The sequence below is a fragment of the Xyrauchen texanus genome, chromosome 27 (assembly GCF_025860055.1).
Source record: "Xyrauchen texanus isolate HMW12.3.18 chromosome 27, RBS_HiC_50CHRs, whole genome shotgun sequence".
In the NCBI taxonomy this organism is placed as follows: domain Eukaryota; kingdom Metazoa; phylum Chordata; class Actinopteri; order Cypriniformes; family Catostomidae; genus Xyrauchen; species Xyrauchen texanus.
Window position 1 is genome coordinate 10,453,771 of NC_068302.1, and position 132,656 is coordinate 10,586,426.

Here is a 132,656-nt window from a genome sequence, read left to right on the forward strand (position 1 = left end):
ACTCAGTGGAGGAAGTTTGCTGCCATACCCACAGCAGGCACTGACTTGCCTGTGCTGGAATAGGTGCTCCACAGGTTCTGATTATTCCAAAATTTCATGTGATGTATGGTCCCCCTGTCGTTGTTTTTGTAGAGCTCCTCACTCTCCAGGCAGGCTCTACCACCGTGCCACTTCCATGTGTGGCTGGTAAGCCCATGTGACATATTTGCCACATGTTGGGCAGGATGTGGTCTCCGCGGGGTCTTTTCTCCCTGAAAGAATAAGATTGGAAAAGAATGCCTTCCCCGATGTGTGTTATAGCATTCGATGGCCCCATGCACATCTAACACTCTATGGAGAGAAAACATAGAAAGACAAAAGGCAGCTGCTCCCAGGCTAGTTACGTTGCTTCCCTCCCTCAGGGATATGGGGAACTATATGACGTCTCTTGGGGCATTGGGGAAGGTTACGTGAAGTCTTATGCATCTGCTATTTTCGCACGCAATGGCTTGCTTGCACCTGCATAAGCAGTCCACGTAACACGTTCAGTGTTGTGGCTTTTTTTAAATTGGTACCCCTAGTGTCACCACATCGACACAACGTCGAGTGAGTGACAGAAGGGGAACGTCGCGGTTACTGTCGTAACCTCCTTTCCCTGATGGAGGGAACAATACGTTGTGTCCCTCCTGCCACAACATTGTACTAAGCCGCTGAAATGGCTGGGACCTTACTCTCGGCTCCTCAGCTCAAAACTGAACAGACGCATGCTTCCCTCCTTTTATACCCGTATATCCGGGGGAGGGGCATGCAAATTCTGTTCGCCATTTCTTATTGGCCTTTTCTCAAAGATGAGAGGTAACCGAGGCTTTCAAGAGAGACCCTTAGTGTCACTACATCGACTCAATGTTTCATTTCACATTTGATTTTATGACACTATTGTTAAGGTTTGAGGTTTAGGGTAGGGAGGTAGGTTTTTTTTTATTTAAAACTTGATAGAGCATTAACCTTAAACATCATCTGTTTGGATGAACATTTAACTAATTTTTACTACCACACAGTTGAAATTTTACCTCTGAACTGCCGCGATATGTGTAATGAACCACGTAATGTCATTGTGCCAAAATGTTGCCACAGTCAAATAAGTTTCATGAGATCATGCTGGTTAGGCTAAGGTCTAGAGTTCAGGTTAAGAGTAAATTCATGTAATTACTAGAGATTAATGAAAAAAGTTTAACACGTTACTTCACGTCGCAATTAACATATTTACTGTTAATACAGCATAAACCAGCATTTGTAATGTGTCCGCCAGTCATTACACTGTTCCACATACCACAACACACACACACACAACAGTGCTTCCATGTGAATGGTAAAGTTATGGAGACCTCTAACACTATTTGATGTACAAAACAAGACCAGATGGAACTTGTGACAGAAATCAAGTATTTTTTTTAGCTTATATTAGGTGCATTTTAATCACCACAGAAACGTATCAAGTCTTACGCCCGTTTCACACATACTCCGTTTGCAGTGCGTATGCGGTGCGTATTTTTTTCCGTACCCATGTTAACAGGTTAGAGCTTTTTCACTGCACGCAGATGCAGTCCATCGATCCGTTCCAGTTGCGGTGCGTATACAGCAGTGCAGCGATGGTTTCCGCACCGAGTCTATTTTTGCTGTGCTGCACCGCACTGAATTAAAGTGGCAGCGCATTGTTCACATTAAAATAGACATAGATTGTCAAGAAACTGTAATAATTTCATCATATACGCATAATTACAGTTAATGTGTTCTACAGTTACTAAATTACAGGTTCAAGAAAAACTAAAATGTATGATTATAGTCCCAAAAGTTGCAAAATGTCATCATATATGATTTTTTGACCCTAAAAAAAAAGACAGAGTGAACGCAAATGCGTCTCATTCTTCTCCTTCTTAGCAACAGATATAGCGAGATAGCTTTTCTTCTGTGAACAACCCGAACTACATGTAAAACAAAGAATCACAATGATTAAATTTAATTTTCATACTGTTTCAATGTCTTAAACAATGTCAAAGTTAACGTCACGATAGCTGTTGCAAAGCGGATAGCCACAGTCTACCAGCAGATTCATATTGTGGAGGATGAGAGTTTAAGTAATTTAAGGCCCATTACAATGAAAATGCAACCTATGGGGAGACTGCTTCTTTCAATATGTCAATCTCCCAATTAGACTTTAATGTTACTTTTAATGTTGGGAAACATTTAATGTTATTTGAATTGGTTTCAACTAACCCTAACCCTATCTTTATACTGTAGAAGTCTTAGTTTAGAAAATGTTAATAAAATATAAAATTGTAACATATTGTTTTGTTTTCTTTCCTCATATGGAAATAAATGCATTTTGACAGCACAATAGTATTTATAGTGTTAAATTTGAGCACTTTCAAAATCTGTGATTAATTGTTCCAGTAGTTCCGACAGCAAACAAATGTGGAAAAAAATGCTTTTATCAGCATTTTTGTCATGAGATGAATCTATACACACCCACAGACATCGATGTGCATACCAGAGTACCATAACACATGATTATATGCTCACCTGTTTAAAAAAAATGTGTCACACAACAATATACAAAAAGAGTTCTGCTTCACATTGTTGCCTTGAATTTGAAGAGTTTTTAAATGAAGGTTCTCACAAATCAGTACCAACCACATACAAATTTGAGATTTTGATGTGAAGGTTTCAGATGGTAGGAGGCAGACGACAACATCTGTTTTTTTTTTGAAAATATGGATGTCAAGTGCAATTTTCACATCTGCAGCTGTAAAGTGACGAGCGCTAGAGGCACTTTCCTCTCACCTGTTCTGGACTCATTACTAGACAAAGTGGAGAAAACACACTAAATGTTAAAATAATATTGCTGACTTTCAGACAAAGAGAATGCAATGGTGTCTGCATCCTTGAGGATGTATGCAGCCTAGGGCAAAGTGTGAATAGCACTTTTAAAGGGATAGTTCACCCAAAAATGAAAAATCTGTTGAAGTGAAAGTGAATGGAGAGACATGTTAAGGAAATGTTTGCAGTATTTTAGCATTTTTGTCCATTATTCAAAATGTTTTTTGACAGTATGGATTAGATGTGTAACTTTGGTCTTTTTGAGGTCATTTACCGTGGGAATTGTGTGGTTGTATTCGGGTCAGCCGCTATGCCCTCTTACCTGTCCCTGACCCCTGAACTCTCTGTCAATCTCTCCTCACCTTCCTTTTCTCTCATTTCTTCTTCCTCTTCAATGATCTTCTCACCTCCACAATCTAAAGCCACATCTCTGCAATGAGCTGCAATGACCTCTCACTCACACCTATTCAACAGACATTAAAGGGGGAAAAAAGATCTCTTAAGAATTAATTTTTTTTTTCGTCAGGCTTTCTTGGTCCAAATAAATAAATACAAATAAAAATAAATAATTGTAACTCAGTACTTTTTATTTATTTTTATTGCATTTTATTATAGTAACACAATATGGTAATTTACAACTAACATGAATTTATGAACTAACATGAATAATGAACAATGCTATTTTTATAAATGAACATAAACCAAGATTAAATGCTGTAAAATGTATCATTGCTAATACATGTCATCTAACACATTTACTAGTGTTACCAAATAGAACCTTGTTGTATAGTATTACAGAAATCCTACTGGAATGTGAACAGGAATCTTATTTTAAATTTAAAATCAGACTTAAATTATTCTAATATTATCAAATAAGAATCCTCCAAGAATCAAATAAAATCCTACTGAATCAAATACAATTCTGAAACACACATATATATATCATATATATATATATATATATATATATATATATATATATATATATATATATATATACACTCACCCAAAGGATTATTAGGAACACCATACTAATACTGTGTTTGACCCCTTTCGCCTTCAGAACTTCCTTAATTCTACGTGGCATTGATTCAACAAGGTGCTGAAAGCATTCTTTAGAAATGTTGGCCCATATTGATAGGATAGCATCTTGCAGTTGATGGAGATTTGTGGGATGCACATCCAGGGCATGAAGCTCCTGTTCCACCACATCCCAAAGATGCTCTATTGGGTTGAGATCTGGTGACTGTGGGGGCCATTTTAGTACAGTGAAATCATTGTCATGTTCAAGAAACCAATTTGAAATGATTCGAGCTTTGTGACATGGTGCATTATCCTGCTGGAAGTAGCCATCAGAGGATGGGTACATGGTGGCCATAAAGGGATGGACATGGTCAGAAACAATGCTCAGGTAGGCCATGGCATTTAAACGATGCCCAATTGGCACTAAGGGGCCTAAAGTGTGCCAAGAAAACATCCCCCACACCATTACACCACCACCACCAGCCTGCACAGTGGTAACAAGGCATGATGGATCCATGTTCTCAATCTGTTTATGCCAAATTCTGACTCTACCATCTGAATGTCTCAACAGAAATCGAGACTCATCAGACCAGGCAACATTTTTCCAGTCTTCAACTGTCCAATTTTGGTGAGCTCTTGCAAATTGTAGCCTCTTTTTCCTATTTGCAGTGGAGATGAGTGGTACCCGGTGGGGGTCTTCTGCTGTTGTAGCCCATCCGCCTCAAGGTTGTGCGTGTTGTGGCTTCACAAATGCTTTGCTGCATACCTCGGTTGTAACGAGTGGTTATTTCAGTCAAAGTTGCTCTTCTATCAGCTTGAATCAGTCGGCCCATTCTCCTCTGACCTCTAGCATCAACAAGGCATTTTCGCCCACAGGACTGCCGCATACTGGATGTTTTTCCCTTTTCACACCATTCTTTGTAAACCCTAGAAATGGTTGTGCGTGAAAATCCCAGTAACTGAGCAGATTGTGAAATACTCAGTCCGGCCGGTCTGGCACCATCAACCATGCCACGCTCAAAATTGCTTAAATCACCTTTCTTTCCCATTCTGACATTCAGTTTGGAGTTCAGGAGATTGTCTTGACCAGGACCACACCCCTAAATGCATTGAAGCAACTGCCATGTGATTGGTTGATTAGATAATTGCATTAATGAGAAATTGAACAGGTGTTCCTAATAATCCTTTAGGTGAGTGTATATACAGTATATACCATGATGATCCAAAACATTATGACCACTTACAGGTGAAGCAAATAACATTGATCATCTCCTAGCAAGGCCACATGTCAAGCTCTGTGTAGATTAGATGGTAAGTGAACAATCAGTTCTCGTAGTCAGCATGTTGAAATGAGAAATGGGCAGGAGTAAAGACCTGAGTGACTTTGACCAGGGCCAAATCGTTATGGTCAGAGTATCTTTGAAATGATAAGGCTTGTGGGGTGCTCCTGGTCAGCAGAGGTGAGTACCTACAATGGTCCGAGAGGGAGAAACCACAAACCGATGACAGGGTGTTGTTGAGCGCCCAAGGCTAAATGTGCAAGGGCAACAAAGGCTATCCCGTCTGATCTGAACCGACAGAAGGTCTGCTGTGGCAAAAGTCACAGAAAATGATGGTTACAGGAGGAATGTGTCACAACACAGAGTGCATCACACCCTGCTGCGTATGGGGCTGCAAAGACACAGACTTTTCAGAGTTCCCATGATGACCCATGTCCACCGTCGAAAGTACCTACATTGGAACTGGACCTTGGAGCAATGGAAGGAGGTCGTCTGGTCCGATGAGTCCCGTTTTCTTTTACATCACGTGGACGGGCGTGCATGTGTGTGTGTGCCATTTACCTGGGGAAGTGATGGCACCAGGATGCACTGTGGGAAGACGACATGCCAGTGGAGGAAATGTGCTGCTCTGGGCAATGTTCTTCTGGGAAACCCTGTGTCCGGCCATTCATGTGGACATAAATTTGACACGTGCCACCTACCTAAACATTGTTGCAGACCAGGTATACCCCTTCATAGCAATGGGATTCCCTGATGGCAGTGGCCCCTTTCAGCAGGATAATGCGCCCTGTCACACTGCACACATTGTTCAGGAATGGTTTGAGGAACATGATAAAGAGTTCAAGGTGTTGCCCTGGCATCCAAATTCCCCAGATCTCAATCCGATTGAGCATCTGTGGGATATGCTGGACCATCAAGTCCAAACCACGGCGGCTGCACCTCGCAACTTACCGGACTTGAAGAATCTAATGCTAATGTCTTGGTTTCAGATACCACTGGAAATGTTCAGGGGTCTTGTAGAGTACATATATATATTATTCTTCAACTGATATTCCACAAATGTCATTTTAGGGGAAATATTGTTACAGTGCTTGAAAGGCACAGTGACCATATTTATAATGGAATTCTCACTACTGCTCAGTATATACTGTAAACTACCTACTAGGGGTTGCACGACTACTGATTTTTAATAGTCGACTAGTCAAGTCCATTACTTAAGTAAAATCCGACTATGACGTCATTCCACCCCTAAACCACATCATGCCCATAAGCACCTTTTTATAAGAATTGTGCCAAAACAGGTAGGCATAGTTCGAGTTATAACTTAGCTAAAAATGAATATAAGTGTCTGTATAGATTTATCTTAGCCTGGAGTATCTGAAGCTTCAGGCGGTTCCCTGTCCTCTTGCAGGCGCTTGTTCAAATGATTTCGGGTGGCCATGGTATCTAGCGTGCACATGACAATGTGGGTGCATTCTGTCATGTTAGTGGACTCCAAATTGAAGAGCTTTTCTAACTGTCGCCAAAGCATGTTCTTGAAAGATGAACAGCGTCCAGGTCAGTATAACACTATATTTTGGTTATATTTGAGGCCAATTTGCATATATTGCAGGTTACCTTAGCATTTGAGTCATTTTTATCAGAATAGCATATTGAATGCTCTGAAAATTTTCAGTGCTGAAGCAATGCTATGCACATGTGCAATACAGATACGGTGAATGCGTATACATTGTCAGCGACTTGCAGCCACAAAGCAACAGGAGACCATTCATTTTCAATGAGAGCTGGCGACTTACAGTGACACAAGCAACAGGATGTGGATGTGTCAAGAGATGTGACAAAGTTGAGTACAATTTTACATGTAGAATGATATTGTGCAGGGACAACCAGTAGGAGTGAAAAGTCAAGTGCAGAAATGATGGAGAAGTTAATGTTGTTATCTGTTTAACTGTTCTGTTTCATTTTTCTGTAAATATATATATAAAAAAAATTATGTCATAAATTGTCTGCATTATGAGTGAGTTTGATTTATAAATTAATAGATCGTTCATCTTGTTAATGATATGATGCATTGAGCACCGCTGCAGACTACATAAAAACCCTCTCTGATTTCAAATTTTCTAAAGCTAAGGCCATCAACCAATAATGTTAGAACAACAGTAGTAGGAACAGCCACTAGTAACATAGAATACAGATATTAGCGACATCCAGCAATAAAGTCACTGACAATGTGAACAGGACTTCAGATTGTTGTTAATACAACCACTGCATTTCCTACTGATGCTTTTTATAAACCACAGTGTAAGTGACAAGTTCAAGCTGACAGTATTGACTAGTCTGCCCTGCTGTAAATACCAGCATTGTTGGTCACCATCTTATGTTGTGTTTTGGTTGCTGGTTCCCCAGCAAGGGATGCTGGTGTCCCCACCAAGCTTTGAAACTAGCTTAATCAGCTTTATCAGAAATACCATGCTGGTCAACCTGCTTCACTAACTAGGTTTTGCAGGTGAAAACCATGGCTATGCTGGTCAATGCATAAAAAAGCATTGACCTGCATGGGAATTGCATGCAGGTTAAGCTTGTCTTTTCAGCAAGGTGTGCAAACCCTACTACTTACTTTTTTGTGTGCAAAACAGTAAGCCAGAAAGAAGGAATGAAAGAAGGAATGAAACAATAATATTTCAAACTGTAGTATGTAGTATGCTACATTGTTGTCGTATGACTTATTGAGTTGCTTTTTAATTTAGCAAGTGGTGTCCAGTTGTCATCTTGGACATACAAATGCATTTATTTTTATTTTGCTTTTTAAAACAATTTTGTTATCCATTTTCAGATTTCTTTCATATCAAATAAAGACCGTAAAGAAAGAATTGCTGAAAATTGCAGATGGTTTTATTTACAATTCATTCATAATTTTGGAAATTGAGTGCAATGCATTGTGTCATTCAGAATTGCATGCCTTGTGTGCTGTTGTATACTGCACATTTTGGCAAAAGTAGTAGGCCATCAGGGTCTTCCAGGCACACAATCAAAAGTATACTTTGAAAATCTCTCGTTCAACTTTATGCAACTGTATGGCGTTCACGATAAAACAAAAGCATACTTTGGGCTTTAACTTGAACGTGGAAGGACATGCTTCAAGTGCTGCTTAAGTGAAATGCTGTCCAATGTGAAGTGCTGAAATGTGACGTTGTAGTGTTGTTGTCTTTGTAACTTCATTATATTTACACGTAATTGTATAAATACTTATAATTTACCATGCTGGGAAATATATACATTTTTGTTTTTTTTAATATTCAACCTAATTAAACATATTAAATATGGTTCCATCACTGGTCCGTTCATCAGTATGCCTCTTGTCCGGATTTTCAGAGGTGAAACGGTCAAACCCTGTTGGACGGCACTTCCCCACATTGAAGGCATTGTGACCCTTACTGAAGTCTAAAAAGGCCCAGGGGGGACCACTCTCCCCAACCCTACGAACAGTGCCATCCTGTTTAAGTGCTCAGAATTCTCCAATATTTGAGTGAAGAAAAGTTGGCAAACCTTCCTGCCAATGACAAGCATATATTGAATATGAGGTTCACCATGATCCTGTATTGTGGAATACAAAACATGGAGGTGGAAGCTACGCAAGCGGAGGTCTGCTCTGTGCCACTCCAAAGAGATTAGTCTACTCTGGCAATAAAACAATGTTTTGGGATGTGGGCGAGAAAGCCTTTGCGTGTAAAAAAGATACTTATTTTCTTCACTCCCTTTATATTTAATACGTATTTTTCTGCAACAATCATCCCACACATAAATAGAGTAGGATACTTTATTCATCTGTAATTAATTTATGTATTATTTCATTTACCACTTTTCATTTTCACATCTATTTTATGCATTCATTATTATTTTGTAAATGAATGATATTAAAGTATCATTGTATACTGCATTAAACTTAAGCACCCTAAAATTCCTGCAAGTGTCTTCATTTCATTCAGACTTATGTCTTCATAAGTCTGTCTCCCTACGATGTTTTTTGCGCTCTACATTACTCCAGAGCAATCTACGACCGTTTTCAAGTACTACTTAAGTTACAATGGCTTTGTTTAACGGGTGCAAAACTAAGATGAATCATAAGATGGATTCCAAGATCTAATTAGGCTTATGATGCTTTTGGGGTAAGAGGCCCAGAGCAAGCCCATTTTAGTTTAGCTTTTTGCGCTATTGCATCTTTACAGAGAATTTTGAGGTGACAAATAGCTGCCTAAACTTGGCAGACACCTTCACATACATTAGTCTATCTATAATGCATGTTACTATATATCTTATTATTTAGCTGCATCTCAATTTGCATATTTCTGCACTGTTCTACTTTATTTAGTGTTAGTGTGCTCACACTGGAACATTCAACAAGAAGAAGAGTACTATGAGTACCCGAATGATGTATTTTTTAACCGAATTAACAGAGTGTGGAACGTTGAACACTTCATGCACTCAGTGGTCACGGCTTAATGGTAGGGGCGGAGATATCTGTCCGTGATGCTGGCCTGAAAAAACAGCACTTTGTAAATGTAAGTTGAATACTTTACCGCTGTGTGAATATGTACATTGTTCGAGATATAAGTGTTGGACTGAGGTTGGCTAACATGCTAAAGCTAACAAGCTTCAAAAGGAGTAACATCTATATAAATCTGAGCTTTACATGAGGTAGGAATTTTAGAGCATTATGAGTATGCCACATCGTTAGTAAGCCTACACTAAGTGGTCTTTGTGATGTCTAACTGAAAGAAAAGAAGTTCTATAGGAAGAGCAAGTTGCAAAAGTATGTGCAGTGTTAAATTGTGCATAATAAGACCAGAAACATGCATTAAGAAAGTAAACGGTCCATTTTTATTTGTTTACTTTAAACTTTCTTTTTGAAATGTGAGAGCACAGGAAAACTTATTTTACTTCTAAAACGTATTCAGTTGTGGGACTCTTTAAACACACCAAATCAAATGCTTTCTCAAGCACTGACACTAGCACACAGGGAGTGATGGAGAGAGGGCTTTGATGCGGTGTGTGTGTGTGTGTGTGTTTGAGGTCGAGCAGAGAGCAAGGTAACAAAACACCGCTGTAGACAGCACTTAAACACTCAGCGACAGACACTCTCTCAGCTCCTGTTTCCAGTCACCTGTGTGGATGTGTGCACTCAAAAGAGCTCTGCAAGTTACTACAGGACCCCCAACAGAGATGGCACAGGGGCTACACAAGGAGAAAAGAGAGAAACAGTCAATGAGTTAGTGAGCGAGCGAAAGAGAGACCAGTCGTCACTAATAATGTTCTCACTGGTTTCTCGCAACTATGGTGAATCTGACCTAAGATGCATGTTTTTTAGTGTGTCATCATTATTACCTTGAATGTTATTACATCTGATTGGATGCACCACATTCAAAGCCACTGTACAGTAGCTGATATTTGCACCCCTGACATCACTCATAAATTGAATACTTAAAGGAATAGTTAACCTAAAAATGAAAATTCTGGCATCATTTACTTCTTCTCATGTTGTTTCAAACAACTTTATTTATTTTATGATACAACAAAACATACATTGACAAAAAATGTCTTGGTTACTGTCATAACCTCTGTTCCCTGATGGAGGGAACGAGACGTTGTGTCGACTTAATGACACTAGGGTTCTCTCTTGAGAGCCCTGGTTACCTCTTATCTTTGAGAAAAGGCCAATGAGAATTGGCGAACAGAAATTGCATGTACCTCCCCCGGACATACAGGTATAAAAGGAGGGAAGTGTGCATCTGTTCAGAGCTGAGGAGCCTCGAGTAAGTTCCCGGCCATTTCAGCGGCTAGTACAGTGTTGTGGCAAGAAAGACAACATCTCATTCTCTCCATCAAGGAACGGAGGTTACGACAGTAACCAAGACATTCCCCTTCTGTCACTAACTCGATGTTGTGCCGATTTAGTGACACTAGGGGTCCCTATCTAAAAACGGCACAACACTGAACCGTGTTACATGGACTGCTGATGCAGGTGCAAGCAAAATAGCTGGTGCATCAGACTGCACGTAACCTTCCCCAATGCCCCTGAGTGGGGAAAGAGATGTTCCACTAGCATGGAAGCTGGGGCCATCTAACACTATAACATGCATCAGGGAAGTTGTTCTTGTCCTATCCTATTCTTTCAGGGGGAAAAGACCCTGCGGGGACCACATCCTGCCCAGCAGGGGAGGTTAACATGTGGAAAATATGTCACATGGGCTTACCAGCCACATATGGAAGTGGTGCGATGTTAGGTCCTGCCTCGACGGGGAGGAGCTCTACAAACAGAGGGGCCGGAGGGCAGAGGGAACTTTGCCCAAGGGGAGACACAGGTCTGCTGGCAGGGGGGAGAAAATACATCACAGGGGGTTTCCGGAGCAATAAGTACCAGTGGAGCACCTGTTCCAGTACAGGCAATCTGTGCCTGCAGTGGGTCTGGCTGTGAACTGAATTCGGAGCCAGAAGGCTAGGTAGGAAGGACAGCCAGGGTCCATGACTTGTGAACTTGATTCTGGAGTAGAGCGCACATCTTCGCCTCAGGAGAGGGGAAATGCGATATGCGCAAGCTATACACATGGCCACCTGTTCCATATTACTTTTGAGATTGTAAAATCTTGCGAAGGTATTGGGTGTTGCCCAGCCCGCCGCTCTGCAGATGTCTACTAGAGAGGTGCCACTGGCCAGTGCCCACGAGGATGCCACACTCCTCGCAGAGTGTGCTCGAACCCTCAAGGGGGCGGGCACGGCCTGGGTCTAGTAGGCCAACGCAATGGCGTCCACGATCCAGTGGGCAAGCCTCTGTTTGGAGACAGCATTCCTTTCCGTGGTCCACCAAAGCAGACAAAGAGCTTGGTGGTCTTGGTACCAGCTCCGGAGCGAACGTCTGACTGCCTGGGTCGCCCATCTCAGGAGTGCTTAGGGGCTTTCCTGGTCCTGGAATGGATCCTGGAGACTGGGGGGTGTGCCGCCTGCGAGGTGCTCGATGCTGGGGCTGAGAGCTGGGCCCGGGTTGAGGGGGAGCTGCCTGTTGTTTAGGTGGATAGACAGGGCGCGGGGTGCGCTGGTTTGGCGACGCCGCAGCATAATTTCAGAAATCGCCTCTGTCTGCATTTTCACCGCTGAAAACTGCTGGGCAAAGTCGTCGATGGTGTCGCCAAAGAGGCCAAGCTGGGAGACCTTGTCAATGTCGCGCATCTCGACCATGTTCAGCCAGAGGTGGCGCTCCTGGACCACGAGGGTGTCCATCGCCTGCCCGAGTGCCTGCTCTGTGACCTTCATGGCTCTGAGAGCGAGGTCGGTGGCAGAGCGCAGTTCCTGCAGCACGTCAGGACTACCCAGGTGCAGATCTTTAAGTGCCTTGGCTTGGTGGACCTGCAGGAGAGCCATGTGGCGCTGTCGGGACACAGGTGGATCGCAACCGCTCTGTACACCTGAGGGACCTCTGTGTACCCGTGGGCCACCCCGCCGTCCAGGGTAGTGAAAGTGAACGAGCGGAGGGGTCGGTTCCAGGCAGTAAAAGGTGCCCTCCACGACAGCATCAGCTCATGAGGCACTTCCGGGAAGAATGGTACCGGGGGAGGTTGTGTCTGGGAGCGGCACCCTGAGCCGAGGTACCAGTCGTCAACCCGTTCATAGCAGCCGGGTCGCCCTCAATCCCGTGGGAAGAAGGAGCGATGCGGGGGGAAGCTGAAGTGGCATTCACCTTCAGGAAGGAGAGCCGCGACCGTAACGGTCATGTTCTCGCATTGAGTGCATGAACCATCCACAAACGCCGCCTCAGTGTGATCGCTGCACAGGCACATGAGGCAGCGTCTGTGGCCGTCAGCTTGGAGAGATATCGACCGCATCCAGGAACTACACGGAGGCGGAAGGGCATCTGGAAAAAGACGTGTCCTGAAAAGGACGTTCAATGCCTGTCTGTGTATTGCTCTTTTCTGAGTGAAACACCAAATCTTTTAGAGAAACATACTTATTTAGGAGGGGAAAACAGTGAAAGTGCCCAGGGGCGTGGATTGCACTGCTTTCTTGATAGGACAAGAACACCTTCCCTGATGCATGTTATAGCATTAGATGGCCCCAGCTTCCATGCTAGTTACATCTCTTTCCCCACTCAGGGGCATTGGGGAAGGTTACGTGCAGTCTGATGCACCTGCTATTTTGCTTGCACCTGCATCAGCAGTCCATGTAACACGGTTCAGTGTTGTGCCGTTTTTAGATAGGGACCCCTAGTGTCACTAAATCGGCACAACATCGAGTTAGAGAGAGAACACCAGTTGGAAGTGCGCCGTAGGATCCAACAGCAGTGCTTCTTGCCAGTAGAGGTGAGTGGAACAGTGGTGAACTCATCTTGCTGTTGCACAACCGCACAGCTCAGAAGAAAAAAATCTGACTGACAGACAAACACCCGCTTCCCTTTATACCCGTATGTCCGGGGATGGGAGATGCAAATTCTGTCTGCCAATTTCTCATTGGCCTTTTCTCAAGTTCAGAGGTACGCGAGGCTCCCAAGGAAGACACGTTGTGTCACTTCATTCGACAGTGAGTGACAGAAGCGGAACTGACAAGCATCAGGGTACTTAACTCTCCATATATCTTTAAGAGAATTTAACTTGCAGAACTCCTGTATAGTGTTATTGAAAGAATGACTGGTATAACTAGAAGGGCAGCTATCCAGCCATTCATCAGGTGTCATGATAAAATCACCTCCAATTAATTCAAAATGTGTATGAAATTTCATTTTAAGAAGTATGACAACATCTGTTATATTAGAAAATAAAAGCTTGTATTGCCTACTAATGTTATAACCATAAACATTAACCAAAATAAGAAAAAATACCTTCAATATTAACCACACCAGCAAGCCAATGACCATTAACATCACACTGAAAAGTCAAAACATTTTGAGGGCAATAAGGCATATGGCGACACCTGCTGAATGACTGAAACCTTGATTAAACAAGATTGTATCTCCCCATTGCATTTTCCAAAAAGAAGTATCCTCTTCAGTAGAATGAGTCTCTTGCCGAAAAACTAAATGTGACTTCTGCCCCTATCAAAACATAAATATACCTTTACATTTTACTTTGTCATTCAGTCCCCTTGCGCTTAATTAACAAAAAGATTAACAAGACTTTACAGAGAACATATGTCCACGGGAACTCACAGTATATAAACAGACAACATAGACTGTCACAAAACAATTGAAAATGCAATGCTTACAAAAAAAAGTCCCTCAGAAACCAACACAATTCCCATTTTTTTAACTTTTCATAATTAGGCCAATATTTGCTTCCAATCTATGAAACCAAAATTATAACGAAAGTACACTTTTTCCCCATCAGCTCTCGCTTGTTTAATGCGTGGCCAAAGCGCTTCTTTTTCCCGAGGGGGGTTGCACTTGAGTTGTTTTGATTATTGGGGGGGGGGTATCTCTCATGAATATCTGCATCCTTGCACACGGTTGAACCCTTTGACAATGCCCAAATTTGATCTCTATAGGTTCGCTTTGAAAATTGAATGATGATCTGCTGCATTCGGTTTCCTTCTTTTCTGCCAATTCGATGAACCGTGTCAACTACCTCTTCCATCTCCCATGGCACTCCTGAAACTTGAAAAGCAAAGAGATCACCTCTGCTCTATTGTTCTCATTCTGTTTCTCTGGCGATCCTTTGATGCGTAAATTCCAGTGCCATTTGTAGTGATCTAATTCTCCTACCCTTGGCCTCAGCATTATGTTTTATTCTGCTACCTTCTGCTTGTGAGCTTTAAGCACTTCCTTAACCTCTCAGATAATGCAACAGTTCTCTTTGATTTTTTTCTTCCAGGTTTTTTTTCCTGCTTGTTAAATCTCCTATCGAGGGACTAAATAGCCTCCAAAATATCTGCATTAGAATCCTCTCCCACCTGGTCAGGGTGCGGTTTTGTCATAATATGTACTTTGCTGGGAGTAACAGGTAGATTCTCAGGACAGCTTTCTTCCAAGATGCGCTTGTAAGCCGCAGCAGATACCTCCATCACTTCTGTATCATCGCGTTCATTTCTGCCACTGGACACAAACTCATCTTCGGGATTTCTTGCTCTACCCGCCATCTTTAGAATAATGAATGAAGGTTATGTTGCAAATCAAATTGGGAACACTCTAAACTTGATAATAAACTTTGGGACATTGCTAGCTCCTAAACTTTGCTGCTACCTATTATGCCATCTTTGCCTGCCACAGATACTTGCGTTCTGTCAAGAATGAGTCCTGTGTGGCTGGCTCTTATTATGTGGCTGGCTACACTCCTTGTAAGGTTTGATGAGGCACACAAAGCTATTTGTTGGTTTCAGAAGACTTGAAATATAGTGTTTGAGCTTTTGCAGACTTTTTTGACTGGGTTGGCCCATGTGGGGAACAGACTCATTCAAGGGTGGCATGAAACGTAACAACATTCCTGATATCAATAATAATAAGATAAAGATGTGTACATTTAAAAAAAAATACTTACGATGCACACATCGATGTTATACACACCCTGTGACAGGGCGGAGTGTGGGCCCGGATCGTGATTTTACACACCCGGTCCCTTATCAAGCTAATCAAGCCTCCGAGAGGGATAAAGGCCGACTGCGGACAGTGGTGCGACAGAGAGAGCACGTTTACGGGCAGCTGTCCGTCCTATGTGTGTGTTTGTGTCTTTTGGTTTATGTCTTTATTAAACTATTAATTATATTTTCAAGCTGGTTCTCGCCTCCTCCTGTCACACACCCCAAAACATCATGTGGGAAAGCAGTCAGCCATTTCATATCTGAATGAATGAATGGTCTGAAAATAGCCTATAAAATCAGATGTGGATATCTTTATTATTAGATTAATTAATTAATTAAAAAAAAAAAAAATTTTACAAGGTAAAATAAATGAACTCACAGCACGAGCATCAAATTATACAATATTTAGAGCAGGCAGGTCAAGCATGGTCAAGCATGGTCAAGCATGGTCAAGAAACCAACCTTAGGCAAGACAGATGGGAATCATGGCATCTGATAATTGCATTAACAGAAAAATAAAAAGTTTTTACATGTGTACAATTGTTGTCTATTTGTGGGAAAATGTGGAAAACAAAAGTGGGGTTGAGGGAATGGGAGCAGTCGGGAAGAAAATCACTAAGGGCAGAGAATGGGTAAACATGGATGTAAGGGTGCTTTCACACTAGCACTTTTGGTGTGAACATGAGTTTGAATTACATAAAATTTCGGTTTGTTTGGATTGTGTGAAAGCTGTTTTCAGAACTTGGTTGTGCACCCGCGAACCACACCCGAGTCCACTCTGGTCTAGGTACGGTTCATGTGAACTCCAGAATGGTTTGCTGCTAATATAAATGCAATCATACCTAATTACAGAAGAGAACCCTTATTTATAATGTGTAAGTCGTGTCTTTCGCAATTATTATGGTTTAATGAATTTCTCAAACCAGCTTGTGTCCAAATAAATCACCTTCAGAGAGCTGCTCACATTATTCACTCTTGCAACGCATTCACTGACTCGCGGCAGACAAGTACTAATATTTTTCACATCATTGCACATTCAATGCATCCGTGGAAGACAAATACAATTGTCATTTTGTGCAAGTAAAGTTTTGGTGGTAAATCCAAAGAGATGAATACTTCAATGACACAGTGAAGCAGATGTCTTCTTGAATTGTTGCCTAATTACAGTAGTAAACAGCTGTCGCTTGTACGCATGTTGGACCAACGTAATTGGACCGTAATCAAGACTTGTTTAAAGGAGGACACTCGGTATACTACAGCCTTCAAAGGACGCGTCCTACCTAGCACGCAACCTTTGAAATTAGACACAGCCACCATTGTTGTGTGTCACATTAAGTGGGATGCTAAAGACCATTTAAAATCTGATTTGAGCAGCCAGAGCGTCCGGACTGAGACGCATTTCAATCACATTTGAAACCACCTCCCAATGTGGTTTGAATCAGATTTGGAAAAATCTGATTTAATGTAGTTTTCTCCAGACCATCAAAAACTCATCTGGATACAATCTGGATATGCCAAAAAAAATATTTTTAGTGGCAGTCTGAAAAAGGCCCAGTGGAATGAAATGATCCCTCACCTTATTTCTTCAATCCCTCTTCATGGATGCACTTCAGTGTCGCTGTTTTGAGGATCATGTGACATGTAGCACAATCTACAGTTCATATTCACCTGCACCTGCACCAATTTAAACCAATGAGGTATAGCAGCCTGGTTGAATAAAACATATTTGCTGTCTTTCACTGATGTTTGTTATTGTCTTCCTTTTATTCCTTTCATATATTTTGACTCCACACTGTAAGAGCTAAAAGAGTATGGGAATTTCTCAAGTGGAAATTGATTTAAACAAACCAATAAGACAACATAATTGGCTATTTTACAACAAAACCACACATTTAACCTCACATATAAGCATAAACAACATAAAACTGACCATAAACTAAAGTAACTGACATAAAGCCAAAGATTTACAAAATATAAACACATAAAATAAACATTACTGACCTTGTGCCCTTATCAACCAGGTACTAGATAAAACATTTTTTTTAATTAAATGGGCAAATTTCAAATTTAAATCTCCTTTATCTACACTGTGACTCATTAACTGTTATGTATAGCATCCTGATTGCTCTCTTCTCTTCCATTCACTCTCCTGTTCTTCAGAGGCACATCAAGATAAAAGTCCCAATAGGTGAAATAACTAAAATAAAAGTTGAAATAATAACAGTAAAATCATAAACACACATATCGTCTAGGTTACGTGTGTAACCTCTGTTCCCTGATGGAGGGAACGAGACGTTGTGTCAGAGAAGTGACACTAGGTGTCTCTCTTGAGCGCCGAATATGCCTCTGATCTATGAAATAAGGCCAATGAGAAGTTGGCAGACAGTGTTTGCATACCCCGCCCCCGGACATACGGATATAAAGGCGAGGAAATACTATGAGTTCATTCAGGATTTTTCTGAGGAGCCGGAAATGGTCCGGCCACTACAGTCTCGTTCTCTCCATCAGGGAATGGAGGTTACATATGTAAACTAGACGTTCCCGGTCTGTCGCTCTCTTGACGTTATGTTGGAGAAGTGACACTAGGGGTCCAATTTAAATCATGCCATGCACTGAGCCTTGTACATGTTCTGCTGACACAGGAGCGGGCAGGTATTTCACGTGCGCAGGTGACCAACTGTATCAGACTGCACGTACCCTTCCCCAATGCCCCCAAAAAGTTGTCGGAATCATTCTGGTTACCCTAGACAGAGGAACAAGGTGACGCTTGCTAACCTGGGAACGGGCCGAGCCTGGCTGGGCCTCTTTTCTCTCTATGTTTCTCCGCATAGAGCAGTAAACGGCCGGGGCCCTTACATGCATCAAGGGAAGGGGGTCTTACCCAGTTTCCTATTGTTTCAGGGGGAGAAGACCCTGTGGAGACCACACCTGCCCAGAAGTGGAGGTAAGAGTGGTGAATACATCACATGGGTTTTTAGGCGACAGGGGGAAAGTGGCGCAGTGGTAGATCCAGCCTCAAATAGGGGGGTGTTGCTACGACATGGCGACAGGAGGGCAGCTGGGACTGCCTAAGGGAGATGCGGGTCCACTTTTGTAAGGGGACCATACTGCGGATAATACACACAGGGGGAGTCCGCATAGGAGTCCTTGACCTGTGGAGCACCTATTCCAGTACAGGGTAGATTAAGTACCCTTAGTGGACTGGGTCGGCGAGTTCCTCCGCTGAACTGCAGACCCAAAAGGGGCTAGGGAGGAATCATCCAGGGATCCTAATGAGTGGGATCTCCTGGGAGAGAAAGAGCGCAGTTTTACCTCTGCCGAGGGAAAGGGCGCTGGGAGCAAGCGATCCACCAGGCCAGTTCGTCAGCGTGTCACAGAGTTCTATCAGCTCGGACCTGAGAAGACACGGGACGATACTGAGATTGTCGGACCCGCCGGGGGCAGTGTTCGGGCTCTTTGAGCGTCTTGGCCTGGTCGACTTGACGAGAATATGCAAATTCCACACAAATATGCCCTGGGTGAGCCGGGACTAGAACCGGAGACCTTCGTCAAACAAGCAACTGCCATTGAGATTAATGATAATGCTAACAGATAGCTCTCTCTCCCTCCAGGTATTACAGACCTTGTTGTATTTAATCATTTCTTTTTGCCTTCATATTGCACAGTGTAAACAACAAGAATTGTTCTGAGTGTCATGACAACAGCAAAGCGGCTCTAATGCAGTATTTTAAGTTAATTTAAACCTAAGCTTACCTAAAACTTTAACACTATTTATTTGTTAAATTGTAAGCACTGATATTTCCTTACAAACGTAAATCTGTGTTAAGCTATTGTTTTTCTGTCTTGTGGCATGAGCACAAGAGAGAGTTTAGGCTTAGGAAGCATAGACTGTACAAAGCAAGAGTGTGAGGAGAGGGCATACCTGAAACACAGCCACACCACCTTCTGTGTGAAAGACCTCTCTTGTCCTGCTAGGGGTCTGAATGTGGGATTAAGCCTTTTGAACATACCTGCTTTGTGGCACCTGAATGTGAAAGAAAGGCAGCCATTGTGAAGCCCTGACTCCATCACTTAGCTCTCATCCATGCCTGGGCCTCCCAACCCACCTCCGCCTTCACCCTCTACCTCCTACCGACAGTTAACCACCAAATTCAAACTTCCGCCTGAGGAACTAATTGTTCCTAACTGTGCTTTTGTGAAAAAAATACATGCTGGTTCTCTTTTCTCCATTCAGAACAGATTCTGTAGCTCAGCATGTGTCAGATTTGGGAGGACATGCCTGGTTCTGTTTGGTTAAGATGGAGATAAACCAAACCCCTGTAATGATGCCCCTCACCCTAGGGCTCATTTCTGCCCTCTCTCCAGAGACACCTAGCATTTGTGTATTGGAAAATGGTGTGCAGAAAGAAAAATACCAACATCAGAACCTTTGTGTATTATTGTTTAAAATTACATTTGTGTATTTAAATAGTCAAGCAAAATTATTTATTTGTACTGTCTTCTTTGATCACAATCTTTTTTAATAAATAATACAAAAATTCTGAGGGTTTACTGAAAGCAAATGAAATTTTAAATAATAATTTATTAAACCTCTTTAATAGACAATACTAATTCAACAGACACATAGAAACAAGATTAGCATGGTTTATTTAATCCTCCATGATATGTTTAAGCAAGTATATGAGAGACGTATAGCTGAAACAGTATGATGAGAGTCTTGACACGATGAGTGTCTGTCTCTGTGTATTTGAAACAGAGTGTGAAAGAATATGAAAAGAAAAATACACAGGACACTTTGATGGACAGCGAAGACTTTTCCCTGTATCTCAGTTCTTTCTATATACCCATAGATACAGGGGAGGGAAAGAAAGAGCGAGACATGGAGACAAATATGTGTGAGATGTGAGAGGCAGATATTTTTCTGGAATGTTCAGGAATAGACACGTAACTATTGACCATTTAGAGGAGTGTGTGTGTGTGTGTGTGTACATGCATGTTATTTTAGTTCGTGCTGCCTACCTCTTCACCTGTGTTTATGTTATCTGGCCAAGCACACGACACACTCTGGCAGCTGTTTGGACATATTTGGTCTTGATGTAAAAAAAGAAAAGTGTCATATCATTTCGAACAGCTATGTGTGTACATGTCTAGAGACAAAATGTAATTTTACCTGTAATAAAGCAACAAGCCACAAGAGCCCTTGTGCTACAGTGGTTTTACCATGATTAAGGAGTGTTGTTTAAACTGAATAAATGTTTTCAACGAACAATTCTTCCATAAAAGATATCCATATTTGCCTTAATGTAGTCTAAGTCTATTTGCAGTTGCCGAGCACACTGTAATGAGCAAAAACATGGTGACTTGTTGCATTACAGATATATTTCACCAGAAAATAAAAATTATGAAGGGCTATTGGCCTGTTGGTGGGAATGCAGATCTATTTTGGGCTCGTGGTTTGAGGTCCCCTGACCAGTTGATAGCTGTGGCTCACACTGGCCCGATAGTGTAAAAATCTTTATTTATTCTCCTTATTTCAAATTTGTATGACTTTCCGGTATCTGCTGAACACACATGAAAGGTTGTCAAGAATGTTCACGCTGTTCTTTTCCATACCACGAAAGCATACAATAGCTATGTTTCCATCCAAGTTGCCACGTTAATTTAATTTTAATTTCTCAGAAGAAAAAATCTGTCTGAACAGACGCGCTTCCCTCCTTTTATACCTGTATGTCCGGGGAGGGTCATGCAAATTCTGTTGCCAATTCTCATTGGCCTTTTCGCAAAGATAAGAGGTAACCAAGGCTCTCAAGAGAGACCCTTAGTGTCACTACATCGAAACAACGTTGCATGAGTAACAGAAGGGACAGGAACAGAAGGGCCCTCACCCACCTAGATAAAATGGACTCATACGTTCGAATGCTGTTCATAGACTTCAGCTCAGCATTCAACACAATAATTCCTCAGCACCTGATTGGAAAGCTGAACCTGCTGGGCCTGGACACCTCCCTCTGCAACTAGATCCTGGACATACTGACTGGAAGACCTCAGTCAGTCTGGATCGGGAACAGCATCTCCACCACCACCACACTGAGCACTGGGGCCTCCAGGGCTGTGTGCTCAGTCCACTGCTGTTCACTCTGCTGACTCACGACTGTGCAGCAATGCACAGCTTGAACCACATCATTAAGTTTGCCGATGACATGACCGTGGTGGGTCTCATCAGCAAGAACGACGAGTCAGCATACAGAGAGGAGGTGTAATGGCTAACGGACTGGTGTAGAGCCAACATCCTGTCTATGAATGTGGACAAAACAAAAGAGATGGTTGTTGACTTTAGGAGAGCACAGATTGACCACTCTCCACTGAACATCGACGGCTCCTCTGTGGAGATCGTCAAGAGCACCAAATTCCTTGGTGTTCACATGGCGGAGAACCTCACCTGGTCCCTCAACACCAGCTCTATTACCAAGAAAGCCCAGCAGCGTCTCTACTTTCTTCGAAGGCTGAGGAAAGCACATCTCCCACCCCCCATCCTCATTACATTCTATAGAGGGACTATTGAGAGCATCCTGAGCAGCTGCATCACTGCCTGGTTTGGGACTTGCACCGTTTCGGACCGCAAAGCCCTGCAGAGGATAGTGAGGACAGTTGAGAAGATCATCAGGGTCTCTCTTCCCTCCATCAAAGACATTTACAAAAAACACTGTAGCTGCAAAGCAACCAGCATTGTGGACGACCCCACACACCCCTCCCACAAACTCTTCACCCTCCTGCCGTCTGGCAAGAGGTACCGAAGCATTCGGGCCCTCGCGGCCAGACTGTGTAACAGCTTCTTCCCTCAAGCCATCAGACTCCTCAATACTCAGAGACTGGACTGGAGACTACACATTAACTGTATATATAAAACAATAAACACCACTTGACTTGACTTGACTTGAAGGGGAAATATGAATAGAAACACAGCTGTCAACATGGGGCTATCTTAAGGTAAGTCAAAAATAAATAAAAAATTACAAAACTGTTTTCTTCATAGTGTGTTTAATGGCTGAAAATGTTTGTGTATGTATGTACAGTAATTATTTGGGCTGGAAATAATGGGCAATAAATAATAGGCCACTATATTATAAGCATATAAACATAAATAGATTAATTACAGTGAGTACCTATTAAATTATTCCGCCAACCCCCCGCCCTGGGAGGGTCATGGATGACTGGCCTTCAACTGATCCGTGGCTTGTTAGAATTACTTTATTGCTTGGAAACACTTGAAATTGCTTCAAGTATTTTTAGTGCAGAAGACAAAATGATCACCCTAACAAAAAATTTTAACTAGTTGCAAACTTGCTGCAAATTTGCAGCTTGTTATTTTCACATGCAAATGAGCTTTTGATTGACCGCAAATGTTTGCCAGACGTTTGCAGCTATTCACCAGTAGTGTTGAACCTCCGGCAAACCTTTGGCAACAATGGAAAATTTGCAGAAAAGGCTTATTTGTATGTGAAATTATCAGTGGTGAATTTGCGGCTTGTTTGTGGCAAATTTGGCAAGAACTACTTGATTTTCATAAGTGCGCACAGGGAATGGCCGTGTTAATTCAGAACCTCGATGTGCTGAATTCCGGACTAGCACCACCATGTGGCCATTGTCTATGCCCCGAAAATCCCCACACTGTGCCTTTGACATCACATCCCAGATGCTACTATTGCAAAGACATATACTACAGCTCTCAGTTCAATTTATTTTGTTAGGGTGATCATTCTCTCCTCTATCCAGTATATATGGAAACCTGAGCTGACTACCTCATACTTGGACATTCTCTTTGGATGTTAGCTAAATACGCAGTCATTCAAACCCAAATGCATAGATATGACAGCCTATATGTTGCTGCACAGAACATGAACTTATTGCTTCGCCTATAGACACAGGAGCAAATTCTCTCTCTCTCTCTCTCTCTCTCTCTCTCTCTCTCTCTCTCTCTCTCTCTCTCTGTGTCTCTCTTTTCCTGTTTTTTCCTCCAGTCAGGCTTCACATGCTAAGTACCCCTTACACTGAAATATCACCTGCGCTCTGCTCCTTTAATCACTTGACTTTGCATTCCTTCATGCAGTTTAGGAAAGCCTTTCGTGTACAGGTAAAAGGGAAGAATTTCCAAAACAAAAGAGTTAGGCAATCCAAGCAAGCTACAACTGACATCAGCTCCTCAGCAGAATCCTCTTCAAACCCAAGAGTGACAAAAAAACAAAGCATTATTTTTTCGTTTGGTCTCTGGACTTGCTAACAACAATATTTTTATGAAAATTAATCAGGAAATGACCTTTCTATAATTTAAGGGGGAAAACATCAATAAAGTGTCATATTCTTGCTGTAAAATAAAAAACAAGAATGAATGCAATAAAGTTGCATGAAGGTCGATTCATTTGACAAAAAATTGGCATTCCAAGGTTGGGCAAAATTTTGAATAAGCTTCCTTTCATATCATGGTTTGAAATCAAAGAGGCCTCTTACCTGATGAGAGCTATCTGTTAGCATTCCCATTCATCTTTATGGCAGCTGCTTGGCTGGTGCATGCCGCCCCAGACGTACTTGGCCCATTTAGGTGCTTAGGTCCACATCCAGTAGCCAACTATTTCTCATGGAAAGTTGCCAAAGGCTTGCTAAAATGTTGCTAAAAGTAGCTAAATCACGTGATGATGTCATTTATTGCGCAAGAAATCAAATTTACATAAGTACTGGTGTAAAGAGCTACAGCAATTCCTTAAAGGTGTAGTGTTAAAGGACCAAAGAACCTTTTTTTTTTTTTTATTGAACTAATCATTTACAATTAGTATTTAACTACTAATCATTTAGCTATTACTAATTGAAATGATCAAACACTCAGTAAGTTGTGGTGGGCAGTGGGATAGATGTTCTGTGTGTGTGTGTGTGTGTGTGTGTGTGTGTGTGTGTGTGTGTGTGTGTGTGTGTGTGTGTGTGTGTGTGTGTGTGTGTGTGTGTGTGTGTGAGCGTGTATTTATCACTTTGTGGGGACCAAATGTCCCCATAAGGATAGTAAAACCCAAAATTTTTGACCTTGTGGGGACATTTTGTCGGTCCCCATGAGGAAAACAGCTTATAAATCATACTAAATTATGTTTTTTGAAAATGTAAAAATGCAGAAAGTTTTCTGTGAGGGTTAGGTTTAGGGGTAGGGTTAGGTTTAGGGGATAGAATATAAAGTTTGTACAGTACAAAAACCATTATGTCTATGGAAAGTCCCCATAAAACATGGAAACACAACGTGTGTGTGTGTGTGTGTGTGTGTGTGTGTGTGTGTGTGTGAGAGAGTGTATTTATCACTTTGTGAGGACCAAATGTATGGAGGACCAACTCTACCATATTTAAAAATAAATACAGAAATAAATAAATGCTCAATAAATAAATAAGCATACAATTAATTGCCCCCAAAAATACAATAAACAAATAAATGTAGGTAGAAATTAAATTATACAGTGAGACATAAATGTATATATATATTTTAATTAGCTTTTTATTTATTCACCTTTGTAATAATTACCTTATTTATTTATTGTCCGTTATAATCTTCAACTTTATTTATTAATTACTTATTTTTCTAAGTATTTATTTATGTGCATGTTATAATATTTTTGTCTGTTTTATTCTTCCTTTGTATTTTTTTACCCTATTTATTTCTTCAATGCTATTTATTTCTGCCTGTCGTTTTTACATTTCTGTATGCATTTCTGCCTCGTTATGCAAATGAGGAGGGGCTGTGTCTTAGGGGGTCAACTTCTGCCCATTGGTTGGTTAGCATTTTACGGCATCGGTCGAATCTACATGCAAACAGTCAAAACAAAGATGGCTACCTACGATGAAGTTGTCAGTGAGCTGAGGCATTTAGCAACTGTTTTTGAAAACAATGCTAATGTTATAAGTATTGATTTTATTATTTTTCGTTTGGACACTCTGACAGAATGTGTGTTTCAGTTAGCGGCACACATGGACACAGATGTCGACAATGTAGTTTTTTAGAATCTGGAGGAAGCGGCCCATCTTCTTAACTCGGTCGCTAACGTTAATCACACACCTGGGATAACGTTAGCTGGTCGCCCTGCTTATATGCTGCCTGTGGACGCCGTGGAAGGACTTTTACATGCGGGTTTGCCTGTTGGTGCCATTGCAAGGCTTTTTGGAGTCAGCGAAATGACAGTTCATCGTCGGATGGCAGAGAATGACATAAGGTGAGTGTACCATTACATGTGATGCCAATAGAACCAGTGTGTGTAACGTTACCAAATCACAAGAATGACACAGGAGAAAGACAAACCCTTCCTAGCTTGTGTTAATTTACAAAGTTATGGAACTAAACAAGAATGCATAGAAAGTAACGTTAAGTCGCACACACAGTGACTTCAGACACCACTTTAGACTCTCCTCAAAAGACTTCAGACTCGACTCGGACTGGAGGTGCGGGACTTGTGAACAATGTTTATTTTTAGGAAGTGTCTGATGAGCTTCCTCCGTTACCTATAAACTGCCTACATAACACGTAGTATCTGCTGCGCGCCGCAAACACCGGCAGCTGCTCCACCATTCATCATAAACTTTGGCTTTAAAACTTCACACAACAAGACCCAAACATAGAAATGCTGAACGCAAAATAGGTTAGTAACCTGTGGTGAGTAAACATGTTTAGCTCAGCATTGGCCATCTAACGTTAGCTTGCTTGTTGCTTCAGCTACGACCTATGGGAGGTTTACTCCGAGTGTCGTTCCTTATGAGAAGATGAATGAGCGTTTGTTTACTTTCCAAACTTGTGGTAGTCGATTAATGTAGGCTAATCATTTACGTCCCGCAGGCTGCCATCACGTTAATTATTACAGATTGGCTGTTGATCATGTTACAGTTTTATTTAGTTATAACGTTACACTATGCAGTTTCATAAGCAGCCTGGATCGAATGCAGCAGGTGATACAACATTCGTAATAACCACGAGAGACTTGAGACTTGACTTGGACTCTAGCTCAAAGACTTGTGAGCATCTCTGGTGTACACATACGAGAAATTAACCTCTTGGATTGTACACTGCTCATGATGTGCTTAGACAATAATACAGTAAAACAGTAATACAGTAATAAAATCAAACACAGCTAAGCTACAGTATAGAGAACACATACCAGTATTTACACTACAAACAAAATAAACAGATTGAGACAATAGTGCAATGAGCAGAGTGCAGAGGATGCAGGAGTAACGTTAAATTATTATAATGTACATGTCAGAGGTGGATGTGATATACAGCACATACACATACAAGCATACGTGTACACAGTGTGATGAGTGCAAAGAATGCTGGAATAAATAAGTATTATGAGCGGTGTTATGTACATGAGGTAGGTGGGTTTGGTATACAGTACATAAAATATACAGTATAGTATGACAATAACAACAGTAAGAACCGGTCTGAAATAGAGTGATAAATAAATGATAAGTGGTCGCGAAATGTCCAGTTGACCAAATTGCTTTTTTTTTAAAGGGTGTCAGACCTGCTGTTCAGCAACATTGACAATGAGAAGTTGGATGCAATGATACGGGAGATCCTCAGATGTCATCCTAATACAGGATATAAGATGATGCTGGGCCATCTGAATGCTCAAGGAATACAAATCCAAAGTAAGAAGGCTAGTATGTGTTGGTTATGACATTAATTAACACTGTAGGCATTATGTAATATCGATGTGTTTGTCACTGACTCAACTTACAGCTGCTTGGTCATCATGACCACATTACAAATGATTGTTTATCACAAGTGCAGTACAGTATGTACAATATTTTTTTAAAGCACCAATAATCATCTTCACAATGTAGTCTCTTTTAATGAGTTGTTCTAACAAACATATTGTGATATTTGATGTGGCCCATTGCTTAACCCAGCATTTCCATTTGTGTACTATGGACAATCAAAGTAACAAATATGTAATCTGTAATCTCTATTTACCTGTTTTTCAAGGAAGTCGAGTGCAAGAATCAATGAGACGTGTTGATCAGGAGGGGGTTTCTATGCGCAGTGAGAAAGTGGCAGCATGAGTGACGATATTAAATAAATTTAATGTGGATTGCAATAACTAGTTTTAATTTCATTGTGGAAAAAGGTGAGCCTGCCTTCAAAGAAAATGTACATGAAACCAATATTGCATTATTTTGAATTGTTTTATGCTTTACAATAACTCATTCTGACCTTATAAGTTTATGGTTGCCATCAATATGCCACAAACTGTTAGGGGCTGGAACAGAATATCTTCTGCGTCTTGTTGTGTGGAGTTGGACAGTGCGCATAGAAACCCCCTCCTGATCAACACGTCTCATTGATTCTTGCACTCGACTTCCTTGAAAAACAAGTAAATAGAGATTACAGATTACATATTTGTTACTTTGATTGTCCATAGTACACAAATGGAAATGCTGGGTTAAGCAATGGGCCACATCAAATATCACAATATGTTTGTTAGAACAACTCATTAAAAGAGACTACATTGTGAAGATGATTATTGGTGCTTTAAAAAAATATTGTACATACTGTACTGCACTTGTGATAAACAATCATTTGTAATGTGGTCATGATGACCAAGCAGCTGTAAGTTGAGTCAGTGACAAACACATCGACATTACATAATGCCTACAGTGTTAAAGGGGTCATGACATGAGAAACCAAATTTGCCTTGATCTTTTGGTATATAAGAGGTCTTTGTATCATTAAAACGTCCTGCAAGTTTAATATTTTAAGACGTCCTCCCCATTCTAAACGAATCATTTATTTAATCAAGCTCAAAATACAGCTCGTTCTGGATTCATGGTTAGAAGTGATGTGTCGGTTAGAAGTGACGTAACAGCGTTTGCATATGACCGCCTCCAGCACAACATAACTACGCTATAAGCGCAAGACAACTCACGCTCATTTCAGTATCGCCGTCGCCTCACAAGTGTTCAGTCGATGGACAGCGAGCTCTGACAGAGACTACTTGTGCACAGGAAAATTACGATGCCACACAGATGTGCTGTTCCTGGCTGTGGTCAAACAAAACCTCTGAATAAGCTGCCGAAAGATCCAGACGTCAGGGAAAAATGGATGCAGTTTATTTTTTGCGGATCGACCCAGTCACGGCAGTGTTAACTTAAGCGTTTGTTCTGTACATTTTAAGGATGACTGTTTTGAGAACAAATCTCAATATGATGCTGGCTTTGCCAGAAAACTGTTGCTCAAAGATAAGTCCGTGCCGACTATTCTGGGAACAACGACGACGCAAACTGTAAGTAATCTATTTTAAACTTTAAACTACTTTTTAAAGCGCAATTTCATTCATTATGAATAATCACAGTGTTTTTACTTAGTTTACTTGCATATTGTTCTGGCTGGGGGCGTCAATAATTGATACATAGGCACTGACGTTAGCCAATCATAACAGTGGGCGTTAACACTGAAGTCTTAAATGGAAAACGCCCCCAAAACAGACTGTTTGAATCAGAGGATGAGAAACAGGGTGGGAAAAGGTCATAAATCACTAGATTTTAAAAGTTTTTCTTAAAAAAATATATATTAATACTATAATTGCACCTAAGGGAACATAATAATACAATAAAAAAAACCATGTCATGACCCCTTTAATTAATGTCATAACCAACACATACTAGCCTTCTTACTTTGGATTTGTATTCGTTGAGCATTCAGATGGCCCAGCATCATCTTATATCCTGTATTAGGATGACATCTGAGGATCTCCCGTACCATTGCATCCAACTCCTCATTGTCAATGTTGCTGAACAGCAGGTCTGACACCCTTTAAAAAAAAAAGCAATTTGGTCAACTGGAAATTTCGGCGACCACTTATCATTTATTTATCACTCTATTTCAGACCGGTTCTTACTGTTGTTATTGTCATACTATACTGTATATTTTATGTACTGTATACCAAACCCACCTACCTCATGTACATAACACCGCTCATAATACTTATTTATTCCAGCATTCTTTGCACTCATCACACTGTGTACACGTATGCTTGTATGTGTATGTGCTGTATATCACATCCACCTCTGACATGTACATTATAATAATTTAACGTTACTCCTGCATCCTCTGCACTCTGCTCATTGCACTATTGTCTCAATCTGTTTATTTTGTTTGTAGTGTAAATACCGGTATGTGTTCTCTATACTGTAGCTTAGCTGTGTTTGATTTTATTACTGTATTACTGTTTTACTGTATTATTGTATAAGCACATCATGAGCAGTGTACAATCCAAGAGGTTAATTTCTCGTATGTGTACACCAGAGATGCTCACAAGCTAGAGTCCAAGTCAAGTCTCAAGTCTCTCGTGGTTATTACGAATGTTGTATCACCTGCTGCATTCGATCCAGGCTGCTTATGAAACTGCATAGTGTAACGTTATAACTAAATAAAACTGTAACATGATCAACAGCCAATCTGTAATAATTAACGTGATGGCAGCCTGCGGGACGTAAATGATTAGCCTACATTAATCGACTACCACAAGTTTGGAAAGTAAACAAACGCTCATTCATCTTCTCATAACGAACGACACTCGGAGTAAACCTCCCGTAGGTCGTAGCTGAAGCAACAAGCAAGCTAACGTTAGATGGCCAATGCTGAGCTAAACATGTTTACTCACCACAGGTTACTAACCTATTTTGCGTTCAGCGTTTCTATGTTTGGGTCTTGTTGTGTGAAGTTTTAAAGCCAAAGTTTATGATGAATGGTGGAGCAGCTGCCGGTGTTTGTTGTCAACTCTCACTCACGTGCAGCCGCAGCAGCAGATACTACGTGTTACGTAGGCAGTTTATAGGTAACGGAGGAAGCTCATCAGACACTTCCTAAAAATAAACATTGTTCACGAGTCCCGCACCTCCAGTCCGAGTCGAGTCTGAAGTCTTTTGAGGAGAGTCTAAAGTGGAGTCTGAAGTCACTGTGTGTGCGACTTAACGTTACTTTCTATGCATTCTTGTTTAGTTCCATAACTTTGTAAATTAACACAAGCTAGGAAGGGTTTGTCTTTCTCCTGTGTCATTCTTGTGATTTGGTAACGTTACACACACTGGTTCTATTGGCATCACATGTAATGGTACACTCACCTTATGTCATTCTCTGCCATCCGACGACGAACTGTCATTTCGCTGACTCCAAAAAGCCTTGCAATGGCACCAACAGGCAAACCCGCATGTAAAAGTCCTTCCACGGCGTCCACAGGCAGCATATAAGCAGGGCGACCAGCTAACGTTATCCCAGGTGTGTGATTAACGTTAGCGACCGAGTTAAGAAGATGGGCCGCTTCCTCCAGATTCTAAAAAACTACATTGTCGACATCTGTGTCCATGTGTGCCGCTAACTGAAACACACGTTCTGTCAGAGCGTCCAAACGAAAAATAATAAAATCAATACTTATAACATTAGCATTGTTTTCAAAAACAGTTGCTAAATGCCTCAGCTCACTGACAACTTCATCGTAGGTAGCCATCTTTGTTTTGACTGTTTGCATGTAGATTCGACCGATGCAGTAAAATGCTAACCAACCAATGGGCAGAAGTTGACCCCCTAAGACACAGCCCCTCCTCATTCGCATAATGAGGCAGAAATGCATACAGAAATGTAAAAATGACAGGCAGAAATAAATAGCACTGAAGAAATAAATAGGGTAAAAAAATACAAAGGAAGAATAAAACAGACAAAAATATTATAACATGCACATAAATAAATACTTAGAAAACTAAGTAATTAATAAATAAAGTTGAAGATTATAACGGACAATACATTTATAAGGTAATTATTACAAAGGTGAATAAATAAAGAAGCTAATTAAAATATATATATACATTTATGTCTCACTGTATAATTTAATTTCTACCTACATTTATTTGTTTATTGTATTTTTGGGGGCAATTAATTGTATGCTTATTTATTTATTGAGCATTTATTTATTTCTGTATTTATTTTTAAATATGGTAGAGTTGGTCCTCCATACAAATGTCCCCATAAGGTTAGTAAAACCCAAAGTATTTGACATTGTGGGGACAATTTGTCTCCATGAGGAAAACACATTATAAATCATACTAAATTATGTTTTTTGAACATATAACAATGCTGACATTTTTCTGTGAGGGTTAGGGTTAGGGTTAGGGGATAGAATATATACACAATGTCTTTGGAAAGTCCCCATAAAACATGGAAACCCAACATTTGTGTGTGTGTGTGTGTGTGTGTGTTTTGTGTATGAACATTCATGAACAAGCTGGCCAAAATCTGCCTATCAAGCTCTTCATAGCAAGCATATGGAGACAGTGAGGGATTTATATTTAATTATTTATTTTTCTATTTATTTTGTTTTGTAATTAACTGCATTATTGGACAATGACAAGCTGGCCAAAATTAGCAATAGCAACCAGGGTAGTCAGTGATGTAGTGTTGTGGATGATTTTAATATTATTTACTTTTAAACATTACATTTACATTTATGCATTTGGCAGACGCTTTTATCCAAAGCGACTTACAGTGCAATTATTACAGGGACAATCCCCCCGGAGCAACCTGGAGTTACGTGCCTTGCTCAAGGACACAATGGTGGTGGCCGTGGGGTTCGAACCAGCAACCTTCTGATTAACAGCCCTGTGCTTTAGCCACTACACCACCACCACATATTATTTATTAGATAATATGTAATATATATAAAAATAAACACAGACAAATAAAATAAATGAGACATCATTCACGATAGAACTAATGTTTATTTCTGTCACCAGATGTGGAAGAATGTCACTAAAGCAAACTATAAAATCGTTTAAATTGTCGATAGTAGCTAGATGGGTCTTTTACTCACTAAGGGAGGTCAAAAAGTCGCTAAATCTAGCAACAAAGTAGCTAAATTGGCAACAGTGACATCCAGGCTTTTTTAGCCTGAAAAAAATTATATTTTGATGATGCTAATTCGCTAATTGCACACACATAATCCCAAGCCCTTAACTAGTGATTATGCTGAGCAGTTATGTGAAAAGGAACAGACAGGGCAAAATGTAAGTCAAATTCCCACTTTTAAGGACCGTCTTAAAATCAACCACAGGTAAAACATCTACTTTGATATAATAAATAATCTATTTGCAATTTATAGTTTGCTTGTCCCTCAGGATAGTGGAGTCCAGTAGAGTGCTCAGTTGGGCCATTTTGAAAATGCAGATGCAAGTTAAAGTTAGAGTTGCAGGTTGAGGAGTTTTTTGTTTACTTTGTGTGTATGCACAGCACTGTTTTTCAGATGATGTGGTCTTAAAAGACAGTGTGATAGCATGTTTATGGGTTACTCAAATTGAAAAAATTATTATTATTATTATGTATATTTTCTCTCCTTTTTCTCCCAATTTGGATTGTCCAATTCCCAATTTGCTCTAAGTCCTCTTGGTGGCGTAGTGACGAATCTTATTTGCCTCCAGTCCGTGCATCTTATCATGTGGCTCGTTGAGCGTATTACCACGGAGACATAGTGCATGTGGAGGCCCATCTATGCACAACTCACCACGTGCCCCACCGAGAGCGAACCACATTATAGTGACCAAGAGGAGGTTATCCCATGTGACTCTACCCTCCCTAGCAACCGGGCCAATTTGGTTGCTTTATTTATATCGCTCAGCACGCACAGGGAATCGAACTCACAAATTCAGGGGTGGTAGCCAGCATCTTTACCACTGAGCTATCCAGGCCCCCAATAAAAAAAATTATTATTAAAAATGACACTGTTGCACATATTCCTTTGCATTTTAATTCTACTTCTTTAAATTCAATTTTGAATTACAATTCTGCTTCCTTTTTGATCAGTGTATGATATTATGGTTCAAATGAAGTCTTTTGCCATACACTCCACTTTGTCTTGTTGCAATTTAGTTGGCAGGACTGATCTTCTGTTAATTTGCCTGTGTATACAGCCACAGTTTACATCAAAGGGGGCAATAGAGAACTAGGCCAAACAAATGCACAAGTAGTAAAACTTAACAAGGTGTGAATGTAATCATGTTGCCCTGGCCAAGTGATGTAGCGAAGGTGTGTTCTCTACATTGAATTTGTAAAACGTGCACATTTTTTGACTGTGGATGTTTATATTTCGATGTGCATGCTTATTTTTATGTGATTTGGGGTTACTTGTGTGCATGTGTTTGTGCGCATAATGTTCAGTAATGTGTGTTACACAGAGATAGCTGGCAGTAGGTGCCAGGTCGGGTGTGGGGGTCAGTCTGATCTGTTTGCAAAGGAAACATCAGGTGTTTGAAGCGGCTCTGCCTGTGCTTGCATTCACTGATTTATCTGCACATTTCAGAATTATGTTCCTGACCTCTTCACCTCAGTGCCATTTGTGTTCTTCCCCCTGCTCTATTCAGGCAATAAAACAAGCGTGCATCTGCACCCCCACTGCTCACCTCCAGAGCGTTTCTCCTACCCTGATGTCACCCACAGTTCAACGTCTGTAGATGAGCGCCCTTTTTCTATCGCCAGCGGTGACCTGATGGGGATTGGGGTGGGGCTCGGCAGAACTATGCATTCCAAGACATAGAAAACCACTCTTTCCCATCCCAAACACACGCTTTGTAACTGGAAGCTACATCACAGACGTGAGACTGTGGACACAAAAGGAGCTTGTGAGCCGTATGGCTGGACCCACTGGACACCAGGCGAGATTGATAACCCGTGAAAGCATGAATCAACAATGAGAAATGTTAATGGGGTTATTATGATATTATGCTGATCAATGAGGGTTTTAAGCACTTTTAATGACTGATAACAGCATCACTTATCACAGGAGATATACTTCATTATTGTCACAGGATATATGATGTTTGCAATTATTGATGTCTTTATTGACTGATGCAGACACCAAGGATGGATTATAATGGCCAATGAGGCCAGCGACTGCCCATTGAGGACCGCAGTGGCCTTATAACCTAAAATAAGGCCCTGCAAATGTAAAATAAATATATGTAGATTAACAATGCTTAAAAGTGTGCCAATGACTTAACAGTTTGTTTTGGTCTTCCAATAGTATTGAACAAGTGAACCATGAGTTCTAATGTTCATTATAAGACCACTGGGAATCTTTACTGTCTGTATCACTCCACTAGTCTGTGTTTACTAGATGACAGTTGTGCAATGTTTGGCAACAGAGGCATCATCCCCATTCAGACTGAAATTTTTTGAGCCAAAAGGATTTTGAATGGTTTATTTGAAATGCCAAAAACGTATTTGTACCTTTGATCATTTAATTAAATAATTACAGCAAGGAAAATAACAATTCTGAGGCAGAAATCTTTATACACAAGTCTACATTGTGTCAGTCCAATTTAATCACTTGTTCCACTAAAGGCAATGTCCCATGGCAGCTTCAGTGAATGCACTCACGGGGAAGGTCCAGCACCAAAGTAAAATGCGGTATTACGGTAATAACAACTAATTAATGGCATTAAATTTGCCAACTATGCCAACCGTTATTTTAATATTATAATATAAATTATTTCTATGTTATTGTTTGATCGGCCGCTGTTCATTTTCTTTGGTGCTGAAATTCTGTTTTGCAGCGTCTTTACACTCTCTTTTCTTCATGTTTAAATAAAGAAGAGGCTTATTATCTTACTTCAGTTGGAATCCTCTCCAGTCATTTTAAAAACGTTTAGTAACGAAAAGCAGTTTAACATGGTTCCTCTGTAGCTGTGGGTTCTGTATTTTTTGGTCAAATTAATTCACGAGACTTCAGCTGATTTTTCTTGTATGACTGCTTACGGCACACACTGTGCATAATACAATTATTTTTCTTTTTACCTTACTTATTTTACCTGCTGCGTGTCATTGACCATCTCACATATTTATATATACACACTCATGGAGAAATACAAATAATTTTTTCCCCCAGTTATTTTTCAGCAATGGCCTCATTCAGAGATAGTCTGAATGTTTTCACTCTCTATTGAGCTGAAGCAGTTGTAGGCATTGTTGCGTTTGTGATGGCGCCTATTGCACCACCTCTAGTGTCATGTATGGAAAATGTCTGCAAAGAAGAGGTGCCGAAATCACAAAAAAGTTAAGTAAATCCACCAATAGATGTCAGAAATGCATCTTCAGACTCCACTTTAAAAGGTGATAACACATGCAACCATTACTGATCCATATGTTTTGCCAATCAGCTGCAAATGTAATTGTTTTATTGAAAAAATTTGTGTAATACAGTTTTGGGGGGCGGTAATGAAGGATGACCTTGGTTAAGGAAGAAAAAAATAGATTCATGATGCCCCTGCTTGGTGACATGCAACAATTGATTCTGCCCTAACTTAGTTTGGAATATAACCACAACAATACTACGCATTTATTCAGCACAGTGGCCAACTTGACAAAGAACAAAAGCTTCGAAACTTGACAAAGAACAAAGCTTCGACTGAACCAGATTTTTCCTCACAGCATAGTAGTTATAAATTACTTTACAGATAAAATTGAGACCATCAGAAAGAAAATTAAAGTTATGCAACTCTCTGCCACATAGTATTGCCTATGAGCAATTTCAGTCCTTTGTTGTAATAGGATAGGAAGTGCTAATAACACTTATTAAAATATCAAAAGCAACAACATGTCTGCTAGTCTGAATATCCACTAATCTACTGAAAGGTGTGTTTTCTGTAATCACAGAATCTCTTCTAAACATGATTATCTCCTCGCTATCTTTAGGACATGTACCAATAACTTTTAAATGGCAGTTATCAAACCCTTTAATAAGAAACCAAAGCATGATTCTGGATAGTTGGTTAATTATAGACTTCGAAGATTACTGTCTACATCACTTCAGTCTACTATGAAGGACTTCACAGAGGAACAACTGCCACAAGCTTCCAGCTGGACTACGAGGCACACCTCACATCTTGCATTCTTATCACTTTTTTATAAATGGAATACATAGACAGTGAATTTCTGCTAATTAAAGCCTTTCATCAGCCAAATAACAAAGAACACTTCATCTATGTGCACTTCCGCAATCAATTCAGGATGTACTTCAAAGATGCTTGATCATTAATCTTACAGTTCAATCAATATAATTTATGTTTTAAACATTGCCCACCAAAAATCTGCCAAGTTTTCTTCAATTAATACATTACTTATATTACATGTGCTCTACCAGCTGAGCCTGGTTTCTCCAAAGTTTTTTTTTTTAACCATTAAATAACATCTTATGGAGTTTTGTGTTCCCTGCCACGGTCACCTTTGGCTTGCTCACTGGGGGCCTAAAGACAAATAATCTAAAACTGATTTTGCAATTACGTTTTTAATGAAACTGCTTAATGAGGACTTAAAGACATTTAAGACATTACATACATTATACATTTCTATAAAGCTGCTTTTAAATTATGTGTATTCTGAAAAGTGCAATACAAATAAAAAATTACTTGACTATTATGCCAAAATGTAAGTCATTCGATATTAGCTATTAGATGATCTATATCACACTATCAAGAGTATGTTATAATGAATACACAGCCATGCTGATATTCAGTATAATCATACTGATCTCACTGTGAATTTGTTGACAGTAGGTTGACAGTTCTTCAACTGAAATTGGTCTGCGCACACCGAAATTTGAATCACTGACCCCAGTGGCCGATTTTGAAAGCATTGAAGGTATGGGCACGTGTGAGCTCCAGTTTCCAGTTGAAATGTCCCCTGAGTGGTGCCAAAAGTAAGTTGTATAGTTGTAAATGATGTAATACAGTCAACAGGAATGCACATTTTATTAACCAAACACCCTAACCCCAACGCTGTAGAACTATTGACCTCTGAATGCTGTTGCATGCATCAATGAGCATTGTTAAATTATCTGCTGAATGCTGTTGCGCACACCTCTGAATTTTGTGCAACTCACTGCTGAGGTCTGTGCTGAGAGTGCATGGTGTTTCAGATTGCGAGACAGTTTTAACTAAATCATTTGAACATTTGAAGTGTCATTTACAAGAGAAATAGAGGGCCTCCAGAGGAACAAATATTCTTAACAAGTACGAATAAGTTTAAAGCAAGCAACTATAAATTAGAATAATCTATGGTGGTTAAGTTCTGATTTTCTGTCCATTAAGCCTTGTTAAGGTCTTTCTGTTGGTCTATAGCCAGAGCAAGAGTTTCAATGAGGCACTGTTGATCTGAGCTCCCTAATAAGAGCTTGTCATCCAAAACGTATCCCAATGAGCCCCAAAATACCTCTGACCGCCTCGACAACACACACCCCATCGGCACACAGTGACCCCTGCAGAGAGTGTAAACACACTCACCTGGATCACACTCAGCCCTTATAGTCACCCAACATCAAAAGAGAGATGCTGTCTGTCACAATACATGAAAGCACAATGAGCAAAACAACTGTGTAAAACTGTTTAGCCTTCAGCCATTTCTTCACTGATCTTCAACAACCCTGTAATATGCAATTTGTTATGTAACAAGATTGGCTCAAATGCTTTGAAACAGAAATATTATGGGTTATTAATATACATAAACTCAGCAAACAAAGAAATGTCCTCTCAATTTCAAATGCTTTTATTTTCAGAAAACTTAAGGACATGAATTGTAAGGATGTGAATTTCAAACTTTCAGTAATAGGGTTAAAGAATTTAGTGCTTAAGATTGTAGGCTCAGGGATAGTGACAATGAATAACAATTGGTTCTTGTCAAGGTTGTAACCACATATTTAGGATTGAGTTTTTGGTCAAAGAATCTGCCAATTATTACAGGGATAGTTCACCCACAAATGAAAATTATCTCATCATTTACTCACCCTCATGACATCCCAAATGTATATGACTCTTTTCTTCTGCTGAACACAAAGATTTTTAGAAGAATATCTCTGCTCTGTAGGTCCATGCAATGCAATTGAACGGTGACCACAACTTTGAAGGTCCAAAAACAGATAAAGTCAGCATAAAAGTAATCCATCTGACTCCAGTGGTTTAATCCATGTCTTTATAAGAGATATGATAGGTGTGGGTGAGAAACAGATTAATACTTAAGTCATTTTTTTTTACTATAAATTCTCCTCCCTGCCCAGTAAGTGGCAATATGCAAGAAGAATGCAAATTGCCAAAAACAAAAGAAGAATGTGAAAGTGGAGATTTATAGTAAAAAAAGGGACTTAAAATTTGATCTGTTTCTCAACCACACTTATCATATCACTTTTTAAGATATGGATTTAACCACATTCAATGCTACTTTTATGTGCATTTTTGGAGCTTAAACGTTCTGGTCACCATTTACTTTCTTTGTATGGACCTACAGAGCTGAAATATTATTCTAAAAATCTCTGTTTGTTTTCAGCAGAAGAAAGTCATACACATCTCAGATTTAGATGGCATGAGGGTCAGTAAATTATGAGAAAATTTACATTTTTGGGTGAACCAACCCTTTTAAGGTATTCATGTGAATTCTGAGAGTTCCAGAGCACAAAGTCACAAACTTCAAAATGACCTAATGGGAGTGTGTCATTGTGATGATCTTAATATCAACCCCCTTTATAGGGCTCAGTCTAATACTATTTACCTTTGATTACTATAAATAAATCAAAGGAGACTGAACCTCTGACTCACATCAACAAAGTGAAAGATGTTGTAAATAGTTAAGAGAGGACTTGTTTAGCAGTGGCCTCTTGTGGATGGACAGTGCATTGTGGCTTAAATGATCATTAACGGCAATGAGAGTCAATGAGCTACTTTACAAAATCAAATGCAAAATTATAATCCAGCTTTCAATTTTTAGTATTTTATGTTGGCAATAAAAAAGCAGAAATATATATATTTTTAAGAAAAATGTAATTAATAATACATTTATTTATATTTAAATTAAAATAAAGATAAATAAAACAAATTAATATAAATACAAAATATTAGAATTAAATAATAATAAATAAATAATTCATGTTTTTAAATTTAAATACAAATTATTAAAGAAATGTATTGCCATGTTAAGTGCAAAAAATAAATAAAAAATAAACAAATGCGTATTTGGAGAACATTAGAGTGTGTGTATTTGTCAAGGTTTCCATCTAAAATATTAACAGCATAGAGTTAATATCAGTATTCACTAATATTCGCTCCTGTGTTGTCTTATTTTAAAACAAAAATAGGACGTTTAAGCAGAATATATAGAAAGGCTGCTTTTTTCCCCTTTGAATATTTGCTGCTTGCTAGTCACAGGTTGTAATAAAGGGAGCATTCTAGAGAGCATTTGATTGGAAAAAAATCTGTGCAAGATGAATCAATATTTTTGGTGTGTTTTCCTGGACTGTAAATTTGAATGCTTATGTCTGCAACAAGTTTATTTTGTTAACTTTTAGGAGCACACTGGTATATAATGTCCTGGTCCTGATTCTCTGTGGTCATTAAAATTCCCAGGGCACTTTTCGCAAAGAGTAGGGGTGTAACCCCGGTGTCCAGGCCAAATTCCCCCCATTGGACTTTCTCAATCATGGCCTCCAAGTAATCCCCATCCATCTATAACTCTGTTCTCTCCTCTCCACCAATAGCTGTTGGGTGGTGAGTGTACTGGTGCACTCTGGCTGCTGTCGCATCATCCAGGTGGATGCTGCACACTGGTGGTGGTTGAGGAGAGTCCCCTGTTCACTGTGTAAAGTGCTTTGAGTGTAGTGTCATAAAAGTGCTATGTGAATGTAACATTCGTAACATTCGTATAGATGCCCTCAAATGTTATAGATATGGGCTAGAAGCCACAAAAATTCTCAAATGTATGCATGTATACAACATATTCACTTAATATCAGGTATCACAATATGTAACAAAACAAGGAGTTGACAGACTGTACATTGTCCTCCAACTGGCAGATTATGAGGCTCTAAATTCTGGGGTCAGTTAGGACAAATTAGTCATGTGACCAAAGAAGTCCTGCACGCCTAAAGCTGTTCAGAATCTTCTGACTGGTCAATACCCTTTCTTCTCTCGCCTCTTTGTCTTACAACTGACACCCTCAGCATTTATGGCAGACCTTCTGAAAGACCATCTCTATGGTGATTTTTTGGCCGCACTGATGGTTGAAAGAGAGAACGGTCATAAAGCGTGTCTGCTGTGGACAGATAGGGTTTGACAAACATGCCACGAACAAAGTGTCCGATAGGACTGTTTGGACATGGGAGAACATTCCATTATTTTACCATTACTAAAGAAATTCCACATGACAATGAATACATTTTGTTTAATCAAAATTATACAGTGTTCTTTTTTGAAGGATGAAATTAAGGATAATTTGGGAAATGTTTTCTCATCTTTAAAGAAGGTGCCTATTGCAAGCTGTTTCGTCATTTACTCATGTGCAAGATATAAATTATAGAAATCAACAGTTACATTTTTACTAGTTAGAATGCTATTTCTTGAATGGAATTACTAGTAGTAAAAGTGAAAATATTTTATATTAGTAATTACATTTGCATTAGTAAATATTTTATATAATAAAATATATATAATTACTTGCAGAAATACAAATATTTTATTGATTTTTTCTCCCCATTTGGCATCCTCAATTCAACTACCAGTGCTTTTAAGTCTTCGTGGTCGCGTAGTCTCAATCCGGGTGGCGGAGGACGAATCCCAGCTGCCTCCATGTCTGAGACCGTCAACCCACGCATTTTATTATGTTGCTCAGTGAGCGCGTTGCCACGGAGACACGGAGGCTTCACGCCATCCACACGCCCCACTGAGAACGAACCACATTATATTGACCACGAGGAGGTTACCCCATGTGACTCTATATCTCCCTAGCAACCGGGCCAATTTGGTCGCTTAGGAGACCTGGCTCATTTTTAATCTGTAATTTGAATTTCACCAGTGGCACAGCTAATTTCAAATATCTGCAATGTGGTTACAACTAATTAGAAAGCTTTTAAGATATCTTGAATTACTCACCAATTTATTGATATATGAAATACCAAATCTACCATATTGAAATACATTTACAGATATCAAAAATGTAAACAACTATTTATTTTTACTGTAATTACTGATATCAAATACTAGCAATTTCACTACTAGTAATTTAATTCCTGATATCAATAATGAGCATTTTAACTATATATTTCTAATCCCGCATTTCATTAAATGTCAAAATGGCTTGCTATAAGGAGCCTGTACAGTTTTATGATATCAGAAGCTCTTTTCAGGAGATTTTAAATTGGTTGTGAACAGTAGAATTATCTTTACCACCTCCAAAACAACACATCAAAGCTTAATTTACCTTTAATCACTTCTATAGTCCGCACAGTCTCGGTGAGCAGTGAGATAGTAGAGAAAGCAGGTCAGTCTAGAGCAGAGAGCCAATCAGAAAAGTGGGCGTTTACTGTTAAGTCTTAAAGGAGAATTATCACCAAAACCGAGTGTTTCTGACAGAGAAACACAGAATGAGGGTCGGGATTTATTATGTGTGACAACCGCCAAAGGAAGGGACGGAAACAGGCATCAGCTTAAGGGGTAAGCTTTTTATTTTTCTACTAAATACATATATATAGGCATCACAGTCTTTCTTGGACGGGTTGTCGGGCTCCCCATGCTCCGTCGCTGCTGCACTTTTATGCCGCTCTCCTCATGTTACTGAAATCAGACACAGGTGTTAGTCATCATTTAGCTCAGGTGTGAGCGCCCTTACCGCTTTTCTCTCCCGGACGGGCGCTTGACCACGCCCCTGCTACCACATACCCCCACCGCCCGACTCAGTCCGGGGCGTCATCCGGCCTGCCTACCACTCCCCCCCATTTCTGGAGAGGAAGTCAGCGGCAGCCATCTGCACCCCCGGTCTGTGGACCACCTTGAACTTAAAAGGCTGGAGGGCCAGGTACCAACGGGTGATCCGGGCGTTAGTATCTTTCATGCGGTGGAGCCACTGCAGTGGGGCATGATCCGAGCAGAGGGTGAAGGCCCGCCCCAGCGATCTCAGGACGGCCCTCAGATGTTGCAAGTGCCGCTGCCAATCATTGCTATAAATGATGATATCATCTAGATAGGCAGCGGCGTAAGCAGTATGCGGTCTGAGGATCCTATCCATGAGGCGCTGAAACGTGGCTGGTGCCCCGAACAAACCGAAAGGAAGCGTCACGAATTGGTGTAATCTGAACGCCGTGGTGAAGGCCGTTTTTTCACGGGATATTGGTGTCAAGGGGATCTGCCAATAACCCTTCGTTAGATCCAAGGTCGAATAAAACCCAGCAGTACCTAACCGATCTAGCAGTTCATCAACACGGGGCATTGGGTACGCGTCAAATTTAGACACCGCGTTAACTTTTCTATAATCCACACAGAAACGTACAGACCCGTCGCTCTTGGGAACAAGGACGACCGGGCTGGACCAATCGCTGTGAGATTCTTCTATTACTCCCATGTCAAGCATCGCGTCCAATTCTTCTCAAACTATTTTCTTTTTATGTTCGGGCAAGCGATAAGGGTGGCAACGTACCACTACGCCCGGCTCAGTCTCGATGTGGTGTTGTATGATGTCTGTGCGGCCCGGTAGAGGAGAGAACACGTCTGCAAACTCCTTTTGTAGTTCGGAAACCTATGCGAGTTGGCGTGGTGAGAGGTGGTCTCCACAAGGAACCGGGGTGTTAGGATGGCAGGCTTTGTTTACCTCCGGTCCGAGCTCTGCCCTCTCCGGAACTACCGTAGCCAACGTCACAGAGGCCGCCTCTTCCCTCCACAATTTCAGGAGGTTGAGGTGATATATTTGACGCGCGCCCCCTCTATCGGTGCGTTTAACTTCATAATCGAGGTCCCCTACTCGTCGTGTGACCTCAAAGGGTCCTTGCCACTTGGCGAGTAATTTAGAGCTCGATGTTGGGAGTAATACAAGCACTTTATCTCCCGGTGCAAATTCCCGTAGCTGAGCACCCCTGTCATACAGCCGGCGTTGGCGTTCTTGAGCCTGGAGCAAATTCTCCTGTGTTAATTGCCCCAGTGTGTGGAGTTTTGCTCGAAGATCAAGAACGTATTGAATTTCATTTTTAGCATTAGAAGGTCCCTCCTCCCACGCTTCACGGATGACGTCGAGGACCCCGCGTGGGCGTCGTCCATATAGCAGCTCAAATGGGGAAAATCCCGTGGAGGCTTGCGGAACCTCTCGTACTGCGAATAACAGGGGGTCCAGCCACTTATCCCAATTCCTAGCGTCTTCGTGCACGCAATTTACTGAATCATATTTTTGAGTGTTTTATTAAATCGCTCCACCAGTCCATCCGTCTGAGGATGGTACACGCTAGTGCTGAATCGACTTAATGCCCAATAGTTCGTAAAGTTCGCGAAGTTTTCGTGACATAAAAGTAGTGCCTTGGTCGGTGAGGATTTCTTTCGGAACCCCACCCGGAGATTATCTTGAAGAGTGCCCCGCAACACTACGTGCTGAGATGTTGCTCAGAGGCACTGCTTCCGGATACCGCGTTGCGTAATCCACCAGGACTAACACAAAGCGATGTCCGCGTGACGTTCGCTCTAATGGCCCGACGAGGTCCATTCCAATTCTCTCGAAGGAACCCCGATCAATGGAAGGGGGCAAAGGCGCTTTTGGGGTGGCCGGTGGGTTTACCAGCTGACATACGCGCACGCCGCACACCACCTGCGGACGTCGCCGCCAATGCCCGCCAATAGAAACGGGCTATTAGACGGAAAAGTGTTTTCCGCTCCCCTAGGTGACCGGCCATAGGATTATAGTGAGCCGCCTGGAAAACCATTTCCCGGCGGCTTCGTGGAATCAACAATTGTGTCACCTCCTCCTTTGTTTGAGCGTCCTGCGTCACTCTGTACAACCGATCTTTAATAACTAAAAAATACGGATATGAAATGGCGATACCCGGCCGGAGTTGTTGACCATCGATTACTCTCACTTGGTCAAAAGCGTGCTTAAGGGTTTCATCCCACGACTGCTCCAAGGGGAAGTCCCCCTCAGGGAACTCCCTGAGAGGAGGGGTGACCCCCTCGCCCCTTCCCTCGTCACTCGGAGCAGCCGAGGACGGCCCCAGCTCCGCCTCCCCTGCCAAAGCATCGCACATCACACACCTCTTCACTTTCATGCAGGACCCATCCGCACAAACTCCCCCTAATACATTTCTAAAATTCGGCCAATCAGTACCCAAGATTAGCGGATGGGTGAGGCGGGAACTAACCGCTGCCTCCACACTATGTTTTTCTCCCCGGAATTTGATCGCCAAAGTCACCATTGGGTACTTGTGAATATCCCCATGCACACACCTCACCTCACCCGCTTAGCTGTGCCCAAAGCCTCGGGTTGAACCAAGCGTTGGTGGATGGTGGTCTGATTACAGCCGGTATCCATCAATGCTTGGTATGTACCCCCTGGATCCTTACCGGACCCGGCATGCTCCAGCCCGACCGGGGCAGCCTGCAGGACATCGGAGACCAGCACCACCGCCCCCACCTCCATCAGCGGACACTGATCCCGGAAGTGGTCCGGTCTCCGCACCTCCAGCAGACCGGCCCAGGCGCCACGGCTGCACCCGTGCTGGCGGGCGCCACCACCTGAGGAGGAGAGCGGCTGAAGGACGGGGAAGGGGTAGGCAGGTTCTCCCACGGCCGGGAAGTTGGCCTGGTGTATCCGCCACGCCTGCGTGGGGCAGGAACGGGCCCTTGGGAGAGAGCAGAGCGAGAGGGAATGGGGGGGGAACAGGGGAAGACACAGGGGAAGGGGAGAGAGAGAGAGAGGGGGAGGGCTCATCCGCCCTCGGTATTGCCGCCAAGTGGTCCTCCGCGAGCTGAACAGCTGCCTCCAGCGACGCCGGGCGGTGGCACTGGACCCATTCCGCCGTTCTCCTGGGCAGTCGTTGCGCGAATTGCTCCAGTACCACCTGATCGATGACTCCCTCGACGTCGCGGTCCCCCGCGAGCAGCCACCGCCGACAGGCGTCCCGGACGGACTTCTCAAGCTTCATGCTCCTGAAGAGCTGGCGATTCTCCTCCGGGCTCCGACCAACCCGTTGCAGAATGGCCCTCTTCAGGTCAGAGTAAGCTAGGAGGTTAGTCGCCGGCAGTTGTTGTGCCACGAGTTGTGCTTCCCCGGACAGGAGAGGAATTAGACGGGCTGCCCACTGTTCGGGCGGCCAGCCCCAGATTTCAGCCGTCTTCTCGAATAAGTCGAGGAAGGACCTCAGGATCATCTGCTACCCCCATCTTCTGTAACGTGGGCGGGGGCAGCGTAGCGTGGGTGTCCGGGGTCGCGGCTGGGGTCGACGCAGCCTCCTGGCTGAGGAGGCTCCGGATAGCGAGTCGGTCCTCTGCCTGAGCCCGCATGATCTCAAAGAACCGCCGATCTTGATCCTGCCGGAGCTCAAGCAGGGATTGTTGGTGGCCTTGATGGAGAGTAGCGAGGGACTGGAGGATTTCCGCCAGCTGGGAGGACTTTATGGGGCGATCTTGTTCCATAACTAAAAAATAAAAAATGTTCCCGGTTTCTGCACCAATGTGACAACCGCCAAAGGAAGAGACGGAAACAGGCGTCAGCTTAAGGGGTAAGCTTTTTATTTTTCTACTAAATACATATATATAGGTATCGCAGTCTTTCTTGGACGGGTTGTCGGGCTCCCCATGCTCCGTCGCTGCTGCACTTTTATGCCGCTCTCCTCATGTTACTGAAATCAGACACAGGTGTTAGTCATCATTTAGCTCAGGTGTGAGCGCCCTTACCGCTTTTCTCTCCCGGACGGGCGCTTGACCACGCCCCCGCTGCCACATTATGGCAGAAAAAATACATAACTGTTTTTGTGCAAAACACTTCAACTACTATTATAAGTGGAAAATATTAAAATAATACAAAAATCATGACCCCTTTAAATTGACGAGTTGGACAGACAATAAGTGCTCTATTAGTTATTTCTCTGAAAGAATGAATGCATATTGCACAGAAAATGTCTCCATGATTTCTTTCCAAAGTTTAAAATATAAAGAAAATGGTTTAAGAAGGCATTTAAGAAAACATTATTGAAATTAAGAAAATTAGAGAGAAGGAAATGTTTCCTTAACATTCTATACAAATCAGGTGACCTTTCATACAGCGTCTATTGCCTATCTCTCCACGAGAGCTAAAAGACTCATCCATTCACCACAGATCTCAAGGCAGGATGTGAAAAAAAAAAAAGATACCAAATGTCTTTAAATGCTTTATGCATCCGATGGATCTTTAGAAGATTTTCTTTTGGGAAGATCCCTTTCCTCTCTCCTCATGTAGGTCATTATTCCTTTGTCTCTCCTGAGCTAGGCCAAGATGCTATTTGACGTTGTCATGCCATTCATTGAAACCTAATGTTGCCATAGAAATGTGCAACAAGCGATGGTGGTGTCACTACAGTGGATGTGAAGGAGAAAAGAAGAATAGAATGAGCTTGTCAGTAAATTTAAGTGTAATGTTGAGGGAAGGAAGATAAATGTCTGTATGCTTTTGTTCAGCCTGGATGCAGGATGGGTCAAGGCTGATTAAAAGCAGCAGCTGGTAGCATTTGGTAAGTGAATGCAACAAAAATTGAAAAGTTAAAGGGAGGGATTTACTGGAAAATGAGACGTGATTTGTTGTTTTGGGGGTTCCCACTCAACTTCCCTTGATGTTTTATGTGTACAACATCTTTAAAGCTTACAATACAAACTAAAATAAAGAAGCTCCAAAATCAAATAAAGGCAGCATAAAAGTAACCCATATGACTCCAATCCATATCTTCAGAAGCGATATGAGAGGTGTGTGAGAGAAACAAGTCTTTTTTACTATAAATCTCCACTTTAACTTTCATTATTGGTGATTTACATTCTTTGTGCACATTGTCACCTATTGGGCATGAAGGACAATTTATTTTGTAAAAGGACTTAAATATTGATTTGTTTCTCACTCACTCCTATCATATTGCTTCCGAAGATATAGATTTAAATACTGGAGTCTTGTTGATTACTTTCATGCTGTCTTTATGTGCTTTTTGGAGCTTCAAAAGTTTGGTCACCATTCACTTGTATTGTATGGACCTACAGAGCAGAGATTTTCTTCTAAAAATCTTCAGTTTGTGTTCAGCAGAAGAAAGAAAGACACACATCTGGGATGGCATAACGGTGCGTAAACGATGACAGAATAAAAATCTTTGGGGGAACTCTCCCTTTAATGCCTTGAATTTCGCAATGCCTCTCAATTGTGAATCGCGAGTTTATTACGAGTTTATATATCAGAATTGCAAGATATAAACTCGCTCTTAATAAAGTCACAATTATGAGATAAAAGTCTGAATTAACTTTGGTCAGTAGATATCTTTACAAATCTTTTATGTTTCTTACCCCATTGGCAGATTTGTTCTTGTTTTAAGCATAAATCCAGCTAAACTCATTACGAATTGCTTAAAGGGATAGATAAATGAATCCACCACTACCTTTGGTTGTATAGAAAAAGATAGAATGAATGTGAATGATGTCTGATGCTAACTTTCTGCATAACATCGCGTTTTGTCATTTGGGTTTGGAACAACATTGGTGTGAGTAAATGGTTACATAAAAACAAGGCAAATAAACCTGAATATATTCAAGATATATTCTCTGAAAACAAGTCTTATTATCTCTTTTTTGCTTCTCACGTAAATGATTTTTAGGATGATCCTTGCCACATTCATTTAAATCAATCAGCTAGGTCTGAGTCTTTTCAGAAAAGCACTAATCAGCTGGTTAGTGAGTGATTGGGCATCTGCCATGACAAAGCAAGTGTTTAAAAGGTGCTTCTCCACATTTACTCCCACTGCGGTTGTCTGTTGCTCTGGGTTCCCTTTGAAATATGCCTGAACTTCTCCATCCACTGAAGTAGTAATACTCTATTTAAGCCCAATGTGGTTTACGACCCTCTTTTACATGCGAGAGCATTAAGTGAGTCGGTCTTAAACCTGTAACTTAAGTTACTATGTTCAGTATGGCTGCCAGCTGTAGGGGTTTCAACTTTGAACAATGCCACTCTGACTTGTATCCCATAAGACATTCTACATAAAAGTCCACCAAGAAGAAGAACTGTAGAAAATTCATAATTACCTGAACTTAAATGTTCCAGAAACTTTCAAACATTGAAAAAACTGTGCCTGTTTTTTTGTTTTGTTGTTGTTGTTGTTTATTTGCACTGCAAAATTTTTTTCAATTAGAATCTTAATAATTCCAGCAAGAATGAAAACATTCTTAAGATAAGATAACACTTATAAGGGTCCATTTGTTAAGATTAGTTAATTCATTAGGTATCATGAACTAATAAGTAACAATACATTTTTACAGCATTTATTCATCTTTGTTAATGTTAGTTTATAAAAAAAAACTGTTCATTATTAGTTTATTCTATTTCATAGTGCATTAACCAATGTTAACATGTATTAGTATACAGTATGTTGAAATTAACATTAACCAATATTAATAAATTCTTTAAAAGTATTGTTCATTGTTACTTCATGTTAATAATTTTGTTAACTAATGTTAACAAATGGAACCCTATTGTAAAGCTTTACTGATAAATTCAGGTTGCTTACAGATAATGTGTACTCTATTTAAGTCTATTTTGTCTTGTGGCACTGGAAGATTTTCTTAGCTTGTTTCAAACACAAACAAGTGGAAATTCACTTTTTTTCAAGATATGTTATCTTGAAAACAAGCCTTAATATTTATGTAGTGTTTCTTATCGGGTAAATGTACACTAAATAAAATGGTTGTGCAGTTTACTTAATTAAAATGATCTAAAGCGACACAATTCTAAAACATATTGTCTCAACTTGATTTCTTTGCATTCTATCCAATTAAATGTATAAAATTTAAATGAACTTAATCCAATTGAGTTTGGAGTACACAAATACTTTATGTAGCATAATGAAACTTAGCAGGGGACTTCCATTTCCCAGCATGGATGGGGTGAACAAATGTTGAAATTATGTAAATTTATTTTGACGAACCTAATAAATCAAGTTAAGTTAAAACTGCTATAGTACATTGATTTGACCTAATTTAACTAATAACGTTGGCTTAATCTGAATGAGAGAACTTAAAATGCAAATTCAATTAAGTAAGGTGAATGAGTTCATTTCATGAGAGTATCTTGTTTTAAGTAAAAAAAAAAAACAACTTCATTAAGTTTGTATTTGCAGTGTGTTGGTAAATCTTCATCATGAATTTGCTAAAGAAAAGATTCTTTTCACAGATGAGCCATTTTTATTCAAAATAATGTGCTACATCTTCCCTGGTGTGTTACATTTGCAATGTTCAACATTTTCCTGGCTGCATCAGTAAGTACTCCAATTGTCTTTCCGTGATACTGTTTTGGCTGCTGTCCGAGGCCCCTGCTTGGCACATAAATCACAGTCTGCTGTGTTGGAGCCAATATTGAAGAGCATGGATGGAGCAATGTTCTGGCATTCAGGGGCCATGTGTGTGGTCACTGCGCTCCGTGAGCTTTTGTTGAGGCCCAGGGTAGTCATACATTATATGGAAAGGGGAATTCTGGCAGTTTTCTGAATGCCTGGGCTAAGGGATCCTGAAGTTTTCAGAGGGATACATGTACATATTGAAAAATTCACATTGAAAACATAGATATAATGATTGCAAAGCTGATTTGAATGTTAAATAAAAATAAAGAAAAAGTAATAGAGGATGCTTTCTAATCACACCCTATAGCATAGTTATTTTCATCAGTGACATAAATTGACTCTACTTCTATTTAGGGAAAATATTTCTTTACATTTCAAAACATATTTCGATATGTACAGTATATTTATATTAATATATTTAATATAGTTTTCAAAATAATTTTTGTACATGTATTTTATGTACTGTGTACTTGGGTCTATTATAGAATATTAAGAAATATATCAGATGTTACAAATTTTTTGTCACTTTGGGTGGTATTTTACTTAAATGCTCTTAATTTCACTCACCCTCATGCCTCCAGTGGTTAAATCCATGTTTTTATAAGCGACATGATAATTGAGCGTGAGAAACACATCAATATTGAATTCCTTTTTTACTATAAATCTGCACATTCACTTTCACTTCCACATTCTTCTTTTGTTTTTGGCGATATACATTCTTTGTGCAAATCGCCACCTACAGGACAGGAAGGAGAATTTATAGAAAAAAGGACTTAAATATTGATCTGTTTCTCACCCACACCCATAATATCACTTCTGAAGACATGGATTAAACCACTGGAGTCACATGGATTACTTTTATGCTGCCATTATGTGATATTTGAAGCTTCAAAGTTCTGGCCACTATTCAGAATGTATGAACCTACAGAGCTGAAATATTCTTCTAAAAATCTTCATTTGTTTTCAGCAGACGAAAGAAAGTCATTGACATCTGGGATGGCATGAGGGTGAGAAAATGATCAAATAAAGTACATTTTTGGGTGAAGTATTCCTTAGATATACACACAATCACAATTTAACATTACAGATTTAGATTCTCTGGGGGTGGTTGCTGAGACTGTACTTTGGACTTATGTGAGATGCTGTCCACAGTGAATACTAATAGCAGCCTTTTTTTGACACACTGGTGTACCCTGTACATTAGTGATGTCACTGCTTTTGTTGTGCTCTCTGAAGCAGCTCTCCGGGACATTAAAGCTTAGACTATAGAAAACACACCAGCTTTACAGAGGGGCTTTCAGTGCAAAATGCAAGAAAAAGGTTGAACGAACATCAAGAAATGTATTGCAGTCATGTCAGTCTACTCATGATGCATACTGATCAATATATACAAAGAAAATTTTCATTTTGTAGGGATTAAGATTACAGTGTGTGATCATTTTGCCATTTGAACAAGTGTTGTTGTACTTTATGGTGGTGTGTGTGTGTGTGTGTGTGTGTGTGTGTGTGTGTGTGTGTGTGTGTGAGAGGGGATGACAAACTATGTTTTTCGAAAATGTAAACATGCATATGTTTTTTTGTGTTGTGAGGTTTAGGTTTAGGGGTAGGGTTATGGGATAGAATCTATAGTTCGTACAGTAAACAAATCAATATGTCAATGGAGAGTCCTCATAAGGATAGCTGCACCAACGTGTGTGTGTGTGTGTGTGTCAAGTTTGCCCATTAATGGGTATAAATGAGTGGCATTCTGCTCTGCTAGGTTTCCCGCTGTTCATGATGAGCTCTGTATGCCAACTTTCACACTGCTTGCGCAAGAAGTCTGCTTTATTAAACGAGACCCATTAGCATTACAAAGTGTAGTGCTGAATTGACGGCCGAGCTGGGCTGGACATCTGTGAGGGGGTTTGGGATCACCACCTTCCCAGACTCAGAGATACACACACCGAGAGCAGTTTGGATGAGATTTGGATATGATGTTACACTTGCAAACTGAAGGATGAAGCCAATTTAAACCACAAAACAAGTCCATATGGACAATATGTTGAGTTACAGCAATGCAAACATGCCTACATATGTGTTATTCAACCAGCAATGACACTTTCCACACAAATGGATGGATACTTGGACTCCTGAGGATAAACACATGAAAAAAGCAGACGTCGGAACTACAAATATATCTGTAAGTCAAATCTCTTATTTTTGCTGTTTAAACGGGATCCAAAGGTCTGAAAGCACTAGAAAGAAAGCTTTGATTAAAAAAATTCTCACATAAGCGTATTTATTATTATTTTTTAAATACAGTTTTATTTCCTGACAAAAAAAAGAGAAAAGGTTTAGATAGGACCACACTGTACTTCTTTGTTTTTCTTTTCGTGTGACATATTGTTGTTTATACTTTTTACCAATGGCATTTAACATTTTTAAACAATAGAATAAGGAACTCAAAATTGAGGAACACAAAAGACATATTGAGAAATGGACTGTTTTCCTGTAACCCTAGGGTTATTAGATCACCTGATGATATGAGATAACTAGTAATCTTATGTTTGCATTCTTCATGTCATTATTAAAAGCAACTCTGTCATGCTTTGTCCAGATGTGAAGATGTCTCCAGGGCTCTTTGGAGTGATTTTAGTCAATGCAATGGTAACGTTTGACTTTAACTTACATTGTTTAAAAATCTACAAGTCATTCAAATCAATAACTGCTAACTTTATTTCTGAGGCTTGTTTTAAAGTGAAGTTTTTTTTTTTTTTTTAAATAATCAGCTTTCTGTACCTTTCTTTTTTCTTTGTTTTTCAATAAAGATTGTGGGTATATGTGAACCAACTCAGTCTTGGTCAGACAGGGAGAATAGAAGATTATTGCAGGGTGAGTAAATGTTGTTCTTTCTTTCTCAAATAATAATAACACTCAGGCAAATGAATAACTGGACATTACTTTAGAATAATATTGTACAAGAATTGTGATATGCCAGGCAAATACATTTGTTTAATTAGTGCATGGTCATCGGTGTTGATTGCCATTCAATAGATGCTTAATTAATAGACTGTTAATAAAAGGACATGGTACAGAAACAGGGTTGTGATCTGGAGGGAACCCCCCCCAAAATAAGTAGTAGTTTACCTAAAATGAAATTTCTGCAACCATTTAATCATCCTCATGTTGTTCCTAACCCATATTACTTTTTTTTTTTTACCTGTGGAACGCAATATGAGAAATGTTGAAGAATGTACCAGTCATTTATTTTCATGCAATTAAAGGTGCACTCAGTAATTCTACCATCATTAAGAAAAAAGCTCAAATGTATTTAAAAAAAGTCTTAAATCATAAGCACTCACATGAGATGAAGACATATTAGTAACATTATAAAAACTGGGTTCCTTTATGGGGGCTGCCATTTTAGAACAACATGATCACACTGGAAGTCGGCATGTTGTTTCTGAGAGACGTTCTAGTTCCTTTTGATTGCCACGTTATGCCGGCTCACCTATCAGACATTTCTACATCGGTCCAAGCATGTTACCTTCCCTTATGGTGTGAACCAGAAGCACGTTGTGTCAGCAGTGAGGGAAGACCTGGGTTCGGATCCCGCACTGAAATCAGGAGATAATCGCATTTGTATAATCAGGGACGAGCGAGATTCTTGGGTTGCATTTTTCCTCTAACTTTACAATTTGAATTCACTGATGGTTAGGTTTAGGTTTGGGTAGGGAGTTACAGTTTATAAAATATGCATTCCTCCTCACTGTATTACAGCCTGTACAACTAAAAACAACTCACTCCCCTCAGTGGACATTTTGCCCAGAAAATGAAGCTCACACGTGCCCATACGCCCAACCACACTTACCTCTTTTGCCTCTGGGGGCAGTGTTTCCGTTTTCAAAAAACACAGACCAATTTTAGCGTAAGAAAAGTCAACCTACTGTTTCTGATTTCACTGCGAGATCTGTCTCGTTAAGAACACACAATCAGCTGAAAACTATTTAATCTCAGCATCCGCCCTGTTATTGGACACTTTAACTCATGGGTTATGTTAATCTTGGCTGTCTGTGAATAGGAAAATTCTGTGTTAGCATTAAAAAACTACTGTGTTTAAATGATGACGTATCCAGGCCACTAGGTGTAATTGTAAGTCCATGACAACATATAAAAAAAATGACTAAGTGCACTTTTAAATAAATAGGAACTGGAGCTTTTAATGGTGGCACAGTGGCTCAGTCGTAGCACTTAGATTTGGCAAATTTCTACCAGCCAAATACAGTACATTCCAGCTCAAAATACAGGATATTTAGTTTTTTAGCCGTGCTCCTGTGTGAGATGCTGCACAGCGGTTCGTAGAGGTCCACCTAGATCTTGTTTACATAACAAAATAATTGAAAATTGCGTGGACGGATGCAAAAATGTATTCGTGCGAACGGCCCCTAAAACGCTATAAATTAAACGCTTTAATTTGACGACCAGGAAGAACAATTTCTATCAATCTTCACTTATAATAAACACTAATGTTTGCCAAAAGAACAAAGCTGCAATCAATGGAGAAAAACAATATTTGTCTGTCAAGCGTTTTCTTCCACATAATTAAGCTTAAGACTTTTCCATTTTAAAGCACAGTGAAACGGCTTTCCGTTTAATATTGGGCTTATCAGTTTGTAGACAGTATATGTTAAAAATAGTATATATCACTAAAATAAATAGTTTGGCCTTCCAGGGCCCACTATTAGCACAAGTCTTAGTACTGTATTAAGCAACTATGCATTATAATGGATTTTTATTGGAGAGAAAATGCATAACATCAAAAAAATATATTCCTTCTTGGATTACAGTGTCATTGTTTTGGCAGTAAATAGCATTTTTACAAAGGAAATTAAAATCACATTAAGCGTTTTAACTAAACTATATTGTTGTTGGCTATATTGTTAGTTTGTACTAAATGTGCTGTTGTTTTTCTCACCATTATTCACACCAAGAGTCTATCTTCCAGAACAACATATGCATATGAACAGTGCGGGGCGAATTACTTGTGAATTGTAATCAGATAGTGATTACAAATTACATGACAAAAAATGCAAACAGTAATGTTTACTGGTGTTTTTGGAATCACAATTGTGCAAAACTATTTTCATGCACTCAAATGCTATATGTTTGACAGTAAACGTACACTGATTGTCATTGATCATTAACTGACTGCCGATATCTTATACAACTCACGCAAAATGTGTGTGTGTGTTTCAGGCCCATTTCTCTCGGTTTGTGAAACATTCTCAGCAGTTTAGGTGTGAGACGCTAAAATACGGGACAAACGGCATCCCGTATGGATTTCATACGGAACGCAATTTTGTCCCCTTAAAAATGTAATGATTCTGTATTAAACGAGACAGTTGGCATTCCTATTAGCACTGTCACCTCACAGCAAGAAGGTCTCTGGTTCGAATCCTGGCTCAACCTGTGCTTTTCTGTGTGGTGTTTGCATGTTCTCCCCATGTTTGTGTGGGATTCCTCTGGTTACTCCGGTTTCCCCCACAGTCCAAAGACATGCAGGTCAAGAGAACTGGAGACTCTAAAATTGCCCGTAGGAATGAGTGAGCGAGAGAGTGATTGTGTTTGTCTGTGTGTGTTAGCCCTTAGATGAACTGCCTACATGTTTCCCTGCCTTCGCCCCGAGATAGCTGGGATAGGCTCCAGCACTACCCATGGCCCTGCATAGGATAAGCGGCTATAGAAAATTAATGAATGGATGGATTGGGCTTTAAAGCTTCAATAAGGACATAAAAGCACCATAAAATTATCATAAATCTATTTGAATTGTATACTATATTCCAAGTCTTTTGAATGAGGAACAGAGAAAAAATCAGTTAATGAGAGGATTAGCAATATGCTGTCATATCTTTTTTTTTAATCTTTTAAATTAATCAGTTGATCTGTTTCAAAAGCCACAAGTCAGATCTGATTGTCGAGTTCAACTCACTAGGCCTCATTCATGAAACATGAGCAGAATTCATTTTTGTATAAATCATTCATAAAGCTGTTCTGATGTAAATTCTCGGATTCATGAAGTTTTCGTATTTTCAAAACCTTCATTGGTACGAACAAAATGTACACCTGCTCTTGACGACGTGTAAATTGTGCGGAAGACATCCAAATGTGTTGTTTTTCAGGCAAACTGCCATGAGTAGATTTAGATAGAAGTGAAATTAAATAAGTAATGAAAAAAATAACAAATAATTAAATTATTGAAATTAACCTTAAAAAATAATTTAGTTAAAAAAAACATAGTGAACAAAAATCATAGCCTATACTTACTTTACTGCTTAAATACATTTTTTCAAAGAATAATGTTGTCCCAACTCTACTTATCGTTTTTCCAGCAGAAGAGTTTGATTTCTCGAATAAATAAATGCCTTCTAATGTGACTGGTTGGTCTATTTTTGATTTAGGTTTCATAATTTAGTGTATGCATCAGTAAATCATGTTCAGTTGATAATGTAATGCTTATGCTGTTAAACCTGTAAATAAACACATCACAGACAGGTGCATACACAATACATTGGGGAAAAATTAGATAAAGCACGTGCATTGTTGTATAGCTTGCAAATCTTTATTAGTTTACAGCATTTCGGCAAAAGGTCTTTTTCAGACATTCTATTAATCTCTCTGAAGTTTCTTCCAGTAGCAAGTATATCACTGGTACCATCATGAATTACCCGAGAAGTTTCATAAACGATTCTGCCGATGCGTTTCGAACTGAACCAGAGAAGTTTAATGGTGGTGGACATCCTCCTCCCAGCATAACTAAAAAAAATGTGTACTCATGTGATGCAAACCATTTTTATTGACTTCTTGAACTGACAGCAAAAACATGCAATGACAGTAAGTTCTCAGTTTATTTGAGACGCTGTAGTGTTTGCTAAATAAAAATGTTATAATGTGAATGCACTTCATTCATAAAAAGATTTCATTACTGTTCCGCATATTAACAGCATTTACTAGGGAGTCTAGTGCCTTCCTTACATGGCATTTTCATGGCTGTTGATTATGATAAGTGTGAAGGACGTTTTATTAACAAATCAGGGGAGTACGAAAACTGAAGTTTTCGGGAAGGTCCATTTTAATCCGAATTTACTCATATATTTACGAAAGTTTCATGATTGAGGTCCACTGACTCTAACTGTTGATTTAAATGTTCTTTCTCAGTTTTGATCATTTGTAAACCATAGCCCATATATGTTAAAATGATCATTATGTTTTTATTTTTACATTTATCAGCCTATAAAAATGCAAAGATTTGTGTTTACAGGTTGTGTTAGCATGTTACTTTTACAGTAATTAAAGTTTTATCGGGAAGACACGCAGGCTTGAGTGAAGTTTAAGATGCCATTTATTTGATAAATGTAAAACAGAAAGTAATGTCTCTCTCTTTGGCGTAGGCCCCGTCCGGCGGTCTGAGGGAATTGTACCCGGAACCGTCATGTCCTGCCGGAGATAGGAGGCAGGGGCGAGGAGCCTACCCTCATGCGTGACAGGGCTCAACTGGTGGTGGTGGGGTGGTGGGGGTTGCCTGTGTTAGCACACTGAAACAGCAATGTGATAGATTGTGAGCAGACTTATAAAGCAATGGCTTACATGCGATTGGCTATGGGTTACCCAGCTAATGATGTGATGATGTACAGCTGCTAGTCTTCCCGCTAGAACTATGCTGTGCTTCCATTTCTTTGAAGCTTGAACGCTCCAGTCCCCATCATTTTAAATAACATGGTACACAACAGCCAGTTGTTTAATTTCTCTTTTTGTGTTACATGGAATAAAAAAAGTAATTCTGTGGTGGTTGTTGTTGTGTTGTTGGTGTAGAAAGACTAACTAAATTGTGCCCAAGACAAAAAATTACCAAAACGGCAATTGCGAGTGGGGTGGCCAGTGGGGTTGCCAGGCTCCGGTCCGTGGTGGCCACAGTGACCCCTGGCCACCCTCTTGCTCCGCCCTTGGTTAAATCTCAACGAAAATGTCATAAAGGTCTGAAAAGGTTACCTCTCTTCACACAATCTCATACAGATTCACCTGACTCAAATATTCTGCTCCAAGAAGATGCAGTGTACCAGTTTGTGAACACATCTTTCAGTTTTGAACAAGCTTTGCGTTACTGCAGTGGTCAGTTCAGTGCCCTCACAACCTCAGGGGTTAAACAGGATGAGACGGGGGCCAAGCAGTTGCTCTCTAAATCCAACCTGACCGGCCCCATTTGGTTTGACAAGAGACAGAAATCGACTGCCCATCCGGCATTTTCCATACAAAGTAAGTTTGTTCAAAGTCCAACATTAAGCAATGAAAGTTTACTGTAATGTGTCTCTTCATGCAGTAACTTACTTTAGACAGACAGACGGATAGATAGATAGAAAATATAAGTGTATAGGCTATAGAAATACACAATAAGACTCTATATATATATTTATGAAGTCCATTAATAAATTGAATAAATTGCCATTTTTCCGTTCACAGCATCAGTCCTCCCAGGCTTATCTTTCCAGTCTAACGATGGCTTTGCCAAATTAAAAGCTTCTTTTCCATCGCTGCCGGCGGTGAGTGTGTGCATGCGCTTGCAGTGGGATCCGTGGCACGAGAACATTTCCACTGTGTTCTCCTACGCAGCGCCTGGTTTCATCAATGAATTTCAGCTGCGCGGACAGATAGATGAGCCAAAAAAAAAAAAATCACCAAAAAAAGTCAGACTAGCGCTTCTCATTAAAGGACAACACCATCCTTACAAAGCTGACCTCCCCCTTGATAAAGACTGGCACCACATTTGCGCCACCTGGCGCGCGATTGATGGATTTTGGGCCATTTATGTGGACGGAAAAGAGGGCGATTCGGCAAAGGAAAATCTACAGCAAGCTAGTCCCAAGCCCATCGACGGAAACGGGATATTTATATTGGGGCAAGACCAGGACACCTTTGGTGGGACATTTACCGAGCCGTTTGTGGGAAACTTGACTGATCTGAACATTTGGGATGTAGATCTGATGTTAAACCAGGTGCAAGCGCTGAATGCATGTTTACCACTGACCAATCACAGAGCGATCTTTAGATGGCAGGACTGGAACCTCACTGTCAATCCATCTGTCAAGAATGTGTCTGCAACACTAAACTGTCCAGGTCAACTTTAAAATTATCATCATTTTATCTATCCATCCATTAATCCACCCATCCAAAACCAAAATATCAAACCAAGTGACATCAGCAAACAAATGATGCTTGACCTTTTACCAGAACTAACTTCTTTTTATTTACTAATTTTGCAATTATAACTTAATTTATTTTTCATCAGTTAAGTGGGCGTATGAAGTCAGTTCACATTTTCCACCCTATATCTGGCCCTCTGTCTGAAATGCTCGGTTTTTGCCTCAGCACCTCCTTAAAACTTCAACGTAAACGGCCACTGTTATGATTGGCTAACATGGTTCAGCCCCTCAAATACAGCCATATTTGAAACTCAATCGGAAGAGAATGACCAAGCCACCACAACACTGTAAAACTAAATTTCAGGTTTTACACATAACATGCCTCCAACACATTGCATCAGAATATATTAAACTGTTTATCTGAAGCACACAGCACCATAAACTATCAAACAGTCATAACATTTGAAATATTCATGAATGAAACTGGTTATTTAAGGTTTTGCAATCAGGTCCAATAGTGTTTTTAACTGCCCCATCCTTCAATAATAGTTCCTTTGCAAAGCTTGAATCGTATTATGACTGGTTCACAAGCAATCACAACCCGCTGATATGAGACGAAAAAAACATGCAATCCACGTTGAAATTCACTAAAGACACATCCACATGACACACGTACATAGTCCAAAACACGGAGTGAAATAGATGCGCACACATCCAGTTTCCAGTATCATCCTTGCCTGAAATGCAATTTTTTTTAAACTAGTTATTTAGTTTCTGTTTATTCATATTGGATAAAATACTCCTATGTTTCTGCAGGGTCCCTGAATCAAACGCAGATACAGAAAAAGGAATGTAAAATTTTGACTGGCTGGTTAGATGATCATGCTCAGTACAGTACTGTCCCCTGCACACAAACACACACTTTCATCTGCACAATCAACAAAGGTGTGTGTATGGATCTCTGTGGCCTGTATCAGGTTATAAAGTTTGGCTCTGTATTTATAAATGTTTGATGATGTTTTGGTGTAGTTGTGGAGTCTGACAGAGTTCTCTGGTCCACAGAACGCTATCTGAAGATGAAGGAACTGCGAGAGTCAATGAGTTCCAACCCAAGCCCCTTCATGCAACATCTTATGCAGCTTGGCATGGTATATACCTGGATGCATTTATTCATAAATATGCCATTAAGCAGGCCTTTTTTGGACAATGTTTCTCCATTATTTACTGTTAAATGGAAGTCCCACTATGGGATCGATGAACCATTTTATTTAACTGCAGTGGTATCCTTGTAAAGGTTTCATGAATTTCTGTTGCAACCAGTAGCCATAGGATTTGTTAAATTTGTACATTTTGTACATTCGTAAAGATTTGTACAATAGTGTATGAAATGCTTGGTTTTGGCCTCAGCACCTCCTTAAAACTTCAACATAAACAGCAACTGTTATGATTGACTAAAACATTTTATAGATGCTGTTAATACATTTGTGTAGTATGTTTCAGGGATAATGAAAACATACACAAATATATGTGTACTAGGGCTGTCAATCTATTAAAAAGTTTACTTGAATGAATAACACAATATGCCGATTAATCAATTAATCAAATAATCACAAGGAATCGCATATCAATATTTGCCTCCAAATTCAATATTACATAATTTGGGCTGTCGATTTATGAAAAATAACGTGTTTACAAAATTAATGCAATACATCATGTCCCCAACCTTTAAGGACATTCCGTAATTAGGAATGTTCCAATCATAAGATTAAATTTAGCTCAATGTACCACCTTGACATTTTTTGAGAATCTGGGGCAGCAGGGGGCAGTCAGCACTTCAGTAACACATGCATCATTCCTTGTCAAACCAATGAGAGCAGGCAGCACAGTCTAACACAGATGCATGCTCTTCCGCTCACAGTTAGCTGGACGATGCAAAATAGAATGTAGGGATCTCATATATGTCAAATTGCATTTAATTTGACAAAGTGTTCTAAAAACACAGCGCTCATGACTAGAGACACTGAAAACTAGTGAGACACTCAACAAGTGTCCGTCTGAGGCATGCATGAGTACATACCTGGTCTGGAAAATCAAGCTCAAATACGTGAATGCATTTTGGAAATAAGGCTACATTTTTGTTTTTTATAAAAAGCCATTTTAATAAGCAACTTCATGAAAAAACAAGCCCTAAGTCACTTTTAATAAGTGGACATCGCAATACTGTTTGTTACCTGTACACCTGGAGCTGCTTTGATGGCCCCCTGCTGAATGTGACTCGCAAACACATGATGGTATTAGCTACTTCAAGCTTTAATTGCTAATTTGCTAGGAAAATTCCTTTTTATAGAATTTACATACAGTTGATGTCTTTAATGCATTATTGGTTATATAATAAATCACACAAATTCAAGGTGTTAAATCAACAGACTTTATGTAAACTTTATGAACAAATATCCTATAGAATAATTACAGAAACTTTTAAAAATCAAAGACGTTTCTGTCTGTCATTGTCTTACCTGTATTCTGGCTTGTCTCTTTCAGACCACAGAGGATATACTGTCGGATACTGTAGATGGGCAGAGTTGGAACTCAGTTTCCCATCTGTTAAATGTGTCTGAGCAGGCTGTTTTAAAGGAACAGAAAAATTTGGAGGGCAGGGACATGATCTCTCTTATCCATGTGCTTTCTCGTGCCGCTGATCTGCCCAGTACAGCCAACCAGACCAGCCATGATGCAGAGAAACTCGGTCAGAGCTTCATTACCCTGGCAGATTCACTCATCAGTCAGGACAATGCCAGCAAATGGAACAGCATCAAAGAGGTGTTTGAATGTTAATGATCTCTGGTAGAAAACATTGATCTACTTCCTTACTGTGTTTTTTATTTATTCTAGAACAATAACTTTGCTGCAAGAAGAGATGTGATCAATGGGATAATCAATAATCACTTAACATTAAATGTTATTACTGTAATATTATCTTGTCACATTACATATATATTTGCTTATTTTTTTGTAATTCGGTAGCACTCATTTACAAATATCATTAAGTCATTAACATATATCATATAATACTTAACAGATCAATTGTACACTGACATTGAATTATGAATATAAAAATTCATAAATCAAAGTTGAAGAACATTTGATTACATAATTTGATTGTTCACACAGCAAAAACTCTTAATCAGCATTTTTGTTGTTGTTTTAAGAACAAAACGTGTTAAATGTTAAAATGATGTTTTCAAAACAGTAACTAATGATTAACCAACTCATAATACTTTGTACGATATGGTGAAATAGTAAGATATCATATGACTTTTATTCCCATACAATAAATCAACCAATAAACAAACATAATTTCAAATTGATACTGTACAGGCATAAAATTTGAGCAATTGTCCTATCCAAAGCTTTATCAAGGGTTTGGGTAAGCAATTACACTTTATGGTTATATTTATTTTTGGGTATGGGGTTAAATTTAGGAAAAATTGCAATAACTGTTTTCCATTCCATTTCAATAGGTAAAATGGAAGTTTACATAATCCACTATGAGTTGGGACTACATGAATACTTTTTGTGGTGTTAATGTAGCATTGATGAAACTGGGCAATGGATTTCTACTCCAGCATGCTTTTCATGGGACTCGATAGTGAGAGAAAACGTTACAATTAAGTGTTATGTTAAAGTGTAAAATGTTATGTGTTTTATGGAAGACAAATATAAAGGGGAAACTTGTTAGTGTTTAATGTTTTGTTATGTGGAGATTTAGAAGAGTTTCTGTTATGTTGGATTTTTGAGGATTACCATTATGATGAAGAGTGTTGTTTGATCTAATGATGACGAAAGATGGATGATGCACATGAAATTGATAGCTTGCTTTGTTGAGGCATTTGCTGTGCTGCTAACCATAGCATAATCCACACTCTGTAGTGCTTCCAACCAGCATGTATTTAGCATGCTATCATTCACATTCATTAGTTACTACATTAATATATAAAATAGATCTATTTGACTTACATTGACACATCTAATTTGGGTTTACCCAGTTCATCTAGGTTCTTTCTAGCCACAGTGTTTGTGTTGAGATTACATAGTAATTTTAAGTTGAAGGGACAGTTCACCCAAAAATGAAAATTCTCTCATCATTTACTCACCCTCATGCCATTCCAGATGTGTATGACTTTATTTCTTCAGCAGAACACAGATGAAGATTTTATTGTAGAAGAATATCTCAGCTCTGTTGGTCCTTACAATGCAAGTGAATAGTGACCAAAACTTTGAAGCTCCAAAAATCACATAAGGGCCACATAAAAGTAAACCATATGACTCCAGTGGTTTTATATATTTCTTCTGAAGTGTATCAATCATTTTGGGTGAGAAACAGATCAATATTTAAGTCCTTTTTTTTTTTTTTTACCATAAACCTCCACTTTCACTTTCACTTCAAAATGTGAAAGAATGTGAAAGAAAAAGTAGAGATTTTTTGCATTAAATATTCATCTGTTTCTCACCCATACTTATCATTTTACTTCTGAAGCCATGGATTTAACCACTGGAGTATTATAAATTACATTTATGCCATTTACCTGCATGGTCACCATTTACCTGCATTTTAAGGGCCAAAATAGCTGAGATATTCTTCTAAAAAATCTTAATTTGTGTTCTATAGAAAGTCATGCACATCTGGGATGGCATGAGGGTGAGTAAATGATGAGAGAATTTAAATTTCAAACATATTTCAAACACGTAGAAACACAGTCCGTGATTTAAATAAGTCCAGCCAAAGAACTATTTTTGGAGAAGTAAGATTTTGAATGATTAAAGAACTACTATTTTACAACTTGTCATGAGATCAGGTTGAATTATTTATTAAACATTATATTTTGTAATAATGTTTGTAAATGCAATTTATGAAAGTTTTATGAAGCGCATATCTCATTGAATTCCTCTACACATCTGTTTGTTTGTGCTGTGATAGGTAGTGAAGGGTCCGATGGCTGTGATACACACTGTAGACCGCATGATGAGCAACCTCAACTCTCTGCTCATGGAGGACAAAGACAGTGTACAGATTCAAAGCCAGCATATCAGTGAGTCACACAGTCATACAGTTGAGATAACATACATAGAAACACACTGAAATAAATGCAGCACAAGCACAACAATTTCTGTTTTTCAGAGTTGCAGGTCCAACAGAAGATTCTCTCTGAACGTTTTGAAGGTTCTGATGCTTCTGCGTTTTGTGGATCAGATCTGGGAAATCGTGACTGCATCTCTGTACCAGCTGAAAAAATGAAGGAACTTCAGAACAGGGGTAGGATTTGTTACACCACATTTCATCAGAGATGAGGTAAACCCAAACCGCTATATTCCAAGTCTTCTGAAGCTATATGATACTGTGAGTGTTAAATCAATGAGATATGACTTCAGAGGACTTGGAATATACAGTAGAATATGGATTCTTTTGTGAAACTGTTATAGTGCTATTGTTTAATTTCTGAAGCCTGAAATCTTCAGTCCCTATTCAAATGACCACATTCTTCACAATGTCTCCTTTTGTGTTCAATGAAAAAAGAAAGTCAAATGGGTTTGGAACAAGATGGACCCTTTTCACACGTCCACGTTTGCGAAGTGGAAGTCGTGGTGGTTGGATAAACTTGAATGGCAGTAAATGGTAGACCACAGCAAATGTAATTTATGCGCATCTGTTTGCTCCAACAGCAAAATAATTAATAAATGATTATGCTTTCACAATTTTGCAAAATAAGATAAAAACATAGAGCACTGGATAACAGCAGTAAGAAGAGAGAAACAGACCAAATTTTCTGTCATGCCCTCAGCAGCTGTATTAGAAACATCACCGTAGCTATGGTAACATCTCGGTTACTTTTGTGACCTCTATTCCCTGATGAAGGGAACGAGAAGTTGTGTCGATGTAGTGAAACTAGGGGTCGCCCTTGGGAGCCCAAACACCTCTGATCTTTGAGAATTGGCGAGTGCAATTTGCATGCCACTCACCCGGACATACTGGTATAAAATGACTGGCTGCAACCACTCATTCAGGTTTTGTGCTGAGGAGCCAAGACAGGGTCCCTGATATTCCAACGAGTAGTACAGTGTCATGGCAAGAGGGACACAAAGTCTCGTTCCCTCCATCAGGGAACGGAGGTTACAACAGTAACTGAGGTGTTCCCCTTCTGTCACTCACTCGACGTTGTGTTGATGTAGTGACAATAGGGGTCCCTATACAAAAACTGCACAACGGCAGGTGCAAGCAAGCTGCTGCGTGCATAATAGCAGGTGAATCAGTCTGCACGCAGCCTCCCCCAACGCCCCATAAGACATCATGTAGTTCCCCACATCCCCGAGGGGGGGAAGAGACGTAACTAGCATGGGAGAAGGCCATGCCAGCCACTGCCTTTTCGCTGGTTTTTCTCTCCACAGAGTATTAGATTCGGCTGGGGCCATCTAACGCTATTGTACGCACTGGGGAAGGTGTTCTTTTTCCTTTCCTATTCATTCAAGGGCAAAAGACCCCGCAGAGACCACATCCTGCCCGAAGGGGAGGTAACATGTGGCAAAAAGTCACATGGGCTCACCAGCCACACATGGAAGAGGTGCGGTGATAGGTCCTGCCTCAAAGGGGAGGAGCTCTACAACCATAATGACGGGGGGCAGATAGAGCTCTGCCCAAGGGAAACACAGGTCTGCCGACAGGGAGACCATACCGTGGAAAATACATCACAGGGGACTACCATAGTAGCCGGCACCTATGGAGCACCTACCACAGTACAGGCCATATTAGCACACGTACTGGATCTGGCTGCAAATTCCTCTGCCTAATTCGTGAGCCACAGGGCTAGGGAGGAAGACATCCAGGGTTCGTGAACTCGCATGGGAAAGAAAGCGCACATCTTCGTGCTGTCACGAGGAGCATGAGGTCCAAGAACAACGTCTGGGTGGGCCAGTATGGAGCCATGAGGTTGACTTGTTCCTTGTCCTCCCTGACGTTGCACAGGGTATGTGCAAGTAGGCTCACTTGGGGGAACACATATTTTTGCAGCCCTCGGGGCCAGCTGTATTCCAGCGCATCTGACCCGAGGTTGGCTCCCGTTGGCTACCAGCACGGGCAGTGGGAGCTTTCCCGGGAAGCAAACAGGTACATCTGTGCTTTGCCGAATCAACTTAAGATCAGCTGGACCACCTGGGGGTGGAGTCTCTACTCTCCGCTGAGCATCGGCTGCTGCGACAGCGTGTCTGCTGTGGCGTTGAGGCTGCCCGGGATGTGAGTGGCCTGTAGCGACCTCGGTCTCCAGAGGAGGAGATGGTGGGCGAGTTGGGACATGCGATGAGAACGTAAGCCGCTATGGTGATTTATATAAGCTACCAATGCAGTGTTGTCCATCAGGACCAACACGTGCTTGCCCCGGATCAATGGCAATAGCCTCCGCAGGGCAAGCAGTACAGCTAGCAACTCGAGGCAGTTGATGTGCCAACACAGCCGTGGTCCTGTAAAAGAGCCAGCGGCTGTGTGCCCATTGCAAACGGTGCCCTAGCCTAACTTGGAGGCATCTGTCGTGACTAAGGTACACCTGGACACTTGCTGTGGGGGGACTCCTGCCCGCAGAAACGCAAAGTCTGTCCAAGGGCTGAACAAGTGAAGGCCACTTGATGTGTGTTGTGGTGCCATGCCCATCTCGAGACTCGAGTCTGAAGTCATTACTGAAGCGGAATCATATACATCAACCCAATGCTGCGATTGAGGGCTCATCCTGCTCGCGAGATCCGAAAGAGACATTAAGCTGGCCGTGAGGTGAGCTGGTCTCATCTCCGAACTCAACGGGGGCAAACGAGCATGCTTGGGAATGGAGGTCCACGGGTATTTACTCGATGAGACCGCGCCCATTGAAGTCCCCATATCGCCTCCAGCGCCAGCCGAGCTGGCCTCTTACTCATTGGTAGAAGGCGCAGCACAGGGGGCTGCTGGAGCGCCTTTCCTCCGGAAGAAGGAAAGCCGCGACCGCAAAGTTGCCATGGTCATGTTCTCGCAATGAGAACATGAACCATCCATGAACGCTGCCTCAATGTGATCACTGCCCAGACACATGAGGCAGCGCCAGTGGCTGTCGGAGGCAGAGAGATAACTACTGCATACAGGAACTACACAAAGACGGAAAGGCATCTTTGAAAAGACGCATCTTTAAAAAGACGTTCACATCAATGTGTTTTGCTTTAATAGAGAAAATATACTCTTTTGCAGGAATATATACTCTTTTAGCACTGTCGAAGTGCCCAGGGGCATACTCTGCACTGATCGTGCAGAAGAAGAGAAAGCCACTGGAATGCGCCGTATATCCAACAACATACGCTTTTTTGTTTAGAGGTGAATGCACTGGCAGTGGAATTCAGCTCGCTGACACACAACCGCTCGGCTCTGAAGAAAGCATCTGAATGAGTGGTTGCAGCCAGCTCCTTTTATACCCATATGTCCGGTGTTAAGTTGAGCTTGTATTAAGTTGTTAAGAAATCTTGTTTCCACAGTGGGGCAATAGAGTTCGGGGGGTTACGAGAGAGGGTGTAGGAATAAGTGTGAGGAAGTGTGTGGATGGTGCAAATAAAAGGTTCAGATGAAAAACTTTTGTGAAACATTCATTTAGAGTTAACATTGGTAGCAGAGGTTGGCTGCTGGTAACTACAAGATTCCACCACAGTTTGATGAAAAGTAGTCATATGAAAGTTGGAAAAATGAAGTGGAAATGTGGATGCACATTACAGAACTGGAAGGAAAGCCCTGGCTGTCGCATTATCGCTTACAGGGAGAGCAAGAGATGCCACTCTGGAAATGTCCACAAATTTAAAACAAAGAAACCATATTAGAAAAATTGGACTCTGTGTTCTTAAAAGAGGAAAAGGATCGGCAATACGATGCATACAGTGAATTTGATCAGATCACAAGAGACTATAGGATTCCGATGACTGATTATATCATCGAGTTTGAACGTAAATATAACAAGTTGCATCATTTCGGCATGATTCTTCCAGATGCTATGTGTCGGCCTTTAAACTTCTAGACACAGCGGGCCTTGATGTTAAAGACAAACAGTTAGCACTTACTGCTTGTTCTGCTCTTATCTTTTCAAACATGAAATCTGCTCTAAAACGTATTTTTGGCGAAAAGCTTATGCATGGAAGTCACAATAACAGTGATTCAGCATATTTCACCGATTCCAGTAAGAGAGAGAAGTCACGTTCACAAAAACAATCAAAAACACTGCCAGGGACAAATCCTTTTGATAGATATTAGGCGCTCCAAATGTGCAATTTGTCAAAGCACGTATCACTGGGCAAAGGATTGCCCTCACAGAGATGAACATGCCAAGATGACAGAGGACGTAGAGCAGTGTAACATCACACTTTTTTCCAGTGATTCCTTGTCTAATGCAGAAATATTCATGGTTGAATCACTTGGATCAGCAGTCATAGATTGAGCTTGCGCAAAAACGGTATGTGGACAGAAATAGTTTGATCATTATGTCAAAGGACTAAAACCAGAAAATTATGCACACAGATAGTGCAAGAGCTTTCAGATTTGGCAATGGAAGAGTTGTACACTCTACAAAGAGAGTGAAAATTCCAGCCATAATTGGAAACACTAAATGTCACATAGAGACTGAAGTAGTTCCAGCAGATCCCATTGCTTTTGAGTAAAGCTTCACTAAAAAAGGCAGGGTCCATTCTGGATCTTCAAAATGACAAAGCAATAATGTTCAAGCACCCTGTAAGCCTTGAACTTACATCATCAGGACATTACTGTGTGAACCTAATGCAGAAGAATCTGTCATGTGACACTGAAAAGTGTAGTGAAGATGAAGTTCTAACGGTGACAGAGAACATGACTACAAAAGAAAAAAGGAAATTCCTATTGAAATTGCATAAACAGTTCAGACATGCCTCCTTAGACAGACTAAAAAACCTGCTGTCCTGTTCAGGTAATCATGATGAGGAATGCACTGTGATCTTAAAGGACATAGTAGACACCTGTGAAACATGTGTTAAATACAGCAGACCCAAACCTCCCTATGGCCTCAAGTTACAATGAAACGGTGGTTGTGTACCTGCATGACCTGGGTGTAGGAGTATGGTATCTCCATGTCATTGACTACTTCACACGTTTTAGTGCAGGAAGCATTGTGACTACAAAAAAGGCAAGTGAAATTATGAAGACCTTCATACATTGCTGGATTAGCATACATGGTCCACCAAAAAGGCTGTTCAGTGACAATGGTGGAGAGTTTAATAATGATGAAATGAGGGATATGGCAGAAAAGTTCAACATTGAGGTAAAGACCACAGCAGCATATAGCCATTGGTTTAGTGCCAATGGTCTTTTAGAGAAACACAATCAGACCCTCACAGAAATACTAATGAAAGTAAAAAAATTACAACAGATGTGACTGGAAAACTGCCCTAGACTGGGCACTGATGCCAAAAAATTATTTGCACAATGTGTATGGATACAGTCCCTACCAGCTTGTGTTTGGACAAAATCAAAATCTACCATCAGTCCTTACTGATAAGCCACCAGCTCTGGAAGGTACTAGTATAAGTACATGTGTAGGACAGCATATTTCAGTTTTGCATGCTGCAAGAAGAGCATTTACAGAGGCTGAATGCTCTGAGAGTATTCAAAGAGCCCTTCGCAGACAACTGCGGCCCACAGACAAATATGAAACTGGGGACAAAGTGTACTACAAACATGCAGACAGTGCTCAGTGGAAATGTCCAGGTGTCGTCATTGGCCAGGATGGGGCAGTGATATTTGTAAGGCATGGAGGAACTTACATTCGTGTGCATCATTCCAGGCTCCGAAAATCGGAGAACGATTGCACAATGCAGGTAGAAATAGATGCAGATAAACAGAACGTTGTTGGTAACACTATTTCACAGCCTCCAGGATTATCTGGAAAGGACTATGACAGTGAAACTGACAGTGTGGAAGAAGCACCTGTGAATCAAGGTAATGAACTTTGCGAACAAAATGACACTTTAACCCAGCCAGGGGGAGAGTTGGAAAGTAATGTTACCAGACTGAAAGCAGGACAAAAAATTACATATACTGACAGAGAAAGAGGTGAATCACGGAACAGCACAATTCTTGGCAGAGCAGGAAAAGCTACAGGAAAACTGGAATAATCTACAGTACATTCACCTAGAGACGGTTATAGGCACTACTGGGTCAGTTGACCTGACACAAGTGGATGACATTTGTGTTGTTTCCCCAGATAGTACATTGCCAAGTAGTAATCACCATGAAAGTGCTGTGTTGGCCATCGAAGATGAGACTTTTGTTACAGCAAAAAAGGCTGAGCTGGACAATTGGAAAATAAATGGTGTATTTAACGAGGTGAAAGATGACGGTCAAAAATGCATCAGTACAAGGTGGGTGTGCTCAGTTTAAGAAACACCTGATGGTTTAGTGCCAAAGGCTAGGCTAGTTGCAAGAGGTTTTGTAGAAATAAATGTCAGTGACCTTCCTAAAGACTCACCAACTTGTGCTTCGGATTCCCTAAGGATTGTGATGGCAGTCATATGTCAGAGGAAATGGCAGCTGAATTCCATGGATATTAAGGCGAAAGATATTTCCCTACAAGGAAAAGAGTTGGCTAGAAATGTCTACATTCAGCCACCACCAGAAGCGCAGTGCAAAGGAACACTGTGGAAGTTGAATAAATGTGTGTATTGGCTGGCAGATGTCTCTCTGTACTGGTACAACAAGGTTAAATGTACTATGCAGCAGCTGGGGCATTGTGTGTCACAGATTGACCCTGCTGTGTTCTACAGGATAGATGACAGTGGTGAATTAACTGGAATTCTTTCTTCTCATGTTGTTGATTTTTTGTGAGGAGGTTCCAAAACATTTTCCTCTTTAGTAATCCCACATTTGAGATCTGCTTTTCAAGTCGGACTTGAAGAGCACAACAGTGTCAGTTATGTAGGAATAGAGATCTCTTCTGGACATGGTGAAATACATGTACATCAAAGCACACATATAAAGAGTCTTCAGTTCATTGTTATGGATCCAGCCAGAGCTGTGCAATCTGAGGCTCCGCTGACAGACTGTGAGACTGACATAATGAGGTCTAAGATTGGCCAAATTCTTTGTGTTGCTATACAGAGTAGACCAGATGTAATGTGTGACACATCTACCTTTGCTTCTACCACAAAACATGCTACTGTTCAGACTTTACATGATGCAAATAAGATTGTCAGAAAACTGAAGTCGGAGGAAGTGACTATAAAGTTTCAGAACCTAGGAAGTGTCAGCTCCCTAAAACTGTTTGTGATCAGTGATGCCTCGATGGGAAATCTTTCAGATGGTGTTACTGATAATGGGATGTGTTTGTCTGCATTTCTCAGAAATTACAACAGGTGACATAAATTTGAGTAACTTGCCAATTATTTGTGTGAATGATAATCATTCTCTTCTAGATGTTGTGAAGTCCACAAAGTTTTTCACAGAAAAGAGACTTCATCTTAAAATCAGCAGCATAAAGGAGCAAATTCATTCTGGAAGCGTCCAGAAAATCCTTTGGTCTGCCACAAAGAAACAGCTTGCTGACTGTCTAACTAAAAAAGGGTATCTATATTACTTCTTCTGAAGACTTTAATTGAGGGTGTATGGGAGCAATAAAGTCTAAATAACAAAAAACAAAACAATTGTCAATGTTTATATCCTTTTTGAGATGTTCCTGTTATATATGTATTGAGTTATTTTTTTTATTTATTAAAAAAAGAAAATGGGAGATTGTTAAGTTGAGCTATATTCTTGTTTCCACAGGGGGACAATATAGTTCGGGGGGTTACAAGAGAGGGTGTAGGAAGAAGTGTGAGGAAGTGAAGTTAGTTGGTGAAGTTGTGGATGGTGCAAATAAAAGGTAAAACAAAAGAGGAAACATTTTGTGAATCATTCATTTAGAGTTAACATCCGGGGGAGTGGCATGCAAATTTCACTCACCAATTCTTATTGGCCTTTTCTCAAAGATCAGAGGTGTTTGGGGCTCCCAAGTGTGACCCCTAGTGTCACTACATCGACACAACGTTGAGTGAGTGACAGAAGGGGAACTGATTTTTTTAAACGTATTCCAGGATATTATAATACAAAGTACAAAGTTATACATTTGAAAATATAAAGAGTTTGCTACATATATGTCATTAAAGAAGGGGGAAACGCATAATAACATGTCTGTGAAAAGGGTCCATTGGGGTGAGTAAATAATGACAGAATTTCATGAGAATTTTTGAGATAATTATTCTATTACGCAAGGGCTTTTTAGATACAATAGGTAACACTAGGTTTAATTCAATTTTCTACTTTTTATGTGTTTTTTGTTGTGCTTGTTTAGGCTTCAAAAAGGTGACTATGTTGAATACATGGTACAGCACAGTGAAATGCCTTTCAGAAAGAGAGCAGAAGTTTAACTTTTCACCTATAGTCACGGATGGCCACCTCAGGTAATTCCTGGTCTATTCACTCTAAAATATATAGAGAATTGCTGTTGAGTTAATCTTCATTTTCAGTGTCATACTTTTTTTTTTTTTTCATATTTAGAAAGGGATTCTGTGATTATATTTCAGGTATCGGGGAACAGTCTTGGGTTCGTCAATCATCTCCAGTACAGTGTTGGGAGATGGACAGCCAATCAGCATGACCATACACTTCACACTCCAGCACAGTGTGAGTCAGGTAAAGGACAATCCATGTATGATTTCAGTATCATAGCATATTTTCCAACACCATTAACCTACAGTATGTAAAAACTACCCTTGGCCAAAGTTAGTGCAGACATCTCTATAATGGACTCTAAATGTTTGGGACAACAGTAAAGGCTTTATGAAATCATTTTTCACTCTTCAGTATTAAAGATATAGTTCACCCAAAAAGGAAAATCTTTTCATCATCTTTTTTCCATGAACCACAAAAGGAGTTGTTGCAGAATGAATAGGTTAGGGTTAGGATTTGTTGTGGGACATCTGGATTTATATATCTTATCAATTATCAGCCGTGTCTGGCTTCAGCTACTCTTTCTCTTTTTGACTTTCTAGAACTCTTCAGTGAATATAACACCCACCTGTGCTTTTTGGGATTTTGACCTGATGTAAGTGAATTTAACTTTTTTATTTAGAAATTGTATTTATTCACTAATCAATTTCTTGTTTTATTTGTATTGAACTGTTTAAATCTTGTTCCTCAGGCCAGACGGGGGAGGGTGGTCAACAAAGGGCTGTGCCGTCATTTCCACTCAAGATAACTCTACTTCCTGTTACTGTAATCACACTACAAACTTTGCAATGCTGTTGCTGATATATGATGTCAATGTAAGGATGTTTCTTCTGCTTGTGAAAAAACCTGCTAATGTGATCTAAAGAATATTGAGGGACTATTTGCACTAGGAGTAAATAGCACCTGACACATAGTGCAGCTGTTTGCAAGGATAACCTGGGTTAGATTCTGCCATTTGTCCCACTGTTTTACCATCCTGTTTCCACTCTTAATATTTCCTTTACTTATATGAATAAATAGAAATGAATAAAAGAGCTATAGTAATATGATTTTAATATAGTAAGCAACCATATTTCATTTTGTGGTTACTATGATTTTACCTCAAAATACCATGGTTAAACTGTTGTTATTGTAGTAAGACCATGGTTAATTTGTGTAAAATAAGATTAGGGTTAGGTTTAGGGTTTGGGGCTGGTGTAGGGTGTCTGTGGGACTCTATATAAACACATTAAACATGTTGCAGTGATGCTCCTATACTGTTTTTTAGTATTTAAATTGGGGTGTTAATAGTATCTGCTACTATTTGCACCAGTACGCAAATAGCCTGTAACACCATTTGCACTTTGTGCAAACAGCCTCTGCCATAATAATAATAGCAGAGCCCATATAGTGTGAGACTGACCACTGAATGGGAGTAAGCACAACATTCAGTATAGCAGCTGTAGGAAGGTCATTTAGAAGCTAAATATATGATACTATTTTTGTTAGAATGTATTGGTGATTATATATATATATATATATATATATATATATATATATATATATATATATATATATATACACTTTTTTTTTTGAAAATAGCTTAATCAACAGTGTTGGGAATTTGTCTATTCGTGTCTATTTCAATTCAACTTGATAGGAGCTGTAATTTCATGCCTAGACAATAGCTTCATCGCACCATTTCTAAGATGGATCATTTGCACCAATATATCCTTTGCTATTCATGCTAATTGTGGACAGGTTTCAAGGCAATTTTTTTTATATGCTTATAGTCCATAAAATGTGTTTATTAAATATTGATCAAATGACATGCATATCATTTTCCATAGATGCCATTTCAAACATTGATTCTGAATATCAAATAATGTTTCTGGAAATATCCCATATGTTGTGATAACATGTTTATGGGTAATTTATACTGGAAAAAAAATGAAATTGTCCATGCAGCTAAAACTTCACTTACAGCAGCTTAATGAATTTATTTTAGTTAAATTCCATTTTATTCTACTTCCTTAAATTCTAATTCAAATGACAGTTTCTACCTCAATTCAAAATCAGGAATTAATATATGAATGGCACACAACCATGTTAGGCAGTTTCCAGTATTTCAGCTGTGATGTGGACTGTGCAGTGAGACACTGTTTGTGTGTGTTGTAGTGGAGTACACAAGATGAGATGCGCCTGCAGAGCTTTACTTTGATTAGTTCTGGTGTGTCTCTATGTGGACTGATCCTCACATTGATTCTCTTTCTTGCTGTTGGGTGAGTTTGTGTGAGCTTATAACTCATGCTTTGAGTATGTTAACAAATCAATACCGGTCTTCACATCTATGATTATGCCAAAAAATAACCATGCTACTGAATTGTGTTACTCTCACATCCAACCACCAGTGTGCTTTAATTGTTTTATTTCTTGCTCTCCATCTCTCTCTCTCTAGTGTTCCAAAGTCAGATCGCATTACAGTTCACAAAAACCTGATCATGGCTCTGGCTGTGGCTCAGTTATTGTTAATATCCAGTGACTGGGCCACTGGAAACCAGGTATGAATTTTTGTTATATTTGTGAATAATCTTTGACACATTGATGTACTTTAGTATAATCGGTATTAGTCACAACACTGATTCTTGAGTACTTCTGGGACAAAGCAGGCTACACAACTGCAAAAATAAGAGTTTATGTATCATAAGACTTGTATTGCATCAGTCTGTTATAGGATTGGTTCACCCAAAAAGGAAAGTCGAATCACCTTCATGTTCTTCCAAATGTGAATTACTTTTTTCTTTTGTGGGGCACAGAACAGAAATTTTGAAGTCTGTACTTATCATTCTTTTCCATGCAATTACAATGAGAGGTTACTAGGGCTTTAAACTTCAAAAAGTGTAATGTGGAGCGGAGGGGGGCGGGGCCGGTCGGAATATCGCACGCCCGGTCCCCAATCGGCCTGATGAGGCGCGTGAGGGATAAAGGCGGCCGGTGACGATGGTTCGAGAGAGAGAGAATTACGGGCATGTCCGTCATGTGTGTGTTTGTTTATGCTTTTGGTTTAAGTTTTCATTAAATATCATTTATATTGACAAGCCGGCTCTCGCCTCCTCCTTGCCCATCCTTTAACTGTTTTACATTGGTGCCGAAACCCGGGAAGAAGGAGGGATGTCCGTCGCAGAGTCCTCGACACTGCCGTCCACCCTGGGGAGCGCCGCTGCCATCTTCCGGGTGACGGAGTAGCCCGACCGCCCGGATGCGGGGAACGGCCGTCGTCCCCGGGGCAAGTGGGGACTGGATAACCCGACTGCTTGGAGCGAGGGAGCCGCTGCCGGGGGCGGAGGAGTGCCCTGCCGTCCCCAGAGATGCGGAGGGGTCGAGGGAGACCGCTGTCTGCGAGGGGAGAAGGGAAGAAACTCTCCGACCGCCCGGAGCGGTAGAGCCGCTGCCAGGGGCGGAGGAGTGTCCCCATTTGCTGCCAGAAAAGCGGAGGCGCGTTCTGCCCGCTGGGGGACGAAGGTTTCACTCCGGTTCGCCCGGGGTTGGAGCGGCTGTCGTCCGCCTGAGTGTGGAGGAGTATTCGAGGACCACGAGACGGTACATCAGAGAACTGGTGAGTGAGCTTTTTCTCTCTCTCCTCTCTCTCTCTCTCTGTCGCACCGTGTTGGCCTTTTCCCTCGCCTATTTTGTGTTGTTGTTGTCTTCCCCTCCTGTCTCCTCCCAGGGCGAGGAAGGCGGGGATGACCACGCGGGACGCAAGATACACCCCGCCCCAGGGATGGGGGGTTGTACGTCATGCCGGTGGCACCCCGGCCTGAGATAATGCCGGGAGGAGTGTGGAGCGGAGGGGGGCGGGGCCGGTCGGAATATCGCGCACCGATAAGTTTTCATTAAATATAATTTATGTTGACAAGCCAGTTCTCGCCTCCTCCTTGCCCATCCTTTAACTGTTTTACATGTAATTAAAGCAGTCTGCAAAATATTCCTTCTTGCTATTCCTTGCTCTATAAGTCTTCTGAAGGCATATGATAGATTGATGGTTATGGAACGCCTTGTGATATACCCTATGATAGCTTTATGTGCTCTCTTTGGCACAGTTATGAAAGATCATGAGAAAAGTAGTGATTTCTGATTTGTTCTTGTGAGTTGGATCCTTTATTTGTCTGAAAGATTAATTCACAAATCAGATCGATCCATTCAACTCACTGGAGGAAAAGATTGTCAGTGAATATTTACTTACATTTCGGTCTGTTTCTCACCCAAAGCTGTCCTATGTCTTCAGAAGTTTTGGTATATTGAGCTTGCTTCATATGGACCATATTTATGATACTTTTATGTTGCTTTTGCATTGTTTTCATAACTTGAAAGCTTCCATCTCCATTTATTATAATTGCATAGAAGTGTGAAGTTTGTTTTCTGGTGTTGATAGCTACTAATGGGACCTACATAAATCTCCCCAAAGTTTCTACAATTTGAAATTTGTGTGACAGTGTTGACATGTCATGAATGTGTCAGAAAATATATGCACAATTACCCACAATAATAATAAATATATATATACAATTCTAATACATTATTGCAAAGGGATGGATCTCAGCTTTCTAATGACACTTAGATTGAGCTTCTAGTCAACTCGAGCTTCTAGTCAACTCGATGAAACAATGGGGGGTGGTGCTTGAACCAAAAATTAGATTGAATGTTTATGGACGAGCACATTCTTAGAAGGACCTGGCTGCATCCCACAGAATGAGGCAGGGCTACATATGGGATGGTGCTACACGTGTCTCTCCACCCATAACTTACTCTCAGTGGTTTGGTCATCTTTCATAGACATGCATGATAGAAGATGTGGTCATAGACTCGTAATAGTTGATGTGTGAACACAATTTGAGAGCTGTTAAAAAGTTTATCCAGAATTAGTTTAATAGTGCCTACTTGTATGTAACATTCTTCCCAATATTCAATCCTAATATCCATGGATTGTATCCTACATTGAAAACTGGGGAACAAATCAGGATTTTTAAAAGCAGAATCTGACGTGAAATTGTTCTTATGATAGATCGAGCAAAAGCGAGCCGTGCGTGTTTCTTAATGGTCATGTATCGGCTCGTCATTGGTCATATACAGAAGATAATGATTGCCTCATGTACATGTAAATGTCTTATTTTCCGCTCTAACAAAATATTTATTTATTGTCGTTTCTGTACATTTTGTACAGGACAAGAGGGAGTTGGTATAAAGTAGGCAATCGCACACATTTTTGGAGCGAGGGGGAAAGAAACCTTTAAAAGAAATTTATATAAATTGATAAAGATTACAGACAAGCGATAACAATCTCATATTTAAGAATGGAATAACATGTTTCATAAATTTATCAACTTCTTATCTTGAGAACGAAAATGAAAATAAATGTATGATTCAACTGAATCACTAAAATGCAGCGTAATAATAGGCGAGCAGAACACGTATGTCTTAGTCTATACAGAATATGATATAGCAGGCTTCACTCTATGAACCATGTTAACATCTTTTATGGAATTAACGAGGATTCCGTTCATTGTCAAACAATGACGTGCAACGCAGACTTGGTCAATTAATTAATCTGTTATAGCAAATCAATGAGCTATTTAATACATATGGCAGAAACCGGGAAGTGTTTGGCTGTACTCGCTTTGCCAATTGCACATTAAGCACATTAGGCTACTTGTGAATGAAGGAATGACATGAGCTTTAATTGTATTCTGTCTTCCAATATTAGGATATTTCAGTTCAGTTCAGTTTCAGTTTATTTATCTGAAATTACATTTGCACAAGTGACACGAAACACATAACAACACCATAGCAACAGACCAGTGGTTACAAACAGTACCATATAAGTCCAGAGCAATAGATGATCAGGTCAAAGCATAACAAATATAATTTTTATACACATTTTAAATACCATTGTTATAAATGTTTCAGATACAAATATTAAAAAGTGTGTAATGTCTAATTTGTCTAATGAATTCAACATGCCAACAGCTACGGGGATAAATTAGTTCCTGTATCTCATAGTTCTACCCCAGGTAATCTCTGCGGCCTGAGGGAAGGAGTTCAAATTTTCTGTTCAAAGGATGCTCAAGACAACTAAGTATTGAAAAGGCTTTCTTTAAAACATGTTCCCTTAAAATTTCTTTAAGCTGATTCTGTTAAATTCCAATCAGGCAGTTTTAACCAGCTTTATCAGCCTATTCTTGCTGGTTAAACTAATGCAATTAAACCATGCCACCACACAATAAGACATAATGGATTCTAAAAACTACAATATAACAGTGTCATTAGCACATTTCATACCTTAAAGGAATTTATTTTTCTTAAAAAGAACATGCGCTGTTGGACTTTCTTACAAATAGCGTATTCGAAAATAGTGTTAGCATTGAAACACAATTTGTCATCAACAATTGTAACCAAATATTTGTATTTGGATTCAGTCTCAATATCCCTCCCTTGAATAACTGTTGGTGTGACTGGGGAAGACCTTCCAAAGTCTATAATCATATCTTTGATTGGCTTGGCCAGGAAGGATTTAACCTCCGGGTGCCTCTTAGGAACCTGATGATTAAGTCATGCTTGCCCAAAGACTTGCCATCTACTGCGTCGTGGTGGGCCGAGATAGCAGCAACATACACCTTCAAGGTGGAAGGGGACAGCCTACCCTCCAACCTCTCCTGCAGGAATAAGAGCACTGACCTAACTGCGCACCTCTGTGGGTCTTCAGCCTGGGAAGAACACCAATTTGTGAACAAGCGCCACTTCAGTGCGTAAAGTTGCCTGGTAAAGGGGACTCTGGCTTGGCTGATTGTGTCTACGACGGCAGGTGGTAGACCAGCTAGATCTTCCGCGTCCCTTCCAGAGGCCAGACGTGGAGGTTCCAGAGGTCTGGGTGCGGGTGCTCCTCTTTCACAACATAAATGGTGGGCTCCCAATAAGAACGCAGCTTTCCTGGGCCACCTCTCTGACTTAAATTCCTTACCAGGACACGATCTCCAGGTCTTAGGATGACACAGCTGGCTTTCCGGTCGTAGTTCTCTTTATTGTGAAGACTCATCTGATTGCTGCTGTGCGCTGCAATTCTATAGGCTTCAGCCATCCGATCTGCCCAGCGTTCAGCATACCCGTGTGGGGTGTTGAATCCATCTTCCTGCACCAGCCCGAACAATAATGGGGAGTCGGGGATTGCGACCATACATAAGGTAGAATGGCGAGTACCCCGTAGATTCATGTTTGGTGCAGTTGTAGGCATGGATTGCCTTCTGCAGATGTTCCTTCCAGCTTTGTTTATCCTTATCAGTCAACGTCCGCAGCATCTGCAGCAAAGTTCGATTTAGTCTCTCTACAGGATTACCTTGGGGGTGGTAGGGTGTAGTCCTGGAGCGACCAACTCCAGAGAGCTTCTGTAGGGTGTGGAAAAGGGAATTTTCAAACTCGCGCCCCTGATCATGATGTAGCTTTGCGGGGAATCCGAAACGAGGTATGAAGTCATTGAATATTTTCCAGATTTGTTCCTGGTAGGATAGGCCTGGGAATATCTGGTGAAGTGGTCAATCACAATAAGGATGTATTCATACCCCCCGCGACTGACCTCAAGGTGCAAGTAATCAATACATACCAACTCAAGAGGTGCACTTTATGTGATTCCTCCCATTGGTGCACGCACATGCGTTACTGGCTGTTTCTGTGTTATGCATGGCCACTGGTGGGTCACATACTCTTCCACACTCCTCCTCATCCCAGGCCAGTAGAACCTCTCTCGAGCTAGCTGTAACACCTTCTCTGCCCCAACATGACTCATGTGGTTATGCAGCTGCTGAAGGACCATTTGCCGATACTTTGCAGGCAATACAGTTGTCATATTTGTGTGGTTCTCCTATACAAGATGTTGTTTTCTAGGACTAACCTGTGCCATTCTCTTAACAACTTCTTTGTGTCGCTAGCAGCTGTGCACCGAACATCAGGGGTCACTGTCTTACCAGCTTCCTTCAGTTCGATGACTGGTTCAATCACCAGGTCATCCCGTTGGGCTCTACTCAATTCATCAGGACTGATGGCTGGTGAGAACTGGTTATGGAGTGTGACTTTGTCTGGCGCGGTCAAATTTAGGACTGCCACCCAGGCTACATCTCTATTCTTAGACATCATGTTGCCCTCCCATGTTGTTTGGATGGCATTTTATGACAGGCCTTATGTGCACTCACTGATGTATTTGTCCATGTTCAAGGGACAACGTGACAACAGGTTTGCATCATTGTTACACTTACCAGGTCTGTATTTGATCTCAAATCGGAAGTCTGCGAGCTCACCCACCCAACGATAACCCGCTGCATTTCATTTTGCAGAACTCATCACATAAGTGAGAGGGTTGTTGTCAGTATAGATTGTAAAATACGGGGCATAGAAGAGGTAGTCACAGAACTTGTCACACACCACCCACTTTAGTGCGAGAAACTCCAGCTTGCCTGAATGGAGTCTGTAGTTTTTCTCAGCAGGTGACAATGTTCTCGAGCCGTATGCAATGACCCGTAATTTTCCATCTTGCCTCTGGTAAAGTACTGCCCCTAATCCTTTTCAGACGCATCTGTGTGTAATACAAATGGGCATCAAAGTCAGGGTACGCAAGCACAGGCGGGTTCGTAAGCATGTCAATGAGTGTGTCCAAGCTCTGCTGGTGCTTGTCTTCCCACACAACCGGATGTCGAGATGGCAGCTGAGGACTTCCTTTCCTTCTTCCGTCCTACTTGTGATGAGATTTCTGATGTGTTAGCTTGAAGCAGCTCATAAATGGGTTTCGCTAACCTAGCAAAATCTTGAATATAGCTTCGATAATAGCTCAGGAATCCTACAAGACGGCGAACTTCTCCAACGTTTTGAGGTGTTTTGTCACGGAGTACCCTCACAGCCTCCAGATCTTTTGGATCCACTCTTACGCCATCAGCAGACACAAGACGACCCAGATACCGGTCCTCTTGCTTAAACAGCTCACACTTAGCTGGACGTAGCTTGACTCCGTGCTGTCGAAGAGCTCTGAACACAACTCAGTTTCTCCACATGCTCTTCAAAGGATTTGGCAAAACACAGCACATCATCCAGGTAGGGCAGGCAACACTCATCACGGATGGAATCTAACATTTCTTCCATACTCTGTTGAAAAGAGGCTGGGGCATTTGATAAACTGAAGGGTATCCTTACCCATTCAAATAGGCCCCAAGGGGTCACAAATGCTGTCACGTGCCTCGACCCTTCGGCCATAAATCCCTGGTGGTAAGCTTTACCCTGCTCGAGTAGGCAGAACCAACAGTAACCACCCAAGGTGTTCATTAGATCCTGGATTCTTGGCAGAGGATGTCGATCGGGTACGGTTTTCTTGTTAAGCTGTCGGTAGTCAATGCACAATCGTAGTACACCGTCTTTTCTTCGTACACACACTACCGGAGCAGCATAGGGTGATCGGGATTTAATTATCCAACCCTTGGCTAGCAAGTCCTGCACATACTCCTTTACTTCTTTCAAGAGTGGCTTGGGTATAGATGTGTAGGCCTTTTGTGCAGGGATATCATCCTTTAAGTTCAGGGTCATTTGTAGGCTGGAGATGTCCCAATGTCGTTTTCATTACGGGCAAACACAGCCGACTCTTCAAAAGTAGTTGTCTCGCAACTTCTTGATTGCTTGATTTTAAATGACTCAGATCTACGGGAGGATGCCACAGTGTAACACATTCGTCCGGCTGCACTGGCTGAGATGAAGTAGTTTCCTGTGAGCTGCTTGATCAGTCTGAATAATCTTAACAATGGTTGCTATTTCCCCAAGTATAGCTCTTTTTGTAATGATCACATCATGCTTAGTGCGATTTCTAAATGGGACTGTTATGTATGACTGCCCCCTTTTGTGAATCTCAATCAGTGCTTCTCCAAGGTCAAGATGTCCTAGGGGTGAGGCCTCATCACTTGGCTCAAACAGCACTGTAGAGTCGGAAATGTTGAAGTTAGGAGTTACCCTACATTTCACATTAGTGACCTGACCAGACCGAATAGTGAAAATTTGCGGTCCTACCCCCACCCGAGCTGTGTCTCTACATACATTGTCTGCGTGAATTAAGCCAACTGCCACATCAACAAGATCATCTTTGGCATTTCCAGTGCTACTCATCGGGGAATTCAAGGTGGTAAGAATGCTTGCACTATCTTTTGGCCCTGTAATTAACTCTGAGATCACATTAAACCCCAACAGAGGCCTTTCCAATTGAAGCTGACTGACCAGAAAGGGAACTTGAATAGAGTAGTGAGTCCCGTCATGTCCAGATAAGCTTACTGTTGCTTCGATTCACCCACTGAATGGGATTACATCCCCACGAACACCTCCAGACCAGCACTGGGTCCCACTATTTCAGATAAGGGGTGAACATCATGTGTTGGTAGGTACTTTTCCCTCCAGTTTTGATCGATGATGCTAACCTGTGCTCCAGTGTCGATAAGCATGCTCACTTTATGGTCTCCAATTTCCCCATCCAGTAGACACTTCTTTCCAACAAACTGAACAATCTTTTCTTCTGAGTTCTGAGGTTGCCTTGCATATGGTTTCCTTGCAGTACTACCTCTGTGATTCCATGACCCAACATTAACTGTATACACCGTATACACTGGTTTGGGGACTGCAGTCTGTGGTGCGCTCCTTGGCCTGGTGTTGGGCGCTGATTTTTTTGTCTGTTCAGGCAGCCAACGGCCCTGTGACCCTCTTCGCCACACAAGAAACAGTGACTGCAGGTCTCTACATTCCCTTGCTTAGTACAGTTGGGACAACCTAGTCTTCTCCTCTTTTCAGTTGCCTTAGCCGTGCACTGACACTGCTGTTCTGTCATCTTGGTCTGCTGCAGTGAATTGACAATATTTGTCAGTGCTTCTACTTGGGTGATAAGTTTGTGAATCTCATTATCAGCTTGTTCAGTAGTAGCAGCTGCTGCTTTAATTTCTGAAGCCTCTCCAATCTGAGCACTACAAGCATGAGTGACTGCAGCTGACACTGTCTTTCCTCCTCCTCACTTGAAACCTTTGCAAGCTGTCTGAGAAGCATGTCATCGGTTACATCTCCTGCAGCGACAAGTTGTTTAAACTCATGACGAATCTCACTGTACTTGGGCCCCAGACCCTGGCAAACCGTATGGAGAACATATGGTTGGAGAACTTCTTGGATGGTCTTAGCATCCTATCTTATTTCAGCTGTGCTGTGTTTGGAAGCGAACTCGATCTTTTGTTTAAGGCCAATGACACGATAAAGAAATTGCTGTGGATTTTCATTTTCTCCTTGACGTGCACACATCAGATTTTGAAACAGCTCAGTGCTACTCTTATCACCTAAGTGAGACTTTAGCAGTCCTCTTAACTCTTGTACTGTCAAATCCTCTTTTTCCATTAACATCTCCTTGAAATTACCAGGTTTAGTGATTTTTAGGACCCCTCTAATAATTTCACTCTCGCTAAAATGCTCTTGTAGGCCCTCTTCAATTTGATGGCATAAGCTGTTAAAGCTGATCTCAGAAGTGGAGTCACCAATCTGACCTCCATGGACTTTGAACTCTCTCCGTGAGAGATATGGGAGTTCTCTCCTGAACACCTGGTCATCGATGTTGCGTGGAGTAGGGTAAGTCTGAAAAGGGAGTGGGAAAGAGCTGGGCTGTTGGGGTGTTGCGTAGGGACTCTTAGCTTGAATTTTTCAGCCAAGATCCTCATACATTTTCAACATTTGCTGGTATTCAGGGTCTATATTATATGTGTGGGTGTGACTAGTATTTGTGTGTATGTCATATGTTGTGCGATCAGAATAGACCTGAGCTTGAGCTGTACTAGTGACATGTGTTTTGTCTTTTTGTGCTTCTATGTGCTGGGACTGAGTAATTTGTGTAATTTTGTCTCCTAGATCAAGTAACACAGCCATTCCCTCATCTTCCCTTGCCAATAGGCTTTTACCACACAAAAACCCACTTACAAAATCAAAACATCCCTCTTCATCCCCCAGTTCTACATGTGATTCTTCCATCTCGTCAATTTGTTCAATGTTTTAGCGATAAAGAAGAGTTCATCAGCAGACAGTTCACAGAGTGCTTTCCTGATTTCCCTCACCAGGCTTCTTCTCTCATTTTCCATCATACTGACCTCCATACCACAGTTAACAATAGTCAAACAACAGCAGGGATTCACAGCAAGCTGGTCTTCGGATTCTTTCAGATAAGCTCCACTCCTCCAGCAGGTGGTGCTATCCCAGATGAGCCCCCAAGAACTGTAGCGGGTACAGGATCTCCGTATCAGATGATAGTTAAGCATTCCCAGCAATCTGTGGAATGGTGAAATAAACACAGGACAACAATGTTTGTGTGATCAGCTCTGGTCTTGCTGGGTTATTACGAACAACGCAGCAGACCCATCGCAACACACTGCACTTCCATTGCACCCTCTACTGGTCTGGCAGAACCACCATTCCCTCAATGTATTTTTACATACAGAGACAATATTAATTTCACCATTTGTGATGAACCAACAATTGGGGCATCACACCTGCATGATCTATAGCACTATGTCGTGGGAGCATATTGCTTCCAGGTTAGCTTCAGTAGAAGGACTCCTGATGGAAGCATTAACCCTGCCCCGTAAAGCAGCGACTAAGTGAAGGAAGGGAGAAGCAATGAGTGCCTCCACTAGCAAGAGACTTAAGGAGGACCCCTTAACCAAGAAGGGTGATATGCTGACTTCGGAGTTTGCTCAGATTAAGTCTCTTATATTAAATATGCAATCAGTCAATGCACTGCAGTGGAAAACTCCACCATGGAACCATCCATATCAGAGGATGATGTCCTATCGATGGTGGCCTCTCTTAGCCAGTTTTGTGAGGAGGAAAGGGAGGAGGTCTTATCTGAACTTCACTCTAACCTCTCCCATGTTGTTTCCCAGGACACCATGTACGGGTCTGCTGAAGGACTAGAGTCGGATCAGGATGTAGAAAAGAAAGCTCTCGGTACTGCATTGTCACGTTTAAGCCTAGACACAGCCCCTACTGTGGCAGCCCCCAACAGTGCCTTTTTCAAAGAGCCTCGCAACCTTCTGCTTTTAGTGTTACCCCATCCAAGGAATGTGTAGATGAGCTAAAGAAGTGCTGGGCGAATCACAAGCTGGCAGTGATTAATCCTCCTATGTCCAAATCAAACTGTTGCCCAGTGAGAGCCCTTCATGTCTAACTAAGGGCCTCAGAAATCTTGCGGCAATCAGACCAACTATTTGAAGCATAGGTTATCACACTGGGAGGTGGAGGTAATCACCCAGGCTTATAAGATCAACAGCCATTTGATGACAACTGGTGTAAGATGTCACTTGACTAAAGGTATCTACACATCTTGGGCAGCACTGAGGGGTGTCCCCCCTAAGACATTTGTGCGGCAGCTAATTGGTATCTACAGATACTTTATAAAGATCTTATAGAGTTAATGTGGCTGCCCCTGGCGCTATTGATCGGCCGTCCTATTGGGGCCTTCAACTTCCTCTCAGCAGTAAGCATGCCTCCTCATGACCTTGTTGTTATGAGTCATCCAGAGTGAAGCACTGCCTCTGGAATTCAGTAAGAATGAAATAGAACGAGAGTTATGTATGTAACTGTGGTTCTTTGAGTTCTGGATGACCGCCAGAGTTCTCTGTCACTCGGACAGTTTGCTGGAAGTCACAGGGTTAAATAGGGGAGGACTCTATGTCATCTTGGGTCACGAGGCGACTTTGTTAATAATATCCAGTGTTAGGCACTGCCTCTGGAGGTCCTCCAGAACTCATAGAACAGCAGTTACATACGTAAATCTCGTTTCTTAACTATCCAATGAAATTAGGGAATCTCAATGGTTTGAAAACGCCCACTGACTGGGAAAAGCCTAAGTCTCAGTATTTTTGAAGGAAGGTGATAGAGGAAAAAATATTTTTTCTCGATGTTGCTGCAGTCTAGTGGAATGGCATAAGACTTTTTGGAATGTTATTTTTGAAAATAAATGTTGACTTTTCATAAATATGTGATGGTGTTGAAGAAGTATAGACACAATTCTAAAACCTTTTTAAAGAGTACTATTTTTTACTTTCTTCTGTCAGGACATGGTAGTAATGTTTATTTTAAAGATACATATCAATATTTCTGTTTGTCTTGTGTGTAATATATAGTTTAATTTATAGTATATGCAATATCATATTTTTATTTCTAAAATAAAGATAAATTAAAATGAAACATTTCTAGTGATATTGGATATGTAGCTATTTTCAACTAATGGCCGGTATAATTGTGGGACATGTTTTAGCCTATGTCTCAAAATTGCATGTTTACATATGTTGGTGTTGATCAGGAAGCCTGTTGGCTGGTGACAGCACTCCTTCATCTGTTTTACCTATCGTCTTTCTGCTGGATGCTGGTGGAGGGGTTACTGCTCTGGAGTAAAGTTGTGTCTGTTAACATCAGTGAGGAGAGGAGAATGAAGCTTTACTACGTGCTGGGCTGGGGTGAGAACCATCATTATTTGTGTTTGCTAAGGCACGTACTGTAACACATAACGCGCAACTCATCCATGGCACGCATAACTTGTCCTGCACCGTTTGTGCTACAGACTTGATACCTTAAATTGAGTGGTGGGCTATTATTTTTCTATGCAATTAGACTATGTTTTTTTTTTTGTTTGACAGATTATAAACCTTTATTTGCTTTGTCTTTCTCAGGGCTGCCGGTTGCTATAGTTGCTATAACTTTGACAGCCTCGTTGAACCAGTATAAAGCAGAGAAGTACTGCTGGCTGAACATTCAGTCACATGTCATTTGGTCTTTTGCAGGGCCTGTGATCTTTGTTTTGGCTGTAAGTATGTCACAAGTGTGCACTTCCTAACAATGAGTGTGCGTCTCGTAAATTCATAATAATTGATTATTTTATTAAGCATATCCAGTACAGTTCTGATTGTGTTTATGTAGTATGAACAGCAAAAAACACTTAATATAAAAGTGTGTAGTAAATGAATAATTATATGAATGTGATGTAAATGCCATGTGGACAGTGTCAGAGTGAATCTCACAAAACCTGACAAGAAATTGTCTGGGTCATATTTCACCCCAAAGTCAAAAGATTAAATGAGAAGTGCACAAAGAAAATAAATCATGATATATTGTATAAATGGTCAAATATATTTTTAAACGATAGTAGTGTTTGTTGTACTTGATTTAGTTTATGCACATTTGAATAAAAATTTTAATAATACAAAAACTCCTTGTGTTCAACAGGGTGACTTTATCAGAGTAACGAGAATGAGATTTGTCGCATTACGGTAATGAGGATTAGGCGGAAATGTGCTAACTATCATGAAAATTATGTCACTATGCAAAATAGGCATCATTTTATTCAGTTTTCCCGACTAATCACTGGGCAGTACCATGTTGACTGTTTTGGTTCCGGTCTCCATGAGAAGAAATTTAAAGCTGAATTATATTTTCCCAGCTTAATATGCAGAGAAAATTATAAGCAAGACATTCGTAGGCATTTTTTTTTTAAAAACTGTTAACCCTGTGTCTCCGTGCTGCTAATTCCTCGGTTTTTTTAGAGCGTCCCACTTAGACCCGCCCCAACAACATTACTTGGCCAATGGTGTTACTGGACTATCTGACTATTTGAACAACTGTAGAAGAGGGACGTATTCGAAAAGCTGTTTTGAAAACTTCATTTGCAGTTCCCTTCATTGGCGCTAGAAATAATTTATTATTTTTTAGATGTAAATAGATACAGGTTGCACATCATTGAAATGTTGCTTATTTTCCATAGCCATTTTGTTCTTTCAGTTTAAAACTAAACATAAAGAGTTATGACTGGAATTAGAGTACACTAATATGTAATTCGATTCTGAGCGTTTTTCCACTGTTAAAAATTCCGCAACTCCACAAAGCTCAACTTGTGTAGTTTTCCATTAAATTTGTCCCAAATCATTATTAAATGACAAAGACATAGATTATTTACACTAATCATTACTGAATGATATATTGTGTATAAGTATCTTTAATAGAGCCTAAACAATGTACACTCACCTAAAGGATTATTAGGAACACCATACTAATACTGTGTTTGACCCCCTTTCGCCTTCAGAACTGCCTTAATTCTACGTGGCATTGATTCAACAAGGTGCTGAAAGCATTCTTTAGAAATGTTGGCCCATATTGATAGGATAGCATCTTGCAGTTGATGGAGATTTGTGGGATGCACATCCAGGGCACGAAGCTCCCATTCCACCACATCCCAAAGATGCTCTATTGGGTTGAGATCTGGTGACTGTGGGGGCCATTTTAGTTCAGTGAACTCATTGTCATGTTCAAGAAACCAATTTGAAATGATTCAAGCTTTGTGACATGGTGCATTATCCTGCTGGAAGTAGCCATCAGAGGATGGGTACATGGTGGCCATAAAGGGATGGACATGGTCAGAAACAATGCTCAGGTAGGCTGTGGCATTTAAACGATGCCCAATTGGCACTAAGGGGCCTAAAGTGTGCCAAGAAAACATCCCCCACACCATTACACCACCACCATCAGCCTGCACAGTGGTAACAAGGCATGATGGATCCATGTTCTCATTCTGTTTACGCCAAATTCTGACTCTACCATCTGAATGTCTCAACAGAAATCGAGACTCATCAGACCAGGCAACATTTTTCCAGTCTTCAACTGTCCAATTTTGGTGAGCTCTTGCAAATTGTAGCCTCTTTTTCCTATTTGTAGTGGAGATGAGTGGTACCCGGTGGGGTCTTCTGCTGTTGTAGCCCATCTGCCTCAAGGTTGTACGTGTTGTGGCTTCACAAATGCTTTGCTGCATACCTCGGTTGTAACGAGTGGTTATTTCAGGCAAAGTTGCTCTTCTATCAGCTTGAATCAGTCGGCCCATTCTCCTCTGACCTCTAGCATCAACAAGGCATTTTTGCCCACAGGACTGCCGCGATACTGGATGTTTTTCCCTTTTCACACCATTCTTTGTAAACCCTAGAAATGGTTGTGCGTGAAAATCCCAGTAACTGAGCAGATTGTGAAATACTCAGACCGGCCCGTCTGGCACCAACAACCATGCCACGCTCAAAATTGCTTAAATCACCTTTCTTTCCCATTCTGACATTCAGTTTGGAGTTCAGGAGATTGTCTTGACCAGGACCACACCCCTAAATTAATTGAAGCAACTGCCATGTGATTGGTTGATTAGATAATTGCATTAATGAGAAATTGAACAGGTGTTCCTAATAATCCTTTAGGTGAGTGTATTTTCACTTACAAGTATGTCTTTTTGTGGTTTTACAGCTTGAACGAAAGACCTATTCAATGATACATACTGAGAAATTGCATAATAAATGTTTCCATTTCAAAACATTCAGTTGAGCAGTCTCATACAATAACCGACAAACTCATCAAAGTCACTTTGTTTATTCTTGAAGTACAAAAGTTCTTAACTTTGGACTGTCATCAGCTGTTAATGTACAGTATGTGTGATGCCTCTTCCATGTAGCGACCAGCTTCAGTAAATGTTATATTGCCCCCTTGTGGTCTCCCAAAGCTATTACGTCAGACTTCATTGAATGGAATGCAACTGGCAGTGATCTGAAGGCACAAAAATTAGGCTTCTAATTTAAATGTCGGCTTATGTTAATATATCGAAACCTCAAAAATGTATCAATAAAATAACGCTCTGAAAAATAATTGATATATCGATATTTTATGACATTCCAATCAGCTATAGATTAGCTATTGCCGATGCGAGTGAAAACATTGGAGACCGGAAAAAACTAAAGCAGGCTTTCCTTTATGAATCATGGAATACTTTCACATTCAGGAAAATGGATTTATGCAGAATATAATTTATTATTGTTCTTTTTGATTTTGGAGTGAAATTTGACCAGGACATGTCTTTGTGTGATTATCCCACCAAAGATTGTATTTTAAAAAAATAATAATTGTTTGCATTTTAAATAAAACTGTGTATTTTCTCATGTTAGATGTTGTTCTCTGTTTTCAGGTCAATTCTGTGGTGCTTTTTAGGGTTGTCATGATTACAGTGGCCAGTGCACGCCGCAGAGCAAAAATGCTGACGCCCAGCTCTGATTCAAAACTTCAAACACTGGATCTTACTTGGTGATTATTTTTTCCTTTGACATTATAACAAGTTCGAATAAAGAGATAAATGTCAGCTAATGTCATGATAAATAGAGTCCGCCCAGTAAATCCCCATGGGAGTATCCGTTTGTAATGCCTGAGCAAAAACCATGTTATCGTGATAGCATGTCACTGAATTCTAGGTTAGCAGAAAAACACAAACAATGACACATCTTTAATTTCACAATCTATAACTTCATTTATATACTATTATGTGTAACTTATTGTTTAAAAGTCATTAAATGTCATATTTACAAAGTTATTTCAACATATATCATAAAATGATTTTAATGGATTTCTACTCAGGCAATGAATAAAGTACCCATTAATAGGTCCCTCAGCCAATAGAATTGCTGTGATGCCAGAGGGAGACCCAATTTTCAGGTGGGACATGATTTCTCACCATACCATCTGAAAAGCAGAATCGTCCATTGGGCAGCATTCAATACGGATACATTTTTGACAGGAATTTTTTTGTACACGAAAAGTATGCTTGTTTAACTCTACTAATTTCAAAGATTGAACGTAAAATACCAACGGAAATCCACACACGTAATAATAATTAATGTAAATATATATTTTTAAAAATCTTACAAATGACTGTGATTGGTGCATTTTTAACAACACTGAGAAAAGTAACAGGTGCCACATGAAATTGTCAAAATGTTGGTCGGGACATGTCCCTATCATCCATACCTAAAATTACGCCTCTGGGTCTTGTTTTAGTATGTAGCAGTCTTTCTTTCATAAAACAGTAAAAATGAAACTAAAGCCTCTGTTTAATTAGCTACACTGAATTTACATGATTTAATCGGTATCAGTGAAGTTGAATCAGTTAATTTACATCAGCATACTTTTTCTTCATTAATTTTTTGTCCAAAAAGACAACGTTGTCTTACGTTGCCTCAAACTTATTTCGGTTTTGATGTTATACGGTTAGGCTAATTAGCTAACTTTTAGCTAGCAATACCAACATTCGCATGCTAAATGCTAAGTACTAATTGCTCCTTGAGTGAACCAACATACAGCATGTTCATTGTGTACCCGTCCTTAACCTAAGCAAATCCTAAAATAAATAAACATAAAACAAAATCAAGTATCCCCTATTTTGTCTTGATCAAAAATACATAAAATAACACTAAATTTAAAAATGTTTACTTTTCGCATTAAGTCCCATGCAAAGCATGCAGGGAACTACAAATCCGCTGCCTAGTTCCAGTTACTGTAAGTCAACCAAAATTATTCAAGTTGGGCTAACTTTAAGCTCAAGAATGGTTTTGCATTAGCTCATTTGAATTAAAGGTGCAGTATGTAAGATTCAGAAACCCTTGTTATTAATGACACCTGTGGCCATTAAGTGAACTGCAGCAGCGACCTGTTGCTTGTGCTTGTGCTCGTGCACACACTCCGTGGGGACGTAAGCGAGTGAGCATTGAGCAAAACAATGACGTAAAGTACAAAGAGACACCGTGATTCACCGGCATCATGCTGACAGATGAGGTAGCATAATTAAAATTATGATTGTTTTACTACAAACTTTGAGACTGTATATTATATTTGACTCTCCAGTGCAGGAACAGGGCTAAAACAAAGTGTGGATATAGGTCTGATAATGCGAGACTGTAGTTTGAAGTAATCCATTTTCTTTGCATGATACATTGACTGCATTTATACAATAGCCAATATATGTCGGTGTTAGTTAACTAGCCAACTTTATCAATAGCTGTTAGCTAAATTTGGTGGATGATGATAGTAGCTGTTTATAAAATATGCCTTATACATTATAAATATGTTGACACAATTCAGTATTGATGTGATTCCATCTCAACTGTCATTTTGATATATTGATGCGCTATTGTTTTATAAAAATATACTGTATATATTTTCTGTATAACCAAGTTATGTTACACTAATGAATGGAGCTTTTTGCATTATCTTGAACATTATCTAGCATTCATTCCATGTGTTACTGTAGTTAAAATTACACAGATCAATCCTTATGGCACTATGTTTCACATGCTTTGCAGTTATGTAAGCTTACCTGTCCAATAAGAAGAACGGCAATTCAGGATCGATTTTGATCCCCAAAACCGAATGACTGTCCCTACAGGAATCAAATGCCCTGCCGATGTTCACTCTACTTTTTGCTCGACCACGATCATGATCCCTCTTAGCCAGACGGAATTCAGTAGATACATTTTGTTTTTTTGTTTGTGTATGAGTCAGTGTTGTGCTGCGAGCTGGACGTTTGCTGAATTCCATCTCTAACATAACGTTACGTTGTTTTGCAGTTTGTTGTCACTGTTGAATAGCGGAAGAGAAGCTACTGTACTGTCTGAGGCAAGGCTCTTGGGAGTGCACATAAACGTCACATCCTTTGGATTTTCCTTGGAGTCTACAGGCTTTAATAGACAACCTAGGAAGTCCGGGAAGGGCTAATTTTTTAAGTTGTGTTACAAGCCGTTCACTTGTTGGCAAGAACATTTTTACATATTGCAACTTTATATGGATTTAATCAGCAGCAAAAAAAATGTTTGCACTGTTATTGAACATACTTGATTGGTTAATCACCCTACATAATTAAATCTAGTAGAGTGCACATCAATGATTCTACACTATTTTGTTGTGTAGATCACAAATAATATAATTATAGTCAATCGGGAAACCTGCGTTATCCGTTTTTAAAAAAAATTATTTTAGTTAAGCAGAGACCTGGAGGTGTCCATAAAAAATGTAAGCTTTTTAAACACACAGTCATTCCTATTATTAGTTTTCATGTAACAGTCTTATTCCAGACTTATAAAACTGAGATGCTTAGCCAGTTTATTCACCTTTTAAATATGTAATTTTTGCAATGTTTTTTTTATAGATTGCCTTCAATGTGATTGTGTTTGCAATATTTGTACCCTCAATTTATATTTTCAGAGAAAGCAACCAATGTTGTGCGGTGTGTGTTATGGGGTATCAGTAAATAAACCTGCTGCTTAAGAAAAACCTGCATCCTTACAAAAACTTGCATAATAGAGCGATGGTATTAGTTGATAATACCATGGTACCTAATGATCAACGTTTTCTGATTGTCATTGAGACATTTCTTGGTCAAATATTGTTGTATAATGACTGCTAAACTGTATAATTGAGTGTTGTCCTAGGCAACCAATTTCCATATTTCAATGTGGAGCATCTTCCATCTTGCAAGATACAATAATTTTAACTGAAATCAATATTTCATGTCAATTACATTTTTTTATTTGTTAAGGAGTTAGTGTAATTAGCTGGATACTGTACAGTTAGCTGGTCAGTATTGCATTTATTTTGCAAATGAAACGCCCTCATTGTCATATTGAAAAGCTGAGCGATACCTGAACACCATCCTATTTGGCAATAATGACTACATTATTCCTTACATATGGCAAATTATTTACATGGTAATCCAGAGTATTTCAAAGAATAATGTGGTACACATCTAAAAATTATGGTAAAACTATGGCAAGTATGAGCATAATTAAAGGTGCACTTAGTAATTTTTTCCTAATTAAAGAAGGAAATTCCAAAATTTTGGAAAGTATTTTGAAAATGATGTAAAGTTACGATGAAGACTCCAGTCATATCAGTAGCCTGCTAAAAAGTTTGCTTTCACGTGAGGTTCATTTATGCCACTAGATGCCAGTATAAGCCCAAGACAACTGCCATATCGGACAGCACAGCATAAATAAAAAATTGCACCTTTGTGTCCTTTTTAAATCTGATAATTTAATTGTGTTTGTGTGTGTGTGCAGGGCAGCAACCCGTCCAGTGCTGATCTTGTTGCCAGTGTTAGGTCTGACCTGGCTGTGCGGTGTGTTGCAACACTTATCTATTGTTCTGACCTATCTGTTCATCACACTCAATGCTTTTCAGGTAATGCACAGTATTCACGGCTGAATGTAACTGAAGAATGAGAGAGCATCTTTCTCTTTCCTCCCTCAAACTCACAACTCAGTCAGTGCTTAGCTTCCACTCTTTTTCTGCTTCATGTAGTTGTTTTTTTCTTTCTTGTTCTTCCTCCCATGACTTCAATGAATGAGAGATTTACTGTGTGTCTGGGAAAGAGATAGAGAGAGTCCGAAACAAATATAGGGAAATGGGGAGAGACACACACACACACATACAAAGAAAAAGGAGGAGATCATGAGTTGGATATGTCACTGAAAGGAAGCTCTTCTGATATAATTAGTTAGTGCAGATCTGTCATAAATGTTTTATGTAGCTGAGATCTCTGAGCTAATTGTAACTCCTATTTAGGAGTTATACAGAACTGTTGTGTTTTTGTCTATATGCAGGGACTAAAAACAAAATGTTTTGAGCAAAACCGTCTCCGTTACTGTTGTAACCTCCATTCCCTGATGGAGGGAACAAGATGTTGTGTCAATGTAGTGACACTAGGGGTCTCTCGAGAGCCTCGGTTACCTCTTATCTTTGAGAAAAGGCCAATGAGAATTGGTGAACAGTATTTGCATGCCCCTCCCCCAGACATACGGTTATAAAAGGAGGGAAGCATGCGTCTGTTCAGACATGTTTTGAGCTGAGGAGCCAAGAGTATGTCCCGGCCATTTCAGCGGCTTAGTACTGTGTTGTTGCAAGAGGGACACAATGTCTCGTTCCCTCCATCAGGGAGTGGACGTTACGACAATAACCGAAACATTCCCCTTCTGTCACTCACTCAACGTCGTGTTGATGTAGTGACACTTGGGGTCCCTATCTAAAAATGCCACACCACTGAACGTGTTACGTGGACTGCTAATGCAGGTGCAAGCAAGCTGCTGCGTGCGAAAAGACTGCACTTAATCTTCCCCAACGCCATTATATAGTTCCCTACATCCCTTAGGGAGGAGCTCTACAAACACAGCGACTGTCGGGCAGAGGGAGCTCTGCCCAAGGGAGACGCGGTCCGCCGACAGGGGAAATACATCACAGGAGATATTGGAATAATCAGAACCTGTGGAGCACCTATTCCAGCGCAGGAAAGTCAGTGCCTGCGGTGGGTCTGCGATCTTCCTCCGCTGAGTTCGGAGCCAGAGGGCTAGGGAGCAAGGACACCCAGGGTCTGTGACTTGTGAACTCAACTGGGGGAGTAGAGCGCACATCTTCACCTCAGGGGAAGGGAAAGGCGCTATGCACAAACGATAAACCCGGCTAGCTGTTCTCACCGTATTACCGAATTCTACATGTTCTGACTGGTCTAAACATGGGACGAGACCGGCTCAACCCGGAGATTGTATGTTGCCCAGCCGGCTGCTCTGCAGATGTCCACTAGAGAGGTGCCATTGGCTAGTGCCCACAAGGACGCCACACTCCTTGGAGCCACTCCTTGGAGCCCCGCAAGGGGGCAGGCACGGCCTGGGTCTGGTAGTCCACGATCCAGTGGGCAAGCCTCTGTTTGGAGACAGCGTTCCCTTTCCGCTGTCCACCAAAGCAGACAAAGAGCTGAATAATAATCAACATATGCTTGCCACAGATCAATGGCAGAAATCCACAGGGGGATGTCCTCGGCGAGCAGACGGAATGCGGGATCTTGAGCTGTGGCAGGGCAAGATGTGTTGAATGGCCTCTGTCTGTTTTGGGGTCCTGCATCTCGACCAGATTCAGCCACAGATGGCGTTCCTGGACCATGCAGGTGGCCATCGCCTGTCCGAGTGTACGCGCCGTGATCTTCGTGGCCTGGAGAGCGAGGTCGGTTGCCAAGCGCAGTTCCTGCAGCACATCAGGATCAGGACTACCCAAGTGCAGATCTTTAGCGCCTTGGCCTGGTGGACTTGCAGGAGGGCCATGGCATGCAGGGTGGAGGCAGCCTGTCCAGCGGCACTGTAGGCCTTGGTCGCCAGAGATGACATCAATTTACAGACTTGGGGGGGAGTGACGGTTTAGTTGTATATCTGGGCCTTCCACATCTCTTTCTGTCCTTGTTAGAGCCAGTTGTCCTTTGTCTTTGAAGACTGTATTGTACTCCTTTGTAAGAAATCGTCTTGGTTACTACCGTAATCTCCGTTCTCTGATGGAGGGAACAAGATGTTGTGTCAATGTAGTGCCACTAGGGGTTGCTCCTGGGAGTCCCAGACATCTCTGATCTTTGAGAAAAGCCCAATAAAAAATTGGTGATTGGAATTAGCATGCAGTATATAAGGAGCTGGTGATGCAAACCACATTCAAGTTTCGCACTGAGGAGCCGAGACAATGTCCTGGCCATTTCAGAGGGTGGTTCAGTGTTGTAGCAGGAGGGACACAACATCTTGTTCCCTCCATCAGGGAATGGAGGTTACGTCAGTAAACGAGACGTTCCCCTTCTGTCACTCACTCGACGTTGTGTTGATGTAGTGACACTAGGGGTCCCTATGGAAAACGCCACAACTACTGAACTGTGTTACGTGGACGGCGGTGCAAGACGGGCAGAACTCTGTGTGCCTCGTAGCCAGCGCACCAGGCCAACACGTAACTACCCCCCATGCACTTGTGGGTGTTAAATGGTCCCTTGCACCTCGGGGACAAGCCGTTTGCTCAAAATATAAGGTCCGGCTGACCGCGGCCTTTTCTCTTTTTCCTCCCCAAGAGGAATGAAATCGTTCAGCTGGGGCCATCCACATCGGGGGGTGTCCCTCCAACGAGGTGGCCACCGTGTAGACCACACCACATCTGGAGGGGGTGGGGGGACTGTAGAGTGGGAATATGACACATGCTCTTACCGAGTCCGGTCGGAAGCACATCGTCTCGGAGGAACCCATTGGGGGGTTACTGCAAACATGGTGACCGGGGACAAAGAGGCCTCTGCCCAAGGAAGATCTGGTTTACCAACGGGGAAACCGTTTGGCGGGAGATAGGTCACACAGGGTTATCAATGGGATAACCAACGCATGTGGAGCACCTTCCCCAATACAGCGCACGTCTTCGCCTCAAGGGAGGGGAAAGGTGCTATATGCAAGCGATACACCCGGCCAGCTGTCCCAAAACATACCTGTTTGAACCTGACAATACATGGGATGAACCCGGAGGTTTTAGAACCTTGCAATGGTGTTGGGTGTTGCCCAGCCCACAGCTCTGCAGATGTCTGCTAAAGAGGCACCATAAGTCAGAGCCCAGTAAGCCGCTACATCCGCATGGGACGGCACATCCTGGGCGTGGTATATCATAGAAATGCCGTCAATGACCCAGTGGGCGATCCTCTGTTTGTAGAGATGTGAGAGTGACCCGGACCGAACTCCAGGCACAGTTCACTGACAGAGAACGCCTGCAGGTCCCCTACCCTCTTGATGGAGGTGAGCGCCATCAGTAGGGCAGTTTTCAAGGAGAGCACCTTTAGCTCAGCTCACTCTAGGGGTTCAAATGGAGCTCCCCGTATGCCCAGAAGGACCACTTTGGTGAATTAAAGGACCAATTTCCTTCCAAAACAGCAAAATCTGTACATTATTCCCAACTTTTGGCCACCTGTGTATATATTTATGTGAGAATGTTTTTTTATTATTATTGTTCCATAAAAGGAACATTTTTTGCAAATTAAAATATAAACAGCATACATTTAAATCACAAGCACAAGTGAGCCTTGGTATACTACTAAACATCTCTCTCTCTCTTTCTAGGGCCTGTACATTTTTTTGGTGTATGCAGTTTACAACAGTGAGGTATGACATCTACATTAATTTCTCTCAAGTTGAACATTACATCTCTAAAATAGAAAAATTACATACTTTCCTTTATAAATGTAAACTGAATATTAAAGCTGAATGTTGTATAATGATGTAGGTGCGGAGCGCTATAAGAAGAATTCAGGAGAAACGGAAAGCCTTGTCGTTTACAGTAAGACCTTTTTAAATGTTTTGTTTCTGCTGAGTTAAAAGTTACCCCTAACTGGCCTGTTTCTATTGGTCTCATTTTTGCTGTCATTTCTTCTTAAAGAACTGCTCTCAACCTGTCAGCTTCTTGCCCTCTCAAAAATCTGCCAGTGGCTCATGGGTTCACAGCCTGCCAACTCAGTCCAGTCGAGAGAGCAGTGAGAGCGGCACTCCCATCACCAGCTCCACAGTCAACTCTCTGGTCTTTAAGAATGGTGTGTGTTTCACTGCATACAGTATGTGTATCTGCCACTACATTTGCGTGTTGTAATGTTTTTTACAGTTGTAACATTTTTTGTGTGAATTATTTACTCAATGCTGTATCTCACAAAAATATCCAGGTTACATTTCACCCCAAAATCAAAAGACAAAAATAAGAAATTATATTTTGTATAAAGAAAATAAAATCTATTTTTAGGACCATTAAGATTTATTTCCATTGTAACATTTACATTTTACTTTTTGTGATCCCTATTAGATTATCTTTTTTATTATTTTTATTTAAGTCAGCATAAATTAAAGGTTGGCCTATATAGCTTTGGTATTATTTTCACATAAATTACCTATATGTAATTTCTCATCTCATCATAATGGTTGACAGTTTATTGGAATTATTGGAAACTATTGGAACATCTTTTGCATTGTGACATTTTCATGGCAACTAAGCACATTTGACTTGAAATTCTCATTATCAAAACGTATCTAGAAATTACACTTATTTGTTATTCACATTATTCTCTATGGTGATACATATTAGACACATTACTGAAATTAATGTAATAAAATAATTATTTTAAATTGTCATAAAAATAATGTAAGATGTATAAAATAAAAAATTATTATATTAATGTTCTTAAAAATACTTTAAGCAAAATTACATTTTTCATTTATTTATTTTGATTTTACATCAGCCCTGAACCGCAAGATGAAAAAAAAATTTGACTGAAATTTCTTTTTTCTTTTTTATTTTATGGAAGCCCTGAAATACAAGATGAAAAAAAATATAGAATTGCACTTAGTTTTTAGTTGTCTTTGTTTCCTCCTGAGCCTATGTTCTACTTTTCTTTTTTTTCTCTCTCTCTCTGAAATTCGTTTTCTCCTGAGAGGCAACATGTGAGAATTAATTTTCTTGCTAACTAAAAATTAGCATGTAGTACCAACCTCAGCCACAAGATGCCACTATCATTAAGCATTAAATCTTATGCTTTTATGGTGACAGAATGTCTGTGGTACTTTATCTGTTGATTTATGGATTTATTTTATAGTATAATACAATAACACGAATGTTTCGCAAATCTAAATTAAGAAATAAAAACATAATATGAGAAGGTCTTCTAATACTTGAAATCTCACAATTAAATGAATATACCTCAGATTACATACAGAGCTGAGCACTTTATAATGAACACTATGGTCCTAATGAAGTGCCCGACGTGATCTTCTGCTGCTGTAGCCCATCTGCCTCAAGGTTCGACGTGTTGTTCATTCTTGGATGCTATTCTGCTCACCACAATTGCACAGAGTGGTTACTGCATCCTTTCTGTCAGCTCGAACCAGTCTGGTCATTCTCCATTGACCTCACACATCAACAAGGCGTTTCCATCTGCAGAACTGCCGCTCGCTGGATGTTTTTGGCACCATTCTGAGTAAAGTCTAGAGACTGTTGTGTGTGAAAATCCCAGGAGATCAGCAGTTACAGAAATACTCAAACCAGCCCATCTGGCATCAACAATCATGCCATGGTCGAAATCACTGAGATCACATTTGTTCCCCATTCTGATGGTTGATGTGAACATTAACTGTAGCTCCTGACCTGTATATGAATTGCACTACTGCCACACGATTGGCTCATTAGATAATCTCATAAATAAATAGGTGTACAGGTGTTCCTAATAAAGTGCTCAGTGAGTGTATGGGTGTGTTCCATTAGAAGTGATCACCCCTATTCCCTTCAAAGACTTTACGATCCACTGTGAGAGCTTTGAAGGGCTAAAAGGTGTGGGGCTCAAAAATAATGGTAATTTTAAGTCATTTTAAGTCATCCTCCAAAAACAGCACAGGTCAGAGAGTAGCTATGTGTTTTAGGTATGTTTGTACAGTGCATAAGTCATTTTTATTGGAAATTCTGTTAGAATCGATATTACAGCTTGACTATCATGATTGTTTTCCCTTCAAAGTGCCCTTTGGAGGGTGAGTTATCCCATTTGGAATGCAGGGTATGTTTCATATGGCATTCAGAGAGAAAACAATTAGGACGTATGCTCAGGAAAGCCACTAAGACACCTGCAAAACAATTTTAACCTATTGCATTTTTTTGTCATCTTGCATTTCAGGGCTTCCGTATGATTTTGTGGTGAAATATGATGCAAACATGTTTTACGCAGGTTTCGTGAGATTCACCCCAAAATGTGAACTTTTTAGTAATTTTTTTTTTTCACAGAATGCAACATTTCTATCATTCTCTCTTTAGAGCGTTATAAAGATGAAAGCACTGTGAGTTTCTCATTAAAACAAGCCAACAAAAGTCAGGTAAGCAGCAAACTGCATAATGGCCAGAGAAAAAGGCATTATTATTTTTCATTACTATTATACCCACCTCTTTTATTTCAGGTGGTTCAGCTTACAGCCTTTAAGCCCTCAGGTAAAGAACTCACTGTTTTAAATGAACCTGTGCATACAACTCTATGCTGACAGCAGTGTCCACACTGAACCTCTAGGGGGTGCGGTAGTTCTTCACACTAGCAGAAGGTCACTTGAATGTGTCAGAGATAATAAATACAAATTAGAATACACTGCAGGTAAATGTAGAACACACCTCAAATGCTCAAATAAAAACAAGATTTGAATGAATGAAAAACTGTGAGCTTAAAATACAGTAAAATAGCACAGCATTTGGTATTTTGCTCACTCTTTACAACCAGGTTTTATTTGTTCACTTTTGTAAATGCGCAAGGTTTCATGAACTAACAACAATATTTAACAGCATTTATTAATCTTGGTTAATATACATTTACAAATACACCATTGTTTATTGTTAATATTAGTTTAGTTTATAATCCATTAATTAATGTTAATTTATAGAACTATTTATGTTAAAATGTATTAAATCATGTTGAAATTAACTTAAACCAGGATTAATAAATGCTGAAAAAATGTTGTTCATTGTTAGTTCAGCATTTCTTTCTTTAAGTTAATACAACTTTATGTTAAATACAACTTTTAATGTTAAAATGTCGTAGTGTGTGTAGAAATGAACAATAACCTATATTAATGAGTGCTGTTTAACTATTGATCATTGTCAGTTCATTTTAACTAATGAAAAACTCATGTTTAGGAATACCATCTTATTGTAAAGTGTTACCGAATTATATAATCAGTGGTGAACAAATTGTTCAGAACCATAAAATTATACTATTAATGAAAAAGTTTTGTCCATATTTCTCTTTACCACAGACTGTTAAAGAGAAGACTACGCTACACAGGCTCAAGCCATATCCTGGGATGAAGACATAACTCCATATGTGGTGCAACACACACACACACACAAAGAGCAGCTTGAGAAAGCTCTGCCTCCCCCACAGATCTCCGGCTCTATCATTCCCAGCGCTGAATCTCTCTAAAACATTAAACAAGTGTTTTAGTAACTGTTCATAAGAATGCACCCAGCAGGACACATAAAGACCTCTCAGTGTCACGTGTTTGATCATTTTAGATGTCTTGATAATGTTGCATATGTTGTGACAGCACAGAAGCTCATAGAACTAAGAATGGAGCATATATTTCACATTGTTAATCATGACCAGACAACAGATTTATGTTGTTAGTGATCGTCAGTGGACTGTGCAAAATAACACTATATCATTTCAAACTGTAAACAACATTACAGTTTATAAAAAATGAAATAAGGTGTTTTTAACAAAGACTTTAGATCTATGCTCGAATGCTCCAAGTGTACTTGTTTGACACTGACTATGTGAACATTGTCTTATCACAACAAGCAAATGACACGTCAAGCCTTTTCGACATTTAATCACATGCAGGATATGAATTATAGATATCTGTAATTAAGTTTTCACTAGCAATGGAATTTCTACTAGTAAAAATTGTAATTCTTGAATTCTTAATTCTATGAAAAGTGATGTCATTACACAAGGAAATACATACTTTTTAGGTAACAATTTTTTTTTTTTTTTTAAATATCAATATTACATTGTTACAAGTGCAAATGCCTCTTTACTGATATAAAAAAATTGGATTACAACTAGTATTTTGAAGTGCATTTTTAGCTAAGGATAATATTTTTGTTTATCACTAGCGGCAATGTTCATTTCAGATATATTTAATGTTATTGTAGCAAGTGAGAAAGCCTTTTATTTTATCTTTAATTACTCTGCAGTTTATTGTTATATTTCTGGATATTTGAAATATCAAATCTAACATAATGAAATAAATGTACAGATATAAAAAATATGCATGTTTGCATCTATTCTAATTCAACTGTTGATATTTGGAATGGATATTTGTGTCAATGTAATTAATAATTTCAAAAATTAGAATTTTCACTATGATGAAGTACACCGTTGATTTGTGTAGTTGCATAGATATCTGTAATTGCATTTTGATCATTGTGAAGTTTTACTATTTAAAATGCAGTTACAGCTATCAATAATTATTTTATTAGAGGAAATTACATTTTTATATCAACAGGTATTTTCATGAGTAATAATGTCATTTTTTGGATGTTAAAAATGACAGTTTTTACTAGTGCAAACGTAATTACAGGTATCAAGAATGAGCATTTTAACTAGTAAAAAATGTAATTGTCAATATATATAATGAATTACCTGCATGTGATATAATGTCGAAACGGCTTGCAATACAAACAAGTGTAATATACAAACACAAAATGTCCATAAATTCTGGAAATTTGCCTTGATAGCTTGTTATGTTTATTTAATGGAATACTTTGTTGTCTGTCATGTGCTATAATCCTACTACACTAAATCATTTTATTCTAATGGGCATTCACTATTGTTATAAAAAACTGCAGTACCACTTTTTTACTCTTTCAATTATAACTAATGTTGGTGTTTATGTGAAAGTGTGTATCTCTGTAGTCATTTATGAATACAAAAATTCACAAGAAAAACTACATGAAATTATGTTAATTTCAAAAAGGTTTCAGACCGTCGGAGCTTACCATAATTTCATTTAGTTTTCTGTGGTTATAGAAAAGTATCTTTTTTTTTTAAATAATACAATGAAATCTATAAATTACAACAACAAAATAAAATGTATAAAAATTATGATCTTAAATGTTTCAAATGGATTTCAAAAGATGCACTCACTTTTCTGAGCTCATACGAGTAACAAAATGTGTAAATGACCTTCCTATAACCTCTTTTTATTGCCGTACTGAAGAAACACTAAAAAAAGAGCCCATTCAAAGTAAGATTGCTTCTAGACTGCCACACACACACACACACACACACACACACACACACACACACACACACACACACACACACACACACACACACACACACACACAGAGTCATCAAGTCATTTTTCATGAACTGCAGCATGTATTTTATTTGGATTATTGTGACCAATTTCTTTTCAGTTAAATGGAAAAACAATAAATGTGTAATCTATGTAAAAATGTGCTTTAACTATCTCAGTTGTTCATCGCTTGTACATGTTGATGATAATTGTTTCAATAAATACATTTACGTTTTGGACAGGCCTTTTTTAAATAGCTACTAAATTAATGGATTTGACAAACAATAAAAAGTACAAAACAGTCATATGACCATTATCAGTACAAAAGCACAAGATAATTAAAGTAAATAACAAAGATACATAAAAATTCCTCTTAAGACTATATAAGATTACACTCAGCAGTTATCATTACCTTCATGGCCCGGAGAATGATAAAAAAGGAAAATGGAAGAAAGGAGTGAAAAATGGTCTATATATATATATATATATATATATATATATAAAACATCTCTGTACCAACCTATGATTGTCATGCTTTGTTTAAATGCTGATAAAAGAGGATAACAATGAAAAATTCTATACATTCAGGTAAGGTATGAAATAATTGACTTTGGAAAAGTGTTCACAGTGTGCACATATGGCTTTAACTCTCAATCTGACACACACACACACACACACACACACACACACACACATGTTGTGTTTCCATGTTTTATGGGGACTTTCCATAGACATAATGGTTTTTATACTGTACAAACTTTATATTCTATCCCCTAAACCTAACCCTACCCCTAAACCTAACCCTCACAGAAAACATTCTGCATTTTTAAATTTTCAAAAAACATAATTTAGTATGATTTATAAGCTGTTTTCCTCATGGGGACCGACAAAATGTCCCCACAAGGTCAAAAATTTCGGGTTTTACTGTCCTTATGGGGACATTTGGTCCCCACAAAGTGATAAATACATGCTCACACATACACACACACACACACACACACACACACACACAAATGCCACTTTCACACTGCAGTAGATCTCTTGGCATGAAGCATCTCTATGAGAAGATTGTTACACGGCACCTCTCCGCACAGGTGTTTGTAGCACAGGTAATCCTCAGCTTGTGCACTGAGCGAGCGGACCTCAGGTAGCCGCAGTATGAGCTGGCTGAACCTGTCCAAACACTGCGGGTACGAGTAGAGTGTGTACTCGAGCAGAGCGCTGTTCACCTGCTCCTGAACGTTCTCCACAAACTGCTGGTTCTCCAAGAGCTTCACATCTAAACAGGAAAGAAACAATTATGTGTTAATATCTGGTTTATTTCAGTGTATTTATGAGCCGTTTCCCGCATGTGCATTTTAATGTGTGTGTGTTAGGCTCCGGCCTGTCTCTGTGCGTGCGTGTGCGCGCTGTGTGTGTGTGTGTTAGGGTGACAATAGCGTGACCCATTAATGGACCACTTTAAAGCATTAGCAGTGCTCATCAGAAGAGCCATTCACACAGTAATTCAAATGTTGAATAATCTTTTCAATGCATTTGAAGGACACAAATTACTCAATAAACCTGCTTTCATTTATCTGAAGAATGAAAAACATTTGACAGAGAAGACGACAATTTATTTCATTTTCAAACGCAGTTTGAAATGTTTTGTTTATTGTGGCTAATGAAACTGTAATTGGAAAATTTTTAGAAAAGGTTTGTTGCTAGGTACAACATGTTATAGTTTCAACAAGAACTGATAAGCACTGTATTCTGGATATTGATGTATTTAATAATTGAATACATTCATCTCCTGAGATCTGATCATGACTGCTGTGTGCATTTTCCTTTTCCCTTTTTGATATGTAACTAATAGCACCTAATAAACATGCAAAAAAAAAAATCCTAAACATGTATGGCAACATATGTGGACAGCGGGACCAAAATAATATCAAGCTATAAAGTTTTTTTTTTTTAATTGTTGATGTTTCCAGTAGTGTTGGTTATTAAGGTTTTTGCAAAAGGCCAGCATCATCCAATCACTGCCAACCATGTTAAAATAAAATGATACATTATAAATTCCGACTCTATGAACTGATTAGCATGTGAATGCATAAGGATGCTACAGGACGCTCCCTTGCTCCCTATTTAGTGAATGACTTAACCTCCAGTGAGCTGTATGTCTGCTCTGTCCCATTGATTCTCAATGTGATAATGCACTGTCAATATGCAGGATTTCTAAAGAAAACATGCGCTACAGTAGACATTAGTGTACATTGTGTTTAGCAGTGTGGCGTTTTGCGATTCATCTTTCAAATTTTAAAAACGGGATACTGGATGAACTTACTTCATTGAAAATAGTTGATATAGGAGATTTTCAAAGTATGCATCTATGGATGCTTTTGAGCTAATATTGCAAACAATCCCTTATGCTGGAAGAAGATGCATATAAAGAAATATGACGAATATGAGGCCAAAGCTACAACACCAGTTTTTTAGATCTATGCAAGTAGATTTATAAGAAGTGTACAAGGGTGAGCAAATGGTTTTCAATACACACACACACCTCGATTTAAAGGAAAGAAGGAAACTTTACCCTCCGTAACAAAGAAGAGAAAATAATATTGTTTTGTTTGTTGAACTGGTGATGGCGCTATAGAGTTTCTCCTCAATACGCAAATCTTGGTCTGGGTGCTATTCATACCCATTCATGTCAGTATGCCAAACTGTCTCATTTTCCTAAGTATGGTTCATAGGGCTGCCACAGACCTTCTGTGCTTGACCCCTAATAATTTAAGTGCATTGTAGAGATCTATACTCACTGGGGTTGAAGAGAATGAGGAACTTCAGACAGGCAATCTCCCTCCTGTCCACCTGGATGAGCTGCAGTCTCCTAGCCAGCTCCTGTCCTCTCTGCACTAGACTATTCAGAGTCAGCCCCGCTTCAGACAACACTGGTGACAGCTCAATCTGCAAAACACAACAACACCTTCATTAGGGTCATGGGCCGCAGATACAATGTATTAAAACATGCAAACTTTAAAACATAGATACATTTCACATGCATTGGATTTCTCATAGAATCACGTTACTATACCTACATTTTTGCTAAATGCTTTTTACATGCCCAGTTGTACCCTGTGGCAGTTTTCTGGTGAAATGAACACTGGAGGCACTAGAACAACAACAACATTTATTCACTTTCACATGAATTACTAGTAACGTTCTTGGGACATTTGTGGATTGCAACCGCTCTGTCCACTTGGGGGACCTGCGAGTATCCGTGGGCCGACCCGCCGTCGAGGGTAGTGAGAGCGGATGAGCGAGGAGGTCGGTTGCGGGCAGTGAAAGGTGCCCTCCATGACCTCATCAGGTCATCATGCACCTCCAGGAAGAAAGGGACCAGGGGTGGGGGGGATTTGAGTGGTGCCTGGTCCCAAGGAACCAATTGTCTAGCCGTGAAGGCTGCGGGAAGGACGGAGGGTTCCAGTCCAACCTCACGCTGATGGCGGCCTGGCCAAGTATGTCGGCCATCTAGGCGTCAGCCTCAGACTGTGTGTGCCGACCCAAAGTTGGCAGTCCAGTCGAGTCTTCTGAGCCGCTCTCACCTTGAGCTTGGACGGAAGTCAACGAGCGTACCAGAGGGCGGGTGGTTTGTGGGGATCTACCTGGTGAAACTGAGCCCGCTGCCATATCCAAATCACCTCCATCGACCAGCTGGGTCGTCATCAATCCCGTTGGAAGATTGAGTGACAGCTGGAGTGGCATTCTTCTTTAAGAAGGAAAGATGCAACCACAACATTGCCATGGTTAAGTTCTCGCAGTGAGAACATGAACCATCCACAAATGCCGCCTCAGTGTGATCGCGGCCCAGACACACAGGGCAGAGTCTATAACTGTCAGGAGCAGAGAGAAATCGACCACATCCAGGAACTACACAGGGGTGGAAGGGCATCTTTACAAAGATGCATCCTGAAAAGGATGTTCAACGCCAGCTGTGTATTGCTCTTTTAGAGAAAATAATCTCTTTTAGGAAATACTCTCTTTTTAGAAGCGCTGTCGAAGTGCCCAGGGGCAAAGCTGCACTGCAGTGCAGAGAAGGAGAAAGCCGCTGATATGCGCCATAGCAGACAGCAGACGCTCTACAGAGGTGAGTGGAACAGTAGTGATCTCAGCTCGCTGATCGTACAACCGCTCGGCTCCTAAGAAGAAATCTGAAGGAACAGATGCACGATTCCCTCCCTTTATACCCGTATGTCCAGGGAAGGGACATGCAAATTCTGTCTGCCAAATTCTCATTGGCCTTTTCTCAAGTTCAGAGGTAACCGAGGCCTTAAAGAAAGTCCCCTAGTGTTGCTTCACACGACACAATGTCGAAGTGAGCGACATACAGGGAACCATAATATCTAAAAAACAATGAGCAAATAATGCTACATTTTCATCCCATGTGTTCAAAAAAACTAAATCATCACTTAGGGATAAATTGTATACACTGTGACTCTTTTATTAATAAAATTCTCGTGGTTAAGAGCATGCAGAAAAAAACACTGTAAAGAACCTTATCTAATATCTGGGAGTGACGTTACACAGTTCTGCAACCACTATGTTTGTGCATTCCTTCTTCTTTATGTCTTTTCCGTCTATAATCTATAATATATTTTTCAAAAGTGTAATAAACCTTCGGCAAACTTCAAGTGTTCAAGTCATTTGTAGGAGATTCTTGGTGTTTCCATCCAGTAGTTTTTATGCAATCCAAAATACGCATGAAAATATGTAGATGGAGTCCCAGTTTTAGAAGCACCATGATATTTTGGCAATTGTGTTTTTCATCTTGCATTTGCTTTTTATGACACAATTGTTTAGGTTTAATTTATGAGTAGGGGTATAGGTTTTGTTGATTTAAAACTCAATAGTGCATTAATTTTTAAAACCTAATCTATTTGGGGGAAACTTTAACAAAATATTTAGCGACTGCCAAGATAGGTGTAAGGAACCATGTAACATGATTTTGCAACTAGATAGGTAAAGTTTGTCAAGACATGCATTTATGTTGACTGGACAAAGCCTTGTCTGAGAGCTTAAACTAGTTTCAAAAATTTGAATTTAGATAAATACAGATATTAGAGTAAAAATACAGCCAGCTTGATACAGTAGATAGTTAGACAGACTGTCACAAAGACAGCCAGATAAACTGTAAGATATACTGTGTGTATATGTAAAGTATATATATACAGAGAGAGAGAGAGAGAGAGAGCAAGCCTTGTGTGGGTTTAACTTTAGATTATTTGACAGTTAGAGTTTGAATTAACAGGCATTTCATTGGCCCATTTGAACATTCCATATATGTTTATCCACCTTTTTCCTGACTTCTCCATGGGTGGTGCCATTACGACGGGAGACTTCCTCTAGGATGCTCCGCACTTCAGATTATTTGTTGTTATCAGCTAGACTAACATAACTGGTGATGGCGAGCAGCAGAGGATGAGGAATATGTGGTGTTAGAGGGTGTTATAACAACTACAGGTGGCTGAAATACTGCTTACAAAAAATCTAAACTTGCTGCTCGTTATTTTCACATGCAAATGAGATTTTCACCAAAAATGTTTGCCAGAAGTTTGCAGCTCTTCACCGGCAGTGTTGGGTAACCTTATTTTTAAAAGTAACTTGTTAAAAGTAACATTATATTGTGTTACTCCTTAAAAAAGTAACTTAATTAAAATAAATTATTTAGGGATAATAAAGTGTTAGGTTACTTTTGAGTAACTTTTGTGTTACTTTTTCTCACAGCCACTTTCTCTTCTGGTATGCTATGCATTCCATACAAATAAGCCATGCATTGCATGCAAGAGACATTACTGTTCATGCTAGCTACTGTACAATACTCTTTAAACAAACAGATATTTAGAAATTAGGTCTTTACGTCATCTTTATAATAAAGAATAAATAACATGAATATGCATGATTTGTTTGTCCATCAACATGGCAGCCAGTATTAATAATGAAGAATAACCACTGTCTTACATAAAGCAGCAAAGCCCAACACTTGAACCTGCATCATATATGCCATCATATGCTGTACCCATTAACAATGCCAGAGTCAACTTAAGATGTTTTTCAAAAGTCAGGATGAAATTCAGTGGGGAATACCAGCCTAACATATTCAAGGAATAAGCCTGATGAATAAATTAATATTTTTCACTTATGTTATCTCAGTGCACGCTTGTTTTGAGTTGATCCATGGTGCGTACAGACTGTAAATACAACTTGAATATAATAGCTTTTAATGCTTTAAATGCCATGAAAACGGGTTGTTTCATTAATCAAACTAAAAGACTATTATATTAAAAATATTTTGAATATTTTAAGATATTAAGACATTTTCTCTGCGAACACAGTCGATGTGGAAAATTGCTCGCAGCCACTGATCCAGAGTCAGCTTTTCTCATCCCATTCTCCCAGGTACAGGGAGCTGTAACACAGAGCGGTTCGGCTGCATAAGTAAGTGAACTGAGCATTTACTCTTTATATTAACATATGTATTATTCGTCATACGATGGCCTCATGCCAGCACATCTCTCGTGCGTGCGCCTCACGCCCCTCGCTATGCACATGCCAAAATGCTGTCTGTTCACACTCCAGTGGTCAATCACACATTCCGTAGAGCAAAAGGCATTTACACTTAACGTGGATGTTTACATGAATTTATACAGTTAATCAGCCCGAAAAAGCTGCGATAGGTACCAGTGCGAGGGCATGGAGTAAATGCGTAAATACTGCTCATGACATGTGGGACAAAGCACACTGATATATTGCTGCACTGATTTAAAAATGTAAACTTAAAAATGTATGTTATAAGAGCCGAGTAAAAAGTAACCATTTTTAAACCTATTCTAAAAGTAAAACTTTTTCCAAAAAGTTACTCAAGTAAATGTAACGGAGTACTACCCAACTCTGCTCCGCTGTGTATAAGAGTTCAAGTTTGGAATACTCTGACCTGCGAATCCGTATGACGAGAGGACGCGTGACCAACAGAAGATCTTAACCTCACACGCTGACCTCTTGGCTCGATACAAAGAATAAATATTTCAAAGCTGTTTTTTAGTTCCAGGAACGTGAGTAGACAGTATATATTTTTTATTTGATATGTGTGATGTATTATTTACTATGCGTTGTATGAAAAAAATGTGCATGCTCAAAGTCTAGTTTTTGATCATCCACTGTGCAAAAACTAAACCCGATCAGTTAGAAAAGATATAGCCACACTATTTCAGAACAGCCTGAAGGTCTGTGCCAAATTTGCTGGATGTATCTTGAAAGCTCTAAGATTTGGTCTCAGTTTTGGGATTTTTAAAAAACCCTGAGCAAAGTTTGAGGAATATCTACATGCAGTACTGTACAAAAGTCTTCAAATATAATGCCATAAATAGTTTAATTTATCGATTAACATCATACAATGTACAGTAAACATAAAATCTCTAATCAATATTTGGTGTGACCACCTTTGCCTTTAATACAGCTCCAATTCACCTAGGTACACATGGACACTGTTTTTCTTGGTTGTTGGCAGATATGATGTTACGAGCTTCTTATCTATTTAGGGGCTTTTGTCTCTTTATATAATCTCAGACTGACCCGATGTTCAGTGGGGGGGGGGGTCTCTGTGGGGGCAATGACATCTGTTACAGGGCTCCCAGTTCTTCTATTCTAATTTTTTTCTGTTTGCAAGTCTAACATTTATATTGCCTATTAACACACTAAAGCTGAAGATATAAATAACCATCTTAAAACTCACCTCCTGTCCTGTGATGAGCAGCAGACTGTTCTCTCTCCCATGATGCACCTGTCTGCAAATATGATCAAGAAGCAGAAGTTCACTCCAGCAGTTATGCAGCAGCTGCATCTGATCTCCCACCTAAACCATGACAAATACAGCCTTATGATATGGTAATTACATTGTCATTTCATTATACTTGTAATTGTAAATGTATTAAGTATTGACACATGATTAGACCATTTTCAATAGAACTTCCAAATTCTAGCCTTTCTATTTGAATTTACACACACACACACACACACACACACACACACACACACACACATATATATAATATATATATATTAATTGAAGCTCCACTACAGGCTTCAACATATTGAATTGTGATGCTTATGTGGGTGAAGTTCTACTCAAATTATCCAAAATGGCACCCTTCAAATACACAAGACAGACTGTGTGACCTTTAACCCTAAAATTCAAACCTCTGAAGAAATACATACCTAGCACACAGTTAAACAGTGGATGAGATACATTGTGAAGAGCAGTCGCTGTGCTCACATTGAATGTGATATATTTATGACGCCAGATGACCTCTTGCACCTTTTCACCTCTCTCTGTTTGTCCTTCATCAGTCTCTCCATCTCTGTAATCTAACCACATCTTCCTCCCCCTCTAATCCTCTTTCCTTTTGGTGATCATCTACTGTGTTGTGAAGGCCATGTTGTGTCAGTATTCTGATGCACAGTAAAGTTCTAATAGAACTGTAGTGATACATATATCAATCCCAGCACAGACACAATTCCTTAAACCATATATCTGCCCCTATGCCCAGTCTAATCCACCACCTCAAGCCCCAGTAACATGACAGCTTGACCTCACTTGTTTAGATAGAGTTTGTGGATACAAAGCCACACTTTAAATTATCATTATAACAATCACTGTTGACACCTTATCACCAAACAAACAGCCAGATTGTACACCAGTGTCAGAAATTAACCAGGACTTGAGGCAAGCATGCCACAGAAAGTGATACAAAAGCCCCTGATATTTAAAATGTGGCAAAATACCTCTTGTGGTTAATTTTCAGTTATCTAGCATGCTATATAGTTCAGAATATTTTATGATAGTAATCTAGTCTAATCTATCGAGAAGGGTCTGTCTGCATCCTGCAAGACTACAACAAGGCAAGCCCACTACAAGTTACGTCCCTCCAAATAACCAGCAAAATCCTGAAGTCTTGGAACAGTTGGATTCCACATTCATACACTATGTTTGTTGTGTATATTTGGAGTCACCTTCACCTATCCGTAACTCTAAACCTAACGATAACCACAAATTAAAAAAATTGAAAGTTTGTAAAATCTTTAAATATACCGCAAATTAAAAGTTATTTTGAATACAAACATATTGTTGTATAACTAAGAAGAGGAGAAGAAGCTAGCTGTATGTTAAGCTAATAGGCTAACCGATTAGCGTGTGAGCTAACTGGATAAACAGAACAGAGAAATTGTTATTTTACCATTTATATACAATATTTTTTTTTTTTATTGAAACAGACACTGTACAACACCTTCAGGAATACCGCCAAGAGCACTTCCACTTTCAATTTCACATTAAATAAGTAAGTTCAAGTGTACCATTTATATCTTCTGTTTAATAATGTGATATGCGACATATAATTTAAAAGTTATTCTTTGTCATATTTTAAGAGTTAAGAGAATATGAATCAAACAGCGATTGAATAGGATTTAAAACATTTTGGTAGCCAATAGAATCGCTTTATGGTTCAAAGGGGGTGTGACGTGTAGTGGGCGTGTCATGAAGTGGGCGTTCCTTGTAGACTTGTGGAACGCAGACAGACAAACTTTAATCTGTGGGTTAAGTGACCTGTTTCTCTCAGCTAAATTATAATTAAAATATATTATAATATTATAATGCTCTATCGAGATTTAAATCAACAAAACCTGCCTACCCTAAACCTTAAACCTAAACCTAATCGATAAGTGTCATAAGCAAATGTGAGATGAAAAATAGATGAGATTTTTTAAGGTAAATTCTCTATCAAGTTTTAATCAACAAAACATACCTCCCTAAACTAAACCTTAATCCTGACCAATATTGTTATAAAAAGCAAATGTGAGATGAAAAATCAACTGCAGAAGCAACTGGCAAATGTAGTTAGTTATGTAATGCAAACCTTCAAATTTATCACCTTATATGTCATGCACTAAATTCAACTGTTTAAATGTAATAATTTAGCATTCTATGAGAAACAGGCTGAAAAGTAAGTGTTTATGAACTGATAATCTGCCCCTTTACTCGTAATTTGTGTGAAAGTGAATAAAAGTCATTGTTGTTGTAGTGTAGAGTTTATTTCACCTGGAAATTGCCACGAAACATACAATGAGCCATAAAAAAGTAATTTTGTGAAAATGTACTGTGGTATAGTAACTTGAGTCTATAAGTCAAGTTGATCAATTCCAAAGGACAAATATTGCCCCTAAATAAAAAAAAATACTGACACTGATTCAGTGATATTTTCTGCATTGAATGATACCTTTCAGTGGCTGAAAACAATGCAGAAGAACTTAGACAAGAGGGAGAGCTGGGATTCCAGAGCTATCTGCTGCATGGAATGTAATTAAGTGCTTCTGAAAGCTTTGTGTCTGCAGGAGTCAATCCCTGGAATGCATATTCAAACTCTGAAACATTTTACACCCCGACTTGTGGATCCTAACACTAGTTGCCATGACTACAAAATGGAATGGATTGTGCAGAAAACATGTAACATTCATGCAGGTGTGTATATGCAAAAACAAAGATTGCAATTTTAAATTCTTTGCTGTCATTCTAGCATACCATTATTTAAAGTGAGACCAAATATTCTATTCAATATCTGTTAAGGCAGATTATTAAAGTTCACCCAAAAATGAAAACTCTGTCATCATCTACTCACCCACATGTTTTTCCAAACCAGTATGGCTTTCTTTCCTACATGGAACACAAAAGGAGATGTTAGGCAGAATTTCAAGCTCAGTCACCATTCACTTTCATTGCATCGTTTTACCATACAATGACATTGAATGGTGACTGGGGTTGACATTCTGCTTAAAATCTCCATTTGTGCTCTACAGAAAAAGAGAGTAATACGGGTCTGGAACAGCTTGAGGATGAGTAAATGATGACAGAATTTTCATTTTTAGCAAACTATTCCTTTAACAATGAAGTTTGTGTCAGATTCTACTTGTGTCAACTTGTTTATCTTAAAATAATTATGTATCTTAATATGTTGTAATCTGCAACAATAGCAACTGTGTCTAAATTATAGATTCCAAATTACGTCCGATGCCTCTTTTTATCTCTATCACATATTTTGCACTGCAAGATTGCACAATAGACAATTATTTCTTATAGAACCCGACAAAGAACAAATACAGGCAGAAAAAGATAAATCAACCAATAAGGTTTCCCAAATATATCTTTTTTATATAACAGTGAAGCTAAATGATTGACGAAGACATTTTGACTTTGACACAGATATCAGCAACACTACCAATAAAATATAAACAAACCCAAATGTAATCTTATTTTAAATGCTGCCAAACAAAACATTCAACAACCACACAATATTTGAATGTCTTGGTGCCCCTAACAGTTATCGTTCAGTAAGACGTATGATCAGGCGACAAAACAGCAGACTTTCTCCAAAATAGTTATGCTGTACACTGATTAGACAAGACACTTAGACATTTAACCTACACGATCATGAAACATTTTTCATATATTTTGATGATCTGATTTACTGAGCTATTTAAATGAAAACGTACCATAGACTTCTACTACTTAATATATATAATTATTTATTATTATTTTATTATATAAAGCTAATTATAATTGGTAACACTTTACAAGTTGCATTTGTTAACTTTAGATAATGTATTAGGTATCATGAACAAACAAATAACAATATATTTTTACAGCATTTATTAATCTTTGTTAAAGTTCGTTAATAAAAATACAATTGTTCATTGTTAGTTCATGTTAAGTAATGTAAACAAATGGAACCTTATTGTAAAGTGTTACCGAAATAATTACTACAGACTAACCCTACCCTAAAAACTTTTTTTTGAATAAAAAGACGTTATTTATGAATCGTTTTTCCGATGAAGAACATCCCCGGACGTCCAGATTTATCACATTTCTGGGGACAAATTTGTTCCCAAAGTACAGCTAAGTAAACCTACACACATTCAGTTATTTTGTCTCATCTCTGTAAAGCTGTACCTTTAGCTCCTTGAAGAAGACACAACTTCTTGCCCACTCGACAACTGAGAATAGTGTCTGATCTGCCATGAAACACAACAGGCTGAAGGGCCGTGGTTTATCCAGTTTACCCCTGCCGCTTTGCTCCTGGTGAAGGATAGCGCAGATTTTCCCTCTTACCTGGAAACACAAAACAATGTTAATTTCACATTAACATTTATTTATAGTAGTGCTAAATGACTTTAACTCATTAAAATCCAAGAATGACCCTCTCTTTAGTTTACATTTGAAGCTTCTACATTTTAAAGTGAAAATGAGGAGCTGTTACCTACCCAATCTGACCCTTAACCTCGTGCGACCCCGCGTCCACATGCGTGGACGTTGTATTTTGGCTGCGCTTTACACAATGCATAATTTAAACTAATTTAAACCGAATGAATACTTTTCACAAGACTCTAAGCAAAAACTTCTGGCGCACCGAGTCACTTGACACAAAAGCACGGCATCTGTGTCTGTGAAGCACTTCTAAGGGTGCAGAGCCAACAAAAGTGCATCTGGTAAGAAATCTCTTTAAGATTTTTAATTGAAACATGTTTGGGTATAAAGATTAGCATCTCTATTTTCGTTTGATATGCCTCTTTAAAAAAAATCTTGAATTTCTCGCACACAGCACGCTGATAAACATTATGTCCACATTTGTGGATTTTGGGACATTATTCCCCTTATTTTGAATAACTTTCAACATTAACAACTGTGGGTCATTTTGCTTCATTTTAATATACATTTGTTATATTTATTTTATTATCACTGTACAATACAGTTCAATTCATTAACATTAGCATAAGTATTCCTATATTTACGGTGCATTTTCACACTGAGAATAAATGTGTTAATCCAAAAGCTGAAAAAGTTTGCTTTCAGAGGCTTTATGTGGAGTTAGGTCGAAAATAATGTGTATTTCAACCGGTTTGGAGACCAGTGCCGAAAGACAGCACACTGGAGGTTAAGTCATTCACTAAATAGGGAGCAAGGGCTATATCTCAAGTGCATTTACTCCTAAAATCTGACCAAAAGTTCAGTTTCAGGCTGCTGATGATGTTTGGACCACTCAACATGTTTGGTACACATGGGACAATGGACATCAGTACATAGATTCAGGATTTATAATGTATAATTTTATATGAACATGGTTGGCAGTGATTGGATGATGCTGGCCATTACTTTAGATTTATTTATGCTACTTTTTTATGTAATCTCTCAAAAACATGAATAACCAGCACTCCTGGAAACATATTTAACAATTTGATAAATAAATCTGAATTTCTATATCTTGGTATTATGTAAAGTTTCCCAACTTAGTCCCCCTGTCCACATATGTGGACATACATCTTTAGGAAAACTATTTGCTCCAGATTTTTTTGCTCCTAGTTACAAATAAAAAATGGAAATGGAAAATGCACACAGCAGTCACACTCAGGTCTCAGGAGGTTAAAAATGACCAACATTGGTGTGAAAAAAAAAAACAAATAATCTCAAATAAAACCAAATGTGACACATTTTAGGTTACATGAAAAAAATTTAACAGTGTATTTATTAACTTAACATTAATGGTCAATCCATATGGATTTTACAAAGACAGATTCCTACATTTTTTTCCCCCCAATCTTGAATATTTAGAGACATACTTCATTCATTAATATCTCCAGATCATTTGACCCCTACCTGCTCCTCATCTGGATCGCAGCTGACCAGCTCTAGTACCAGAGGGGGCAAACCTGGGCTGCTGTGTGGAGAGGCGGGCAAGCAGCCATCAGGAAACGGGTACCCTAGTGAAGAGTCTGGGGAACTGGAGTATGCATCTGGGTATTCTGCCTTAATGGATCTATTAGGCAGGGATGGAGCAGTGTACTGGTACTGAGCTGGAAATGACCCATAGCTCTGCAGGGCTACACCCAGGGCTGGCGGGCAGAGAGGAGGGCAGTCGTACTCTGGAGAAGACAGTGATGGGGGATGGAGACAGGGGATTGACCCAGGAAGAGTGTACTCAGTGTGGGTAGTAGACAACAGGGTTGGGTTGGGCTCTATTTTAAAGCCACTGGCTCTGATTAAAGCTCTTTTCTGTTGTTTAAGGGCACGATCACGCTTGTACATAGGGCCAAACTTATTTCTCCCCCCCCTCATTCGATCTGCGCGGACAGCTGGGGAGAAAGAGACATGCTGAATATTAGGCTACATCTTATCCTCAATAAGACAAAACAATGTAGGCTACTTTTTACAAATGTAACACAGTTAGCAATGTAGGATGAGTAAGGATATTTTAAGAGCTCTCTAAATTTAAAGCCAAATAAAGCAAGGAATGCTTGGCAAGGGTTTGCTAAGTAAGTCAGGGGGAAAAAGGCAAACGGATATTTCTCTTCATTTGGACATTTTCCACACTGGTTTTTGTGAACTCTCAAACTAGGGCCTACATGAATCCGCGAGCCTTATCAGCGCGTGAGGAATGTGTCACAGGCGTGCACGGAAGCAGGTGCTTCTCTGCATGCGGCCTGGGAATTGCGCACATGGAGTGCAAAATAAGACAGGCTGACCGGAAGAATCTACTATATCGACCGAATAAGACTGCAGGGTCATGAAACCATAAAACGTGTTTTCTGAGACATACACTGATTTTTTTTTTTTATTAAATTTTTTTTTTTTTGACATCGTTCCTCTTTCGGGCTTTAAATCAATGAATGAATGTCATAAAATGTGATGACACATTTTTAAAAATAATTTTAAATAGGATCATGAAATAGGCCATAAAAAGCTATTTCTTTCTGATGAGTAGCAATGCTTACCCTCGAGTCTCATGCCGACACTGAGGCACTTCTGAAAGCGGCAGAAAGGACATCTCTTCCTCTGGGTTTTATCAATGCCACAGTCTTGGTTCTGTGTGCACGTGTATCTCTTGTTATTCTGAACAGTTCTTTTGAAAAACCCCTGTATCATAATAATACAGTAAGCATTATATTCTGTCATTATTCTGCCGGATATTCACAAAAACAACAACACAGAACACAATCAAGACTTTCATGGTGGCTCTTAAATGATGGGACATCTTAGAAATAAGATTAGACTCTATTGCAATGAACCCAATGTGAATAACTTGCTTTAGCAGGCACATGTAGTCTAGCAGCACACATGGAAATCTAAAATAGTATATTTACCTATACACCCCAAAATGATTGGTAACACCTAACAAACATTATTACACTATAATACATAAGAGATCATTCATTAATGCACATTCAAACAATTAAAAATGTCAAACTTGTTCATATGTAACTGATTAAATATGTGATATAGTGTGTATATTCACATTTGAATGTGCATAAACTACTCTTTAACATTGTAAACAACATTACGAAATAAATAAAAAGTAAAACGTTACTGAAATATTTATAATGGGTTAAAAATGCAACACTTGGGAAATTTCTATGAAATTTTGTATGTAAATAGAAATTGTAGTGTACCTTACAACTTTCACAGGTAAGAATGCCGTAATGATATCCGGACACTTTATCTCCACATACAGGACAAAGCTCCTCAAACTCTTCATCTGGTGTGAAGTCCATCACCCTGACTGATGCGTCTGCAACTGGAAGCATTAAATAACAGAAGCATTTGAAATATTTTGTGTTATACACTTAACACTTAGCTATTACTGAATAATAAAAATTAAATAATGTGTAAGAAAGAAAGAAAAAAAAGATAGCCAATCACATGGTAATTTGATGATGTCCTCTAGAATTTTGTCTGTTCTTCATTCACAAGTTACTTTTGTGCATTTATGTCTCCAAATATGAGTTGTAAAATGTTTAAATCGTATCAATTCGACAAAATAACTTAACCACATAGGCTAATATAAAAAAAATGCATACGAAAAACACCTCAGCTTTTCGAAGAGTAACTTCTTGAAATGATGCTTAAAATGAAATAACGGTACAGAGATCTTGAGCGCCCGATCAATGCATCTGTTCACCTACTTATGCTTTATCTACGACGAGGAACTGATCGATTGAATTATATTGGGTCTTGTCATGCCTCCAAATGTGGACCTGTCCACCCACTCACTCACGCCCACTCCACGAGACACACACAGACGCGTGCGCGCGCACATTCTCTCTTTACTAATGGAGTTATCGTACTAACTCTAGGCATTTTAGGCTGAGAGGAAAAGTATTCACAGTAGCCTAAACCCATTTTAAAATGATCTAGAACAATGTACAGGGGAATAAATGAATATTTACAGTGATCTAAATCTAAACACACTATAGTGTAAAAATAATTTAATTTATTGAATTGATCGTTTATATTCGTTGCAGGATAACTATTGAAAAAGCCCTTGAAAAATATACGTAAGCGCATTTTTTATTTTATTATTATTATTGACATTTTACTAGAATTACTGGAATTATTAGGCCTACTACCTATATGCTATTTAGAAATGTTTCACAGATATTGAAATAAACTTATTTGAATGACAGTGTTAGTTTGTGTTTTTATATTCTATTATAACACCACGCTCAAATTTATATTATGTTTACTTACATAATGTATTCATAAAAAAATTAATTTGAAGTCAGCAATTAAATTAGTTAATTAAACTAAGCCTTTGACCTTGAAAACAATTCAATGGCAGTATGCACTTATACATTTTAATGATGCATTGATATATTTTGAGGTGGATTGTGCTGTTTGAAGCTATTTTATATTCGAGATTAGAACCTTAAAAAACACTCGCATTTTTTACATATTTACTATAATGACATTAATTGCGTCTTATGTGCATTCTTTCTAGTTTTTTTTATTTTTTTACTGTAAATATTTTTTTATTATAGCCTAATGATTATTCATAGAAAATATGTGTGCTCCACAGGGGAGAACTGAAACTTAAAATGTTTGACGGGTTCTGAATTAATTATTTTCATTCAAATGTAATCGAAGTTCTTACCCATCATCTGTGCGTCCAGCATTTGAATGAAATGAGCGTCTATAGCCTATCATTCAGCTCCAGTAATCTCAAACGGGCAGTTTCAGTCCTTTAGTAACTTCAGGAGCGAATCCACTAACAGGTTTGATGTCTTCCTCTGCACTGAATCTCTGATTGGAGAGGTGTTCATTGGATAGCGCGCTCATGTGACAACCTGCATGAAGACGATGCGCTCGCGCAGCATTTCATGATCTGTAAAAAAAAAAAATAAATAAATAAAAAAAAAATAAAAAAAACCTTATTCATGTCTTATAATAGATATAATCTCTAAATGACCATTATAATGTTGCATTATAATAGTTATCTTATTATTATTATCATCATCAAATTATATACTTATTTTCATATTTGGATGCATGAAAGCCGGTCCTCTTTAAAAAGAAAATTAGATAATCTAATGTTTTCTGTCAGAGCTACTATAAAAAAGTGGTAACCTGCAATTATTACCGTAATGCACTATTTCTACCTGATCGAACCCATAAAAGTGGTTTTGTTAGTGTAAACTAATGTCTCCAGGTTAATTCGGTGCTGTTAAGTAGGCCTAATATTTTAATCTTTGATAAAACCAGTAAATGAACAAGTTACCACATAAAACAATTTTTTTTTTAGGTTAGCATGTTTTCAGTGCAGTGTTCCTGTATATCACAACTTCACATTAGTGTTATTTTGAAGTTAAATTAAATGAGGGCAATGCCTTTTTGCACGTTTCACATGTTTTCAAATGGCATCATTTTGGTAGGCTAAATAAATAAATCTCATGGACACACAAACTGATTTCATGACGTCTACATTTATAAAACCTACAGAATGCAACGGAGTCTACACTAGTTTCTGTTTAACAAGTATGCTTAAAGGAATACAGCAGGCAACATTATTAAGAAGTATGTTTTATGCAGTATTTTCTCACAAGGCCCTATATCGAGAACGTGAATCTATAGGTTAATTTGTGTTTTCTGTAATAGTGAATTCATCACCTCTAGTCATGTAATTGAATACATTAGATTGTGAGGCAGTGCGAGACGTGATAATGTATCAGTTACTGCTGTCAAGGTTAGTGTTGTTATGCCGGAGTGCTGTGACTGCGTGATGTGTGCGCTCTGGACGGGTTTGGCGTTCTTCGTTCCTGATATGATGCGCAAAATATAGACGCCACAAAGACATCACTACGATGCTTTGACTCCAGCAGGACAATTTTTGCTTGGTGAGCATTCCTCCGTCTTCTCATAAAACACCAGTGTCTGATAGTGAGAATATAATGAGAATGAGGAGCCACTTCGCATAGGGTTGCATGTAAAGAAATGCTGATTTGAAGAACAGTAAAGGAAAAACAAAGTAAATAAACCTTTAGTCTGCACAGTGGTGTGCATCAGAACTGGGCAGTGTTGGGTGTAATCTGATTGCAAATTAATTAGTTACTGTAATAAAATTACTTTCGAATTAAAAAAAATAGTGGAACACTTAAAATGTTAAATTCTTGCAAACAGATTTCAGTTACTTTCAGTTAAGGTGATTACTTTTAAATTACTTGGGTTACACGTATTTCTAAAATAATTGAATGAATAATACATTAAAAAAAAAAATGAATTCACATGGTCACAATATGTATGCCTGTTTGCGTTTCTGTGGCAACTGAAAGGTGTGCATCAACAAAGAAGGAAATATAGACATTATTTTGAATTTGTTAAGTGGAAAAAGCATTTTTAGAAAGTAACAAAAGTAAATTAGAAATGCACTGTAAAAAGGGAATGCAACTCTATTGAAAATACTAAACCAGTATGCTTGTAATCAACTTAATACATTGATGTTTGAGAAGAGAACATAATTATATTACATAAAGTCCAAGTGAAAAGTGATGTTATGAATTGTTCCAATGGATTCAGACATCTGCCGAATGGTGCTCACTCAACGTGATTTTGACTGATTGCTCAATTAACTTAGATTTATAAATGAGCTAACACTACACAATTCTTTAGTATTTGGTCTCAATTTCATGGTGTACAATCCATCTATGTTTACTTAATCCAGTTGTGTTAGGACTATGTGAATAATATTTGTTGCATCAATGAATGTTGAAACTGGGCAAGGGATTTCCAGTTCCCTGCATGCTTTGCAGGGAACTGGATTGGGAGTGTAGAATGAAGTGTTATGTTAATATATTTCTATGCAAAATGAAGCAAGTAGGAGACTTGTTTAATGTTCTGTAATGTTGGGATTTAGAGGAGTTTCTGTCATGTTAAATTGTTTTGTAGTTTACTATTGTGGAGAATAGTGGCTCTAATGGTTAGGTCGAGGTTGTGTACATTTCTTCTGAACAATCAGTGTGTATTCCTGTTCTCTTGAAGCAAATACTTTGGAATCATTAGTATAATGACTGAGGATGGGGATCTGTAAACTCTCAGCAGCACCATATACGTTATACAATACAAAAAGTTATACTATATGTAATATGCTAATGTGTTTGTTGCTAGCTAGATGATGAAATCTAATGACAATTTTAGAGAAGTAATCAGTATCTTGTAGTGGATTACTTTTTATGTAACTCACCCAACACTGGAAATGGACAGTATGTTATAACTTCCATTAATAACTTTAATAAGCAATAATACGCAATAAAACAGGCTATTATAAAAGTCATAGTTGTCTGGAAGCTGATTTGTCTGTACAGTTTTCTATATAAAATACACAGCATAATAATATATACTAACAGTTGTGCCCAGGGGCGAAAATTTCATCAAAATGTTGGGGGGACAATAAACTTAATTCTCAAGAGCAATTTTTGAAGGGGACACCAAGGTTTTTTTTGTTGTTGCCCCATTTGTATCATTTTATTTCTTAAACAATTATTTTAAGAATATATCATTATATTATTTACAATACACATATTTTAATGATATTTTAGGGGGGGGGGACAACCCTCAGATAGGGGAAACTGACCCCCGACTTCCGCCTATGGTTGTGCCGCAAAACACCTGTTTACCTGTGTAGCACCCACAGAAGTCAACATATCTTAGTTTACATTTCAGGGACTATACCTTCTAGTGAAAGAATGACACTAAATGGATTTGTTTAATATTTATACAATGAAGTAACCATTTACAAAGCAATAAGGCACTCAATGCCATGAAATATTGTGAATACCACCACGACTGAAAGGGTTGCCTCTCCTTGTAATTGCCGTAATGCAATAATTAACAATTGTTCAATTAAAATGTTATTGAACTTTGATTTGCGTGTTTTCATAGGCCTATATTAATATTTGAAATGTATTTGAAATAGGCCTGTACAAATTCAGCGATAGTAGCTCGAAAGTTCTGCTGCTAAAATTGGTCTGTGCTTAGCGAAGTTCAAACCACTGCCCCCAGTGGCCAAAGCTGGAAATGTTGTTGAGTGTATGGCCAAGTGTGAGCTTCAGTTTCCCGGTGATATGTCCACAGTGTGGTGCCAAAAGCAAGTTGTATTTTAAGTTGTAAATAATGTAATAGTCAACAGAAATGCACATTTAATGAACCCTACCCCCTTACCTACACCCCAACCCTTAACCTAACAGTCAGTGGAGTAAAAATATAATTTTAGAGTGAAAATGCAACCTTCAAATCACAGTCACCATTGTTTGTGTGATTTGAATTGATGGAAATGGGGTATAATGCTCAGCAGTAAATCGGTAGAGTAGGGTCGATTTCAGGGGACATAAACATTCGTAAGCAACATATCGATTACCTGTGTGATCATGTTGGAAAGTCATTACGATGTTACTCTAAAGTGTGCACTTCTGTGTTTTAGCTTGCTACCAGAAGTGCTGCTTCAAACTTCCTGCAACCAATTGTTACAACTTCATCTGTAAATACAGCATCAACATCAGTCTTTGTCCTCTGAAGGGGTACAAACACCAAAATGTTCTCAACAGTAGCTCACAACATGTATTCTGGACAGGCTGAGATGTCCTGGAAAGGGGTCAGGGTTTTATTGAGTGATTTCTTGCCCTTGAAAGGTTTCTAAAACTACAACAAGCTCTTTTCCCGTTGGTGCCCGTTTGACATATTTACTTTGTCCATAAACAATAATGCAGATTGCACACTTTGTCAGTCACAAGGCCAATTCCATAGGCAGCCTTGGAAACATGCGGTATAAATATATTTACCGAAGTGGTGGGGCATTCTTCACAGGATGTTCATTTAAAAAAGGCACACGGAGTATGTCTCAATATAGAAAGAACAAATCTGTACACTTTGCTACCTTCTACACCTTATACTGTATGTTGAGTGGGTTTTAGAAATGGGCAATAACACTGCTTAAAAGTATAGTTCACCTAAAAACAAAATTCTGACATAATTTACATAAATTCACTGTATATGAATTATTCAATGATAATGTTTCCCTTCAGTGAACTATTCAGAGTCATTGAATTAAATTCAAGAACCATGAATGAATCATTCAGACCGGTTTTGGAATCAACTGATTTATTGAAAAGAATGACTTGTTCACATTGCTACTTCCTACATGAACACATCAGAGATTGGGCGAATGTCAAGATTTGCAGTGAATAATGACTTAAATTCTGTATATTTCTAGCTCAAAACTATTGTATGGCTTTAAAAGGCCTGAAATATATCACGAGTCTAATGGAATACATTTATGATACTTTTATGGCGCTTCTGTGTTCTTCTTGAAGCTTGAAAACTACAGTCCCCATTCATCGTGTTTGAATGAATATGAAAAGAGCAACCAGATCATTCTTCAAAATTGTTCCTTTTGTATTCCACGGAAGAAAGAAAATAATACAAAACATAATGATGAGTAAATAATATAGAATTTTAGTTTTTGTGTGAACTATTCCTTTAATCGTTGGCATGATCAAGGTAAATATGCATAATACTTATTTCCTTTATAATGAGATGACTCCTGTCAAACTTTGGGAGAAAACAATATAATGAACAGATTAATCAAAAGTTTGAAGCTCAGACCAAAAACTGATCCCTCTGTGGCGCCTCTGTGGACAGTGGTCTCTACCCATGAGATATCTGGATTTAACAGCAGCTGTGGAGATCCACTGCCAGAAAAGCCTCCTCATCCCCCACGTTGTCAAGGCCGCAGAAAGCATGTAGGTACAGTACACACACACACACACACACACGCACGCACACACACACACACACACACATTATCTCACTTTCTTTTCTCTTTCATCTCAATGAGTGACCCTACATGGCACATGAGAGAAACTATTTAAAAATCAGTCACGGCAAATTTGTGCATTCAAAAAAAGTTGATAATTTATGCTGCATCTGTATCATTTGTTCAACACAATTAATGTATTCAATCTAGAAACATTGCTTGTTTAATTATTATATGTGTTTGCAAATCCTCAACTGTCAATCAGATGTTTCACACAACACTAAAAAAAGATATATGGCTAATGATAGCATACTGCATGTGATTACAGAATTACTAGATTTTTACATATTCTAAAGAAAATGTGACTAGTGCTTGCCAGTGTAAATCCCTTGGAGGTTAAGGTGTTGTAGATGGTTGCTGGGGCATTGCTATGGGATATGATGCCAGTGTGTTCAGGGTGGCTGTTCTTGGTAAATGCTAGCAAGATATGAATCAGGTTCCTCCTTCAATGAAACCATTGGGATTTTATTTATTTTTTAAATTTGTTTGCTGTCTGGCAAGTGGATTGAATGTGACGTCACGCACCTGCATCTCGGCGAAATCGGAGATGAAGATTTCCACATGATTTTCCAAGTTGAAAGTCTGATTTTTGGGGCATTCCACTACACTTTTCCTAGAACTAAGTTTTTCAGACTTTCCAAGTTGAAATGATATGCCGTAACGGCCAAAATGAACATTATAAATAACATGCAGCACAGACCAATCATGAGGGGTCTGTCTGCATCCTGCAAGACTACTACAAGGCACGCCCACTACAAGTTATGCCCCTCCAAATAGCCAGCGAAATCCTTAAGTCTTGGATCATTTGGATGCCACATTCATACACTATATTTGTTGTGATTATTTGGAGTCATCTTCACCTATCCATAACTTTAAACTAAACGCTAAACAAAAAGATAAAAAAATCATTAAATATACAGCAAATTAAAAGTTATTTTGAATACAATCATACCGCCGTATCACTAGGTGGTGACAGCGAGGGGAAATGTGAGTAAAAAGATGAGGAGAAGCTAGTTGTGTGCTAAGCTAATAGGCTAACCGATTAGCTTGTGAGCTAACAGGAGAATACAGAACAGAGAAATGCTTATTTTACCATTTAAACCTTTTTTTTTTAAATTATTGTACAAGTAGAAATTGCACAAACACTTTCAGGAATACAGCATAGAGCACTTCCACAAAATTTTACATTAAACAAGTTCAGTTTACTATGTGACATAAAATGTAAATGTTATACGTCATATTTAAAGAGTTAAGAAAATATGAATCAAACAGCAATAGCACAGAATTTGAAAAGTTCTTGTAGCCAAAAGAATCACTTTATGATTCAAGAAGGGTGTTACTGTAGTGGGCGTGTCCTGCAATGGGTTGGCCGGAGCCCCGAACAACACATCAGCGATTACGCTCCCTCGCCTTGAGTGACACCGGCCGCCCATTCGCGTTTGCCCAATAGCTCCGTGATGCCTGCCGTAGATGGGTGCTGGTCAAGGAAGGATCTTATCGACCTGATGGTGCTGAAGCAGCTAACCATTCGCCTGCACGAGGAACACCGGAATGGGTCCCAGTGCCATCGCCCCACATCTATGGATGACGGCGTCCAGCTGGCTGAAGCCCACATGGCGGCCTACCCAGAAGTCGTCGAGCCGCAGTCCAGTTCTCTCTCTCTCTCTCTCTCTCTCTCTCACGGACTCCCTCTTGCTGCTCCTCTTGCCCCTCACTCTCATCCCTCTCACCCTACACCCGCTTCCCAGAAATGGGGAGTGGTTCTAACCAAACCAGCCTTGGCAGACTGTACTATGCGCCAGCCCCCTCTCCATCATCCTTCCCAGATTGACGTGTCCGCTGGGAAGCCTGGGCCGGACTGTTAGGGTTACAGGGAGCCAGGTAGTGTCCAAGACCGGTGGTCCAGTGAAGAAGGTGGAGACGTAGAGTCAGAATGATGCAGGGGGTGAATCCTCCGGCATTCCCGCACTTCGGAATTTCCCAGAGTGGGATTTAAATAAGGGATATTGGCAGATCCCCTTAACTCCATTATCCCGAGAAAAAACTGTCTTTTCCACACAGTTCGGATTACACCAATTCATCACTCTTCCGTTCGTTTTTCTAGGGGCTTCATGGTATTCCAATGTCACTATCATCTCAGCATTTTCACTAGCCAAAATCCCCCATCCCAAAAAAGTGATAAAGGTAACTGGAGACTGAAATCAGATGCATTTGTATTGGATATTTTATTTAACATAATTTATTTAAAAATTATATTATTTCTTAGAGAAGTCATCTCAAAGAATATCTGAATGCAAATATGACCAGAGTACAGAACAGGAGGAAAACCTTGTCAGTAATTTGTACATTTGTCAATGGAAGTCCAGATTTTAACCCATTTTAATCCCTTTAGCCGTTCTATATTGTACTTGCTTACATGAAAGTTTCCATTGTTCTTTCATTTTTCAACTGTGGCATTTGTAATGATTAGGCCATAACCACAGTTCAGACCATATATGGCTCCGCTATACTATGGTTAAGCTAATGTAGATAGTTTTTGCATTTGAAATGAAAAGCTTATAGCCTATAACACATTTAGAAATCTTTAACTACAACTTTCACAGTTAATAATAAACATTTTAATTTGAATGATTGTAAACCTTGTAATCTATATTGGTACATGGCACACTGTTGTCTAATGGGTTACATAAGCTTGTGGTCTCCACCGGTCGCCTCAACATCGAGTGAAGCCAGACTGAGTCACATTAGTTTTGCTCTATGCTGTGACTGTCTCAGTGCTCTGGTGATTTTGACTCTGGAGCACGCTCTGCAGTAGTTCATGCAAAAACACGTATTATTCGTGCACACAGAGTTATGAGACGCATATTTATTGCTTATAAGGTGCTGAACGTGAGATGGATACAATAAAATTTGCTTCGGCTGCGGCCTTCCACCTACATGGCTATAAAGGTTGAAACAATTACCCGCCACTGCCGATTTCTACCCACATTTGGTGGGTAGCTGGGTGTTAATGTCAAGCCCTGCATATATAAATTATTAAAAATTAGTATAAAGTTTGATTTCCTTGCAGTGATTTGGTCAAGGCCTTTATCCCTCTCGGAGGCTTAATTAGCCTGATAAGGGACCGGTGTGTATAATCACGACCCGGCCCCGCCCACCACCCTGCCACATTCCTCCCTCGTTCTCTCAGCCCATACACCCCCCCCGTCTTTCCCTGGGGGAGGGCGTGCTTTAAGTCCGGTCTGCCGGCAGGTCATCCCCATATACCTGGACAAGGGAGGGGACAAGGGGAGGGAAACAGATATACTTAAATTGTTACATCCTGTAACAGTATAGTACCCCCCAAAAAAACACTGTAAAATTTAAACGAGAGGGAAAAGGCCAACGCAGACTGGCAGTGAGAGAGAGAGAGGAGAGAGAGATGGAAAAAAAAAACCTACTCGCCGGTTCTCTGATACACCGTTGCATGGTCCTCGATCACTTCTCCACCCTCTCAGGCGGATGACAGTGACTTCTCCCCAGCGGACCGGAGTCAGGCTCATGACCCACAGCGGTCAAAACACCCCTCCACGTTCTTGGCGACTCGTGGGGACACTCCTCCGCCCCTGGCAGCGGCCCTACAGTTACAATTTAAATAGTTTGTAATCAGAATACAGTTACATTCAAAACATATTTTGATTACTGGAGAGATTACTTTGCCTTTTATTGTAATTTGTTTAATTTAATATTTAGTCATATAAATGATGTGATCTGAGGAGCTTTTGAACAGCAGTGAAACACTTTCTTATGATTTGTTACATTCACACTGTTGTGAGTGAAAAGGCGGATATGATGTAATTGAGGAACTTTCCCTTTAGTGCTTAATAGAATAGCTACATTGTGTTTCTACAGCTTAACAAAACCAGTTGAAACAGATGAAAAATAAATCCAATAAATACACGATTACATGTCTTGTCAATGTTTTTTATGCGATTAGGATATTCTTACAAGAAATGCTAACCAATGTAGCATTTATCATCATATGGAAAGCTAAGAATAATATTTTTCTGCCACATTTTATGAACTGAATCCACATATGATCAGAAAAGGATGTTGTTAGGTACACACTGTGGGATTTTGAAGTTTGGAGCAGCAAAAATGCTTAACCTTTTGAAATTATCATGTGAACATTTAGCTTCATGCTAAGCTAGAATGCCATTTCTTGGCTTTACTTGCATCCGTTACCAGGCGCGATTATTTTTTATAATGAATTCTATGTAGTAAATATACGTTAGAGAATAACTCCTCTCTAGTAAGAAATTTAAATATTAGAGCAAAGATGTACTGCAAAACAATTAGTAATTAGTAATATTGTAGTAACAATGTTTTTTTTTTTTTGGCAAAAGCCATTGCTTAAGTGCAATTAACCATGTAATTAATACAGTAATATGGTGTTAATATAGCATGTTTAATTTTAAGATTATGATTTTTACCACAAAATAACATGGCTATACTATATGTGCCGCAACGGACACTTCCAGTGCAGACAGTTTCATTACTACATTCACCAAACTCAGTACACAGAAAACCGAAGTATACTTGTGCATTTGATGAGTTCAAGCAATGTGCTTGCAAACACTCATGCACATCAGTACAAATACTCTTTAAGACAATGAAATATAAGGCCTTGTTGGCCTACAGTAATTAACAATATTTTGGCATCTCACAAGCCAATCGTCAAGGCCTGCTGAGTCATCTGTGTGCGTGTCTGGCTTGGTGTCCTTATAGGCAAGCTTCTGAAGTGTGTTCGCTACAGGTGTGGTCCTCTCCCCTTACTCTTTCCCCTCTCATCTCCTTCCCTTCAACCCTGACACACGCCAAACGCTTGCCATCTAATGCGCCACACACATCGTTCACACAAGCTGGCTTGAACCAGACCCGCATACACATACATGTCCTTACCCCTCGACCCTGACACACGCCGAACTGCCTAACTGATAGCAGCCAGCTACATCATTCCCAACCTCAATCCGCCAGGCAAGCATCCAGACACACACTAACACTCTTACACACACACACACACACACACACACTGGTGCGGCTATCCTTATGAGGACTCTCCACAGACATAATGATTTTTGGACTGTACGAACTAAAGATTCTATCCCTTAAACCTAACCCTCACAAAAAAATATAGTTTAGTATGTTTTTTAAGCAATTTGAATTATGGGGACACTAGAAATGTCCTCATAAACCACATTTATAGCATAATACCTTGTAATTACCAGTTTGTAACTTAAAAAAAGTCCTTGTAAGCCTCCCAAACCCGCCCACACGCACATACACGCACATACACACACACACACACACACACACACACACAGCCTCACTATTCATCAAGCTGACATGCGTTTTGACGGATGCAGCCTTGCACGCAGCATTCCACGAACACCTCCTTCTATTTCTCACTCTATCTCCTCACATTTAATAAATGACATTAAGATCCTATTAACTGACATGCATTAATGGATTCATAGTTTTCATTTAGTGGCCCCAAACGTATTTGGTCACTTAAGTCACACTTAAAAATATATGAATGTCATTGCATTGGATTCAAAAATCAAACCAAGTGGTATCTGCAAACAAACAATGCTAAACCTTTTCTGAAAACTAACTTCACTTTTCTTAGCTATTACTGCAGTGACTTAACAAACTGGTCTCAAGATGATTTTTAGTGGATGCATGATGTTCATACATGTGTCCTAACAGAGTATCCACATGTGTATTTCAGTACATAAACAATGAACATGTTCCACTACAATTTGAGAACCAGAAAGTGTCCAAATCCTCTTTTGTCTTAATTTTAAAATGTATATTGTTCAAATAGAGTCACAGAACAATTGGCACTGGAGCTCTGAAAACCAAACAGGAAGTACAGGACTTTGTTGTCATGTACATGTATGAAAGGGAATATAATAAGTTTGTTAAATTCAATCAGTGGAAGAACAGTTGTGGCTCAAATGCTGTTTTAAGAATATT

General features: G+C 39.6%; 2 protein-coding genes across 3 annotated transcripts; one reads left to right on the top strand and one right to left on the bottom strand.

The window, feature by feature from the left end:
- Nucleotides 1-52,073: 52,073 nt before the first annotated feature.
- adgrd2 (adhesion G protein-coupled receptor D2) lies at nucleotides 52,074-104,635 on the top strand. Of its 2 annotated transcripts, XM_052094619.1 has the most exons (26): nucleotides 52,074-52,304; nucleotides 52,722-52,771; nucleotides 52,933-52,996; nucleotides 58,175-58,414; nucleotides 58,619-59,272; nucleotides 60,115-60,243; nucleotides 60,361-60,446; nucleotides 61,840-62,118; nucleotides 64,277-64,388; nucleotides 64,478-64,612; nucleotides 72,702-72,810; nucleotides 72,934-73,042; nucleotides 73,402-73,454; nucleotides 73,551-73,674; nucleotides 75,017-75,120; nucleotides 75,297-75,399; nucleotides 87,237-87,390; nucleotides 87,604-87,737; nucleotides 90,918-91,033; nucleotides 94,834-94,954; nucleotides 98,665-98,706; nucleotides 98,828-98,881; nucleotides 98,981-99,131; nucleotides 101,387-101,445; nucleotides 101,527-101,557; nucleotides 102,370-104,635. In XM_052094619.1, the coding sequence occupies exons 2-26, from the start codon at nucleotides 52,730-52,732 to the stop codon at nucleotides 102,375-102,377; spliced, it is 3,213 nt and encodes a 1,070-aa protein (XP_051950579.1). In that variant the 5' UTR covers nucleotides 52,074-52,304; nucleotides 52,722-52,729; the 3' UTR covers nucleotides 102,378-104,635. The 2 variants fall into 2 exon arrangements, with proteins under 2 accessions (XP_051950579.1, XP_051950578.1); XM_052094618.1 differs by lacking the exon at nucleotides 101,527-101,557.
- An 805-nt stretch (nucleotides 104,636-105,440) lies between these two features.
- nr5a1a (nuclear receptor subfamily 5, group A, member 1a) lies at nucleotides 105,441-120,051 on the bottom strand. The gene is made up of 7 exons (XM_052094433.1): nucleotides 119,947-120,051; nucleotides 119,272-119,413; nucleotides 118,157-118,632; nucleotides 116,456-116,614; nucleotides 112,190-112,309; nucleotides 107,220-107,367; nucleotides 105,441-105,697 (listed from the first exon to the last, which is right to left on the bottom strand). The coding sequence occupies exons 1-7, from the start codon at nucleotides 120,046-120,048 to the stop codon at nucleotides 105,441-105,443; spliced, it is 1,404 nt and encodes a 467-aa protein (XP_051950393.1). The 5' UTR covers nucleotides 120,049-120,051.
- Nucleotides 120,052-132,656: the final 12,605 nt, after the last annotated feature.

What these genes read in the sequence shown, in the direction of transcription:
- adgrd2 (XM_052094618.1), top strand. Translation starts at nt 52,730, where the DNA reads ATGTCTCCAGGGCTCTTTGGAGTGATTTTAGTCAATGCAATG. An exon ending in TCCAGCACAGTGTGAGTCAG is followed by an intron (nt 73,043 to 73,401) that starts GTAAAGGACAAT and finishes TTGACTTTCTAG; the next exon opens with AACTCTTCAGTGAATATAAC. An exon ending in ACTGGGCCACTGGAAACCAG is followed by an intron (nt 75,400 to 87,236) that starts GTATGAATTTTT and finishes GGTGTTGATCAG; the next exon opens with GAAGCCTGTTGGCTGGTGAC.
- nr5a1a (XM_052094433.1), bottom strand. Translation starts at nt 120,048, where the DNA reads ATGGACTTCACACCAGATGAAGAGTTTGAGGAGCTTTGTCCTGTATGT. An exon ending in TTACCTGTGAAAGTTGTAAG is followed by an intron (nt 119,414 to 119,946) that starts GTACACTACAAT and finishes ATTATGATACAG; the next exon opens with GGGTTTTTCAAAAGAACTGT. An exon ending in TGTCGGCATGAGACTCGAGG is followed by an intron (nt 118,633 to 119,271) that starts GTAAGCATTGCT and finishes CTTTCTCCCCAG; the next exon opens with CTGTCCGCGCAGATCGAATG.